Below are 144,179 nucleotides of genomic sequence, written 5' to 3' on the forward strand. Positions count from 1 at the left end.
TGGATCATGGCGCCCGAGTGTTGGGGAGAAAGCTTGATGATATTGTGTCAACGTCGAAACAGTTGAGGTCGGCCTGTCCCCAGGTACACAAGGATTTGCTTCACTTCACACAGGAGGAGAGTGTCGTGGCCGCCCCTGTGAATAGGGGAAAGCTGGAAATTTCGGACTATGTGGCAACGTGTGGTCGGCTGGCTGTAGGTTTGGACTGTTCCGGAGGTTTTAGATTTGAGCAGAAGATGGTGACTTTGTCCCACGCACAGCCTCCGGTGACCCAGGCGATATTCCAGCAACGGTCGGCTGCTCTGGCTTTTTCCTCCTGCTTAGACCCTGTGCGCTTGGTGTGGAACACGTGTCCTGGGGCAAAACCGGGAAAGATGGTACTCCATGATGATGACTGTGTTGGTGTCCAGCGACGTCCAAATTACATGTGTGTCGCTTTTTGGTTTCTTTTGGACGCTCCTCTTCCTCGTAACATCAGACATGGCACTGGGTCGACGGGTATGCATTGGTGGATTCGCAAAGAGAGGCCAAGGATAAGGCTGATCCTTCAGGGGTTGTCATTTAATAGGCGGGCAGGCACGGGGGATGTGTGCTCTCACGGCATAGCTGATAGTGTAGTAGGTGAATAATGCTCCCCATTTCTCTCTGACATGCTCGATTTTTGTTGTTTACTGTTTACCTTGGGGAGGAATATATTGTGCGGGAGGGAACAGCCGGGGGCATGTTTGAAGGTCCTCCTCCAGTCTATTAATAATTTTATTATTTAGTGGATTCTTTGTCTTTCTTTATCCCTCTCCTTTGGGGCAGTTCCTGGGCGACAGGCACGCTGTTAGTGGGGTAGGCCGTAGCCATTACAGTGGTGTAGGGTGGCGGGTGTGGGGGGGGCGTTTGTTATTTTAGTTTGTTTTGTTCTATGGTCCCTTTCTTCTTTTTCCGTCTGTCTCTGGGAGGGTTCTTTACCTCTTTAGTAGGGTTGGCTGTCTTTCTTTCCCTTTTTCCTTTTCTTATAAGGCTTCTACACTCAACTATGCCTTTAGGTTACTGGGGGCGGGTTTTCGGAATGGTGCTCTGCTATATTGCTTGCTGTTGTATTGTTTTTGCTCCAGGTCCGCCTCGGCGACTGTATTGTTTTGACAACTGTATGGTTCATCAACTGATTCTGTTTGCTCTGCGGGGTACGTCCCCCCCCTTACCTCTTCTTATTTTATTATGTGGTGTGACGCCATTGCTCCTGCAGCCGTTCCTACTCTACATAACTTTTAAAAAAACGAAAACCTCATATATCCTTATGCTTTGCAGTGCGCACTCACACATGACGTATCTATGATATTGCCTTTTTCGGTCGTGTTCTTGTTTCTACATCCTGATTCATTTGATACGCTTGCGGCCGGCCCCTGTGGTTGTGGGCTTGCGCATGTAATACTTTGCAAGTTTCAATAAAGGTTTAAAAAAAAAAAAAAAAACAATGATCAAGATGAATCAGCACTTCATACCACCAAATTACAAAATACGAGAATGCACGCAGGAAGAAGACGAGGAGGACACCAACTTAGATGAGGTAGGTTCTTCCCTGTTAACTGACCTACTCCCATCTGAATTGGCAGAGTTTGAGGATGAGCTCTTCTTCCCTGACACAGAGCCCTGAAAATGAGTCAATGAATCACTAACTTTCTTTTTCGTCCTTATTCACTTTTATTCCTGTGTGTCTGTCTTTCTTTGTTTTGCAAAATCTATATAAAAAAAACTTTAATCACCTAATCACAAAAACAAGCCCATCAGCAGAACTGTCTTCACTTTTTGCTTATTGATTTGAAGGTGCGCAGTCTGCATTCCTCAGGTTCACAAGTTCACAAGAACATGCTCCTCTATCCTCCTCCTCCATACTCCTATTTCCCTCAAAGCAGATGGCTGGATTACGCCCAATGAAGAAAGACTCTGCACTTGTGGGGGTGTTCTACTTCTTTGCGGGTGAGTTGACGGGTCTGGGGCATTGCTGTGAAGGTCTAATACCGGCTAAAAGTGGTTTGGAGAAAATCGGAGCAGAAAAAGTTTTTGCGCTTTTGATCACTTGCCTGTCTTTGGGGTGCTGTTTGGGGGGGTTTTAGGTTGTTGGGGGTGGGTGTTAGGGTCTGTGAGCACTGCAGGCACATTCTAATGTTGATTGCATTTGTTTTACAGGAAATCCATGGTGGAAAAGAGGAGTTAGGGCCTAGCTGCAGAGCTCATTTGGATTGCATTCCAGGTAAGCCCAGAGTTTCCTAAGTGTGGCTTTTCCAGGTTTTGCTTTTCGGCTTTTTGGGGGGGTGAAACTTGTTTTTGCCCGGGTTCACGGGTCTGGGGGCCTTGCTTGGAAGGTGTAATACCGGCTAAAAGTGGTTTGGAGAAAATCGGAGCAGAAAAAGTTTTTGCGCTTTTGATCACTTGCCTGTCTTTGGGGCGCAGTTTAGGAGGCTTTTAGGTTGTTGGGGGTGGGTTGTGGTCTGTGAGCACTGCTGGCACATTCTAATGTTGATTGCATTTGTTTTACAGGAAATCCATGGTGGAAAAGGAGAGTTAGGGCCTAGCTGCAGAGCTCATTTGGACTGCATTCCAGGTAGGCCCAGAGTTTCCTAAGTGTGGCTTTTCCCGGTTTTGCTTTTCGGCTTTTTGGGGGGTAAAACTTGTTTTTGCCTGGGTTCACGGGTCTGGGGGCCTTGCTTGGAAGGTGTAATACCGGCTAAAAGTGGTTTGGAGAAAATCAGAGCAGAAAAAGTTTTTGCGCTTTTGATCACTTGCCTGTCTTTGGGTGCTGTTTGGGGGGCTTTTAGGTTGATGGGGGTGGGTTGTGGTCTGTGAGCACTGCTGGTACATTCTAATGTTGATTGCATTTGTTTTACAGGAAATCCATGGTGGAAAAGGGGAGCTAGGGCCTAGCTGCAGAGCGCATTTGGCCTGAATTCCAGGTAGGCCCAAAGTTTTCTAAGTGTGGCTTTTCCCGGGTTTTGCCTTTTGGCTTGTTGGGGGTGTTAAACTTGTTTTCGCCCGGGTTGACAATTCTGGGGCCATTGCTGGGAAGGTCTAATACCCGAAAGAAAGTGTTTTGGAGACAATCTCTGGGGAAAAAGTTTTTGCATTTTCTGAGATTTCGCTCACTCTACCGTTTGCGGGGGGCTGTTTGTGGGGATTCCTGGTGTTTGTGGGGGGGGTTGCGAGTCTTGGAACAATGCTGGGTATGGATAATTTTGCTTACTTGCAAGTGGTTTGAATACAATCCATGGTGGGTAAGGGAGGATTTGGGCCTACTTTACTTTCAAAGTACGTTTGGTCACCATTTTCTACTAGGCCTCTGACAGGTAGCAGTATCGCAAGTTTTTGAGATCCGATTGGGGGTCTTCTACATTTTTGCGACTGGGTTTAGTAAGGGTCTGGGAGCACTACTGGGAAGGTCTAATTTTGATCTAAAACACAGTTTACAGTACACCTAGCTTGAGGGGAAAGATCCGCTAAATTAATTCGCCCATACTTATTTATCCTTCAAAAGGAGACGCACACAGAGTACGCACTTTCAAAAATATTGTACTGTCTATTAGAAAACTCAAAGTGTGACTTTTTGCACCACACAGCGTACATACCTTATATTTATTTGTCAGTGGTGTTCTAATATAACTTCCTGTTTTTCCATCAATAATTACAGGCCGGGTTTCAGCCTGTGCAATGGGAAAAAAAGGATGAAGTCAGGCTTCACATTAGCGAGCCGCAATTCAGCATCCGCCAGGCAGGCAGTGGACAGGGTGTCTTCTGAAATGAAATGAAATGAAAAGGGGTTTTATTAAGCGCGACTGCTGCCCTTAGGCGTCCAAGCGCTGAGTCACCAGTGTTGGTGACTCTGTCACCAACATTGATGGACGGAGAGTCAGATGGAATGGAGGAGTCCTGCTAATAAGAGGAATGGTTGGATGTATGCGACTTCCCAAATTCAAAAGGACAACTACAACAACATACAGATACAGTATCCGTTCTTTTCTAATTATCTTTTAAGTAATGTTATTGCTGTGATCTTCTATGAGTGTGACTCTGCATTTCTTTGATCTCTGCTTCTAAATTCATCCCTACAGCCATTGTATAGGTTTTACTTCTGCTATTTTTCAAACCTAATTTAATGTACGAAGTGTTACTCTGAGTGCAGAGATAGGCAAGTGAAAATGCATAATTACTGCAGCCCTGTACTGTCGCATTCTTTCATTCATGGTTGTCTGAAGTACTACTTACTTTTCAGTAACCATGCATGCAGTAGTGCATGCACTTCCTTTATGTCACTTAAAAGTATGGATAGCTTTGTACCCAAAGATTTGTTTATCTTCAATTATTGTTTGTCCATGCTGTGCTTTTTTTTCTTCTCTCAACAAAACTTTCCCAAAAAACCCCATTCCCATCCATTTTCCAAACCCTAACCCTCTTCCCCCGGGCTGTGTGGTTTTGATTGATGTGTGACTAAATGACAGCAATAATTCCACACACTTGCTGGGGAGGATAAGGTCATAGCAACAGGCTGGTGAAGGAATCCGAGGATATATCTTACTCAGCTTGACACAGACCCATGACTATTGGCAAATGAAAGCAGATTTTCATGTGCGACATCAACTTGATTGCTCATCAAGAACATCCTCCTCCTAGGCGTGGCAAATGATTACGCTGCTGTGTCCTTCACCTTCAGTACTATTTCTTGTAGTAGTAGCCAATGTCAAAGAAATTCAACGCAAATAGTAGTTATACTTTCAATACTTTACCATTTGTTAGGCTACATTGTGGCACTGTTCTAGGTTACTGTCACCTGCTATACTCTCTATCGTACCGTTCTAATGCTACGGTAAGGACAAACAAGGTTTCATTTTCTTTTTTTTCAGATGCTGCAACTGCCACTGTGTAACACCACTAGTACCACCGCAATGATGACATTTCATCTGCCCAGGATTGCCAAACTTAATCGCCATTTCCCGTGCAGCCAGCCCTGTGCCTAGCCCTATTTCCAAACACAAATTACAGGTAAGATAAGCGTTTGGGGGGAGGTAGTATAATGGAGTATTAGGAGAGACGAGAGACTGGCGGTCCTAGGACTAATGAATTCACTTACTCTGTGAAAAGGCACTTAGTTTTGAAAACATTTGGGCAATTACTTACACAACTTGAATCAAGATGCCACTTAAGTTTCAGGAAAACAAACTTACTGTTAAACCCCCACCCACCAGCCTCAAAAGCAGTAAAAACACGTATGCTAAGATAACGTTTAAAGTATATTTATATCCCTAACATAAATAATCTCCCGCAAGACCCAACCCACGCCCCCTCCCGAACCCCAACGAATGTCCGTGAAAACGAAGTCCAAAAAAGTAGAAAACCCAACTCCCAATTCTCACCTCCCCAGAAGTCTTTAAAAAAGGGGCAAGGGACAGTCTCCTCCTACTGCTGGCTGCTGTTTTTTCGGGCCAGGTCGGCATGCTCCTTGCGGAGGGTCTCGAGCAGGGTTTTGGTGTTGAGCAGCTCCTGCTCGAGGTAGGACACCCTCAGTGAAAGGCGGTGCAACCTTTTTTTGGTACTGCTGTGGGGGGCAGCTGATTTTTTTGCTGCTCGGCAGTGGCGGTTGGCTGCGGTACCCCGTCTCCATACCGCTGGAGACCTGCGCTGACTGGCTGACCCATGGAGCGCGGAGGAGGATGCAGCTGTACCGGTCGATGTTGTGGTTGACTGCGTGTCCCCCTCCTCCTGGGCCACCAGCCGCTGATATTCGGAGACAGTCGCCTCCAGCCTCCGTTCCTGGGCCCTTTTAGCCAGCTCCTTCCGTGTTGGTTTGGAAGGAGCATCTATATGAAGAAAGAAATACATAGTCTGTAACCAATGCTCTTTAAGATTAACACAAAATGATTCAGCAGAAAGTTGTGTCACAGTAGAACTAGCAACTTGCAAGCGCAGTACATAACTATTGTGGCCAGTATCTATCTAACCTCCCACTTCTTTATCCTTGCTCTAACATTAGTGGGAGTTTAAGGAATCAATTCTACGAGCACTTTGGACTCACTCCATTAGAGTCGACTATGACAGTACACCAGTCTTCTTCTTCTTCTTCTCTCTTGTTTAGCAAAATTGGTACGTTAACTTCTGCAAGCCGGCATAATGCCAGCGCAGTCAACTTGCACCCGAGAAAAACAGACGCCCGCCAGGATGAGTGAGACAGACTTGCGTTACTGTACCGGTCCAGTACATGCAGGTGGTGATGCTCTTACTTTTCTATTATGGGTGGCACTGAGAATACTCTGTTACAAGGGTGACTGCTTAATTAATTTAACTTTCACCCTACAGTGCCAATGAATACTAGAAAAGGAAAATGAAGAAGATAAATAATCTGATTATCTATCACTGCACATGGTATGTATTTGCTTACATATGGGATGACTTTTGGTGTTTTGCTTTTTATTGAGTGAACAGTGATACATTCACACATGAATGACCAAGTTCTACTAAACTTATTAACAGAGGTAGTGAGTGGCCATCGTAATAGCCGGATATATGCTGTGCTTGCAATACAAACTACTGCTACTATTCATGGTAGTATTCGGACAAAATTAAAACTTCTTTTCCTTGCCTTTCCTACACTGGAACGGACGTGCGGGTGCGGTGTTACATGCTCTTCAAAGTAACACTTAGTTCATCCAGTGACCGTCTACTCTCTCTAGATACACATATGCTATCTAAGAGTCAGATAGTACCATGATCCAGGCATCCATCCATTCAAACTATATGTCAATCATTCTTCTTCATGTCTCTCATCTGGATAAACCTTACGTTTTCTCATGGGAAAACAACCTTTTCATTTTATTTGGGAAACCGCAAGCCATACATCCGTGCTTGACTTGCATTTGAATTTCAACCAAAGGATCTATTGCGCACACATACAGTTTCTGTTTCACCCACCAAGGCTGTTCTCCTTCCACCCATCCTTGCTTCATCCTTCACCCAGCCATGCATCATATTCCTTCCCAGCCACCTCAGGCACGAATCAAACACGTATCATTCTTCTTTGTCAGTCATCATTACTTTTAACTTACTCGTCCTTCCACACTTACTTACATCCTTCTTTCGCTTTTCGTTCATCCCATCCATCAAGTTCATCTCAGATCTGATTTTGATTCTCGAAAAAAATTCACAGCTGAGTTGAAGTACATTTAGAGGAGGCTACTACCTGGTTGATAAAAACTTTGTTCTAAATTTGAAAGTCTTCTTAACAGTATAATAACTTAACTGTACAACATATATACTACACCCGTGCAGAGAGCACACTCTGCAGTCTGCAATCTCAATAAGTAAGGAATATAGGAGCTTACCACTGCCCGCCACTACCGTGGCAACCCTCACAGCAGTTTCCTCCAGCACTTGCACCGCCTACTCCCCAGAAGTGTCTTCCTCCACCTCCGCTCTGGCCCCGGCACCAGATGTTCCACCTACAAAGTACATTTAAGAATGTTAGATGTCATAGATATACACCACTCACTAGTATTTTGTCTAGGAATGAAGAAATGTGAATACAAAAACCAATCTAATACTTTGTGACTGTCTACTCTAAAGTAAAAATGTCCCTTTTTCCAGGGAAGGGTGTTGTCTTGCTGCACTTTTTGGCACAACTGATGAATGCTTGCTTTTTAACACGCACCATTTTTCTCATAACAGACAGAAACTTCACTACTAAGAACAAGAGCAAGATCAGATCATCATCACTAGGATGGAGGGACCAACGATTCAGCACCAAAAAGAAAAATTAAAGTTCAAACCAGGTGAGGCCTCGGCTCGCCCACAATAAATGTGTGAAATAAATCACTAAGCACTTTTCCATTTTTAATCAACCATTTATGTTTTATGACAAACTTTGATTTTTGATAACTGTTTTTACTTTTAATAAAGCTTTAAAACTTAAATAGACTCTGTTGTTTTTGGTCAAGAGTGACTGAGCAAAAGGTTTTGCAATTTGCAAGCATGAGTCCGTGCCTCTGACACTTCTGGACTCTGACTCCGTACTCTTGTCCTGCGTTGGATAATCATCATTGGGGATCAATCATCGATGAATTCGGGAGCTAAATGACTCTGCCACACTATCTAGTCAGTAAGGAGATTGGGCGTTCTTCAAAGTCTGTTATCACTGAGGTATGTGGAAAGTCTACCTGCGCCTATTATAATTGATAAACAATGCACTATTTAGTGTCCATAGTTCTGTTTGTGCAGATTTGTCCCTGCAACAGTAGTAGTATGGATTGTACTCCTATCCAAACCAAAAGTAAAGTAGTATTTTATTCTTTCTTGGTGGTCATTCGCATTTTATTGTTGGGAATTGTCAAAGCATAAACATTTTGAAGACTTGAAAAGACATTATGGACAATCCCAGAGGACTGCACTCAGTTCATAGAGCTATTGATGACTAGAATGGGAGTTTCGTTTGACACCTTTTGCCAACTGTGCAATCTTAGTTAGCTACACAGACAGACTAATAGGAATAATCTAGTAATACCACAGGGAGTCATAGTAGTGGCAGGATAAGAATTTAGATACAGTCTACAAGAAGATCAAAGACGATTTAGAAAAAATCAAATGAGGAACGCTAGTAAAAAATTAGGTACTCTATATTAAAATGAAAACTTACTGGGGCCAGCAAAGGAGCACTAGCCTGGCCGATCCTGGCCTTCTACAGCAGCAGCAGCAACCACCTCCTCCTCTGTCCTCTTGCCCCTGGGGAGAGCTGATGTACAACATGAAAGAAAGAAAGACCCGAAAACATGGATGATTGTTGTCAACCAAATCAAACATTTCAAAAGAACAATAACAAAATATTTCGGCGAAATAGCAAATAGACAACTATTCCACGGGATATATTTACCTATCTCATGTGGTCTACTACGATATTAGTATTGCTTGATTTGCAGACCACAGATCAGTGACAACGCTAATAAGTTTCCTACTACATTAACCAGTCATTAAAATACTCAAACTATCAATCCACCACCACTATTTCTTCTTATTGCCAGGTGTACAAAGGAAGGACTGGACTGGAGTCTGTAGGGGCAGATTTACAAGCCCCTTGCAGCTCTTTAACTCCATTGTTGCGTGACTTTTGTGACGCAGCGGCAGAACAAAAGAGGCGCCATGGTGCGGCGTATATTAACAACGTGACGCATATGGGAGATGCATCACGTTGTGAAGCCCTGCGCCATCAGGGGGCGTTCCGGCGCAAGGGAGGGCGTTCCTGCACAGGAACGCATCCTAAAAGTGGCTGAGGGAAATCTACAAGATTTCAATCAGTCACTTTTAGGACAATGATGCGTCACTCAAACCCTGCGCCTGCTTGTAGCAGACGTATGGCTTGACGCAGCATTGGGGAGATAGGGCACCCCAGAGCATTGCTGGAGCTGCGCCATCATTGCGACGCAACTCCAGCAATGCTCCGCCTTTACGGCACAGATGCGTAACGCTTCGGTGACGTTTTGGGCCCATGGTGCGCCGCATTATAAATACGGCGCACCGTCGGTGGTGGTGGCGCCGGTAATTGCAAATCTGCCCCTTAGTGTCTAGCATTACGCAGTTCTGTAAACTACACTCATACATAATTTCTCAGGCCAATGAAATGAACACAAAATCGAAAACAAATAAGCATAGTAGCAACGCTACTGAGAAGGTGAGCAGTGCACCTGAAATGCACAGAAGATTTTGAAATATAATTTACCTACAATGTAATCTGCAGCATTATTGCTCTTGATAAAAAACTTTGCAATATAATAACACACAGAGCAGGTGAAAACAGAGTAGTGATGAACTAGCTACTACTACTCACCAATCTCGACGCCGAGCAGGTCGAGCAAGTCGCGTTCCCGGTCCAGGAGATCCGTTCAACGGTGGATGGCCTGGTTGTAGGTGCGCTGGACCCGAGAATGTTGAAACATGGCCCGGCACACCTTCTCCCACCGCTTCCGGCGCTCCCGGAGCCCGTAGCCGCTTGCGATCTTGCCACCTGCCGCGATGGTCCTGGGCAGGCGGCGCTGTACAAAGAACACTAGTGCGGCCACCTCCTCTGTGCTAAAGATCTCCAGTGGCATCACTAGCTCCCCCCTCAAACGCCCGCACGGGAGCCGGGCACGGGGTGCGGGACCCTTCCCCTTCTCGGGCTGCTTCCCAGCTCCCTTTACCATGGTCTGGGCAGAAAGGAAGGTAAATAATAAAGAGGAAATAGAATAGGGAGGAAGAAAAGAAAAGAGTTTAAAAAAGTAGTTTAAAATTAACCAAAAGTAGCAGAAAACACAAAAATATAGAGCTAGAAAAATAGAGGGATAGATAATAAGTAAAATAGATTAAAAAAAACTTCAAACAAGCAAAGGATGGCAGAGATTGATAGAGGATACAGAAAGGATGCCCAGAACCATAGCAATGAATGAAAAACAAGATGGCCGCGCCCGTTCACGACCGCGTGGGTAAGTTCGCGCGAGATTTCCCCCGCGGTCACACGCGAACTTGTACTAGCGAACCGCACTCTTTGCGAGATTACACATAGAGCCCGGAAACGGAAATACGTCACACAAACAAGATGGCCGCACCCATGTACGACCGCTAGGGTAAGTTCGCGTCGTTGCGCTACAAGCAGGCTTGCGAAAACGCAAAAAAAACGCCTGGAGTATAAAGCCCGTATATTATGTTATTGACTGCGGCCAGTTGAGAGGCCCAATAGTATTTACGTATGTCTGGGAGCGCGATACCACCATCGTACCAAGGAAGGATCAACTTGCTGTAAGCAATCCGAACACTACCCCCCAGAGAAGCCTTCTCTGGAGGGCCTCTATCTCCTTGAATTAAGCCACCAGAACCAGGTCCATCGAATTCTGCAACGCATACAAAAACCGAGGAAGCACCATCATTTTAAACAAGGCCGCTCTCCCTAACAGAGAGAGCGGAAGGGACCTCCAACGCTCCACATCTGCCCTGCACCTAGTCAATGGAGTGACCAAGTTCCGCTCATACCGCAGCTGCAGGTCTAGCATCACGTATATGCCTAGGTACCGAAATCCAACTGTTTCCAACCGCACCGGACAAGACCGCGGAATCACCGGACTTATCCCAACTAATAACCAGTCCAGAATACCTGCTAAAAATGGCTAAGACATCCAGGAAGACTCCAAACGACTCCCTAGGTCTAGTGAGGTACAGCAAGACATCATCAGCGTAAAGTGAAATCTTGTCTTCCCACTCCGACGTCCAACGTAAACCCCGAATCGATCTATCCCAACACACCCACACGGCTCCATCACGAGCGCAAACAGCAGGGGAGACAGCGGACATCCCTGTCTCGTCCCTATCCTGAGCTGAAAATCACGGGACTTGCAGTTATTAACTATTATTCTGGCTAAAGGCCTGGAGTACAATAAGGGAACCCATCCAATAAATTCACTCCCGAACCCCAACTTCCCCAAGACCGCAAACAAATACTGCCATTCCACCCGATCAAAAGCCATCGACGCATCCAAGGAGACTAACACCGTCTGCTCATGTATCCTCGAGGCGCCTCCCAGGACCCCCTGCAGCCAACGCAGATTCAACACCTTATTCCGATGTTGCATAAACCCGGACTGATCCGGGTGAATCAGAGTCGTTATCACCTTTACAAGTCTAGTCGCCAAGAGCTTCGCAAGGATCTTAGGTTCCGCATTCAACAGCGATATAGGCCTGTACGAAGAGCACTGCATCTTAGGTTTGCCTTCCTTGTATAAAACCACTACGTTAGCAATACGCTGATCGTACGGGAGCTCTCCCACCTCCCTACTCTCTAGAAACATAGCACGTATGTATGGAGCCAACTTGTTAGCATTTAACTTGTACAATTCAATGGGAAGCCCATTTGGACCAGTCGCCTTGGCCGACTTAACCTGCCTAATCACTTGGGCCACCTCGTCATCCGTGAACGCGGAGTCGAGGTAGTCCCTATGATCCTCCGACAGACAAGGCATGACTATGTCCCTAATCAATTCACCATTTTCGGTCTCCGAGTAAGTGCTCCCCGCTATGTACACCGCCTGATAATAATCGGCAAACTCATCCTCTATCTCCTGCGGGTCTGTTAACAGATGTGACGATTTATCTTCTAACTCCGGCACCAACATCGAGGTCCGATCCCCTCTCTCAAGCCAAGCTATCAATTTACCGGCTTTGTCCCTGTGTTCATATATTTTACTCTGCACGGCCGCCTAACTAGCCACTGCCTTATTACGTACTAACACACGATATTCCTCTTCACGAAGGCGCAACTGATGCAGGTCCTCCGGAGCCCTTGACTCACTGAACTTCTCCTCTAAACTCAGAATTTCTGCCTCCATCCGATCCGCATCTGCCAGCGCCCTCTTCTTCTTCCCCGCCACCAGGGACAACACTTCCCCTCTCGGAACCATCTTGTATTCCTCCCACAGTGTCCACGCCGATTCAACGGAGCCAGCATTCTCTTCAAAGTATCTATCGGACATACGGAGGACATCCTTTCTGATAGCCGGGTCTTTCAATTGCCACGCGCTGATAGGAGCTACCCTGCCAGCCGCAGGCAAATCCAATCGGGTGACTAGCCATAACGGCGAATGATCAGAGATACCTCTCCCGAGGTAACGCGCCTCACAAATGTTAGGTGTCATCACTGCGGGGAGTAACGCATAATCCATCCGAGAAAGACTGCCATGAGCGGCGGATACATGAGAATAATGAGTAGATATCGGGTGACGTGTACGCCATCCATCAACCAAACCCAACGACGCCAGGAAGTCCGGCAGCCACCGCTGTGATGGACGGAGCACCTGAGGAGGGCAGCGATCTAGTTCCCCATCCAGCACAGAGTTAAAATCCCCACCAATCACCAGGTCTCCCAGAGGAAGCGAAAGAAAAACATTCCCCAGATCACGATAGGTTTCGGCCTGCAGGCCCGGTGGCATGTACACAGACAACAAAGTCACATTGCGGCCCCCAACCAATCCCGAGACCCCAACATACCTCCCCCTTTAGTCAACCCAAGTGTTTTGCACCGATAGTGGAAAGGAATTCTTGATCAAGATTCCCACTCCCCTGGACCCCGTTGTAAAGCCTGGAGAAGCACTATGTCCGGGCCATGTCTCCTAACTAGCTGATTCACCATCCCTCTCTTGATATTGTCCCCCAAGCCATTAACATTCCAACTCAGTACCCTCATTCCGGACCCCTGTGAACTACGTGTCTCCGCACCTGTACAGTTCAAAATACAATAGCCTGGTGACTCCTGAGATCAAAAAACATAAAAGAAAAAAGAAAAAACACACTCTCATCAACACACCCAAACCCCCTCCCCTCACCCTGCACCCCTGCACTCGGCCATCGCCAAACCCCAACTCGCAGTGTGCCTGTCGCCCCTCACACAAACTAACCCCTATCTAAATATAGAATTGAGGAGGAGTCCAGTATCCCGGATCCCCACCGTCCCGCCATATCCAACACTGGTATCAAAGTCAATCATGAGGATATGCACTCAACAGTATCTCCCTCCCCCCCGAAATTCCACACCTCCACTGACCCAAATAATGTCACTGGTCTTCCGTCTCTTCCACCTCCTTGCCATCGCACTCCTGAGACTCCGTCCGAGTCGGTAGTCCATCGACCCTGTCCAACGCCGCCTCCGGGTTATCAAAAAACAAGTCTTTCCTTGTACCTCCACTCGAAGCTTAGCTGGATACATCAGGGCATATTTATACCCTTTGACTCGCAGCCGTTGTTTCACTCCTAGAAAACTCTGCTGCTGTTTCTGCACCTATTGAGTGAAGTCAGGATAAAAATTCAGCGACAAATTCTCAAATTGCAGAGGTCCATTCAACCTTGAGGCCTGGAGGATAACATCTCTGTCTCTAAAGTTAAGGACCCTCTCAATCATCGGTCGGGGGACAGCACCCGGGCGCGGTCTCCCTCCTGGGACCCTATGTGCCCTCTCGACCGTGAAAAAGGAACTCAGGCCTTCGGGCTGCAGATGTTTGGTGATAATGTCCTCCACAAACAAATATGGGGCATGTCCCTCGGCATTCTCCGGTACCCCAGTAAGGCGGACATTGTTCCTTCTGGCTCTACCTTCGTACTCATCCAGTTGTCGACCCTGTTGCTCTCCAGCGGTCTTTAAGTTGCTCACTTCCCGCTGGAGCTCCACCACATCGTCAGACAGGCTCGCTGTCTTTATGTCAATGGACTTCACCTTTTCATTTGTTTTGGTGAGATCTGCCCGGATCAGGTTGACCTCAATGGTCACTGTGTCCAATTTGTGGTCCAAAGACTGCATCTGTTGGCCAAGAGAAGTACGGACCCCCTCAATGGCCGCCATCACATCATGCAATGTGGGTTACAGTGTAGGGCTTGGGTCCACCGCACCGCCATCTTGTGCCCGGCCAGATGCTCCAGGCGAACCCTTTGTAACCATGTATCGATCCAGCTTGTTAGATTGCACTGTACGGCTTGTTCTGGATGATTTCACCTGGGTCTTCTCTACCTCCGGTTTGGTCGCCATCGCTAGAGCCGAGCTAGCCCCTAGGGCGCAATCCCTCCGTCTTCGCTCAGCAGAATGTAGTCAGTCACCAGGCCACCACCTCAAGGACAGCGTATATGTACACTACAGTCCAGTGCACCAGGGCGGGATGTTTCACCTGGGGGGGAGGATACCCCAAAGAGGAAGGCACCCACAGTCTTTCATCCGCGACCGGAAGTCAAAACGGGGGTCCGGGCCGGCCACTTCCGGTCGATCAATCCGATGTTGTTCAACTTGGGGCCGGGTCACCTCCCATCCAAGACCCCGGTCCCCCTCCGGCTCAGACCCCGACCTCACAGTCGCCCCAACTTCACGCCCCGTCGTCAGAATCGACCGTGGAAAGTCTCGTTCGGTGCCTCTGCCAATCAGTCATCCAGATCCGTGTCGATAAATCAGGATATGTTAGAGCCCCGAGCTCACCCGGCCATCTTGGACGGGCGCCAAGCTCCTCCCTCGCGTTATATAGTTTATCATTAAAACTTCATGTTGCCATTGAGCTTCTATTTCAAAATGTATTTTCTGTATCTAAAAGACAGTGCCTCCTTCTGACCTACATTAATGCCTCAACAATGTATAACGTTTTTAGTCTGTTGCACAATTCTGTGCATCAATGAGAATCTCCAGTTTACAGCTCATAGAAATTAAATGGCCCAATCAGTATACTATTTCCCATGTACATGTGAAATAAGGATGGCTGATAAATTGTTAGCCACGGCATAATATAGTAATGTCGACTCCTATCTACCATTCTGGCCCACAATAATACCATAACGCTCAAAAGTGTGCAGCCAATTATAGCTCATGCAGGCTGCTAATAACTCAGTTTTCCTGCTTAATGCTCTTACCCTCACACAAGACCTGTCCACAATTGGTCTTATCCATCAATCAGTACTGTACCGGCACCTATACCAGTCATTACCAGGTGAACAGAAATGGAATACCTGAAGCAATCTGATTGATAAAGCTGGCCACTGGGAGAACTGCACTTTAGTCCAGCACTGCAGGTCTCAATTAGTTACATTGTATGCATGCCGCTTTACATCTCACAGTGGCACTCAGATATGAGATGCTAGTAACAAAGTCCTTCCGAGCAGATATTCCCAACCACTTCTCTCACCAAACATGCCTGCTCAGGACTATGAACTGTAAACGAAATAGACTGGACTACCCAGTGCAGTAATCATATAAATAGATTATGATCACATGAAATACTGCTAAAAGACCTGCATAGTTGCTCAAAGCTGTGAGCTCACTGAAAAACTGTGAAGTGCGTGATAGTCTCAACCTAAAATAAACTTATTTTGACTTGTACTTATGTTGGTTGTCTATGTACTAACTTATATACTATTGCGCGACTTCCTCTGATGTGACTGTATGTACCTTTTGTCCTGAAGTTTGGTCCTGAATTTTAACCTTCCGTCCTGATTTTTTGCCCTGAATTTTGACCCTTCATCCTGAATTTTTACAGTCACCGTCCTGAATTTGCACCCATGCCAATTGGTCACCCTAGCTGCCAGAGGAAAATGCTATAAATTATCAAGTTATCTAGGACACTTGAATAGCATTGCATTGGCATGTGTGTCTCAGTTAAATTTAAGCCCAGGCAGCTGGATAAACAAAAAGACCACAGGTGTGTGGGGGGCAGGCACTTTTTTGTGGAAGCACACAACCTCTGCCCAATCAAAGCATATACTCCTTTCTGCCAACGTGTGGGTGGATCCAAAGCCCCTTTCACATAATTGGCTGGCAACAGCTGTGCTAGACCATACAAATGAGTTGTGGGCACAGCCACAGGTTGTACCCACTATATACAGCATTCAAAAAGACATGTCCATGGTCAACAGATGTCAGAGTCTAAACAGACCTCCAAAACATTCTTATCCCGCTTCCCACATGTATCTGCATGATCCATCCTGTCTCCTTCATAGCCCTCAAAATTTAGAATCCTTTAGCTGGGCCCAGAGCCAGACTGGCTACTGGTTGTTTCACTGGGGTGGAATGGTGGAGTCCAGGTTCACTGCTGAGAGGGCTGATTTTGTTGCTAGGGAGCTGTTGGCGCTTCTAAATGAACAGTAAAAAAGCAAACAGCTTTAAAGTGCACTTTTATAAACATTTGTTTTGCATTGTTTATTAAGAAATGCCCGTAAGCCAGTCCGGTCTTGGCTGGGCCTGATTTAGTCCCTAGCAGGTGACTCTTCGGCCCACCAGATGAGCTGAGGCTATCTCTTTTATTCTCTAAGCGGCGATCCCCATAAGGAAGGCACTAAACTTTGCTGGCCTGGCACTGTAGCCCCCATTAGGATGGCGGGCGGACTTTGCCCGCCCGCCACCCTTGCGGAAAATGGGACCGCCCGCGAGCTGAGTGGTGGTCCCGCACTGCATATTAGGATGCGCCCGCCACAGTGGCGGGCGCATCATGCATTTTTAACATTGTGGCGGGTGGTGCTCTCAGCACCGCCCACCACAATGCTAAAAATGCATGTATGCATTTGCATACACAAAGCGGCAGGCACCGCGTGGTGCCTGCCGCATTGTGTATGCATATGCAGGGGGATACCACAGGTACCCCCCATGTGAACCCCCCATACCCCCTTCACCATGGGGGCCCGCAGGGGGCCCCCGAACTGAAGACACCAGGCATCTGTTTGAGCCCATCATAATATGGCTGGCGGTGTCTAATAGACACTGCCACCATATTAAACGTTTTCCGCCCCGGTCACCTTGCGACCGGGGCGGAAAAGCGGCGGACGGTCTTTCCGTCCGCCGCGGTCCCCCCCGCCATCCTAATAGGGTGGGGGGGATTTAGGTGTGAATGGCGGGCGGATTGCCCCGCCAGGTTGGCGGGGGCAATCCACCCGCCATCCTAATGGGCCCCTATGTTTGCTGCTCCTTCAAGTGAAAGGCTTTTTTGTTTCAATAAAAAAAACTCTCAAGCTGGATTGTGTTTTTGCAGACAAAAAACTAATGACCCTGACTCACAGGGAGTTTAGACTCTCTGCATGGGAAGCCACTGGGCGATTTCTCTGCCTCGGATTGTCATGCCTTGTAGTGCTGGCAGACAGACCCTGAACAGGGAGGGCAAGCATCACTATGCCCTGGTGGCCTGATGGTGGTTGGACCACCAGGAACAAGGGCTTCCATCAACACAGCTGGCTGAGGATCCGCCGACTGAAACATAGCAGGTCTGGCCACCTCTAAATGGGTATGAAAGGTGCAACAAGTTTGGGTTTAGCCAAGTTTGGCAGGGCGCGACTGCTGAATTCTAGTGGTGATCCTGCTCTGCCAAGCCTTAATAATATAGCAGTCCATAATATTCCAACACATTTTCAACCAGCAGTTTATAAAATGTTGCTTTCTAGTGTGCAAGCATGTATTTCATTTTCTACCATTTCTCTTGACATTTCAAAACATGTATATTTTTTAAGTTTCCTTTGATAATGGCTGCATTCTGTTATTCGACCACAGCAAGAGTTGAAATGGTATTCCTGTTGCTGAAATCCCTTTTCTATTTTTTCTCTAGTTATGCTTATATTAATCACTTTTATCCATTTCCTTTTTTAAAATTTTTTTTTAAGGGTCGCATATCTTTCAAATGTGGACAGCTTATAATTGCTATAAATAAAAGTAGCCACAAACTGTTAATATTCCCAAACACCTGATGAATACATTTTATTGTTTGAGGTTTGACTGACAAATTTAAAGGGAGTTGCCTTACTGTATCTGGTAGGGTACAGAGCTAGAATATCAATATATAAATATTGATGTACAGAAAAATCGAGGTAACTATATCGTGGGATATTAATATTGATGGAAAGATTATCATGGTCAAGAATATCGATTGTTAGGTAAGTAAGATCGATTGCAAAAATATGGATGTGTTAAATATCGTTTAAAAAAATATAGTTGTTAAAAATATCGATTTATTAATAATGTTATGTATTTTATTATTTTGTATGAGAATTGTTTGTAAATTTAGTATATGTGTTAAAATTTTGGTAGTTAATATTTTTTTTTATACAATTTTGCATTTTTAGTTCTGTAGCGGGTTGTGGGTTTATAGAGGTATTAAAGACTGGGGTCAACTAATGTCGGGAATCAACATAATCACCTGGGATGAACTAACCATTGTCACTAACGCATCCTTATCAAAATTTGAATACTACCAACTTACTAGCTGGGCGAAATCACTCACGGATACAAATAAGGGAAATGAAGAACTCGAGAAAGAGATGACGAAGGATTCGCCCATAAAAAAAGAGATAGCTCGATGGTACTGGGCCTTAATAACAGCAGGGGAAGAAGACTTCCTGATCCTAGAAATGATATGGAGAAAAGACTTGCCAACGCTGGACCTAAAAAAAAAAATCATTTATTCACTGTCCATAGGGCCTATTGGACCCCAAAAATATTATCTAAGTTCAAAGGGTCCAGCACAAAGAACTGTCCCAAATGTGGAATGGAGAAGGCAGATGATTTACACATGTTTCGGCAATGCCCATACCGCGACACTTTCTGGGAAGAAGTTGGTAAGACCTTAAGTACGGTACTGGGAAAGCAACTCTTTGTAAGTATAAACCTCGTTATCTTTGGGATTGATAGAAATGACATGGGTAAGTTAACAAAAAAAACGGAGAACCTACTGGTTGTATTGATCTTATTGGCAAGAAGGGAGATATGCATAAAATGGGTGGGACCGACAGCACCGACTCACGGGGAATGGCTGAACTCGATCTTAAGAACTAATAAACTTGATAGAAAGGGAAAGCACAGTAAAAAATATAATTTCTGGGAAATATGGGAAGATCATCACCATCTTAACATGTGACGCCCAAATGAGCTTCGATTAAAAATATACAAGGTCCAATGATTGCAATGGCAATAACTGTTGATAGGTAACATACCTATCGAGTAGCCAGGATGGCTAGCTCCCCCCCTTACAGACAAACAGAATTGTTGAATATGGTAAAGGAACAGAGGGACCAAACTGAAACACTCTCCAAATGGGAAACTCCCCTCTCAGTTTCGCTCCAAGGGGCAGTGCAGGCACAGAAGATACAGTGACGGGCACACGACAACTCCTTACACATAAAATTGCAGAATGAGGACCAAATAAAAAAGAGAGAAGTAATTTATTTTTTATTGATGAATTATTAATGTTTTGCTAATTAATTTGTAATAATTCATTAGTAATTATTAATTGTAATTGTGCAATTAATTTTAGGTGTGTGTTGTGGATATTATAGAGTTAAACAATGTGTAATTAATTAATTTTTATTATCTTTTTTAATAATATATTTTAATTTCAATATTATTTATGTTAATAATGGAAATTAAATGTAACAAAAATGTTGATTATTTTTTATTTTGATTGGTGTGGTATCCAGCACTTTCCCTACTGTTGCACCCACTGGAGTGGGAATAGTAATTTTTACCCCTCTGCAATCCAACACTTTCCCTACTGTTGCACTTACTGGAGTGGGAATAGTAATTTTTACACCTCCGCTATCCAACACTTTTCCTGCAGTTGCACTCACTGGAGTGGGAATAGTAATTTTTACCCCTCTGCTATCCAACATTTTCCCTGCTATTGTAATTATTGTGTTGTGAAATGTATGTTTTTTTTAAATAGTTTAATGTGTAAATTAATTATAGGATGTTTTATTTTATTTTAATTTATTGATACATGTATATGTTTTATTTTTAATTTAAAAAGTTTATAAATTAAATAAAGATAATAGTTAATAAAATGATATGTATAAGTACACATTTTTGTGTGTTTATATATTTTTTAATTAAGTTTATTTGTTTTATTTAGTTAAAATATATATTAAATGTAATGAATTTTGTTAACATGTTTAATAATATTTAATACATTTAGTTTAAGTTACATATATTTTTTACGTTGATATTTTTTACATCTATATTTGTTACTTCGATATTTTTGACTTGATATTATTGTAATTACCTGTTTAAGTATAGGGAGTCGATATTTTTGTATTCAGTATTTTTACATCGATATTTTTGTAAACTATATTTTTACATCGATATTTAGACGTGGAACCATCTGGTAGACACTCCTGTAGCTGTCTCACAGAATTCATGTAATCTGTACAAAGAGAGGTATTGAGCTCAGCACACTTCAGCCATTCTTTTCTGTAAGGAACATTAGTCACAATCGTCAGCCAGTGATTGAGTGTAACTGTCAGTCTCATGACATATGGACATCTACCATTGCATTAGCAATATCTTAAAGCATTGGCGAGAGAAGGTTTGGGCCTTAGCTCCTGCCTTTGAGGGTGCCCTTGCTCAGGATGGCCGTCTACCACCAGCAACTTACACTGCATCTATTATGTGCGTGTGAACTACATTTGCTGAGCTCTTGCCTGTGCTTTGCCCTTTTCTGGGTGTTACGAGATTGAATTTTTAAATTAACAGCTCTGTGCTTTAAACTTATATTAATGAGATACAACCAAGAATTTTGCATAGTGACAGGGTGTTTGGTTCATTAGCTTTTTTTCTTTTACCATAACTAACTCCAACTTTGGGACTTTGCCTTTTGAAAGATAAAAAATGTTGAAAGTTGGATGGATGGGTGGTCAAAGCCAATGGTGGCTGCCCCTCAAATGTGTAAAAAGAGGGATATTGCTGTAATAGAAGTTCCTTTTAACGTACAGAGATGACTGCTGGTCTGTTGGTCGTCTCTACATTTGGCGGAAAATAGTCCATCAGGGTAATGTCATCTGCCACCCTGACAGCCAGAGTATCGTCCACCAAAGTCTAAATCATGCCGGAAGTGCTATAGTTGTTGATAGGATGACCATCACTATTATAAGCAGCAGAGGTGATGTCAGCGAAATTAACATTTTAGCAAACAGAGGGCCTGACTTCAAGTTTACCGCAAGGGGTATTCTGTCAATAAACATGACAGAGTACCATGCCTGCCAAACCCTCTGTCCGCCTGCTCAGTATGAGTCGGAAAAAACATCCGTTTTTTGACACAGGAGCCCCAGTTTACCCTGATGCCCAGATGGAGTAGAAGCCGACTGAGTGAGAGTGACAGATCAGTCAGCTTATTTAGAGCAGATGGTCAAATGGCCTTTTTTTCTGTCCGTCAATGCGAGTGAAAACTTGGTGGTCATGCACGGAAACAAAAATAATGACCTCCACACCTTGGGGGGAAAACGTTTTTTATTTTTCATACACAAATTCCAATCTGAAAGGTGTTATCATTGAAACCTGGCTTCCAGTGGCGGCCTACATGGCACGTGGGGGCAGGCTTAGGGATGGGGGTTGCACGCGGGGGTGTGCAATATAATTTTTTTTTACTTACCTTGCGGCCGCGTCCCACGTCTCGGCTCCTGCTCCCCTCGTTGAACTCGAGGAACAGGAAGCACAGCCAGGCCCCACTGACCAAACACAACTCTGCAATGCAGCTTTGTGATTGATAAGCATCCAGGCTCCCCTGACAAATCACAATGCTGCAATGCAGCGTTGTGATTGGTCTAAGCATCCTGGTTCAACGATCAGCCAGGGAATTGGGGTCTGGGTATGTTCATGTGCACTTAGGAGTTGGCAAACCACTCCTCCCCTGCTCTACTGCGAGAGCAGAGCAGCCCTCCCCATCTGCCCATCCTCAAAGTAGTACAAGCATAAAATGATAATAACTCAAAGTTATTATCATTTTATGTTTCTACTTCACACCGCTGGCTTCTGCTACAAGAAGTGTTTTGATATACCTGTCTCCTTAGATTCCTGTACCATCACCAGACAGGGGTTGTGGCTACTCTTACACATACAATCTGATGATCTATTAAAAAGTGCTTTTATACCATAGCACCTCTGGGGAACATCGTTTACAACGCGGTGTTTACACCGCACTACCTTAACAACACTGCCATTACAACGCAAGTCATTACTACGTCTTGCGCTGGATGGCGCTGTTGGTTAAGGAATATTGTAATTTTATATTCCAACACCTTCCCTACTGTTACGTGGACTGGTGTTGGAATATAAAATTATAATATTCTACAATCCGCGCCCTCCAACGCAAGTCGTTGTAACGACTTGCGTTGTAATGGCAGCGTTGTCAAGAACCGCAATCTAAAAGATCGCGTTGTACTGACATACATCTGCACCTCTTCCCTAGGCTGCTGTCTCATTGCCTATATTGGGCTCATAACATATGATGTGTTAAATTCCAGTCTTGCACAAGTTTTATTGTCTAACTCACATTTAAAACAGCGCTCTCTTAGAGCCATGCTATACCAAATGGTTCATCCAGAATTAAATAAATCCCAATAAAAACGTTGTTTCTGTAAAAGAAAGTAGGTGGCAAAAGAAAGATCAGCACGTCATTCTGAAATGCTGCAGCACTTTCACTCCTTCAAGAAGCTGATACATTATTCTCTGGAAGACTGCAGCAGCTGAAGCCAATCTGAATGGCATTCTACAATACTGAAACGTACCTATAGGTGAAACAAAGGCAGTGTTGTGTCTTGACTCATCATCTAATACTACCTGATGGTAAGTGGAAGCAAGATCTAACTTAACTGAACCACTTTGCTCCCGCGATGAGTGCCAGTAGTTCTGAAATTTTTGGAAGGGGACGGAAATCTACCCAGATAGCTTTATACAGGCTGTGCAAATTTACACAGACCCTCAAGTCCCCATTGCGTTTGCGAGCCACCAACAATGGAGACAACCACAAGGATAACTCAATGCGTTCTATTATTCCTTTGTCACACAACCCTTTCAACTCTTTTTCTAAATCCCCCCTGTCGGAAAATGGAACACTGTGCAACTTGTTGTTGACAGGGAGTAAACCCTCTTTGACACCTATCTTGTGACGAAAACCCTTGATGATACCTACATCTTCAGTATAAACTGCAGGTAACTTCACTCTAACCTCCTCTATTTACGTATCAGAAATAAGAACACCTGGTCTTTCGTACCTGGTCTCAAAATCATTTTTAAAAGACCCTGGTGGAACTAAGCCAAAATTGAAAGACCTTTGATAGCCACATACATTTTTCAAAAAATAGTCCTTCCCCTAACCTCCATAGTCTCTTCGAAGAAACCTGCTAATTCTATCCTTATCCCCTCATATGAAATGGGTACGCGATCCGGAGGTTCCAAAAACCTACCTCGCCAATTCTCCTGGAAGAATTCTTCAGCGATCAAAGAAATCCAAGCTCCTGAGTCAACCAACAATGTGAGTACTCTATTTCAAACATTTACACCAATGTAAGGTTCCACACACTCGGACTGATCACCAGTTGCCACCTCCCCTTCACTGACTACCAACACCATAGCTTGCAGATCAATATGAATCTGCTTGTAAGAACATGGTGCCCCTTCTTCACCAGTATCAACAATAACATTTACTGTTTTATCGGAGTTCTTCTTGTAACTTTGACATTCTTTGGCGAATGTTCCAACTTTATTACACACTCTACAAGTGACAAACTTTGTTGGACATTATCTGCCACCTCTACCAGGTGCCACGTTGCAACACCTGTAGCAACAATTAGACTGGTTGAAGAAATTACTCCCGCTAAGTCTAACCAGATTTTTGTTGTTTTTAGTGACAGCATTTTATTACCATTGTGATCCCTGGCCTTTATCACATTTATTGTTTCACTTCTCTCTTCCAACTCCTTGACTGAGAGCTGAGATGTCTCAATGCCTTCGTCAATACGTAATGTCTTCTCTAATGTGGGATCACCAAAACACAACAATTTCTGCTGGATAGCTTTGTTGATGCAATGATTGATAAATTGATCACGTATGAGTTGGTCAGTGAAGTTCTCAAATTTACAATTTGCCATCAGCCTCCTGAGTGCAAAAATATGTGTCAACATTTTCTCTAGACCTTTGTTTCCTCATGAAGAATTTATGGCGCAAAACCACAATGCTCCTCTATTAATTCACCCTCTACTCTTACAAGTTCAGGTAAGTGTTTAAAAGTTGAGCGCACTTTGAACCCAATAGAATGTAGCTACAGAAACCTGTGTTCTAGATGAAATGTCGATACACCAATGGCTCCCAAGTATCTTTCAAAAGCCTCGAACCAGTTCCACCATGATACAGGTAGCTCTCCAGGGTTATCAAAAAAAGGAGGTGGAGGATTCACCGAGTGCATGCTCCAGGCGTTACCAACTATAAATGCTATAATGAATTGCTCTGGAATTCTGTTAACACCGTAGCTGTGAACACATGTAGACCAAACACAAGGGCAAATGCAACGATGTGTGTTGCATGTAAATTCCTCTAAGGACTGACTTTTATAAGAACGCTCTCCACTATGGTGTTGGGTATATCAATAAGTCCCTTCGAATGTCCTCATTAAAACACACTGCAAGTAACCTTAAATGTAAGACAGCAAAAAAACCTAACTTTTCTTGTTTTACTTTTTTTTCCCGAAATTGAAGAAAAGAAAATAATGAATGAAAAAGAACAACAAGAAAATGTCACCAACGTATTATAATCTCCAGCCCACATTTAAAAACATTTCATAGAAAAGTACAGTGCAGTGCTTTTCACTGTTTAAATTTTCCTGACAGCTTGCCTTTTCTGAAATATTTCAGTAACTTGACACATGATCAATGGTGTGTCTCACTGATTTATGCCCAAAATCTACTGCCACCACAAATTAGGCAACACGATTACAAAGGAGTGCGTTTCAGCACTTTATTTCAGCACTTTAATATGGCTCACTAGGGAAGTGAATTTTGCAGCCCTGACTCGTGAACAGAAAAAGGTGTGAGTGTCACTGCTGTATTTCCTGATTAAAATGGCCCCTGAACGTGCATACGCTGCATGTGATGATGAGCACTTCAGAAGTCGCCCAAGGCCCTGGAAGGCACAGCTGCCTCATGTCACCCGCAAGTCACACAATGAAAACAGAACATTCATCCGAATAATAAATACCGGGAAAGCCTCTCGGAATGGCGGCACCCGGGGGAAGCAGCGTCACAGACCAGTCTTCCCCCGGGGATCTTCGCGTTGCCACGGAAGGAAAGGTGGGGGAGGTCAATGGGGTGTGGTTAGGGGTGGGCCGGTGGTGCCTTTAAAGGTGCTAGGGTGGGAGATTCCGGCCTCTTTCCTAGCACCTCGTACCACCGGGTTGGGGAGGGTTCTTATTTAGGTTTAAATTGATTAGAGCAGGCCAGGTAGCCCGGGTAGCGTTATAAGCATTTCTAGGGGTTTTAGGCTAGGATTGTATCAGGTTGGTGCAGGAGTTTCAGCGTTACCTGTGAGGGTGGTGTCTGATGGCAGGCCCTGATCACGACGTGCTGCGGGAAGCACTGAGCGAACTCGGGCGAGCAGGCCGGATGGATCTCCTTCGTCCAGGTGTCTTGGATGAAGCGTGGGTCTGCATGGTCCAGCCCACAAGTACAGCATCAGCTGGTGTGGCAGCGGCCGTCGTGGCATGTGTCGTGGAGCGTCTGACCGCCAAAAAACCCTCTGGGCCCAGGGGGTGGAGCTAGAAAACAACAATCCAGCCAAAGCACGGAGGCTGGAGGCAAAGCTTGCCCGCACGGCTGTTGGGGCCCATCGGGAGACGGGGAGGGGAAGAACCGACCGGACACAGGTATAAGGTGTGTTAAAGGCCGCTTTTATTGGAAACAGGTGCATCCTGAACATACCCCAACCTTGGCCTTTGCCGTACAAAACTAGGCCTAACTAAATATACACATACCTGCCAATCCCCCACCCCCACCCCTAAACAGTTTCCCGACAACATCATAAACCTCCTTATCATTTACCCAAACGCCTGGCTCAACTGTTTTAACCTCTGCCCTATGTACACTCCCTCCCTTTCAGCCAGTACAGCTCCTTCCTCCTATCCTACCCCCCCCCATTATAACTAGGGAAAAGCGCCACTCGAAAGCCCTTACCGCTTTCGACCCCCCCCCTAGGACCTCTGAACCTTCGGATACCTTTTTACCCCTATCGCCTGGTCCAACGCCTCCTTCAACTGTACAACATAAAGTTCCATCCCGTATCTGGACAAATGTACCCCATCCTCCAAGAAAAAATACACCGCTCCATACGTCAGTTCCGGGTGCTCCATTCTGCCCACCCCTTCTTTATCACAAAAGGCCCTCATCTCCCTGTTGATCTTCCTTCTAGTTCTGCCAATCGCCCCTGGCCTCTCTGCCCCCCTCCAGCCTCCTCGGTATAAACTCCGACCAGATAACGTAACACCCTGCCCACTGCCTCTTGATCTCCAATAGATCCCTCCTCATTTGCTTCACCAGAGCCAATCCCTTACATTGCACCAGGTCGTTTTCTCCCAGATGAACCACCAAAACATCCGGGCACACCCCTCCCCGTACAACGTTATTCAAAACCGGCATCAATTCGTGCCAACGCATACCCCCTTTGCCCCTCCAATGACACCGAAACAACTGTTCATCCAATTCAAGGTTAAGGTTCCTGTATTTTTCCCATTCGGCCTTCTCTGCTCTTTTTACAAAAGAATGTCCCACCACGTAAATGGACACTGCTGCCGCCGTAGGCCCCACCACCGCACCTGTAAAGAGACACATGTAAGCAGCAAGTCCACACATCCACTCAGTCCACCACTACCCCTCGCAGCCTGACGTACGTCTTATAACAATCCGATTTCCAGCGCCCCAACCGTTTTATGTCCTCCTTTCCCCAACCCCGTCGCGCTGCCTCCGTCACCGCCCCGATGCGGAATGAATGCGTCCCGAATTCTTTAGGATCCTCACCCATAGACCACAGGGCGTGCCGCAGGACCCATAACAACTGCGCGGCCGTCACACGTCCCGCCTCTCTCCTGTCAAAAACCTCCGCACCAGCCTGCGCTCCTCCGGCCGCCAGCCGCCTCCCCCACTCCACTGGACACACCGCCTCAGTTCCCCCAGGACCCAGTAACACCCAAGTGCCCCTCTCTCGCTGATCAGTCTTGGAACGTCGAAGCCGCACGGCGACCTCCCTTCCCCGAAACTCCACGTCCCCCCACGTCAACCCCGCCTGCCCCTTCAAACCCACCAGCTCCGACACCCGAAAGGCCCCAAAATACATCCACGACATCAATGTGGAAAACCGCACAGACTCCTCCTGATCTCTACACACCACCGGTAACCGACTCAACAACCCCTCCAACATTGCCTCCATAATGGGCCGTCTCTGCCGCACTCGGGCCCCCTTCTCTCTCTCCCAACCCTCCAAAAGACGCCCTCCCAATTCCCCCGCCGAGGGAGCATAGCCCCACCAAAGCTTGCCCATAAACGCCACACCCGCCAGTTTACCCGCAATGGTCACTCTCGCCAGACCTCTGTCCATTAACCCCAGCATGAATTGCACCACCTGCTCCTCCCGACGCCACTTGTCCCGCTGCCTTACCGCTCCAAAACGCAGAAACTCCAGCCAGGCCTGTTCGTAACTCTTCCACGTGGACACTGCCATGGACGACCTCACCAATCGAATGACCCGCGCTCTCCCACTAACCACATCTCCTCCGGCACCTCCGTCTTGACTGCCGCCGCCTCCGTGGCTAGCCCATGGAACCTCTGCCACTGTTGACGAGACAAAGCATCCGCAATGTCATTGTCCACTCCCGGCACATGCTGCGCCGGAAACAAGATATTGTTGTCCAGGCACCTCAACACGAACACGCGCATCAGCTTCAGCACCTGGGGCTCCCTCGCAGACTGCCGGTTCACCACCTGCACCACCGACATATTGTCCACCTTGAACAACACGCGCCTATGCGCCAACTCACGCGCCCACACTGTCACAGCCACCACCAGCGGGAACAACTCCAAGAAAGCAATGCTCCTCCCCCCCGCCTGCCACTGCTCCGGCCACTGTTCCGCGCACCACCGGCCCGCCCAGTAAAGTCCGAAACCGCCGACTCCCGCCGCATCCGATGACATCGTCACGTCCCACTCCCACTCCTCCGGCGGCGCCATGGGAACACCGTTGAATCGCTCCAAGAAAGCCAACCACATGCACAAATCTTCTCTCGCGCCGCCGATATCCGTACGTGATGATGAGGCATCGACAAACCAGACAAGGCCATTCCCAACCGCCGACAAAAAGTCCGCCCCGCCCGCACCACGCGGCACGCGAAATTCAAGTGCCCCAGCAACACCTGCACCTCTCGCACCAACACCTTCCGCTTGGCCAACATGCCCTTCACCAAAACCACCATCGCCGACCTCTTGTCTTCCGGTAGGCGTGCTTCCATGGCCGCTGAGTCGAGCTCTAGCTCGAGGAACGACAGCACCGTGCTGGGCCCCTGTGTCTTCTCTGGCGCCAAAGGTACCCCCAGGTAAGTCATCAGGTCCGTAAAACTACTCAGCTGCTGCCGGCAGTCCGTCGAACCGGGGCTGCCCACCAGGAAGAAGTCGTCCAGATAATGCGTAATCGCCTCAGAGCCTGTGCGCCAGGAAAAAGCCCACTGCAAGAAATAACTGAATCGCTCGAACAAGGCACACGACACGGAGCACCCCATCGGAAGCGCTCTGTCAACAAAAATTAACCCGTCGAGCTGAATCCCCAGCAACTGATGATCAGCTGGGTTAACCGGCAGCAATCTGAATGCCGACTTTACATCGCATTTTGCCATGAGCGCCCCCCGCCCCGCCGTCGTCACCAATTTTCTCGCGACGTCCACAGACGAGTACGACACCGACGCCAACTCTGCTGAGATAAAATCGTTCACCGACGCGCCCTCCGGCCATGAGAGATGTTGAATCAGGCGAAATTGACCCTGCTCTTTCTTTGGGACCACTCCAATGGGTGAAATGATCAGATCTTCTAAGGGCGCTACCTCGAAAGGTCCCACCATCCTCCCCTCTTTCACTTCCTTGAAGAGCTTCTCCCGGACGATGCCCTTGTGTGCGTTCACGGACCTCAGGTTCTCCGCCCATCGAGCAATCCGCGGACCCTCGTACCCCAACCGGAAACCCTCCCTGAAACCCCGACGCAGCACCGTCGCATCATCCGCCCGCGGATAAACGTCCAATAACGGTTCCAACCAATCTAGCCTAACCGGTGTACGAGCCTTTTCCCAAGGTACTCGCACCCCTCCCCCTGCCGGGCACGGGAGCCGGATATTGGCCCTGCGTGGGACCTCCCCAAAGCCCCCAGCATCGTGATTCTGGATGGCGTTTTCCGCAAGAGGAGCACTGGTGCCTAAATTTGCACGTCTGCCGGAGACAGGAACCCCTGTTAAAATCCCAGCAGGCCCCCCTGCTTTGGTTGCTCCCGGCTCCCCCCGGTCCCACCCCCCCACGGGTGAGGGCGAGCCGAAAAGGGTGTGGGAGCCAATGGCAAACCACTGGCCGTGTAGATAGTGCGGCCAAACTTTGCCCCACTCATCGTCTGCTGATAAAGGTCCGCATCTAACTCCCCCCACTTAGCCTCCGGGTCCGACGCCATGCGCGCCCTAAACTCCTCGTCGTAATGCGACCAAGCATTGCCCCCGTAAGTCACTTGCGCCCGCCGCACCACGTCCATGTATTTGAACAACGCGACTGCCCTGTCAGGATACTTTTCACAGTACACGCTCGCATATATTAAGAATGCCGCCGACCAATTCTCAATAGTAACCGGCACTCTCGGCCGCCTCGCCAATTCCTGCTCTTCTTCCTTCGACCCCTCCTTGGCCATCAATTCCCGATGTAGCAACTTCAAGATCTCGACATACTCCCCCTTCCATATTTTCTCCCTGGTCGCCATCGACAAATGCGCCCCCAGCGGCTTCGCCACTCCCATGTACGGCAGCTTCTTAACCGGTACCTCGCAGCTCTCCTTCGCCCCGTCACTCGACGCCGCCGACCCGCCTGACGCCGCGTCCGTCCCAGCAGTCCCCGACGCTGCGCTTGTGACCGGTCCCTCGCAGTTCCCCTTCGCTCCGGCGCCCGGCGCCGCCAACCCGCCAGACGCTACGCCCGTCCCCGTACTCCCCGACGCCCCGCTTTCCGCTTCCGTACACATACCGGCATCCATCACATACCTACCCTTCACCAGTCTCACCTCATCCCCTCCCACCGCATCCGTCCCCACCGACACGTGGTGACCTCCAACACCACTTCCTCCCGCCTTGCCTCCTTGAGGCGTGCCCAAGCCGCTCCCAGACCCCGTACTGGTCTTACCTGGCGTCAAGGCTGGCGTACTCACCGGATCCCGCCGCCTAACCAGATCTGCTGGGGGGGCCGTCACTCGCGGCACCACTTGCCGGGGGCATTCCTGTAAAACACTGCCAACAACGTTACAAACCTCCCCCCCGGCCTCCCTCAGCTCCCCCTCTTCCTCTGACTCCAGCTCAACACTCCTTGCCCCATCAACCAAAATCCTGCCTGTGGATACTCTGCTCAGCCCCGCTCTGGCCCTACACTCCGTCATCAATACACCTAGGTCCACACTCACTCTCCGTCTACCCTCCTGTTGGTAATCAGAAGAAACAACTGCCTCGTTGCTCCATCCCCGTCCCCCGGCGGCCGGATCGACCCATCGGGAGGGGGGCGTTGGAGAGCGACGTCCCGTCCATCTTCTTTCTGACCACCCCAGGTCCCTCGTTGGAGCGCGACCGCCCGTACTAGGCAGAGCCGGCCCATCCACTCGGCGGGGTGGAGCCGCATGCTGCTCACCCGAGCCCCTACCCCACTGCTCCTGCCAAGAGAAAAACGGGGAAGTCCAGCAAGCCGGGGCAAAACTGTCTCCACTACCTCCCCAACCGCCTCTCCCCCCTGCCGCAGAATGTCCTCCCCGCCACGCCGGACGACCCCCCCACCCGCTCTCCCCCCAGCTCCCCACCCCGCCCGAACCTCCCCACGCGCCCCCTCCCAGACCCCCCCACCCACCCCAACCACGCATCTCCCCCCCGCTACTCCCTACCGCACCCTCAAACCCGAACCCTCCCCCGCTGGGACCCCCCAAAAACCTCCCCCCTCCTCCGTCCGCCCCCACCCCATGGTGCATCCCCCACCCCCCCGCCTGCTCCCGTCTGCCCCCCTTCGCACCCCCTCCCCACTGCACCCCCCGCCCCGCGGAGAACCCCTACTGCTGGGCGGAATGATGTCCTCGTCCTTGGACTCCTCCCCCCCCTGCCCGCTCTCGCCCCCCACCCCCTCCTCGTCTTCCCCCTCAGTGTCCTCAATCAGCAATGGGGATTCCCCCCCTGCCCCCTCCAGCCCTCCTTGCTCCTCCCCCCTGGTCCCCCACCCTCCCCATCAACAAGCCCCTCTCTCCCTCCAGGCCCCCCCCACCGCTTCGTCCGCCTGGCCCCGCCCCCCGGCCCCTCCCCCCTAGTGTCCTCCTCCCACCCCCCCACGCGCGTCCCCGGGTAGCGTAATCTCTGCCTCCACAGCCATGCCCGATCCTCCTGAGCCATTCTCCCCCGCCCCCCCCGCCACCCCGTGTCCCCCCCAGACCCTCGGTACTTGCCACAAAAACCAACAGCGCCTTCTTCCCCGCACCGCGCTTCCTCCCCGGGCCCTTTCCTCTCTTCGCTGCTCCAGCCGCTTGCAGGCCGCCTCTGCGCGCCGCCCTCTTCACCGCTCCCGCCCCCTCCCCCTTCCGCGCACGTGACCTCGGCGGGTCACACGCAGCAACAGCCGCCGCGGCGCCATCAACAGCGCGCCGCGGTGGCCTTACCCGCACATCGCTGCGGAGGAGATCAGTCCTGCCTGCCTCCCCAAGAAGGCGCAGCGCTTCTTGCACCCGAGGATCCGCCAAGTCATCCGCCGCCATCTTCTCCGCTCTTCGCGTCGGCCCGCCGCTTCTGCGCGCCACCGCCTGACACCTCGCACGGCAACCGACCAGCAGGTCTACCTACAAGTAAGCGAAACTCAGTCTCTCTACTACGCAATGATCGCGCTAACACCCTCTGACCAACTAACTGCTCACGACACAAAAAACCCCTGAACCTCCCCGGCTGCTGGGTCACTGTTCCATGAAATGGTGCACAGTGACCCAAAATGGCCGTTTATGAACCCTCCCAGCCCAAAAGAAGCCCAAAAACCGCCGCCCAGCCCAACCAGCCCAACTTCCCTTCCTGTGTCCCCTTTATTTTCCTCCCCTCCCCTTCCTCCCGGAGCACCAAAATCCCCGGGGGGCGAGCCTCCCTCCGGTCGGCCACCCCCCGCAAAGCCCCAATGGCCGACACTAAAGACGGTGAGGCAGAGCCAGCATGCACTGATCCGGCACCACTGAGCTCGGGCGCCGGACTAGAGATGAAGGGGAGGAGGGCACGGTCTGAAGACAGCTTGCCTTTGGACCTTTCTTGCAGGTCCACAACGGTGCATGCTGGGATGGAGGATCAGGGCATGCTGGGCCCTGCAATAAAAAAGGCCAAAAAGGCAGGGCCTCAAGGTTTGGGTGCTCTGCCTGGCATGAGCTCTGAGGACCTGGGAGGTAGGGACTACGCTGCAGTGGGGGACAGGGCTGGGGAAATACACACCCCAATATTGCCACGCTGGGCAAGGCTGTCACTCGAAGAGAAGTTCAGGGAGCAGAGGAGCCTGATCCAAGAAACAGAGAACAGGTTGGCAGCCTTGTGCGGAGCCAGGGAGAGGGCGGGCCTGGGAGACTCAGAGTGGGGGGAGGAGGCGGAGGGGAAGCTGAGGGAGGGGGTCTCATTCAGGTTTAAGAGCAGGGACCAGCGGCGGTCAGTGGGTGTGGGTCCCTGCTGAGCGCAGTCAGGCAAGAGGACATGACCAGCTGCACAGCGGTAAGGCCCAGTGGAGCTGGGGACTCTCCAGGTTGGACCATTCTGGAAGAGGTCACACCGGGCAACTGAAGCCGGGAAGGGGAGGGTGATACCGGTGGGGCACAATATGTCTCTGGTACGCCGGTTGGAAGTAGCAGGGGGGTCCGCAGCAGTCAGCCTGCCACCAAGGGAGCACACAAATCCAGCGGTGGGGGGGAGAGTGCCAAGACAAGTGACGGTGTGGTGCACAAGCAAAAGAGGAGGGTACTGGAGAGAGTGAGCGAGCAAGTGGTGAATGAAACAGAGCTGTGTGTTGGACCATCAGGAGGAGAGTGATGAGTGGGAGGAGGGGGAGTTGCGTGACGATGAAGGGGGAGATAGAGACCCCCCATGGGTCTGGGGGGCAAACAAGAAACTTTATATTTTGCAGGATAAGACTATGAGCAAGGGGAAGGCTGTGCTCCGGAAGAAGACCAGTTGCCGGGTCAGCGATAAGGAGGCACAAGGAGGACCCTCAGGTACCGGGAGTGGTGGTCAATATGGGGGGATGGGACTATGGCACAAAGGGGAAATCCTGCCTGTCGGTAGGTGTGGGAGAAGGGAAAGTAAGGGAAGTGGGCCTAATGGTGGTTGCAGCGATGATACAGAAGGACCGTGAAGCAAATGGGGGACAGCCACGTTTGGTGGAGGCAGGTGTCCAGATGGACAAGATGGAGGGGACGGGTGACAAAGAGGACAAAACAGGGGACAAGTATCAGAAAAAACTGCCATATATGGGTTTAGGTATGCCATTGGGTTTCCATTTATTAGATAAGGCCCGTACCAGGATATGGAAGCACAAATATGTAGACATTTTCAAACTGTTACACCGGGAAATACAGTCCAAAGAGGGTTTGAAAGAAGAGGAATGGGAATTGACGAGCCAACCCAGGTACCCATCACTATGGAAAACTGGACATCGGCGTTTCTGTTTTTCGCCAGTATATACGACGAAAAATACCTGGACAGAGCAATTGCTCTGCTGAAATACACGGACATAATAAGAAAGGCTCAGATGCATTTCGGGGGTCAGGACAAAGAGTTCAGAGCCCGAGTTAGCCTCAATCCTGTTAAGCCTTGGAGGAGGTGGATCAACAGCTGTAGATGCAGTGGATGTCTTCCACTCAATCGACGGCGTCTACCCATACGACGAGCGGTCTGCTGGTAACCTATCGGTCCTTTCAGGTGCGTACTGCCCAACACGGGGCAGGTGGGGGTAACGTGGGAGCAGGGAGTACCGGTGGGCCACCCAAACAACCAGAAGCAACAACTGGGGCTTGCTGGAATTTTAACAAAGGGTTCTTTACAAGGCACCCTTGTAAATTCAAGCATGAATGCACCAAGTGCGGGGGCAGACACCCACTCATTCAATGTTTTACCCTGGTCACATCAAGCAAACAGTGGCGGGTGACAAAAGGGAGGGGGAAAGCTGGACCAAAAGACCCCTACTCCATTAAGTTGGAAGCCATGGGCTCATGGCTCTCGGTCTACCCCGACAGGGAGACTGCTGTGCGTTTACAATGGGGTTCCCAGGAAGGTTTTCGAGTGGGTTATCAAGGTCCTTGAGTCAGGTGAGGGGCGGACAATTTGAAATCAGCAAAAGAACTACCGGAAGTAGTAGCAGCACAATTGGGAAAAGAAGTGAAGGAAGGGAGGATGGCAGACCCTTTTACGGACTGGCCATGTGAAGACTTAATTGTGTCACCATTGGTGGTGGTGCCCAAAAAAGACCCGGGGAAATTTTGAATGATTCATCACTTCTCCTGTCCGGAGGGGGCATCAGTCAATGATGTCATTGCGGAGGACGACTCTAGGGTGCTGTATGCATCAGTGGACGACACAATACTTCTGGTGAGGGCGTGTGCGGGGTGAGCAGAAATGGCAAAGTGTGATGTCTGCTTTCCGCCTGTTGCCTATTCATCCAATGGATTTTCCACTGCTAAGGGTGCAGTTTGACTGGGCCATTTACATGCACAAGGTCTTGCCTATGGAATATGCCATATCCTGTGCACTGTTTGAGATGTTCAGTACATTTTTAAAATGGGTGTTCATCAGGAAGAGTGGACACAGGGAATTGTCACTTTACCTGGACGATTTCTTGTTCGTGGGCAAAGGGGGCTCTGGAGACTATGAAAGAGCTCTACAGCAGTTTGAGGAGTTGGAAAGACTTTCAAAGTACCACTAGCACCTGAAAAGGCAACTGGGCCCAGCTATAAGCTGACACTCCTTGGCATCGAGCTGGACTCTGTGGAATGGGTGGCATGGTTGCCCAAGGACAAAGTAGCTGACATGCAAGCTTTCCTGTCAAAAGTGATGGGGGAAAAGAAGATCGAATTGAGGGCGGTGCAGAAGTTGCTGGGCTTCCTGAATTTTGCATGTGGGGTGGTGAGAGTTGGACAGACATTTAGCAGGTGGCTTGGCATGGCCATGTCAGGTGCAGTCTTGCCGCATCACAGGGTCCAGATCTCAGGGCGGATCTGGGAGTGTGGCAGATGTTTTTGGAGGACTTCAATTGTGTCTCGTTGAATTTTGTTGAAGAAAACACAGTCTGGCAGGTGCAGATATTCTCTGATGCCGCTGGTGCTTCCGGTTTTGGTCTGTTTTGGGATGTGCGTTGGTGTGTGGAGAAGTGGCTGGCACATTGGTTGAGCCAATGCCGGAGCATTGCCTTTCTGGAGTCCTTTCCATTTTTGGTTGCATTGGTGGTGTGGGGCAGGGAGCTGCTTTACCGGATGGTACTTTTCCACGTGGATAACACAACAGTGGTGGAACTGCTGAATGCCAGAAAGCGAGGGATTTGAGAGTTTTGAGACTGTTGCATAGGTTCATGTTGAGTTGTTTACGCTTGAATGTTGTTTTTCGTGCGAAGCATGTGCCTGGGGCAAGCAATAATGTGGTGGATGCTTTGTCTTGTTTCCAGTGGCAGCGGTGTCGGAATATGGTACTGGGAGCAGAGCAGTGCAAGACGCAGTTGCTGGACAACATCTTGCCTTGGGGGAATGAATCTAATAGGTCTGGTTGAGAACTAGTTGGCAGCCTCAACACGGCGGAGTTACAGGCTGGCTTGGTCTGAGTTTGGAGAATCTTTGGGTCCTGGAATGGTGTCACAGAACATCACTCGTCAACAGGCGGCACAGGGAGTCCTGAACTTTGTGCTGAGTTGTATTGACAGGGGGCTTTCGCAGATGACCATAGCCGGGAAGTTGGCAGGGATGTCCTTCTACAGTAAACTGTATTTGGGGTTTGATCCTGCAAAAGATGAACTGCTGAGCAGGGCGTTGAAGGGTTGGGGGCTGGAGCGACGGACGGAGGAGGACTGTGAGGGGAACCATTAATTTTGAATTGCTGAGGGAGTTGTTGGGGGTTTTACCGGTTTGCTCTTATGATACATTTGAGGCAAAGTTATTCAGGCTGTGCATGATCTGGATGTTTTTTAAGCTTTCCGAGTGTCAGAACTGTAGAGGTCCCCACGGCGGACTGGTTTGTTACATGGCGAGGTACACTTGGAGCACGGCAACCTGGGAATCTGGTTGATTTGAAAACCGGTCAGGCAGGGAGGGGTAGATGGGTATGGAAGAAAGAAATTGGATCCAGGGAAGCGTACCCAGTGCATGAATGGTGGGGGTATGAATTGAAGGGTAAGCTGGATGGGGCGGAAATATTCTGGGGAGGGACTCCATCTTTTCAGTTGTTGGCGGTGTTGGCAGGCCACTTTGGAAGGTGGGGAGGGAGCCAGCTGACTATGGGATGCACTCCTTCAGAATAGGCGCAGCCACAACTGCGGCGCGACTGGGGTGGTAATGGGGTTAGATTCGCCAGATTGGACGATAGCGCTCAAGTTGTGAGCTATGTGAGGAAGTAAAGGGGGGGAAGTGAGGGCATCTACGACGAGGGGGAAAAAGGGGTTTAGGAAGCAAGGCTTCTTTTCCAGAAGTTAATTCTGTTTTATTTATGTTGCAGGAAGCGTGAGCGGGGACCAAGACAGTCACCTGAATTGTGGGTCACTCGTTCATTCATTCGGCAGCCAAGTATTTGGACCAGCAGCTGTACGGATGAAATTTGGGCCTGAGAAGCAGTCATCACGAAGTTAGCTGGTGGGGTAAATGGGGAATGCGATGGGGTGCGCTGCTGCCTTGGCTAACTAAGATGGTAACTCAGAGGACCTGCCCAGACATGCTAGTTCTTCACCAGTTGGGAAATGACCTGGTGCAAATGTCAGGCCTGGCTTTTGCTGCATGACATGCAAAGGGACTTGGAGGTTCTGAAGAAAAACCTTGCGGGCACATACCTACTGTGGACTGAACTAGTGCCAAGGAGAATTTGGAGGGGAGCTGCTAATCATGCAGCTATAAGGCTCGACGGAAACTGAATAGAGCAAGGCGAGTTTTCTGCCAGACAAAGAACATTAAGTTGATTGCTCACGGGGGTCTGAGACTGGAAGAGCCGTTCCTATTCACGGACGATGGGGTGCACCTTTTGAGAATGGGTAATGCATATTATATGATGGAGGTGAGGGATACGATCAGCAAGCTTTGGAATGAGACCATCTGGTGCCGCAGGGACGAGTGAGGTTTGAAAGCTGCAAAAGGAAGTGTGGGGCAGGTAACTGCCCTACATGGGTTCCCTGAGTGGCGGATTTTTGGAGGGGTGGTGAGTCATGGATGGGCGGAGCCACCCCTGGTAGGGGGAGGTACACAGGTGAATAAGGGTGGAGCGCAGGGTGCAAGGTGCAGCAGAAGAAAGGCAAGAGAGGATGCTTAAGAGGGCTGTGAAGGTGAGAAGGGATGTATGGAGAAGTTTATAGCAGGAATGGGGAGGAGTGAAAATGGTGAGATGGATGGAGAATGGAAGAGGGGTGTGGGTTGTTTATTGTTGATGAAAGTCATAAAGTTGAATTGTTATGTTTAATAAACGTTGGGAGTTATGATAACCTTGTCCTAGTAAATGGCCTTTTGCACTTCAAGCCAGCCTGGAGTGTAGTTATTGCGCGAGCAGGCCCACACTGAAAAGGCAAAAGTCTTATCTTTTTTTCCTGATGACTCTGAAGACCCACATGCCACAAAGGTTCAGCCTCTACCGACTTCGAGGATGGCGCTAGTGAAGTGGGTCCTTCCGCAGCTCCGCCAACTCGTCGCCAGTCAGAATGTAGAACTCTACACCATCACAGGTAAATGAAGAAACTTTGTTTATTTCCAGTGGAGCTGCAGGGGAGAGCACAGCCAAGCCCCTTCGCCCAGTTGCAAATTGCCATTCACCAAAGCATTCCAAGTTCTATGGAACGCTTTGGTGGCAGCATACCACAACACAGTCCTTGAATTTCAAGCTATAGCAAAGATTTTAGTAAAAGTTGCTAATTCCACAGCCATAGAGTTGGGGCTAATCTCAAATCTGTAAGAAGCCCTGAGCACTGTCCTTTTGCAGAACAGAATGAATCTTAGTTGTGTCCTGTCTACCAAGGGTGGAGTTTGCGCCATTTTAGGATCCAAACGTTGTTCCTTCAGACCGAATGTCTCATTGACTAGATTTATCACATCCACAATGGCATTCAGGAACTACAAAATATTGATGATGGCTTCAATGATGATGTATATGGATTTAATTCAAAGGAATATTTGGAGGGTTGCAACTGAATATACTGTAGATAATTTTAACAGTTTTCATTTTACTTATCTTTCTTTATATATTCGTCAGAAATTGCACAGGCTGCATCTACTACTGGATTTAAAATAAAGTCTTTCACTTCTTTCTCTCTCTCTTTACCCAACTCTATGAATATCAAATTGATGTTGGTGTGTCTCATGAAGTAAACAGACATTTTACGATTGATTTAAATTTGATGGATTTCCTTTGAAGATTGCACAAAAATAGTGAAAGAGGCAGTGGTTGTAGAATTTTGAATTATTGCATAACCATTAAGTGAAAGAAATGAGGCACATGTTAAAGCTCATAAAATCTTAAACCATGTTCAATGCAAAATGAAAGACAGGCCTCTCAAAAATATTCTCACAGCAAACTGCTATTTCAATGTTAATTGCTATACAATTTCCCGACCACTTTATTCACTTTTTTTACAATGTAAAGAGCGGAGAACAAGACATGTGGTTAACCACAACCTCTTCGTGGGCAGGAACGAGCAGCTGTCAGGCTCATCTTTTAGGAAGAATGTGAGAAGATCTTGAGGAAGGGGTACAACAAGCCATGCAGGTGAAAAAACGAACCACTAATTTTGCAGTTCTCAATGTGTTGCTGCAGCTTCAGAACAAGACTATGCTTCTAACTTGAACAGGAAGGCTAAATGTGCAGTGTACAAAACAGAATAACAAGATGTCAATGATTCTAAAAATATGTGTAACTGTGCAATAATGCAAAGCCTTTAATATATGTTAAGAATGCATAGCAAATAATTCATATTTGTTCATAAAACAGCAAAACAGCTAGGTATACAAACCATTACGTCCTCTGTAACTAAAGTAGTGTCAGTCATGTTCTGGATCAGTATTAAATCAATGCTACCAAGATGTATTGTATTGTAATTGCATTTATATAGCACGTGCTACCCCTGACAAGGCATCGAAGTGCGTTTTCGGTGGGTAGCACACTACTCCGGAACCCATAAAGGATTTGTGGTGAATTAGTATGGTGAAATATGAAAATAATTTGAGTGGTGGATTTGTCAGTCAGTTATTTGGATTGAGAAGGATAGTGGAGGGATGGAAAAAGGAAAAAGGTTTGCATTTATATAGCGCTCGCTACCCTTGATGAGGTGTTGAAGTGCTTTTTCAGCTAGTAGAACACTACTCCGGAACCCATAAAGGTTTAGTGGTGAATTACTATAGTAAAATATGAAAGTAATTTGAGTGGTGGATATGTTCGGTCAATCAAGGGTGAATAAATCACGATTGTAGTAGTACCAGGGTCTATAGGTCCTTAAAAACCCTCATTCTACATCTCATTGGGTGAAACAGGGTGCACCTAGTTTTGAACTGTACCAGGTTCCCTGTCATTTTTCTATTTTGTCCACAGTTATAGGTACAAGGCATACCAGTAACTACGTCTAGAAATGAGTTAATACACTCATTGATGAAGAAGGGTAAGTGAAACTACTTACCTGTCATGAGCAACTCACACACCTATTCGCTACTTTTCTGGTCCTGAAGAAGGCCCACCGACCCTTAGAGGCAATAAAGAGCCGAAACATGTCAACCTTTCACGATTGAATATTGGCTGCGCTGGATCACTTACACAGCCACCTGAGCACTGCCCCAGTGTTTACAAGTTACCCCTTCCTGCCTAATTTAATTCAACATACAGGAAAGGAGGTATTTTTAATTCTTACTGCCTCCCACATCCTCTTCACAAGTGTCAAAGAAACCAGATAGTCTCCCTCCAGGTGGAGCAGTTAACACCGCCTGGAAAACTGGAAACTCAGACGGTTAAGACTCAATGATGACGCTACTCACCTAACTGACAAGGCGGGGAATGAGAAATATACCGCCGCCCAAAAGCTAGAGTGAATGAGGTCTTATAGACCCTGGTACTACAAGACACATGATTCACTCTCCTTGGATTGATATGATTACCTATGGAAGCCAAATGGATATCAGCTTCTCTCTCCCTCTGGATGATGATATGAATATTGAAGCAGCGCACAACTGTAGGAGCTAACCTTCTACAAGAACATAGTCAAATCAAGCACCTACAGAACAGGAGCTAATATCTCCCCATAAGCTAGCTTTACTTAACATTTTCTTCGGCTATCAATCCTTCAAGTCTTCAAACTCGCACGTATACCAACCAGAAACACAAGAAAAAATGGAAGATTAGCAAGGACTAAGCTACACAGATAAAGAGATTAGTGCCATCTTCTCAGGCCCCTCCTTACTACAAGAAAGAGAACTAACTCAGACCTTAACACAAGCAAACAAATAGGAGAATCTAACAAATAGCAACAAAGAACAAGTAAACACTGCTATTCATAGGATAGGATAGTATTTGTAAAGCGTACTATACCCGAAGCTGTCAATTCATGGTCTCATTATGACGGAATAACTACGAGTAAATGCTGCACCGAAAGGACTTTGGGTCCACATCCCCGCCAGGATTTTTTTTATATGATATCCTATTTAGAAAAGATTAGGCTGGCAAGTCATGGAACTGTACGAGGGACTACCTATTTCTCATCATAAAGACAGCCACAAATCTGTCAGAAGCACTAACCATCAAAATCCAGCGATGCGAATCTAAACTAACGACAGTGCAGATCACAGTCTTTAAGAAAAGACTTGAGGAGATCAACAAAGAGATGGATGAAATTAAAGGTTACATCACCCAAAATAAGATACACAAATTAGGCAAAGACCTCAAGCGATTTTCACAAGATAAGTTGTAACCTTATATCACAGATAATTACACTCCAACAGAAGGACACAGTGACATCAACTCCGCAACAAGTGATTCCTCAGATAACAAGGACTGGGATTACAGCCCTGATAACAGACAACAACTATGCGGTAGAGGGAGTGGCAGACACAAAACACGAAGATGGAACGTGAATTGGAGGACACCCAATTTTGATGAGCACCAACTACCCATTTGTTCAACCATTCACACCACAATTTCCAGGCTGGAAGCACCCGTATATACATGGCCAACCACCACAAACATTCCTAGCAATGAAACCAACTTTTTTAGGGAGAGGCCAGAATCAACCCAGAGAAAAGAGGAAAGGAGTAAGTTGGTACGATGCAGAACAAAGAGTTACAACCAGGAGCATGTCCAAGGACCAAGAGACTGGGACCCAGCACAACATATTGCTAGTGATGTACCTCACAGACCATATATTAACAATGGATTAACAGAACTTACTCAATAAAGGATTAGGGTTTGTACCCAACCCAACCTTTGACCAGTTCAAACTACACTGCAAAATCACAGAATTCAGTTAGAAGATTAAACTAAAGGCCTTCTTCAACGAACAAACATCCACCGCAAAAGATGGCGACACTGACCTAATGATTAAATCCATCTTTGGCCCACCGAATCATCAGTACCGGTTAAAGTCATAGTCTTTGAACAGGCTATCTTCAAGGAGGTGGAAACGCTGAAAACCAGAGTGAAAAAGCTATACATGAACATGACAAACAAAGAACAATTAACACTTGCAGAATTAAGGACCAACAACAACCCGATACTCAACCAAGCAGACAGAGGAGGGATATTACTCCTATCAACAGAAGACAGCCATACTCAGTGTATAGAGTTACTAATAAACACAGACACTACAGGATCCTCACAGAGGACCCAAAACCAAGACTAAGATGACATAATGGTAGAAGAGTCAGAAACCAACTCATGGATCTCGAAGAACGAAGCAGACTACCTCAGGATAGTAAAACGCAAGAATACCTTACTTTTACTCTCTGCCGAAAACAAAAAAACAAGACACCACCACCAGGACTACCTATACTCTTGGGAATAGGCTCAGTACTGGAACCCCTGTCCCAATTTGTGGATCACTATCTAAGACCCGTGGTCCAACAAACACCAAAGTACCTCAAAGACACTCAAGACCTACTGCTCACCTAAACAATGTGACATACTAACGGGGAACCACCTGTCTTGTCAGCCTGGGCATAGAGAATCTATACACAAGCCTTCCTAAAGAAGCCACCCTGAAAACAATTAAGGACACACTATTCAAACATGAATGTCTACACAGTACCCCAGACACTTCATCATGGAATGCTGTCGTTTAGCTCTAACCAAAATAATTTTTTAATATAAGTATACCCTCTATCTCCAAATACATGGGACTTCAATGGGGAGCACATTCGCCCTTAGCTTGGCAGGACTCTATGTGAGTACCTTCGAAGAGAAACACATCTTGTGTGAAATGCACCCATACAGAACCAAAATTCCATTCTGGAAAAGGTTTAATATAATGATGATATCCTGATAATCTGGGGAGACACGCCTGACACAATATCTGAATTCCACACATGTATTAACACTCTAGATCAGAGGTCTTCAAACTTTAGGATGCCGAGACCCCCATGTCAACATTTTCAGGCATAAGGACCCCCTCCTGACAAAAATGTCTAAACCTGTAGGCAGGGCTATTGGAATTATGAGGCAGGTGAGGACCAAATTACGCAACAGGCTTAACCAAATTGTGTGGGAAGGAAATGTAAATAATGTTATGTGATGCCACGTATTTTGGGTTAGCATTGCTTCATTATTTTTACACACAGTAACACAGACAAACAATTTCACCCTATCAGTACCAGTTTATAACTAAAATACAGCAATTAACATCAGAAAGATGTCTATTTAACCTTTGTGATGGGCCTTCCACTCCACAGGAATACGTGCTGCCACATTAGAAGCTCACCTGGCCGGGACCTGTAGGGGTACCTTAAAACTAGGCCTGGACAGTAAATTCCGTTCCGTTCGTGGAATTTGGGTAATTTCGCGTTCCGCAGAGAACGGGAAATTGCCAAAAATTCTGCGTTCCGCAACTTCGCGAAATGTTTTGCTTGTTCGCGTTCTCAAATGCGTGTTCGCAAGATATTTCCCCCCGAGCACGCAAACAGCAATTGCGAACAGTAAAAAAGCATCGCGAACAAACAATTCCGCGTGTTTGCGGAATTTCTGCATGTTCGCAGAGATTTTTTACCGTTTCGCGGAGATTTACCAAATGCGATTATGCAAATTCCGTCACCCCTACTTAAAACCCTAGTGGTCTTGTGCAGAGTTAGGCAGTTTACCTATGCCACTTTCCTCTCACCCCCTCTCCTCTCCTAATCCCGGATCCCTCTCTCAATTTTTATCACCCCTTTTCACAATTTCTGAACTCTTCCCATTCAACCTGTCACTTCACCTTTAACCACCTTCTGCCATTCTGTGTTTTCACTGCCCTCTCTAATAGTCTCTCGCATGTATCTCATGGCCTCTTTGGCCGCGTCACCTCCCGTGCCCCGCAGCACTTCTCATTCACCTCAAGCCTCTCCATTTAAATTTTTGTCTATTTGTATCTTACACCTGTTCAGTCCCCCATTCATCTTCCACACCTTTGTTCTTCCACACCTTCTTGAACCAATGTCCCTCTCCCCTGTTACCTCAGCACCAGTGCCTAATTTGAGCAGGTGGTTTCCGGTGCTCGGCAATGGCACCTAATTGTGCACACTGGCACTATGAGTGTCTGCCACATGGTGGCTATGTCTAATCTGTGTAATTTAGAGATGAGCAGAACAATTATTTATTAATTCAATATACATTAAAAATTATAAACTCATGACACCCATGCCATTCTTAGAGCATTAGAAACTTGAAATATTCTGAATAGTCACACTTGTACAAGTGTTATGGTTCGTAGTTGCATAGGTATAGTCTTTGGCCAGGCAAGCAAGGCATATGGGTGGGTGGTTAAAGTTGCAGTGGTCCACTGGTGAGGGCCCTGACACATGTTTTATTACAAATTAATCACTGCCCAGCACCCACCCCAGTACTCCCTATATTCCCCTATCACTGCTGTCCCGCACCCAATCCTATGATTAGGGTTGCCAGCTCATTATAGTGATGTCCCATATGGTACAAAAATAAGCAGTCACCTAAAGCTGTATTTTCAGCACTTATCTGTGCATACTTAGAACAGAAAATATAAATAGAAAGCACTTTTAATTGTGTTCTAGGGCTGCATCAATGATGCATGACTGATAATTAAAGGGAACAAAGACAGAAAAGTCACATAACAAATTAATACATTTTTTTTTATTTATAACTCTATTTAGTGTCAAGAGGACCTCTTTGCAGGCTCTTTAAACAACACATTGCCGGCATTTTCTTTAGACAACCCTACTTTATATTCCTTTTCATGAAATACATTCTCACAGTACCCCAGTAAATGCAAAATGCAAATGTAAGGAATAGGCAGAGTGGGGGCCCACGGGGTAATGGAACTAGAAAAAAAACGAAGCCTCTGTAACCAGTTTACAAAAGGTATGTAAATATGCTAATGGTCTTTATTGACCTGTGAACAACTCGGGCATGCCGGAGATAAGACTCCAGACACTGCCCAGCCGAGCCCCCAGCAGCTCGAGCTGCACTGCTGCAGCCCAGGCTGAGAGACACAACAGGGAAGGAGGGGGCTGAAGCTACGTGCCTGGGCAGAAGAGTGCCCAGGAATGCGCAGCCCCTTTTCTATCACTCCATGGACCCCCCGGGGGTCACGCCCCACAGTTTGAATACCCCTGCTCTAGATGAATACTTGAGGTTCACCTAAACGGTGGATGAGAGGACACTTGATTTTCTGGACATCACCATCTATGAAGAAAACAATCTGTTGCAGATTACAACTTTTTACCTCCAAACACAGTCTACTATCCTTCAACAGTTTCCATCCCCGCCCGTTAAGAGAGACTCTCCCATACAGCCAATTCTTACGGATCAGAAGAAACTGCAGCAACACACAGGTATTCAAACAACAGGCCTATGATCTGAGCAAAAAACTCAAGGACAGGAACTATCCAAATAAAATAATCCAAAAATGCCAGAAAAGAGCAAGAAATCAGAACCGCAACAGCCTTCTGGAAACCACTACCACGACTACTGAATAGGATACCCTAACGTGTGTAATGACATTCAACACTGCTTCGAATCTGGTGAAGAAGATAATAAACAAAAATTGGCAGATTCTCACCTCAGGAGCCCTTAAATCGCCGAAACCACATTTCGCTAACAAAAGAACTAATAACATCAGAGATCTACTAGTACATACTAGACCAAAGGAGAACCATGTGACATCAAAGCCGATTCCCAATATATAGACAGGAAGGTCAATTACAGGACACTATCCCTGTGGAAATGGCTCAGTATGTAAACTCAACAAAACAACCAAGAGCTTACAACCAATAAAACATTTCAAATGGACAATCAAACGACACATAAATTGCAACACCACTCATGTAATATGCATGAACACATGTCCATGCCAATTGAAAAATATTGGTATGACATGTCGGACAGTCAAGCAATGTATCTGCGAACATAGCAGTAACATTAAGTGCAAGAAATCGACCACCCTGGTGAGTAATCACTTCCTGAGCACGAACACACTATCAATGGCATCCAATGGGTCATCCTGGAAATTCTAGACATAAAGGATTACAATTTAGAAAAGGTCCTTTTTGAAAAGGAACAACGGTGGGTATGCTGCATCAGAACATTTGACAAAGGATTAAACAACAACATTCCGTGGTTATCTTTAAGACATTAGTGTACATCGAACTAATAACATAGCACACATCCGAGAGAATTCCTGTGACAACTTGACATCAAAGCAAACTAACTGCCATGAAGGTAGCTCAATACCGACTTGCCTCACTATAGCCCCGATATATGAATTCTTCGTCCTTCTTTTAAACATTCATTTCCTTCAAATAAAAGTTTATTTAACTTTCCACACTTTTTAGATCCCTGAGAACATTCACTTAACTCTGTATTGTTTCATCACAGGAGTGCGACCATATAACATTTTAGAAAGAGAACCCATTACTTTCTAAAATCTTTGCAATACTCAGCATTTAAAACCACCATTATAACCAAGACTGAAAAATTTAAATCACTATTTTACCACAAAGATGGTACAGTCTTTCTTCCCCCCCCCCCCATCCCCCCAGATTTCGGGTCTCTTCTCTATGTCGATTCTGTTCTAGAACATAGCCTATAAATACTTCTGACGTGACTTAGATCCATTTCTGGGTCATGGTCAGCAGCGACAGCTACAGCACACTGTGAGGAGCATGAAGGTAACATGAGGAATTACGAAGTCTGACACGATTCCCTACAAAATGAGCTAATAGTCCTAATCCAGTTTATTTACCACCTTGCGCTTTTCATCCTAGTGAGCGCTTACCGATACCCGAAGGAGCCACAACAGACTCCTTATAAGGTAATCACTCATACAAATACTCACAAGCTTCTGACTATGAGAATTCAACACTTTACCATGAGTGAACACCTCCGTTAATAGAAATACATGGCACACACCTTAATCACATCAGCCTGAACCTTTCCAAGTAGCCAGAGCCCACACACACTTCAAGAATATTTCTCGAACCTCAAACAACAAACAACAACTCCTTAACCCCTTGCATGCTCGCGACGGCCAGGAGCCATCATGTGTCATGGTGGGCTTGTGCGCTGGACGGTCCGAATCCCGCCCACTCTGTAAAACCCCGTGCAGCACGGAAATTCGCGCCACACGCAAGGGGTTATCCAACTCTTAGAGTTTTAAGTGCATGCTTTTTAAACTTTATATTCACATGCATGCAATTATATTTTCAGTTACATGGTTTAGTGGAAGGATACAGATGGCTGTCTTTATAAGCTAAATCACTATTTACCTATTTACCTATTTACCTACTGATTCTACATCTCATGGAGTGAGACAGGGTGCCCTTAGTTCTGAACTGTACCATATTCCCTGTCATTTTCTATTTTGTCCACAGTTACAGGTACAATGCATACCAGTAACTACGTCTAGAAATGGGTTAATACATACATTGATGAAGAACGGTAAGTCAAACTACTCACCTGTCATGAGCGACCCACACACCTATTCGCTCCTTTTCAGGTACTGAAGCAGGCCCACCGACCCTTACAGTCAATCAAGGGCCGAAACATGTCGATCTTTCACAACTGAATATTAGGTGTGGTGGATCACTTACATATCCACCTGAGCACCACCCTTGTTTTTAAACTTTACCCCTTCCTGCCTAATTAAATTCAACAAACAGGAAAGGATGTATTTTTAATTCTCTAAGTATCCCACATCCTCTTCACGACTTTCAAAGAAACCATCTGGTGGAGGAGTTAGCACCGCCTGGAGAACTGGAAACTCAGACATTTAAGATCCAATGATGACGCTACTCACCTAACTGACAAGTCGGAGAATGCAAACTATACTGCCTCCCAAAAGCTAGAGTGAACGAAGGTTTTTAAGGACCTATAGACCCTGGTACTACTAGACATGTGATTCATTCTCCTTTGATTGATATGATTACTTATGGAAGCTGAATGGATCTCAGCTTCTCCCTCTCTCTGCAGGATATATGAAGAATGGTGGATATGTTACTCAGTTATTTGGATTGAGAAGGATGGTGGAGGGATAGAAGAGGGAAAAACTTTTGCATTTAGATAGTGCTTGCTACCCCTGATGAGGTGTTGAAGCGCTTTTTCGGTGAGTAGCACACTACTCCGGAATCCATATAGGGTTAGTGGTGAATTAGTATTGTGAAATATAAGTGTTAATCAGTTATTTGGATTGAGAAGGAAGAGGGAAGGTTTATAAATCTTTTTTTGGAGTTTATAGCTGTGGGAGGGTGTCTGGGGTGAGTAAACGGGAGGTGGAGGGGAGTTAGTATATGGAAATATGAAATATTTTGAGTGATGGACATGGCATTCTCATTTTTTGATTAAACAGAATAGTGGAGGGATAGAAGAGGGAAGGAGGGATAGAATAGGGCAGGATCAAGAATCTTCTTTTCTTTTTTTGGGGTTCATAGTAGTAGGAGGGGGTTTGGGGTGAGTAAAAAGGAGGTGGAGGTGGAAGAGTCAGAGTTAAAGGTTTAGAAAGGCTTGTTTGGGAGATCTAAATAGTAAACGCGGTATGAGATGATGCAAAGGGGTATAAAGGCTTATTTTGGGGATCATTGCAATGGTGTGGGGTTTGGGATGAAAGAGAGTGGAGGTAGATGATATATTGATAGAGGTATAGGGTGAGAAATAGGGTAGTGCATCGTAAAGAGTAGTAGAATGAGGTTTGAGATGAGCCGGAGAGTTGGGGTAGAGGTTATATTAAGAGCGGTATAGGTTGAGAAGCAGGGTAGAATATTGGATATGCTTGATTAGAGAAAAGTAATAAATATATAGATACATAAGTACATGGAAGGTTGTATGTATATATATATATATATATATATATTCACTGAAAAAACCATAGGTTATAGACCATATATAGTTAGGAATTAGCATTTAAAAAACCTTATTTTACTCACACAAAACCATTGAAATTCCATATATAGTTAGTTGTACTAACTATATATCGCGCACCCGCAATCCACTGCTGATGATGTCACATATTACATCATTCATGACATGGTCAGTGACATCACTGATGACATCACTGATGACATCTCAAATGACATCACTGATGACATCACTGATGACATCTCCTTTCACATTACTCATGACATCATTCATGTGATGATACGATGAACCTCTTCAGACTCTAATAAAAACGTAGATACACTCAGTGTAAACAGACACTCACAGACTGTCACTCATCCATGGAGTTACTCACACACCTAATCAGTCTTGCAAAGAATCAATCACACCTCCATTTCCGAAAACTATATAGTTAAACACACCTTACTTATTGAAACATATAATAACACATATTTACTCTGTTATACAATCCCTGATACAAGTTCACAATAATCCATACAGCCACTCACACATTCACTGGCTCTTATGCACAGTTATTTATATATGTCAACTACCACATGTACTGTGTTTTACATATGTACTTACTTTGACATGTAGCACTGAGATATCCATTCACTCACCAATACACTCATGCACACAGTAAACCGCCCATACAGCTGTTTCCACATGCACTTTTGAACCCATACATCTAGTGAATCAACTGCTCACACATCTATGCACAGAGTCATACACCTCCCAGCCACCCACACACACACTCAGTCTCCCATACAAATACTTGGCCAACTAATCAATAACCCATATAGTTAGTCATATAGCTAATGATCAACACATGCATCAGATTACAAAACAACAGACACAATGGTGCACAATTTAAAACAGTTTAGTCACTAACCCATGCACTCAGTGAGACACATTTAATCACTCACTTATACAGTCAGTCATGCACCTACTAAATACATCATCCAGACACTTATACATCCACTCATTCTTCAATATATAAGACATATTTTAACTTTACAGAAACATACAGTCACTGGATGTTGTCATCAGTGATGTCATCAGTGATGTCATTTGAGATGTCATCAGTGATGTCATCAGTGATGTCACTGACCATGTCATGAATGATGTAATATGTGACATCATCAGCAGTGGATTGCGGGTGCGCGATATATAGTTAGTACAACTAACTATATATGGAATTTCAATGGTTTTGTGTGAGTAAAATAAGGTTTTTTAAATGCTAATTCCTAACTATATATGGTCTATAACCTATGGTTTTTTCAGTGAATTTTCAAGGTTTTGTAAATGCTAATTCCTAACTATATATGGTCTATAACCTATGGTTTTTTCAGTGAATTTCATAGGTTTTTTAATAGCAAATCTTTATAAAAATAATACATTTTAAATCTAATTTTATATTTTATAATTTTTTAATTTTTTTTTAATATTATTTTTAGTGCGCTCCCGGGGCGCGGACAGGTGAACGCACGGGTAAGCGCAATCTTGCGGCGCGCCCCGGGGCGCGTACTAATGCGCGTCCCGGAAGCGCTATTGCCGAGAACGAAAACAACATCGTGACGTATCGCGTAGCCGCCACGCCTTGCGTCATAAGACACGTATCGCGTAGCCGCGAGATGCGTCTTATGACGCACCGCGTAAGCGCACCCGGAAGCGCATACGATCGCGCAACGTAAGCGCCCCGATGCGCTTACGATACACGCCCGGGACGCGCCCCGGGGCGCGTAGCGTAAGCGCGTCAAACCATGTGACTTTAAAATAACACTTTTCATTGGTTCAGAACTTTTTTTTTTCCAAATTGTGTGAAACCCACCCATTTCTCTCACTATTGCTTTGTACTTGGAGAGAGCAAGAGCTGTTGTGTCTACTCTATCTCCTACTTTTCTGATCTCCAGCAATGGCTGCAAGAGAGTCATCCAGCAGTGATTCAGAGGGATTTTTAGATGAGGACCCTCCTCAGCAAAAGAAAAAAACCCATTTCATCTGGAAATTTTACGAAATCCCAGAAGGACAGAAAAAAGTCAACGCTCCCAAAGTAACATGCAAAATATGTGGGAGTAGTTTATCCAGAGGCAATCCTCTGAAAAAATATAGTTTTGGGAATGCTAATTTGATCCGGCATGTGAAAAGAAGACACCCTAACAACTTTGCCAGGGAGAGTGTCAGAGAGCTGGCACGGAATGTACCCACAGATGGCGGCAGCACCTCCACTGGTGGAGCAACACCTTCGGGACCACCCCGTGGAAGAATGGTCCCTAACATTCAGCCGGTGTTTGCGGGCATCAAATTTTTGTGCAAAGAGTGTGACGAACTGCTCTGCTATGGGGAGCAGAGTGTTGAACTGATTGCTCTAAAGAAACAGCAACACCGCTGCTCTTCCAGTCCCTAAATTTTCAAATTTTTTTGCTCCTGTTGAGCAGTTTTGGAATCCTTGTTTTTGTTTTTCCCTTGAAAAAAATCCAAAAAAAATATAAAATTGTTTTAAAAAGTCTAAAAAAATATAAAACAAGAAAAACAAAAAAAAATATATAAAACAACAAAATCAAAAAAAAAGTTCTTTTCAGAACTACCTCCAATTTTTAAAAAGAAGCTTTATTTTTTTTAAAGTCTGTCATTTTTAATCTCCATGGTACGCTCCCCCGTACGCTCCCCGGTGCGCGTACCGGGCGCTCACCCCCGCGAAAATCGAATTTTTTTTAAAAAAAAAATTTCACCCGCGGGAGCCTTTTATGGCCCCCACATGAAACCTAGGGGGTCAGGGGGTGTGTACCCTGCCCCCTCTTGCTCATTTCCCCCTTTGATTTTTGCCACCTCTTGTGTCTCAATCCTACCGAGACACAAGATGGCGGCCGCTGCGGACTGTTTCGAATGTTTACAGACACCCGAGAACCAATCAGCTTGCCGTGCGCAAGTCGCGTGGCGCGCCTGAAGCGCTCCCCGGTACGCGTACCGGGGAGCGCTCCAGGCGCGGCTCTAGATATATATCTTTTTTTGAACGTTAATTTCTCAAAATCCACTGTAGCACATATATTGAGACCTACAAAAGGCACATCGGGCTACCAGTCCCTACAATTTTGCCAAGTTTCGTGCAAATCCATTCAGCCGTTCGGGCTAAAAGTGAGGCCAACCGCCCTATGGAAAACTCAATGTTAAAAACACGTTTTGGGACCCCCCTTTTTTCTCGGCCCCCCCTGGACGAACACCCCCCAAATTTTCAGGGGCTGCTCAGAAACAAAATGTTCCATTTTCCAGAAAATTTCATCCAATTCCGTCCACAAACGCCAAAGTTATTAGACATAGAATTTTCAAAAAACCCATAGAGAAAAAATCCTAACTATATATACCTACTGGCGACCGCCAGTAGGTAATATATTTATATATATATATATGAATATATATATATATATATATACATATATATATATATACATATATATATATATATATATATATACATATATATATTACCTACTGGCGGTCGCCAGTAGGTATATATAGTTAGGATTTTTTCTCTATGGGATTTTTGAAAATTCTATGTCTAATAACTTTGGCGTTTGTGGACGGAATTGGCTGAAATTTTCAGGAAAATGGAACATTTTGTTTCTGAGCAGCCACTGAAAATTTGGGGGGGGTTCGTCAAGGGGGGGCCGAGAAAAAAGGGGGGTCCCAAAACGCGTTTTTCCCATGTTAATTTCCATAGGGCGGTTGGCCTCACTTTTAGCCCGAATGGTTGAATGGATTTGCACGAAACTTGGCAAAATTGTAGGGACTGTTAGCCCGATGTGCCTTTGCTACGTCTCAAGATATGTGCTCCAGTGGATTTTGAGAAATTAACGTTCAAAAAAATATATATATCGCCCCGGTTCGCGTACTTGACGCGTAACGGAACTTCGCGAAGCGAAGCTGATTGGCTCCCCGGTGTCTGTCTGTCAACATTCTAAACAGTCCGGAGCGGCCGCCATCTTGTCTCTCGGTAGGATCGAGAGACAAGAGGAGGCCAAAAGAAAGGGGGAAATGACCATAAGGGGGCATAGTAGATCCTTCCTGACCCCCTAGGTTTGATGTGGAGGCTTTAAAAGGGCCCCGCGGGGCAAAAAATAATAATTTTGTTTTTGTTTTTTTTGCGTGGGTAGCGCCCGGTACGCGCACCGGGAAGCGGTCCGGGGAGCGTACTATAAGGAAAAAAGAATGATAGACTATGATATTTTGAAATATTGTATGTTTATTGATTGTTCTTTTTGTTGTTTTTTTTATTTTATTTAAGTAGCAGTATTAATGATTATTAAATATAAATTTATTTTTGGAATTGTGCACAGTATACTATAAGTCTGACTTTACATTATAATCAATTTGGTACTAGTTTATGAATTACATATAAAAATGATTAAAGACTCAAACAATTTTTAAATATTAAATATAATTTTATTTTTCTGATTCTTTTTCAAAATTTAATAGAACGTCTAACATTTGACTGTCCGATATGTCCTCTTGTTGAGTGAACATAACTTCCCACATTTGACCGTCATCATAATGAAGTAAATAATCCACAGATTCTACACATTGTAGAAGTTCATGGTCTCGTGATTCATCCATGAATTCCAAGTCAATGGGTTAAATTATTTCCTCATTATTCATGTCTAGGACAATTTCAAAGGAAACGTTCTGTTCTCCTTGCATTTTTGTGCTGAAATTTGAATAAAAAATAAATATATCAGTAGAGATAGGGCACTGTTGGGTTTAAGTTCAGACAGGTACTTTTGAGGCATGAAGTAGTACTATTAAAAAGTGCCTGTGAGAAAGCCTATGTAAATTCATAATAATACCACAGAAACCTAAATCAATCCATAATTATAATAAACAAGCCTTTCTCAATGTCTAACTCCTACAGAGGGATAGTATATAACTATCTGAAAATGTTTTCAAATTTATAAAATAATATCTTACCTTTTAAAAACAAGTTTAAGTTGTGAGTGAAAATGATCTTGCAATGTAGTTCAGGAAGTAGTAGTCAAAATGGCTGTGTTTCTCTCTCTTTTTTTATATATATTCAGGTACATAACCAATCAAATGTCAGGTAAAAAAAGTAGAAAATGAAAGTAACATTTTAATTGGTTGTCAATTCTAACACTTCAGATGTGTTTTGTGAAGTAATTTACCTCAGGGTATTTAGAGAGGTCTACAGGCTAAATGGCTAAATGGAATTCCAACCAAATTTGTGAAAATGGTAGGTATTGGTATGTAGTATGAGCTAATCTATATTTGGTGAAAGTGTCTCCAGGGTTTCTTCTGTAAATTACTTTCCCACCTTTTTTAATGGAGCGCTTCCCGGTGAGCGCCCCGGTACGCGAACCGGCAGCGTTACGGGAGTCCACCATTTTGTGTTTCGGTCGAATAAAGATACAAGATGGAGGGCAAATAATGTTCAGAATGGGTAGAAGGGGGCACGGTAGACGTATCCTGACCCTCTAGGTTTTCTGAGGGTGGCTGAGGAGGTCCATATGTGCAAAAAAAAACAATTTTTTTCCAATTTTCGCTGGTTAGCGTCCGGTGCGCGTACCGGGTAGCGCTCCGGGGAGCGTACTTTGTTGAAAATTAGTGAAAAAAGTTAGAGTAAAATAATAATTGTGAGTGATCAGATGTAGGGTAGCTCTGAAAAGAGCTTTTGGGTTTATGGTACATTTAGGTACTTATAAGTAGGTACCAATGCACAGTTTTAAATTCAGAATGAAAACTCTGTTCCCTTCATCTGAGAAGTGAACTCCATCTCCTCTGTAGATATCTTGCATGTAGTAACGTAAGTTATTGTTGTAGATGGAGCCCATTCCATGGTCTCTCATGTAAGCTGAAACAGATTTGTTTACATGCTTCCTCGATTTCTCAATTTGTGGACAAAATTGGTTTGACCACCTCCATTTCTGTCTTTGGCATATATTTGAATATACCAAGGCAGTTTGAGGAAAAAGTGCCATCAATTGCTCAAAGGTGTCCTTTAAAAGCATTTACAGACCTACCCCAGTCAAAGTGCGCAAGTCATTTCCTCCACAGTGCACAATTAACAGGTCAGGTTTAGGCAAATGCATAAAGGTTTTCACCAATGGTATCAATTGATGATATTTTAATCCTCTGTGGCCAAACCACTTAATTTCCACATCTTGTAAATTGAGGTTAGGTAAATTTCTGTTATCAGCATACCTCTGAGCCCAGTAGATGTATGTCCAACAATCCAGACAGAAAACATGGTGAGAGAAGGTTCTGCTGCAGTCAGATGAAGTGTGGCAATGAAATGGCAGTTGAAAAAATAAGAGTTTAAAATGAAAAAAACGGTGGAGTTTCTGTGTTAATGAAGCAGTAGCAGTGATTGGTGGATTTTGATTGCTGAAAACAGAAAGTTAGGGTGCATGGATGAGTTCTTTGAAAGATGTAATTTGAATGGTCAAGAAAAAATCATTTTATGAAAGATTGCACTGGATACGCAGGTGTACTGAGAGTTCAGAGTTCAATTGAAACATTGTTGTGTGAACTTGCAAACATGAGAGGTCTTTCAGGAGGTGGTTGCTATGCAAAAAAGGCAGAAAGGGCAGAGGGGGGAAGGGTGTTAATTTGAAAAAAGTGAGGGAAGAGTTTTGACTGGGTGCCATGAGAGATATGTGTGATGAATTACAGCTTTTCTGTGCTTTTCATAGCTGCAGACTCTGGAGTGCATACCTTTTGCTCTGCTAAAGACAATTTGGTGTGTTTCTGAGACTGTTTTGAAACTCATAAAGTATTTGCTAAGGTGAGAAAAGATTAATTTAATTTAGATAGAGAATAGTATGGTTTAGGGAGAACATTATGAAGAAAGTTGTGTATTTAAAATGTTGCTTTGTGTCAAGTGTTTTACAAATAGATTTTGTTTCTTGGTGTTACATAGCCATGTTAAAAGTGATGCAAAAAAAGTGCAAGGGTCTTACAAAAATGCTTTCATGTGTCTTAGGGTATTTTAACTCACTTCCCCATGAATGTATGAATATAATTGCTTTACAAGTTGTGTTTAAAAACGTTTTTTGAAACAAATTAGGTTTCTTGATATGTACTGCTAGAGCTTCATAGGTTGCTTGGGGCATATTTATAAGGCCTTTGTGTCTCTCTGATGTTATTTTTCCCATTTTAATTTAAGACCTTTCCCTGTGGTGCAAGGTCCTTGTAAATACGCCCCCATCTGTGCTTGGCAAATTTAGATCTTGATTATTTGACTTACATAGCCATGTTAAAAGTGATCTAAAAATGGAGCAAGGGCTTAAAAAAACGATTTCATGTGTCTTAGGGCATTTTAAGTCACTTCCCCTTGAATGTAGGTATATAATTTATTTAGATGATGTGTTTAAAAACGATTTTTGAAATCAATTAGGTTTCTTGATATGTACTGCTAGAGCTTCATAGGTTGCTTGGGGCATATTTATAAGGCCTTTGTGTCTCTCTGATGTTATTTTTCCCATTTTAATTTAAGACCTTTCCCTGTGGTGCAAGGTCCTTGTAAATACGCCCCCATCTGTGCTTGGCAAATTTAGATCTTGATTATTTGACTTACATAGCCATGTTAAAAGTGATTTAAAAATGGAGCAAGGGCTTAAAAAAAAAAGTTTCATGTGTCTTAGGGCATTTTAAGTCACTTCCCCTTGAATGTAGGTATATAATTTATTTAGATGATGTGTTTAAAAACGATTTTTGAAATCAATTAGGTTTCTTGATATGTAATGCTAGAGCTTCATAGGTTGCTTGGGGCATATTCATAAGGCCTTTGAGTCTCTCTGATGTTATTTTTCCCATTTTAATTTAAGACCTTTCCCTGTGGTGCAAGGTCCTTGTAAATACGCCCCCATGTGTGCTTGGCAAATTTAGATTTTGATTATTTGACTTACATAGCCATGTTCCATACAGTTCTCACCTTCTGCGTAGTCTTTGATATGCTAGACTCCATCTGCACTATGAGATACCTAAGCAAAGGAAACACAGGTGATGTGATTGTGAAATGAGGAAAAGAAACTCCACATTTTTCAATTACATCACCTGTGTTTTCTAAGTTTACGAATGACATTGTGCAGATGAGGTTTAGGTCTGTCCACGGACACAGAAGAGGTCTGGCCTTTGTTCAAGAGTGAAGTGGACATGACTTACTTCATTGGTAGGCTTTCACATGTATTATCTCCTCTGTACTCTTCAAGAAGCGTACATTTCATCTGCAACCCTGAGTAGGCCTCACCTTAAACAAACCTCTGGATAGGCCACACCTTATCGTCATCCTGAATCAATCATTTAAAATGTTAGGGACAGATTTATGATAGGTGTATGACTCTTTTGCGTCACTGTGCGTCACTTTTGTGACGCAGCGGCGGTGCAAAAGATTTGCTATGTGGCGACATATTTACAACTTGATGCATCTAGGCAGATGTGTCATGCTGTAAAGTCCCATGCCACATGAAACCGATGCAGCAGTGATGCAAAAGAGGCACCATGTTGCAAGACAGGCCTCATTTCATCTCCAACAAGATAAGAAGCTGAATCTTCTGTAAATGTCAAAATTGTTGTATACACTGCTCAACTTATGTGTACTCTTTGATATGCTAGAGTCCATCTGCACTATGAGATACCTAAGCAAAGGAAACACAGGTGATGTGATTGTGAAATGAGGAAAAGAAACTCCACATTTTTCAATTACATCACCTGTGTTTCCTAAGTTTACAAATGACATTGTGCAGATTAACCCTGGGCGCCCAATTCGGCTACGCCCACGGAGTAGGCGTAGTGTTGCCTTCTACGCATTTTGCGTAGACAGCGTAGCCGGCAACACTATGCCCACTCCGTGTGCGTAGCCGAGTCGGCCGCCACCCGCCTCCCTCCCGCCCTCCCCTAGATACATTATTTGAGCAATTAGCCTTATTAAAACAATATTAAAGCACTTACCTTGTCCGGGGCTCGTCCGGGGCTCCCTCTTGAATAGCGTCCTTTTCCTGGATACCAATGCGCATGCGCGGGCGGCCGCGCATGCGCATTTCCGCGGCCGCCCGCGCATGCGCATTGGTATCCAGGAAAAGGACGCTATTCAAGAGGGAGCCCCGGACGAGCCCCGGACAAGGTAGGTGCTTTAATATTGTTTTAATAAGGCTAATTGCTTAAATAATGTATGCGGGGGAGAGCGGGAGGGAGGTGCGTAGTGGGGCTACGCGGAGTGCGGGAGTGGGCGTAGCTTCTCGCCCTCTCCGCGTAGCTCCGCGGAGCCCCACTGCGCCCACTACGCCCACCCTTAGTGCAGATGAGGTTTAGGCCTGTCCACGGACACAGAAGAGGTCTGGCCTTTGTTCAAGAGTGAAGTGGACATGACTTACTTCATTGGTAGGCTTTCACATGTATTATCTCCTCTGTACTCTTCAACAAGCGTAAATTTCATCTGCAACCCTGAGTAGGCCTCACCTTAAACAAACCTCTGGATAGGCCACACCTTATCGTCATCCTGAATCAATCATTTAAAATGTTAGGGACAGATTTATGATAGGTGTATGACTCTTTTGCGTCACTGTGCGTCACTTTTGTGACGCAGCAGCGGTGCAAAAGATTTGCTATGTGGCGACATATTTACAACTTGATGCATCTAGGCAGATGTGTCATGCTGTAAAGTCCCATGCCACATGAAACCGATGCAGCAGTGATGCAAAAGATGCACCATGTTGCAAGACAGGCCTCATTTCATCTCCAACAAGATAAGAAGCTGAATCTTCTGTAAATGTCAAAATTGTTGTATACACTGCTCAACTTATGTGTACTCTTTGATATGCTAGAGTCCATCTGCACTATGAGATACCTAAGCAAAGGAAACACAGGTGATGTGATTGTGAAATGAGGAAAAGAAACTCCACATTTTTCAATTACATCACCTGTGTTTCCTAAGTTTACAAATGACATTGTGCAGATGAGGTTTAGGCCTGTCCACGGACAAAGAAGAGGTCTGGCCTTTGTTCAAGAGTGAAGTGGACATGACTTACTTCATTGGTAGGCTTTCACATGTATTATCTCCTCTGTACTCTTCAACAAGCGTAAATTTAATCTGCAACCCTGAGTAGGCCTCACCTTAAACAAACCTCTGGATAGGCCACACCTTATCGTCATCCTGAATCAATCATTTAAAATGTTAGGGACAGATTTATGATAGGTGTATGCCTCTTTTGCGTCACTGTGGGTCACTTTTGTGACGCAGCGGCGGTGCAAAAGATTTGCTATGTGGCGACATATTTACAACTTGATGCATCTAGGCAGATGTGTCATGCTGTAAAGTCCTGTGCCACATGAAACCTGCGTCAGTTTTCATATAGGTGTTTTGTTGCAAGGTATGCATTAATTTGCATGAAAGCCCTGTAAAACTAACACAGTGAAATTTAGAAGATTTCACTGAGTCAGCTTTATAGCATTGCTGAATGAAATCCTTACGCCTGTTTGAAACAGGCATAAGAAGTGATGCACCATGCAATGTGAGGGTTCCTCCTGTGCATTGCAGTAGACATGTTGCGCTTATGACGTGATTCCTGCAATGTGCTGCTTTTGCGGCACAGATGCGTGACGCATCTGTGCTGTTTTTGCTCAATGGTGCTCCACATTGTAAATGCGGCACACTATGGGTGGCAGAGCAGCGGTGCACATTAACTGGTGCATCCGTGGGGATGCGTCACTTAGCATAAATCTGCCCCTGTACATTTAAGTATGAGCAGGGGACACAGAGTCGGTGAGGCTTATCCAAGGTTAAGAAGAGATGAGTCCTGTTCACTGAAAACTTGGACATAGGCCTCACCTCCTCAGCATCGCTGGACATGGCTAAATAATAGCTGCAAAATGTTACTCTTGTTAAACAATTTTACTATTATAATCTCTGAGATTTGTCTCTTACTCTGCAACATCTCATTGTTGTTCTCTTTCTTTAAAGACAACGACAACATCAACCATGAGTGACAATCAGCAATCAGTTGATCTCGACCTTATCATTGAACTTGTAATTGAAACGTCAGTGGAAGTAGATCCCTTGAATGATTTAAATCCTGAGGATGATGAAGAACATGATGAGGATGCCGATTTGTCAGAATTGTATGACATAGGGTGGGAAGCTGACCTGCTTGAGCCTATGGAACTATAAACATTTATTTTTAAAATTTACAATAAATGAAAAGTAAAAATGTAAACCGTTTCATTTAAAATTAAACACACCTTCAAAAACAGGTTATGTGTAGTGTCTTCAATAAAATATTAAAATATGCTCATAAAATTAGATCAGATTCACATATAAAACAGCACAGGTAAAATGAAGAAGAATTCCATTTCTTTTCTGCTATTTGTGTATTCTAAATTTGCCAAAGCACTAAAAAATATTCTATGTAAAAATGTCAAGTAGTGTGTTAAGTTTTTGATGACTGTTATTGATTTACTGTTTGGTAATAGTGTTTAATAAAACATTTTATTATATTTTACCACAGATTCAACTGCAGATCATTTCAAATTTTGAGAATGCCGTCTAAGGATAGAATCAGAAAGGCTACAAAACGTCAAAGACAGCAGGTTCATCAACTAATGCAGCAGTCCTCTACAATAAAAAATCGTCAAGTCACCAAGAAAGCACCGGGTAAGACCACGAAATCATTCATAAGAAACATTTGTAAAAAAAAAGTAGTACTACAGAAAATGTTTTAGTCCAGAAAAAGAGAAGCAATTTAAACGGAAAGGAAAGGCCAATCAAAAATGTTACTGCTAGAGCAAGAGATAACTCTGTGCATGATAGTAGAAGGAAACAACAGTTTAGGGACATTCGTAAACGAATGTTCCGCAACAGGATAATTGGCAATTTGTTAAAAAATATTAAGAAAGGTCAACAGAAAGTGGTTTTTTATAAGAGAAAAAAAAAAGTTGAGAAAGTTATTGATCAGGCATTTGAAATTAAACGAAAGTTATTTATTTTGATAATCAATAGAATTAGGAAGCTAAACAAGGCAATTTATGATTTCAAAAGAAATAGTAGATGGAAGAGAATAGTTAATCGTAGTAATTTTTGTGAAGTTTTTTCCGGAGAATGGATGCATAGTTCAAGTTGTGAGGCATTTTTTAATGAGGAGAGTTATTTCCAGGATAATGATTTGGTGCATGCAGTTGACACCAATGGTCGAGCTTATGAGGTGAAAGATGGTTGTCCAGTTGAAAAAGAAAAACTTGTGACAACAGAGACAGAAGAGGTGTTAGGTAATGAGGTTTTAGGAAGACGTCCTAAGGGTCCTGTGTACACCTGGAAGTGTAGTAGTATTTGCAGTGTACGACAGGATTCCATCAATTTGCTTTGTGATTTTGTACGGACATTTAATAAGAAAAGTTTGAAGCAGAAAATGATGTTGTTGCAAGAATTAGATCCTTGCAGAGTGAGAGAAGTGACAGGTTTGCATGGTCATTCACTGGCTTGTCTTTCCAGGAGAGTATGCCAGAGTGTTTTTCATCATTTCAGGATGCTAGCAGTGCATCATAATAAAGTGAGGAAATTAGTTAGAATGTTGTATTATGCTAAGAGTCCAGCAATTATGCTTAAACAATTATGCGCTGCTCTTTTGCATGGTTCTGAAATAGATGTGAAAAATATTTGTGAAGAAATTGAGTTTTGTTACTTTGTAAGTAAAGAGGAGAATGTTGAAATTGACCCAGAAGAAGAGGGTAATGTGGAAGATAGTGTACAGGTTTCCAGTACAGATAATTTTCAGAAGGAAATTGCCACGTTTCAGGTGAAATCAAGTGAGAGGCCTAATTTCACTTGTGTGTGTTGTCGACGCACTTATTATAAGAATCAGACTAAGTTAGTGGATTTATATGCAAAAAGTGAAAGGGAAAATAATAGTGAATGGAAGGATTTCGCAATATACTTGATGGTAGAAAATTGTTGTGATTTGGGATTGGATCAACGTGTGTGTACTTATTGTTGTAACAAATTAAATCAAAACCAGATGCCTGCTAGAGCGGTTCATAATAATCTGGAATTGGTTGAGATTCCTTCTGAATTGAAGGATTTAAATACTTATGAATCTATTTTGATTCAAAGTATCCATCCCTTTCAGGCTATTGTAAGAATGGAGCCAAAGACAGGGAAATTGCCTCCATCAGATTTACAGAGAGGATTAAAGGGAAGCGTTGTTTATTTGCCTCTAGATTTGAAGAAAAACATTAATACAATTGGAGTAGAAAAAGTGGAAGAGGAACCTCTGGTTATCTTAGTTAATGGTGTTCCGACAAAGAATAAGAAAATATGGCAAGATTTAGTGGATGTTAGGAAAGTCAAAAAGGCAACATTGTATTTGAAAAAAAATAATAAGTACTATAAGAATGTATATGTTGCAGAAGAGGAAGTAAGTGAGGAAGAGGATAGCGATTTGTGTGCTGGTCAAATTGAGAAAGTAGAACCCTCTAAAAGTGAAGAAATATATGAACATTATAGTGTTCATCCTTTGCATTCCAAGGAAGTCATGGGGAATGCTATTGAGTTGTTTCAAATGAAACAAGCCAAAGGGAGTCCCATTAGTGTTTGGGAGGAAAGTTTGGAAGCTCGGTGTTTCCCACAGCTATTTCCAACAGGTCAGGGAGGAAGATATGATGAGCGACCTCATCAAATTCCTGCTTCTGAATACCGGACTTTACGATTGTATGCAGAAGATGCTAGGTTTCGACAATGCATTCCCTATTTGTTTCATCTCCTGTTTGAAAGCGATCTGTCTGGACTGTCATATGCAGTGAACCACATCTTGAAAAGTGGTATACACATGCAAAACATCTCTGCAAGTGACTTTATGGATAAAGTCAATGTGCAAGACAGTATTTTGGATTGTCACCTGATTAATCTCATGGCGTGTCAGCGTGGTACTAATGAGTACTGGTACCGTCGTCATGGTGATTTAAAATGTATGCTGAGGAACTTAGGAACTCCCACATGGTTCCTCACTCTGAGCTGTGCCGAGTATGGCTGGGAAGACTTACTTGAATTTCTACGAGAGGCAAATGGAAACATTGAAAATATCGAATTCAAGACACCCGGAGAACTGTGCTCTTTGGATCCAGTGAATGTATGCAGGTACTTCAATCATAGATTTGAAGCTATGATGTCTTTCATCATGAACAAGAGAAATCCACCTCTTGGAGAGGTGTTGGATTTCTTCTGGAGAAAGGAGTACCAAGCAAGAGGTGCTCCTCATATACATATGCTGCTGTGGATCAAGGATGCACCTAAATTTGGAACGGATCCAGAAGACTTAGTGATGAGTTTCATAGAACAGTATTCTACATGTGCTGTTCCAAACGTAAAGGAGAAGCAAAGCCTAAGAGAACAAGTTCTACGTTTCCAAAGCCATCGTTGTGGAAAGTACTGTCGTCGTAAATTCAGAAACAAGGACAAGTTCTACACCAAATGTCGTTTCGGCGTTCCACGACCGGTGATTTCTAAAGGAAGAGTAAACAGTTTGATATCTTCGCTGCGACATAATGTGATGAAGAAATCACCTAAAAACACATACAATTTGAAAAGGAACGAAGAGTCCAAGTACGTCAACGACTACAACCCAGTGATTTTGTCCATGTGGAATGCTAACATGGATATACAGTTTGTGGCTGATAACTGTATGGCTGTGGCTCGGTATGTGACATCTTACATCACCAAAAAAGAAAAGACAGAATTGAAGGATATGTGGGAGGACATTTCCCATGAAAAGAGCCTCAGCAAGAAGTTCTACAGTTTCAGTCTGAAGATGTTGTCACATCGAGAAATCGGAGCTTACGAATGTTCTGACCGGTTGTCTTCAGCAAGTCTCTATGCCAAATCCAGGAGTATCGTTTGGGCGAGTCTTGGTCTTGCTGCAACGCGTAATCGAGTTCTGAAACCTGTGCGGGAAATTGAGTATTTGGCAGAAAAGGAGCCGAACAGTACCGATATTTTGAAGACCAACATGTTGGATACATATTATCCAAATCGAAGCAGTCACCTCGAGAATGTTTGTCTGTATGAGGTTCTACAAAATTACATATTCAAGAGGAACATCAAAGAAGATATTGATAAAGGAGTGTATGCTGTAATTGGAAGTGAGGGATGTCTGGTCAAGCAAAGAAAATGCCACTTGGTAAACCATCGAAAATTGAGTGGCGAATCTCCTGAAAAAAAGGAGTTTTTCTATTTAGCACTTTTGCAACTTTTTAAGCCTTGGCGTGCAGAAGAGGAACTGCTTGGAGATTTCCTCTGTTACGAAGACTCTTTAATTGCCGCCAAGGAGACCATAGAATGTCCTGCTTTTCCCAAATATCTAGAAATGTTGAATGCAGAAATCGAGCAGGAAGCAACGATTGCAGCCGAGATTGCCAGAGACAGTTCTCAGGACAGTCAGAGTTCTGTTTCATTGAGTCAGGATCCACTAGGAGGACCTGTTATCGAAAATGAAGCTGCCACTGCCATGAATGAAGTGGAAAGAGCCATGGCACATGCTCAGGAGGATGCGGTTAACTTAGAAGACTTGGAAAGACAACTCAACGTTGAGCAAAGGAAAATATATGACGAGGTTACCAACCAAATTGATCATGGATTAAGTCATGAGAAGAAAGAGTGCTCATGTACGTCGTTGAAGCCTGTCCGACTGTACGTGAGTGGAGAAGCGGGAACTGGAAAAAGTTTCCTCATTAAAGCAATTTCATGTTATTTGCAGAAAAGGACTGAGTCATCGCTGTCTTGTGTTGTCACCGCTCCAACTGGACTGGCAGCACATAACATTAAAGGTATTACTTTGCATCGTCTACTGATGCTGCCAGTGGAGCATGATAACAAATTACAATACCACAAGTTATCTGGAGATGCTTGTTGTGAAGTTTCAAGAGTCTTGAGGAAAATGAAACTTCTTATCATTGACGAAGTAAGCATGGTTTCCAATGTCATGCTTGCCTTTGTGCATTTGAGAATGCAAGAAGTTCTTAAAACAGAGTATGATGTGTTATTTGGTGGCAAACACATCATTGTTTTCGGAGATCTTCTGCAGCTGACACCAGTGAAAGGACAACCTGTGTTCAAAATGCTCACGCATGAAGATACCAGGAAGTGCCTAGGGAGCATTGACAACGTCAATATATGGTTAAACTTCAATTATGCTGAACTGCATGAAAATATGCGTCAGGCGAAGGATGAAGATTACAAGAATATTCTACAAGATGTTAGAATTGGAAAAGTGACCGAGCATGGGAAAGAAGCTTTACATGCACGATTACTGTCAAATTTATATCCAGAACAAGACGTTGTGCCTGAGAATATTTTTCAGAAAATTACTGAGAAGAAATCTGGAATATGTTTGATGCCAACTCTTGCAGAATGTGCCATCTTCAACAACAAAATGTTGTATTTAGAAAACCAAGAGATTGTGAAACTGGAAGCTATTGACAGAGTAGAGCATATGGGATCAACAATTATTTTGTCTGAGAATTTGAAAACAAAATTGGATTCATTAGAGAAGAGTATATCTAAAACTGCAGGTTTTGAAAAGACTCTGAATGTGTGCTTAAATTGCCATATAATTTTAAGAAGGAATTTACATATTGAAAGAGGTCTGGTAAATGGATCAATGGGTAATGTTGTTGATTTTGTGAAATACAGAAATAGAGATGGAATTGAATTTTTAAAAATTAAATTTGATGGCATTGAGGAAGTACAGCTAATTGGTCGTTGTTCTGCTAGATTTTTGCTTGTAAAAGACTTATATGTTCGCCGTAAGCAGTTTCCTGTTTGCTTGGCATATGCGGTGACAATCCATAAATCGCAAGGTTTAAGTGTAGACAGTGCATTGGTGAATATTGGCAGTTCTGTGTTCAAGGAGGGTATGGCATATGTGGCATTGTCACGAGTTAGAACTTTATCGGGATTGTACTTGATTGAGTGTGATGTCACAAACATTTGTGCGGATCTAGATTGTGTTAAGGAATACAATAGGTTAAGAAGAGAGTATGCGCCACATTTGCCTCAATATCCTTTGTTTGAGAAACGTGTGGTAGGCCGGAAACAAAGAAATGTGACCAATACTAGGGAGGTTGTAGCAAAAAGACGAAAAGTCGATGAACCTGAAATTATAAGCAGAAACAAAAAGGATTCTGTTGAAGATGTTGTTGGTTTTCAATTTGAAAACAGTTCTGGTGTCAACTGCTATGCTAATGTAGTGGTTAATGTTTTGTTTTCTCTAGAAAATGTAAAAGAAGAGATTGTGGTCAATTCGGATCAGAGATTTTGCAGTTTGTTGAATTCTGTGTTAGAGAAATGTAGCACTGATAGAACAAAAATAGAAAGTGTGTCTGAAATTCGAAATCTGTTAGACAGATGTTCAGGTCAAACACAATTCTCTCAAAATATTCAGCAAGATTGTCAGGAGTTTTTAATGTATATGCTTGATGTATTGCATGCTGAAGGTGTAGATGTAGATCACCTGTTTGGGCTTTCCTATCAATGGCAGCATGACTGCGAGAACTGTAGGGTATCAAGTACTACTAGTGTAGACTCCGAAAGATTTATATATTTAACTTTGCCAGACAGTAAATCAGTGTCCTTTAATAAGCTAGTAAAAGCAGCTGATCACAACATGGAGTGTAGCCAATGTAAGTCTGAAATGTTATCAACATTATTTATACGAACATATGGCCAGTATGTCATTTTAATGTTCCAACGATGTAGGCCTGATGGAACAAAATTGACAACTTTGATTAAAAATTTTGTGGCTTCACAGTTGTCAATATCAGGAAGGACTTTTGTAACTGCAGCAATTATATATCATGACGGTCCTTCAATATCATCAGGACATTACACAGCGTATTTAAAGTCTAGAAATGGCTGGTCATTCTGCAATGATTCTGTTTTAACTTTAAAAAAAAAATTGCCTTTTGACCTTAAAAATTCTTACCTGGTGTTTTTAAAACCAAAATTTTAGGGAAGGAATCTCAGGATTTGCTCTGAGGAATTTCAAGAGGTTCTAATGGCTCCTACACGATTTGGCCTTGAGGATAAGTGTAGTACAGAGTCAAAAGTTATTTTTGAGTTTTAAATAGTTCCTGGAAAAAAAGAAGATTTTCTTACAGAAAGTGGTGGGCAGAGATTAGTTGAAGGACAACAGAGTATTTCCCAAAGCAAACGGTGTTCTTACCATAACACTTGACGTCATGGAAAAATAACTGCACTTTGAATGAGTTCAGAAAAACTGTTTCTTTTTATAAGCTAATTCAAGCAGCCAATCAAAACATGGAGTAGAGGGAATGTAAGTCTGCAATGCTGTCTAGATTATTTGACCAAACTTTTGGTTATAATGTCATTTTAAAAATTCAACTATATAAACCTGATGAAAGTAAGTCTTCAACTTTAATTACAAATGTTGTGGCTACACAATCGTTCATTTTAGGAAGAACATTTGTAACTGCATCTATTATATGACATGATGGTCCTTTGACAACATCCGCTTATTACACAGCTTAAACTGTAAAAAAAGCTGGTGTTTCGGAAATGATTCACATTTGACTATGAAAAATGTTGCCTTTTAACTTAAAAATATTCTTACTTTCTGTTTTCAGAAGACAGAATTTAGGGTAGGTAACTGGCCTATAATGATTTTAGGGGTTGATATAATTTTATCTACTGTTTTATATTGCTTTGTGATTAAAAGTGATGTAGACAATTAAATAATTGTAGTAGTCATAGAGGTAGTGTAAGTCTGCTTCATAGTAAGCAGTATCAGTGGCATAGGAAATGTAGAACATGAGTGAGCAAGAAGGGTAAGATATTACTAGTCCAGGATTGTGAAAGTGATCTTGAACGTTTTCTTTCTGAAAGTTGCGGAAATACAAAATGACGGGATTTGCTTACAAGAATTCCAAGAGTTATAAATGGCTCTTACATGATTTGGCCTTGTGGAAACGTGTGGTAGAGAGCGAGAAGTCATTTATTGTATGTAACATATTTTTCAAAACGATGGAGGTTTTCTTTCAGAAAGTGGCGGGCTGAAAATAAAAACAGCACAACAGAGTGTAAGCTGTTCATAGGACATCCTTCGACGTCATGGAAAGTAAGTTACTTTTGAGGAGTTTTGATTTCTGATTGGTTATGTTATATGGGTTTTTTAAACACAATCATTTTGATTGTGGTTTTTTTTCCCCGCTGTTATATGATGAATACCTTCAAGTCACTGTTTTTAGTGAAATTTGATCAATTCTGAGAAGAGCAAAAATAAACCATTTAACATGTATAATTAATTCTGTATTTTTTGTACTTATGATATACATTTAGAAATGTGTAGTAGACATGGAGAAGCTGAGGCTTCTGTAAGTGTCAAAGTTGTTGCATACAGTGCTCACATTCTACATAGTCTTTCATATGATAGACTACATTTCCACAATGAGATACCTAAGCTAAGGAAACACAGGTGATGTGATTGTGGAATGAGCAAAAAAAATTGCACGTTTTTCAATTCTATTACCTGTGTTTCCTAACATTACAAATCACATTGTGTAGATGAGGTTTAGGCCTGTTCCAGGAGACAGAGGAGGTCTGACATTTGTTCAAGAGTGCAATGGACATGACTCACTTCGTTATTAGACCTGCACATGTATTATCTCCTCTGTACTCTTCAACAACTCTAAATTTCATCTGCAACCCTGAGTAGGCCTCACCTGAAACAAACGTCTGGATAGGACACACCTTATTGCCATCCTGAAACAATCATTTAAAATGTTAGGAACAGTTTTATGATGATTGTGCACCTCTTTTGCGCTGCCATTGCGTCACTTTTGTGAGACAACAGCAGTGCAAAAGATCCACCATGTTCCAAGATAGGCCTCTCTTCATCTGCATCAAGATACTGTTAGTTTAAAATGTATATCTTTAGGACTGTGTAGGGGGCCTGGAGAAGCAGAAGCTTCTGTAAGTGTCAAAGTTGTTAGAAAACTGTTTGTCCTTCAAACTTTTCCCTTGTCTTTTCTAATTTTTAAATACATGTTTTAATATTATAAGGTAAATGTTTTGTACTCTTTTTGTTACATTTCTATCACATTTAAATACTATTAGTTCCACTGCTTCATTTCTTTAACCCTCACTTTCCTGCCTTTGCTACTTCCCTCATTCCTTTCTCTATTACTTACTTACTCTACTCCTTCCACTCCTTTTCTCAGTCTCTGTCTTCTCATAGTTCCTCACTCTTGTTCACTCACTCCGTCTCTATTACTCTTAGTGTCTCTGACTGATCACTCTTTCACTACTTGTTCATTATGCTTTCTCTGTGTAGTTGAAGCACACTAAAGCAATATGTGTGAGAGGGTGCTGCACTCGATATAATAACACTTAAGTTGATTCTTAAACCGATGTGTGTGCTGTGTTGGATTAGTGCCTGCACACTGTGACAATTAAACTGAATATGGCCTGGTGCCTGAAGACCACCAGGACTCCAGCACGCACTACAAAATTAAATACTCCTTTTGTCCATATAATGCATTTTATGTCTTATATCTTGTCAGAAAAGTTCATAACATTACAATCATCATATGCTGTTAATCAATAAATCACAAGAAAATCATTCGAAGTTTGCATTTTCATCAAGAACACAAATTATATCAGTTGATCTCAAAATTGTTGAAAACAAATCAATAACACCCAATGCATTTCGGGGCCAAGCCCCTTCGTCAGGGGTCTATTGGAGAGAAAGAAAAAAGAAAGAAAGAAGAAACCTTATTACTCTTGATGTCAAGGAGGGTGAGTATGTATATGCTGAAATCTCTTATGCTGCATGTGGCTTACCTAGTTATTGCAATTTGTTCGCTGTCACTACAGAATATAGTGCTTATGTCTGGTATTGTCTTCTGCTCGCTATGTCTGTAAGGAGATGGTTTAAATTACTCATTTTGAATTCTCCACTAGTTAAAAAGTGAATCACGAAAACCTAAATTAATATGAAAGGCTCACCTGTACTTGTGGCCTCAATCCGTTCTCTCTAAAAAAATGCGAATAAGCGAATTTTAGTCACGCATATTCAATGTGTGTGCAAAACTGTATTCGTGTTATAAAAGAGGGGTAAGGTGTCTTTTACCTGTATAGTTTGTCGTTGTTACAAAACTATAGCCTTTCACATTTTTACGAGATTACCTGCAGAAAATTAAAAATGAAAATGCAGGCTTAGCTGAATTTGCCGAAAAAATGTTCCAAAGAATTACCGACTGGGTAAAGCGCATCCGCTTACCTGCGGGTTTGGTAGATGAATCAGTCCTGCTTGGCGTTTCAAAATTAGCGATAGTTCTGTGTACAAAAAAGTGGTGTTAAGCACACTCTCTATGCGGATGGTAGACCTCCTCATTAGATATTAACAAACGAAGATACTGTCCCTTACCGGTAGCAAATTTAGTCCTTCGAGCAGGAGAGAAAAGCTCACGCATCCGCGTTTCGTTCGAGGTTTGTGATCAAGTTAGTCCCTTATCACTGTTCACTAGTTAGGTGAACATAGACGCCGGACTAGAAAAAAGAGTGTCGGCCATTTCTGAATGGTGTTTTTATCAGTATTGACTAATTTCATTGTTTAATCCCTATACCTATCCGGAATTGCAATTTGAGTGCTCTTTATCGAAAAAGGGAGAGTATTTAAGAAATTAATAAGGGAAAATTAATGATACGGGGAAATAATAAGGCAAAAATAATGTGAAAGTAGAGAGAATAAACGAGTTGCATTATACAATCCATACAAGACATTATCTACAATTTTACACAATAAAACATTTTTACTCGAAGAATTTTTCAATGAATTCAAGACCTTCTCGGTATTTTTTACATATTGAGCATTGTTGCGTGAAGAAGATTTCTGTGAATATCATTATAGTAGCCTCCTGAGAATATACCTAAAGTATAAATGTGTATATCTGACAAAGTGTGTGGGTCTCCTAGGGGTTGCTATGTATCTAGTGCTATATATCTTGCTATATATCTAGTGTCAATATATGTTATTTAATCATTCTACAAGAAACATGCCATGTCCAATTTGTCGTTTAACCCTGTGGGGGTCAATGATTGCAGTTTACGAATCCAGAAGGCCTCCCTTTGTAGTAGGATTTTGGAGTTGTTAAGGCCCAATCGTTGTGGAAGTAGTTCAATGACTTGAAATCTCAGTTGCGCGATGGTGTGGCCAACTTCCCACCAATGTTTTGCGAGTGGTGATGTTAAATTTTTGTTTCTGAAACGACTCTTGTGTTCAGAAAGTCGTAGTTTCAGCTTGCGTTCGGTCTTGCCGACATATATCAAGCCGCACGGGCATTTGATGGAATAGATCACAAATTCTGAATTGCAGGTTGTGTTATGCCTCAATTTAATTTTTTCACCTGTCCGTGGGTGTAGTAGGATGTTGCCTGGTATTACGTTATTACAATTTTTGCAATTATAGCAGCGTAAAGTACCTTTGTATTCTTCTGGTTGTTGAATAGTGTCTGTAAATTGTCTGGGTTTGTTTAATTGTTCTTTTAAGTTCTGAGCTCTCTTGTAAGCGAACATAGGTGTGTCACTGAATAGAGTGCCAAAGTCTTTCTCAACTTGTATGATCTCCCATCTTTTGAGAATGATACGTTTTATATCTCTGGAAGCTGTAGAATATTTAGATACAAATACCATCCTTTTGTTATCAGTCTTTGTTGTTTTTTTCAAGAGATCTGCCCTTGGTATTGTTTTTATCTTGTCCACATGAGCTTCTAGTAGTTTTCTTGGGTATCCTCTATCCAAGTAACGTTGTTTTTGTGTTTCCATGTGTTTGTCGCAACTTGCCTTATCCGAAGATATTCTTTTAATCCTCATAAATTGAGACACCGGTAAGTTATTGATGAGGTTTAGAGGATGAAAGCTTCCATACAGAAGTGCGGTATTCTTGTCAGTAGGCTTTTTGTAAAGCGTTGTGTTGATGGAGTTCCCTCGAAGTTCAACCCAGACATCCAAAAACGGTAGTGCATCATTACTAACATTGTGTGTGAATTGTGTTCTGGAGTTAGCAAGATTTAAACTCTTGATGTTCCGAATTAGGTCAGCGACTGGCTGTTTCCATATTAAGAAAACATCGTCTATATATCTCTTGTAGTATACTAGACCATCCTGCTAAGTTGAGTCTTCTAAGATGTAGTCCAGTTCGAACTTGGCCATGAAGATGTTTGCATACACGCAGGCCCCAGGAAAACCCATGGCTGTTCCCGTGAGCTGCATGTAATATTCCTTCTCCCATGTGAAATAGCTGTTTAACAGGCAAAATTCTAGTAGCTGCAATATGCAGTCGTTCATTCGCAACTGGCCTACCTACTTGGAAGACACATCAGACTTCCTACGAAGTCTGTCAACTATCGACACCACAGAAGCAACGGATTGGACTCTATGTACAATTGATGTGACAGCATTGTATACATCCATCCCTCATAGACAAGGCCTGGAAGCAATAGAGTGGGCTCTACTTCGTGACGACAAACCAGAGGAATTAAAGTGCCTAATATTGCAGCTACTAGAATTTTGCCTGTTAAACAGCTATTTCACATGGGAGAAGGAATATTACATGCAGCTCACGGGAACAGCCATGGGTTTTCCTGGGGCCTGCGTGTATGCAAACATCTTCATGGCCAAGTTCGAACTGGACTACATCTTAGAAGACTCAACTTGGCAGGATGGTCTAGTATACTACAAGAGATATATAGACGATGTTTTCTTAATATGGAAACGGCCAGTCGCTGACCTAATTCGGAACATCAAGAGTTTAAATCTTGCTAACTCCAGAATACAATTCACACACAATGTTAGTAATGATGCACTACCGTTTTTGGATGTCTGGGTTGAACTTCGAGGGAACTCCATCAACACAACGCTTTACAAAAAGCCTACTGACAAGAATACCGCACTTCTGTATGGAAGCTTTCATCCTCTAAACCTCATCAATAACTTACCGGTGTCTCAATTTATGAGGATTAAAAGAATATCTTCGGATAAGGCAAGTTGCGACAAACACATGGAAACACAAAAACAACGTTACTTGGATAGAGGATACCCAAGAAAACTACTAGAAGCTCATGTGGACAAGATAAAAACAATACCAAGGGCAGATCCCTTGAAAAAAACAACAAAGACTGATAACAAAAGGATGGTATTTGTATCTAAATATTCTACAGCTTCCAGAGATATAAAACATATCATTCTCAAAAGATGGGAGATCATACAAGTTGAGAAAGACTTTGGAACTCTATTCAGTGACACACCTATGTTCGCTTACAAGAGAGCTCAGAACTTAAAAGAACAATTGAACAAACCCAGACAATTTACAGACACTATTCAACAACCAGAAGAATACAAAGGTACTTTACGCTGCTATAATTGCAAAAATTGTAATAACGTAATACCAGGCAACATCCTACTACACCCACGGACAGGTGAAAAAATTAAATTGAGGCATAACACAACCTGCAATTCAGAATTTGTGATCTATTCCATCAAATGCCCGTGCGGCTTGATATATGTCGGCAAGACCGAACGCAAGCTGAAACTACGACTTTCTGAACACAAGAGTCGTATCAGAAACAAAAAATTAACATCACCACTCGCAAAACATTGGTGGGTAGTTGGCCACACCATCGCGCAACTGAGATTTCAAGTCATTGAACTACTTCCACAACGATTGGGCCTTAACAACTCCAAAATCCTACTACAAAGGGAGGCCTTCTGGATTCGTAAACTGCAATCATTGACCCCCACAGGGTTAAACGACAAATTGGACATGGCATGTTTCTTGTAGAATGATTAAATAACATATATTGACACTAGATATATAGCAAGATATATAGCACTAGATACATAGCAACCCCTAGGAGACCCACACACTTTGTCAGATATACACATTTATACTTTAGGTATATTCTCAGGAGGCTACTATAATGATATTCACAGAAATCTTCTTCACGCAACAATGCTCAATATGTAAAAAATACCGAGAAGGTCTTGAATTCATTGAAAAATTCTTCGAGTAAAAATGTTTTATTGTGTAAAATTGTAGATAATGTCTTGTATGGATTGTATAATGCAACTCGTTTATTCTCTCTACTTTCACATTATTTTTGCCTTATTATTTCCCCGTATCATTAATTTTCCCTTATTAATTTCTTAAATACTCTCCCTTTTTCGATAAAGAGCACTCAAATTGCAATTCCGGATAGGTATAGGGATTAAACAATGAAATTAGTCAATACTGATAAAAACACCATTCAGAAATGGCCGACACTCTTTTTTCTAGTCCGGCGTCTATGTTCACCTAACTAGTGAACAGTGATAAGGGACTAACTTGATCACAAACCTCGAACGAAACGCGGATGCGTGAGCTTTTCTCTCCTGCTCGAAGGACTAAATTTGCTACCGGTAAGGGACAGTATCTTCGTTTGTTAATATCTAATGAGGAGGTCTACCATCCGCATAGAGAGTGTGCTTAACACCACTTTTTTGTACACAGAACTATCGCTAATTTTGAAACGCCAAGCGGGACTGATTCATCTACCAAACCCGCAGGTAAGCGGATGCGCTTTACCCAGTCGGTAATTCTTTGGAAAAAAATTTCGGCAAATTCAGCTAAGCCTGCATTTTCATTTTTAATTTTCTGCAGGTAATCTCGTAAAAAAGTGAAAGGCTATAGTTTTGTAACAACGACAAACTATACAGGTAAAAGACACCTTACCCCTCTTTTATAACACGAATACAGTTTTGCACACACATTGAATATGCGTGACTAAAATTCGCTTATTCGCATTTTTTTAGAGAGAACGGATTGAGGCCACAAGTACAGGTGAGCCTTTCATATTAATTTAGGTTTTCGTGATTCACTTTTTAACTAGTGGAGAATTCAAAATGAGTAATTTAAACCATCTCCTTACAGACATAGCAAGCAGAAGACAATACCAGACATAAGCACTATATTCTGTAGTGACAGCGAACAAATTGCAATAACTAGGTAAGCCACATGCAGCATAAGAGATTTCAGCATATACATACTCACCCTCCTTGACATCAAGAGTAATAAGGTTTCTTCTTTCTTTCTTTTTTCTTTCTCTCCAATAGACCCCTGACGAAGGGGCTTGGCCCCGAAATGCATTGGGTGTTATTGATTTGTTTTCAACAATTTTGAGATCAACTGATATAATTTGTGTTCTTGATGAAAATGCAAACTTCGAATGATTTTCTTGTGATTTATTGATTAACAGCATATGATGATTGTAATGTTATGAACTTTTCTGACAAGATATAAGATATAAAATGCATTATATGGACAAAAGGAGTATTTAATTTTGTAGTGCGTGCTGGAGTCCTGGTGGTCTTCAGGCACCAGGCCATATTCAGTTTATGAAGCACACTAAGGGGTATATTATGAACACAGCCAATAAAATTATTGCTGTTTTTATCGGCTGAAAACTGCTGCAAAAGCGGTTTTAGCTGCAGTTTTCTGCCGCAAAAGTGGCTTTAGCGACACATTTCTGCCGATAAAAGCTGCAAAACTTTTATTGCCTATGTTGATAATATGCCCCTATGTTATTTAGATTTCTTTGCTGTTTCAATTATTCTTTTTCTGTTACTTCTTCTTTTCTGCTTTCTGTTTTACTCTCTGTTATTCCACATGTTTTAATCTTATTTTGAACATTCACTCACATTCTCTAAGAAACTCTTCTTTGTTATTCTTCTACTCTCCTTTTTTCTTTCACTTCCTTATCTATTTTGTTTTTCACAATTATATCCTCTTCCATCTTTTCTTCCGTAAATAAATCTATTAAACAGTATCTCTGGTTTAGTCCCTATAGCTGTCTTTCTTTTAACATTACTCTCTGTTTACTTCCCTTATACTTACTCTTCTTTTTTTTTTTTTACTTTTTTTTGGTTCGCTCCTGGTTCGCGTACCGGAGAGCGAACCGGAAAGTGAACCAAAAGAAATAGAGGTTGCCAGAGTGCTAAACATTCTAGCAATTATTTTATAAAGGGGAGGTAGTTCTGAAAATAACTTTTTTTTTGTATGTTTTTGTTGTTTTATATTTTTTTTTTATTTTTCTGAACATTTTTTGTTTTTTTTGTATTTTTTGAACAATTTTATGTTTTTTTTGTTTTTTTGGGGGGGGAAACAACGAAAAACAGGCATTGGAAAGGGCTCAACAGGAGCAAAAATTTTTTTTATTTTTTGGGGCGTTTTGAGCACTTGTGGTTTTCAAATGCTCTGTTTATCAAATTAATACTCATATTGCCACATGAGAGTAAGGTACCGCAATATAAACACACTATCTTCATGTGGACAAAGTTGTCTTGAATGTTTGGCACTGTTTCCCATGCCTCTGGCCCCGACAGAGTTGCCTGTGCCGATGTCCTGGCCACAGGAGTTGGTGAGTTATCCTGGAGGTCACGAATCTCTGCCCTGCTGTAATTTAGTGGATGCCACCTCTGCATGTGACGGTGCATAGTATAGTTGCCGTAACTATACTTCTTATCTGTGCCTCTAGATAAGTCCTCTTTGCATATGAGGCACGTCACATAGCGAGCATTAACTTTTTTTTGGCCTTCAGGAAAAGAAAAAAACTGCCAAATGAAACTATTTTTATGATGAGATATCCGGGGCTCCTCTTGTAAAAACGGTGTTGCCTGTATTTCCTCTTCCTCTTCTTCATCCTCTTCCTCCTCTGTGTTGGGAAGGAACTGTGGAGGTGGTCCTCTCTTCCTATGAGGAGGTGGTGGTGGTGGTGGGGGTGCACCAGCTGCAGCTACTAGTGAAGCCATTTTCCACTCAGCAAAATAGGTCTTCCTTTCACAAAGTTGAAAGTCAGAGTGAGAAAAAAGGTGGGGGCTTTCATCATTTTGGAAAAAAAATTGTTCTAAACCAATGAAAAGTGTTATTTTTAGGTCACATGACCTAGCCTTACATCATTAGGAAACCAAAAGTGAAATGAACCAATTAAAAGTTTTATTAACAAGTCACATGACCTGTCACGCTTATGGTACGCGCTGCGGGACGCGCCCCGGATCGCTTCCGGGGAGCTGCGCTTCGCGCCTCGGTTCGCGCTCCGGAGCACTTCCGGGTGCGCTAACGCGGCGCGTCATAAGACGCATTACGCGGCAACGCGATACGTCGCACTTTCGCGACGCGCCCCGGATCGCCTCCGGGGAGCTGCGCTTCGCGTCTCGGTTCCCGTACCGGAGCACTTCCGGGTGCGCTAACGCGGCGCATCATAAGACGCATTACGCGACAACGTGATACGTCGCGCTTCCGCGACGCGTCACGATGTTGATTTCTAACGCGGCAGTTGCGCAAACGGAACGTTTACCGGTTCGCGGACCGGGTCGCGGCACCAAATTGAGCTAACGGGAAGCTTCCCGGTTCGCGAACCGGGAGCGAACAAAAAAAAATAATAATAAAAAAAATTATTAATAAACATATAAAATATATTTTTTGATTTAAAGAAGAATACATTTTACAGCTATAGATATTAGCTTTTAAAAAACCAATGAAATTCACTGAAAAAACCATAGGTTATAGACCATATATAGTTAGGAATTAGCATTTACAAAACCTTGAAAATTCACTGAAAAAACCATAGGTTATAGACCATATATAGTTAGGAATTAGCATTTAAAAAACCTTTTTTTACTCACACAAAACCATTGAAATTCCATATATAGTTAGTTGTACTAACTATATATCGTGCACCCGCAATCCACTGCTGATCATGTCACATATTACATCATTCATGACATGGTCAGTGACATCACTAATGACATCACTGATGACATCTCAAATGACATCACTGATGACATCACTGATGACAACATCCAGTGACTGTATGTTTCTGTAAAGTTAAAATATGTCTTACATATTGAAGAATGAGTGGATATATAAGTGTCTGGATGAAGGATTTAGTAGGTGCATGATTGACTGTATGAGTGAGTGAATAAATGTGTGTCACTGAGTGCATGAGTTAGTGACTAAACTGTCTTAATTTGTGCATCATTATGTCTGTTGTTCTGTAAACTGCTGCATGTGTTGATCAGTAGCTATATGAGTAAGTATATGGGTTATTGATTGGTTGCCCAAGTATTTGTACGGGAGACTGAGTGTGTGTGTGTGGGTGGCTGGGAGGTGTATGACTCTGTGCATAGATGTGTGAGCAGTTGATTCACTAGATGTATGGGTTCAAAAGTGCATGTGGAAACACCTGTATGGGCGGTTGACTGAGTGCATTGGTGAGTGAATGGATATCTCAGTGCTACATGTCAAAGTAAGTACATATGTAAAACACAGTACATGTGACAGTTGACATATATAAATAACTGTGCATAAGAGCCAGTGAATGTGTGAGTGGCTGTATTGATCATTGTGAACTTGTATTAGGCATTGTAAAAGAGAGTAAATATGTGTTAGTATATGTTTGAATAAGTAAGGTGTGTATAACTGTATAGTTGAGGAAATGGAGGTGTGATTGATTCTTTGCATGACTGACTAAGTGTGTGAGTAACTCCATGGATGAGTGACAGTCTGTGAGTGTCTGTTTACACTGAGTGTATCTAAGGTTATATTAGAGTCTGAAAAGGTTCATCGTATTATCACATGAATGATGTCATCAGTGATGTGATCAGTAATGTCAAATGAGATGTCATCAGTGATGTCATCAGTGATGTCATTTGAGATGTCATCAGTGATGTCATCAGTGATGTCATTTGAGATGTCATCAGTGATGTCATCAGTGATGTCATTTGAGATGTCATCAGTGATGTCATTAGTGATGTCACTGACCATGTCATGAATGATGTAATATGTGACATGATCAGCAGTGGATTGCGGGTGCGCGATATATAGTTAGTACAACTAACTATATATGGAATTTCAATGGTTTTGTGTGAGTAAAAAAAGGTTTTTTAAATGCTAATTCCTAACTATATATGGTCTATAACCTATGGTTTTTTCAGTGAATATATATATATATGTTTATATATATATATATATATATATATATATATATATATATATATATGGAAGAAAGAGTTGCCCCTAGGTGGGATGCACTTGCAGGTAGGAATTAATGCAAACGCAGGGGCGCGAGCCGCGAACAAAGTCCTTTTCCTGCCAGACGCGTTTCGAGCCAATGCCCTCTTCAGTGGGAGACCATGTGATATGACGGCAAGCAGCAAGCACCAGTAAATACCCACAGTAATTATACGCAGGTGTAGCACCTGAAGCAATGCTTTCTGGGACTGGTGGTTTAGTAGAACCCAAGTGGGTCGCCGCCGCCATTCACATGCAAAAAAGTATTAAAAGGATTGCCAATGTCCCCGCAAGCACCCCGCAAGTAAACAGCACCTACCGTACCACAGTAAGCTGATCAAAGGAGGTAGCTGTGGACCCGCAGTTTTTCCGCAGTAGTGCAAACCCGCGACCGGGCTGGCCGCTAACAAATGGAAGAAAGAGTTGCCCCTAGGTGGGATGCACTTACAGGTAGGAATTAATGCCAATGCAAGGGCGCGAGCCGCGAACAAAGTCCTTTTCCTGCCAGACGCGTTTCGGGCCAACACCCTCTTCAGTGGCAGACCATGTGACATGACGGCAAGCGGCAAGCACCAGTAAATACCCACAGTAATTATACGCAGGTGTAGCCACTGAAGCAATGCTTTCTGGGACTGGTGGTTTAGTAGAACCCAAGTGGGTCGCCGCCGCCATTCACATGCAAAAAAATATTAAAAGGATTGCCAATGTCCCCGCAAGCACCCCGCAAGTAAAAGGCACCTCCCGTACCACAGTAAGCTGCCCGAATGATGTCGTTGTGTACCCCCAGTTTTTCCGCGGTAGTGCAAACCCGCGACTAGGCTGGCCGCTATCAAATGGAAGAAAGAGTTGCCCCTAGGTGGGATGCACTTACAGGTAGGAATTAATGCCAACTCAAGGGCGCGAGCCGCGAACAAAGTCCTTTTCCTGCCAGACGCATTTCGGGCCAACGCCCTCTTCAGTGGCTGACCATGTGACATGACGGCAAGCGGCAAGCACCAGTAAATACCCACAGTAATTATACGCAGGGGTAGCACCTGAAGCAATGCTTTCTGTGACTGGTGGTTTAGTAGAACCCAAGTGGGTCGCCGCCGCAATTCACATGCAAAAAAGTATTAAAAGGATTGCCAATGTCCCCGTAAGCACCCCGCAAGTAAAAGGCACCTCCCGTACACAGTAAGCTGCCCAAATGAGGTAGCTGTGGACCCGCAGTTTTTCCGCGGTAGTGCAAACCCGCGACCGGGCTGGCCGCTAACAAATGGAAGAAAGAGTTGCCCCTAGGTGGGATCCACTTACAGGTAGGAATTAATGCCAAGGCAAGGGCGCGAGCCGCGAACAAAGTCCTTTTCCTGCCAGACGCGTTTCGGGCCAACGCCCTCTTCAGTGGCAGACCATGTGACATGACGGCAAGCGGCAAGCACCAGAAAAAAAACCCACAGAAATTATACGCAGGTGTAGCACCTGAAGCAATGCTTTCTGGGACTGGTGGTTTGGTAGAACCCAAGTGGGTCGCCACCGCCATTCACATGCAAAAAAGTATTAAAAGGATTGCCAATGTCCCCGCAAGCACCCCGCAAGTAAAAGGCACCTCCCGTACCACAGTAAGCTGCCCAAATGAGGTAGCTGTGGACCCGCAGTTTTTCCGCGGTAGTGCAAACCCGCGACCGGGCTGGCCGCTAACAAATGGAAGAAAGAGTTACCCCTAGGTGGGATGCACTTACAGGTAGGAATTAATGCCAAGGCAAGGGGGCGAGCCGCGAACAAAGTCCTTTGCCTGCCAGACGCGTTTCGTGCCAATGCCCTCTTCAGTGGCAGACCATGTGACATGGCGGCAAGCGGCAAGCACCAGTAAATACCCACAGTAATTATACGCAGGTGTAGCACCTGAAGCAATGCTTTCTGGGACTGGTGGTTTGGTAGAACCCAAGTGGGCTGCCGCCGCCGTTCACGTGCAAAAAAGTATTAAAAGGATTGCCAATGTCCCCGCAAGCACCCCGCAAGTAAAAGGCACCTCCCGTACCACAGTAAGCTGCCCAAATGAGGTAGCTGTGGACCTGCAGTTTTTCAGCGGTTGTGCAAACCTGTGACCGGGCTGGCCGCTAACAAATGGAAGAAAGAGTTGCCCCTAGATGGGATGCACTTACAGGTAGGTATTAATGCCAACGCAAGGGCGCGAGCTGCGAACAAAGTATTTTTCCTGCCAGACACGTTTCGGGCCAACGCCCTCATCAGTGGCAGACCATGTGACACAATGGCAAGCGGCAAGCACCAGTAAATACCCACAGTAATTATACGCAGGTGTAGCACCTGAAGCAATGCTTTCTGGGACTGATGGTTTAGTAGAACCCAAGTGGGACGCCGCCGTCATTCACATGCAAAAAAGTATTAAAAGGATTGCCAATGTCCCCGCAAGCACCCCGCAAGTAAAATGCACCTCCTGTACCAGAGTAAGCTGCCCAAATGCGGTAGCTGTGGACCCGCAGTTTTTCCGCGGTAGTGCAAACCCGTGACCGGGATGGCCGCTAACAAATGGAAGAAAGAGTTGCCCCTAGGTGGGATGCACTTACAGGTAGGAATTAATGCCAACGCAAGGGCGCGAGCCGCGAACAAAGTCCTTTTCCTGCCAGACGCGTTTCGGGCCAACGCCCTCTTCAGTGGCAGACCATGTGACATGGCGGCAAGCGGCAAGCACCAGTAAATACCCACAGTAATTATACGCAGGTGTAGCACCTGAAGCAATGCTTTCTGGGACTGGTGGTTTGGTAGAACCCAAGTGGGCTGCCGCCGCCGTTCACGTGCAAAAAAGTATTAAAAGGATTGCCAATGTCCCCGCAAGCACCCCGCAAGTAAAAGGCACCTCCCGTACCACAGTAAGCTGCCCAAATGAGGTAGCTGTGGACCCGCAGTTTTTCCGCGGTAGTGCAAACCCGCGACTGGGCTGGCCGCTAACAAATGGAAGAAAGAGTTGCCCCTAGGTGGGATGCACTTACAGGTAGGAATTAATGCCAACGCAAGGACGCGAGCCGCGAATAAAGTCCTATTCCTGCCAGACGCGTTTCGGGCCAACGCCCTCTTCAGTGGCAGACCATGTGACATGACGGCAAGCGGCAAGCACCTGTAATTACCCACAGTAGTTATACGCAAGTGTAGCACCTGAAGCAATGCTTTCTGGGACTGGTGGTTTATATATATGCAAAAAAGAAGCAGAGAACTCTGGGTAGTTCTCAAGTTTAGGTTGAAAGCAGCTCGTGTATGGAGCACTCTCAACACCAGCGACACTCTAGATCTGCTCACCTCAAATGTCTGCTTTTCTATCAAAGTCTTTAAGCGTAGGATTAACACAGTGCTATCCACCCGAGATAGAAATTAACAGTCTTTTGCCATTTCTACAGCAAAGTTTTTAAGCTTAGCCTAAGGCAAGCCCGTCTGCGCCCGTCCGCGCCTGGACCGGGCCGAGGGCCATGCCCCTTACATCTCGGCCACAAAAGATCAGGCAATACAGCGCAGAAGCTCTCCTCAGGATAAGGCCTTCAGGAACTGATTGTTGCTTGCATACTTATCATGCTACAGAACTCCCAGTGATCTGCCCAAAATGTAAACAAATCCTCAAACCCATGCAGGTTAGTGATGCGAAACAGGATTACTGTATGTTTTTGTTAAACTGCAGGTCCCTGCCAAAACATAAGATAGAAGTTGCCCTTTGGTTAGAGGAACGCATGCCAGATGCAGTATTTCTCACTGAAACGTGGCTCATGTCGGACTCCGACCCTGCCTTAGTGACAGCCCTCCCTCCAGGTTTCCAAATCATTCGACAGGACCGTCCTGATGGGAGAGGAGGAGGCCTAGCTAATATATATAGAGAACAATACCACTGTCGAGTAATCCCTGAAGTAATTCCAGACTGCGAGAGCCTAGCATTCGCTCTGGAATTCTCCTCTACCAATTGCTTTTCAGGTACAGTAGTATACCGCCCCCCGGGCCCCCCCAAACAGTTTCACAATCTTCTGCCGTCGATCGTGGCTAAACGTATTATCACTGCCACTAATTACACCTTGTTAGGGGACCTCAATTTTCATTTTGATACTGCTCTGGATCATACAGCTAGGACACTCTCAGACGACCTAGCTGCACTACAACTTGTTCAACGAGTGAAGGCACCGACTCATGTTAAGGGCCACCTACTGGACCCTGTGTTTAGTAACTGTGCGGACCTTGTGGTTGGGTTACCAATCCCCCTTCCTTGGACCAATCACTTACTGGTGCCGTTCACCTGGACCACATTTAAGCCACTCCCCTCTAGACCCACCGTAAGGAATGCCAGATCCTGGGCGCGGCTACCAGTCAATGACTGGGCAAGTAGACTTGCGATTAACCAACCCTCCTATAATGGGGATCCATGTTTGGCTAACCAGGAATACGAAGACTGGATTACACAATCCCTCGAAGCCACTCTCCCCCTGAGTAAAATAACGTTGAAACGTTCCCAAAAAACTGCTCCCTGGTACTCAGAGGCTCTTAGGGAAAAGAAACGCCAATGCAGAAAAATAGATTTCTCATTGGAGGAAAAAACTCGATACCGAGAGGCAATTAAAATCTACAAAACAGCGGTTAAATCTGCCCAATCTGTTTATTTCTCCGATAAAATTATACAAGCCAAGTCTAAGCCTAAGGAAATCTTTCAAATACTGAAAAAACTCACAAAATCCCCCTCTCCCAGTTTTCATGAGGACAAAACAGCAGCCCATTGTAATGACCTGGCAGATTTTTTCCACCAGAAAGTTAATAACATCTACTCATCTTTCCCCCCTATAGCAAGCGCCCCTACAGCTCAGGATCAAATAAATCTGGGGGACTCTCCTTCGGAACCCTTGCTAACACTGGACCACTTCCCTCAATTAGATCTTGAATTGCTGGAATCCATTGCTCGCAAGGTAAAATCTGGGTCCCCATGCGATCCAGCACCTCCAGAAGTCATGATGTCGGTATCACAGGTCACTCTACCAACTATCATGGACCTCCTGAACGCCTCCATCATCTCTGGCACTGTCCCTCCCGCTTGGAAGCAGTCCATGGTCCGAGCTCCGCTAAAAAAAACAACCTGGACCCCTCTGACTTTAGCAACTACCGGCCGATTTCTCTGCTCCCCTGGGTGAGCAAAATCCTTGAGAGATACATCAACCTCCAGCTCGTGAACTTTCTCGAGGACAACCAGCTGTTAGATGCCACCCAGACGGGGTTCAGACATAAACACGGTACAGAGACTGCCCTCTTAGCAGTCACTGAGGAAACCAGAAAAATCTTAGATCAAGGAGGGTCAGTGGCAGTGATCCTCCTTGACCTAAGCGCGGCATTCGATACGGTCAGCCATGACACCTTGCTGCGCCGCCTCTCGAATGTCAGAATAGTGGATGGAGCCTGGCTATGGCTCAAATCCTTCCTGAGTGACAGATCCTTCCAGGTTTTTGATGGAGATACAGTGTCCATGAGCAAACCTTTGAGGTGCGGAGTCCCACAAGGCTCCTCCTTAAGCCCCGCGCTTTTCAACATCTATATGAGACCACTGGCTGAGGTTGTTCGTCCATTTGGGGTTAAGATTATTTCTTACGCAGATGACACTCAGCTGGTGGTCTCCCTGGCACAGGAGGCCGATCGGCCGTCGTCAGGTGGGCTAATAAAGTGCTTAGAGGAGGTAAAGGGCTGGATGACCTCCTCGTCCCTAAAGCTCAATGGGGATAAAACGGAGCTGATGCTCCTGGGCCCCTCAAACCCCACCTTTTTCAACTCTCTGTGGCCCCCCTGCCTAGGTGCCCCCCCAGTACCCAAGGACAATATTAAGAGCCTTGGGGTGTGGCTGGACAAAACCCTCTTGTTTAACACCCAGGCCACAAAACTCTCGGCTACCTGCTTTGGGCTTCTTAGGATGCTAAAGAAAGTCCTTCCTCTTTTGCCTATGGAGGCAAAGCAGGTGGTCATCCAAGGTCTGATACAGTCTCGTCTAGACTTTAATAATATCCTCTACCTGGGCGCCCCGGAATACATCCTGCGCAGACTACAGATAGTGCAGAATGGTGCGGTTCGCACACTGTTACAGCTACCACGTAGACAATCAGCCAAACCTGGTCTGAACAGCTTGCACTGGCTACCACTACGACAAAGAGTCATCTTTAAGGCCATGTGTATTGCCCATCAGGCCTTTTGGGACACAGGCCCAATGATTTCCCGGAACCTAGTAAAACAGTATCTTCCCAGCAGAAATCTCCGCTCTAGCCAGGCCTGTACGGCTATAGTTCCCAGAATAAAAAAGGCAAGAGATGGTGGCAGGACGTTTACTTACAATGCCTCTAAAATCTGGAACTCACTGCCTCTTCACCTCAGATCCAACCCTAACCTTTTCTTATTTCGAAAACAGCTGAAGACCTTTTTGTTTAACGCCCCTCAATAATTTCTGCAAGGTCTCTCTGCCAAGCAATTTCTATTTCTGGTCTCTAGCGCTTGGACGCCTCTGGGCAGCAATCGCGCTTTATAAATTTACTTTTCATTTCATTTCATTTCATTTCACTAGCACAGTGCTGTCCTTGCCGAGCTGTAAAATGGCAAAAGCCATTTATCACTCCAGGCACAATATTACAGCTTTGAATTGGTAAAATTCCAACTAAGCCAACCTGAAATGAATAAAATCAACCCCTGACAAAGTGTTTCGCTCTAATTAGAGCTCTTCAGATAGGTATAGCTTTGTCCAGACACCAGGAAGCACCCAGTATTAGTCAAAAAATACCTTTTCAGGTATAGAGTGACGAATACATTATGCAAAAAAGAAGCAGAGAACTCTGGGTAGTTCTCAGGTTTAGGTGGAAAGCAGCTCCTGTATGGAGCACTTTCAACACCAGCGACACTCTTGATCTGCTCACCACAAATGTCTGCTTTTCTATCAAAGTCTTTAAGCGTAGGATTAGCAGAGTGCTATCCACGCCGAGATAGAAATGGACAAAGTCTTTTGCCATATATATATATTCACTAAGAAAAACATAGATTTCAGGCAGGTTATAGTTAGGATTTAGCATTAAAAAAACTTAGAAATTCACTGAAAAAAACCATAGGTTTCACACATGTTATAGTTAGCTGGGCATTTCACTCATACAAAACCTTTGAAATTCCCCCGTTATAGTTAGTTCAGCTTACTATAACTCGCGCGCCAGCAATGCACTGCTGATGACGTCACATATTACATCACTCATGATATGGTCAGTGACATCACTCATGACATCACTGATGACATCTCAAATGACATCACTCATGACATCATCCTTGTGAAAGAGTGGCAGACCTCCTCTCACCCTAATATAACCTTTGATACACACATTCAAAAATAGAAACTATATATTTTTTTTAAATGGAGATACCAATACCAGTTCAACAAACTATTAGGTAATTCTAACATCTACATACGCATCCACACATTCACCAACAGTTCTATATAGTCACTCATACATGTACTCACTCATCATATATACTCATACACCTATACAGTCTGCTACACACCGATACTCATCCATAGAGTTACTCACACACATACTCACACATGCAAATAAACTATCAAACATCCATTTATTTGCATATACAGCTATACACACACCACTACACTTACTTTTACAGAAACATACACATACCTACTCTCTTAAACAATCAGTTATAGAAACACATACTTATTTGTACAGGAACTTTTCCAATCTGTCACTGTCATATATCCTTACTTATATACATCAATATTCACATATACTAGTTTAAAACATATGTACTTACTCATAAAGACACTATTGAGGCAGTCATTCACTCACTAACACACCCATACACACATTCATCCACCCGTACAGTCCTGCACACATGCTGTCTTCAAAACACATACAAACAGTGAGTCAGTCATTCATGCATCTGTGCCCTAAGTAATACTCGGCACCAAACCATACAGACACTCATTCTGATACTCAAAAAACCAACTAATAACCCATATAGACACTCGTGTAGCTACTCACCAACCCATGCAGACACTTATACACAAAGTGAGACACTGATACAGATATTTACATATTTAAACATTACTCGCTAATACATGTATTCACTAAGATACACTTAATAAGTCAGTTATACAATGAAATTTACAAAAAAACATCCATTTAGACACTTATTTATCCATTTATTCTTCCATCGACCTTTAGATATACATATATAAAAATATTTATTTTTCAGAAAGACACACATTCACTGGATGATGTCATCAGCGATGTCATCAGTGATGTCATCAGCGATGTCACTGACCATGTCATGAGTGATGTAATATGTGACGTCATCAGCAGTGCATTGTGGGCGCGCGAGTTATAGTTAGCTGAACTAACTATAACGGGAGAATTTCAAAGGTTTTGTATGAGTGAAATGCCCAGCTAACTATAACGTGTGAAACTTATGTTTTTTTCAGTGAATTTCTAAGGTTTTTTAAATGCTAATTCCTAACTATAACGAGGCTAAAACCTATGGTTTTTTTGTGAATTTGCAGGGTTTTTAAATACTAATTCCTTTTAAATACTAAAAACTGTAAGATACCTAAAACCTATATATGCACTGGAAAACTAAACACCCACTTCCCATACAAAGAAATGGAAAGTTTGCATCTCTGCAGCCTCTCTTATTTTTCACCTTATTCATTTTCTGCTCAATCAACACATGATCCACACATACACACAACTACTTGCTGCATACATTAGCTGTGATTATCAACTATTCTTCTATTTCATGTACCTATTCAAAGTGCAGGCCTTTATCGAACATTTTTATTGTAACAAGTACCCCAGCCGAAGACATTGTAAATTTGCACACTTGCTCCCTCTCTTGGCTGGGATTATCGATTATTCTTCAATTTCATATTCTGATTCAAACTCAAGGACCTTTATCAAGCCTTTTTGTTGTAACTACTGTTGCAGGAATTCTGCTCCTACACAGAACTGTGCATAAAGAGTTAGGACCTCAGTGAATTACGGTGTACCAAAACCCACCTTAGTACCCAAACACCCTACCAGACTAGCAATCAGTGACTCATTGGTTCTTCGTCCTATAGCAAAAACACCAATGACTAGTCAACCCAGAACATGCGACTTAGATTACCTCAAGTAAGGTAGATAAAAAGACCACTCTTTGGTTATAATCTTAAACCAGTCCAAAACAAGGAGTAAATAAAGACACGTGCAAGTTTGAAATGTTTATTTCTAACGCCGTCATCTCATGCACAGTAACTTAGATAATACAACCAAACATATTATCAGAAACAAGGTTGTCCGCATTGTTACTATTCCATAAAATACAAAGTGAGAAAGCATCTTATATTGCTAACGGGAAACAGGTTTAAAATATACCTACATTTCACCCTCCCTACCTACCAGGTTAGTTTATAACTACAGAAAGTCTCATAGGATTACATGGACGGTCCCATATCTCTGGTACTCAGCAGAAGTGGATCACATTGAGTTCTGCACAAACAGTCAGGATACCAATGTTCTCCAACTGTGTCTAATTATGCCTCCACAATGCATTAGTAAACGCGCCAGTATCAGACGTGGCCACACCTGCATATGTGTTATAGGTCGAAATTGCGACGATCATTCCAAATAACAGACACAGTATCCAAGATAACCTTGATGTTCCATGCTCTCACTATACACACTAAACTAGCGAGGAAGTCAAGAAATGTAGCATGACAAATTATTCTCATGTGAAACAAAACACTCAGCCTTCTCTAAACAATATCAAAATTGCGTGTCATGTGCAAAGCAGAGCAGGAAAGCAAAAATGGCGTTTAAGCTTCTAATGAACCCATGCTAACGTAACACGGTGTGAGTGCAAGGCTCAGCCCACGACACCCTCCCTTGATAGAACCACGTGAAATAAACGTGGGCGAACTAGGAATGCAGAGTCCAAGCCTGAAAGCAGAGTCAAGTTCAAATTTGCATAAAAAATTATTCGCTGTTTGATAGAAAACAGTAACAAAATAATAAAGAATAGGTAGAAAAATCAAAGAGTCTTAATCCAACAGCGTATAAGCACAGTTTGTAGCAACAGCCTCCAAGAGGAAGTCATTGTTCTCATCTGAAAACATTTCAGCCATCCAATTCAATAGAGAGATTGAACATCCATGTTCCTCAACGACCGGAGCCTCTATCACCATCGGAGGAAAACTCGGGTCATCTTCAATGTAACTGCGTGCCAAGAAGTCATGCGCCGCTGCAAAAACATTCCAACGTCCCATTATTCCATGTATCGCTGCTAAAGCCATAATCCCGCCGCCAGAACAGAGCAAGTCATGAACCACTAAGGGTCTCATCAGTTGGTCATAATCCACGTTGGGAGACACCGTACTGCAGAGACACAAATCCAGGGCCCAGACGAAATCGCAGCTCAGGCAATGGAAGACAGGCTGAACGCATGTAAAAAAGGAGAATCGAAACGATAATCCATAAACTGCCCTCAATGTAGCCAGAGGCAGCGCTCCGTAATAACTAAGCATTCGGTTGCGCAGCAGCAACAGCCGAGTCATATTGTCGGGTGCTGGAGGATGTGCATCCATATTTAAGTAAACAAATTAATAGAAGCACACCGGCAACAAATGCGACTATTAAGGGGAATCCACCAAAGATGCTGGAAAACATCGAATGAAACAATGCCGAAAAGACACAAATTATAGTTTGAAAAGAACTCACAAGACCACTGCTTCTAACTTTAAAAAAGTAAGAACCCTGTAGTCAAGGACGCATTAAAGATACTCTGAATTAACTCCCCAAAATACAAAGGTACGTCTGTATTTAATAAATCATACACTTCTGTGGGTATACAACCTTTACAACGCAACTTTTACAACGCACTACCATTACAACGAAACTTTTACAACGCAACATCCATTACAATGCATGCATTTACAACGCAGTCATTACAACGCATGACACTACAATGCACACCACTACAACGCATACCATTACAACGCAGTCATTACAACGCATACCATTACAACGCATAGCATTACAACACATTATACCCTTACACTATCCAACACTTACCCTACTGTTGCACCCCCTGGAGTTAGAATAGTAATTTTTACTCCTACACTATCCAACACTTACCCTACTGTTGCACCCCCCTGGAGTTAGAATAGTAATTTTTACCCCTACACTATCCAACACTTACCTTACATGCAATGCAATGTAATGCGTTGTAATGGTATGCGTTGTAAATGTAGTATGCACTGTAGTGGAATGCGTTGTAAAGGTAGTTTCAAAGAATTCGTTGTAATGGCATGCGTTGTAATGGTGTGCGTTGTAATGGATGTTGCGGTGTAAAAAATGCGTTGTAAAGGTAGGCATTGTAAAAGTATGCGTTGTAACATCATGCATCCCTTCTGTGCGGGTGTTTACTACATGAAGAACAAATGTTTCTCTAGCAGATGTAAGAGCGACCTCTTTTTGAGACAATAGCGCTCTTATACGGCTCACTTGCTTGACTCTGCTTTCAAGGTCGGAATCGACAGCCAGATGGAAACATCCAGCTTCCCTTGCAGAGGAGTAAACACAACTTTTTTTTAGCAAACCACACGCTCAGTTACCGCAATCATGTAACCGATGCCTGGTAACATTGCACAACAATCTGCATTATTTCAAATGAAATAACTCACGTTTCCAGTAAATTGAACGTTGGTATGATAGCAGGTGTTGCAGTGCCTTTCAAAACTCACACCAAATTAGGCGCATCTTGATTACAAGAGCCATGCAATTGTATGTGTCTACAAATTAAGGAGTGATGTGGTGCTATTCTGCAATCCTCGCCATTCACATAGACTTCTTTTCCCTCCCTCAGACACCTATATGTAAATGATAATAATCAAGCTTAATGGAATTAAGCACTGCCTAAACATCCATATCTGCCTATACCATAGTATTACATGCAAACCTCAAACTTAAACAGGTTAAAAAGTAACGTTATGATACCATGGATAAGCCACACAGCTGAATCGGATCTCCAATGAGTGACCACTTCTAACCATTCTCATAGCGCGCCCTGTGCTCTGATTTCACAGTGAGAGAGTGATCGCACCATAGTTTGTACGGCTAATCATTCTCACCACACGCTACGAATACGCTTTCACGTTACGCGTCGCATCAAAGCTTCCGTGTGACGTCATGTACGGCGCCCCTGTGTGTGGCATGTCCTAACAATGAATCACTGCCATTTTCATTTTTCACTACTGCAAGGCTACCTGTTCTCCATAGGCCTGAATGGGCAGTTAGATTATTACATTCTTATAATCCTCGGAGAACATGGTGGGAATTCAAGTTTAGTATGCCTGGACTTCACTTTTAGTGAAGGTGGTTTTAACATTCTGTGTTTGAAAATACCACTTTTAGAAAGTGGGTATTTTCTTGTCTGACTATCCAAAGCCTGCCTCTGCTAGACTGTGTATTCCTGGTCTGGAGTTTGTGAGTGATAGGGCTGGGGGATTCCAAGAGACAGGAAGAGTCAGCCCAGTAGTGAATAGAGAGATCTGCATCTAGATGGGAGGGAGGAGTAGCACCTGAACCTTGAATAGGGCTGTGCCTGCCTCCCACAATACTGGCTCCACCTCCTGGGGTGTGGCTGATGTCTCTGCCCTGCACACTGAAAGTAGATAAGGAATCCTGTCAACAAAGTGCTCCAGGGCTGTGCTTTCCCTCCAAAATGCTAGCTCCACCTCCTGTGGGGTGTCTGATGTCTCTGCCCTGCACTGTGAAAGGAAAGAAGGAATCCTGTACATAGAGTGCTTCAGAACTGGTTTGGACTGGGCAAAGGCCCCTCTCCCCTCAGAGAACAAAGGATTTGGGGGTATAAATATTGGTACCCTGATTCGATGAAATTAGATCACTTTTGGACTACAAGAAGAAACCTCTGCTGAGGAGAGGAACCTGAAGAAACTGAGGAGAGACTATTCCTAAGCTGAAGTGCTGCTTAGGGGATTGGTCTGCAGTGGTTGCCTGACTACCAAAGAGAGGAGAAAGAACTTTGTGCACTTTGCTTTCAACTTGTGAAGGATCTCCAAGGGCTTGGAAAAGAGCTTGCCTCCTGCTGAAGTCTCAGTGACAACAGACTTCACCTCTCAACTCCCCAGAGTTCTTTGGAAGTGCCTGCTGCTGTTTTGGGCCTTCTGAGGGACTGCGTGTTGCAAGGAGCTGGAAACCCGACTCATCGAAGAAGAAGAAGTGTGTCGCCGTCGCTGCTGCTGTCGTCGCATCGTTAATTTCAGCGCTGTAGCTGTCGTATTGCACCGCATCGAGAAAAGAGTCTCGCAACGAAGAGGAAGCGTGTCGCCATTGCTGCTGCTGCCGTCGCAACTCCAAAGGAGGATGTCACCGCTGTAGCTGTCGTATTGCACCACATCAAGGAGAAGAGTCTCACAACAAAGGAGAAGCGTGTCGCAGTTGCTGCCGTCGCATCGTGGATTTTGGCACTGTAGCTGCCATATTGCACCGCATCGAGAGAAGCGCCTCCCATCCCCCAGAGAAGCGCACCACTGTCGGAGCTGCTGCCGTCGCATCTTGAATGTCGGCGCTGTAGGTTTCGCATTGTGCGGAAACTCCTCGCAACACCGGAGAAGAGTGTTGCAGCTGTTGCCAGTGTATCGTGAAGCAAGGGTGTCACCGATGCAGTGTGAACCGAGATTCCTCGCATCCCCAGAGAAGAGCGCCGCCATCGGAGCTGCTGCTGTCGCATCTTGAATGTCGGCGCTGTAGTTGTCGCATCACGCAGAAGCTTCTTGCATCCACGGAGAAGCGTGCTGCATCTGGAAGATCTTTATTTCTTTGCACTGGAACTGTGCAGCATTTCCATCACTGCAACCTTACTTGTTGTGGAAGCGCAACGCATCGTAAGTTCCATTGACGCAAAGTGTCGCATCTTAAGAACTGAACTGAACTAAGCTAGAACTGCCATCTTTATGTATAGTATTGTGTATTTTTGTCATTATGGTCTTGTGTTAAATCTCTATAAAGAATACTTATTTTTTATATAAACCTTGTGTGGTGTCCATCTGTAGTGTTGTCACTGGGTTACTGTGTGTGGTCACAAATGCTTTACACACTGCTTCTGAGATAAGCCTGCCTGCTCGTGCCAAGCTACCAGGCAGGTAAGCCGGGGTTATTTTAGGAGTGTAATCCCCTTATCCTGACTGGAGGCAAGGGTCCCTATCTGTCACGAGTACCTACCTGTGCCCCTGTGCCAACTAGAGACCCCCAAATTGAACATATATATATATATATATATATATATATATATATATATATATATATATATATATATATATATAGTGATATATATATATATATATATCAATATCACTATAGGAGTGATCAAGGACACAAGACACAAGACTCAAGATGCGTTTCGTGTCCAAAACGCGTCTTGAGACTTGCACCTTTTGATCAATAAAGTACTTATCATCAGCAACAGCACATTTCGTGTCTGTTTTCCTGTTTGTGCGCATCCACACTGGGATACTGCTAGCTAATATATATATATATGGAAAGTTAGCTACCACTGCTTATAGAAAACCTACGGCAGGCAATGCAACACTCCACGCGACCAGTGCACACCCTAAGCACCTAATCAGTAGCATCCCCAATGGGGAAATATTAAGATTGAAATGTATCTGCAGTACATCAGAATATTTTGAAAGTTGTCAAAACAAGGCTCTATCAAGACTGAGGAAAAGAGGGTACACGAGCAAAGTACTAGCGGAGGCAGTGTTGAAAGCCAGCAAGAGTTCTAGGGCATCACTTCTCCCACATGAGACAGAAGAGAGAGAATTTGAATATGTATCTGAAGATTCACCAAGGCTTATCACAACATTTAGTTGTCAAGAGAGAAAAATAAGGTCAATCATTAATAAGAATTGGCCTATCATCTTGACTGATAATGTCCTCAGCAGCAGACTTTCGACCAAGCCTACGATTACATTCAGAAAAACCCAATCCATGGGAGCCAAACTTTCAAGAAACGGAAACAAGGCTTTTTCAAATGCACAACTTGTCGTGCATGTAAATTTGGAGTTAACACAACCAAATACAGCAGTACATTTAGAGAAAATGAATTAGATATCAAAGGCAATTTTAACTGCGGCACTGATCACGCGGTCTATGTTCTCACGTGCACCTGTGGGCTTAGGTATGTGGGAAGTACCAAGCTCCAGGTGCACGTGAGGATATTGCAACATCTTTGGGTAATTATAAACAGCGATCCGGCTTATCCGGGCCCACGACATTTTAAAGAGGCCCACAATAAAGACATCAATTGCCTGTCTTACTTTGTCATTGATTCCGTTCCAGCTCCACGCAGAGGTGGCAATAGAGAGAGAGCATTAAGACAACAGGAAACAAAATATATCTTAGAACATGATAGCAAATTGCAGAATGGCCTAAATAACACAGAGGATATGCATACCTTTTTATAAACTAGATCTGTTTATTTTTATGGGCTTGTAGGGATTCTCTTCTAGCCACCATTAGGTTAGCTGGTTTGATCCTTCATATTAACAAGATTACTGTGACAATGGTCCATATGGTATGTCCGCCTGTTGTCGTATTGGATAAGAAACAGTTAATCCCACAGGCTTGTGGGGTCAATGAGCACTTTCTAATTTAGAATTTGTCTGCTGCTAATGGGGGAGTACTATGGTATTCTTCCACTTTGCCTCACTTTTAGAACAAATATTTTTCAATGATTGTTACACTTATCACACAACTTTTAGGTAATTGCTTAAATTTTGCATTTTCTTGTGATTTACTATTTATATTTTTGCACTAGGCACTTTATATTCATGATCAAGACACAGAATTAATTACACATAAATTATGGAAACACTCATGGGTTTATATTGTTCAGTAAGAGTTTATGCATTGACTCATACCTAGCGCATTGTTTGGATCCAAATTATAAGCATTAAGGCATGTATATAATTTATTGGGATTTCCAAGCTCTAATGCAGCATTTCACATGTACATAATGACAATTTTAGATTGTGGCTATTTTAAACGCATTTAGGCGGTAATTTGCACATATTTTGCATAATTTGCCCATAACAGTGGGGTAAAAGTGTTTTTTTTATAACTAAAAATGCCTTTTTAGATCAATTTGTATTGTACTATAATGTGTATGGATTGTAATCAATTATATACATTGTGGGTTCAAATTTTAAAATCATAAAAATCAGTTCTATATGTTTTTATGTATAGAACTCACCAACATCTTTTAGATTTAAATTAAGAATTATATCGATAATATCAAAATAAGATAAACCCATATATGATTGTTATGTATTATAAGCAACAATAACATCACGTCTATACTGTGCTGTGACAATCAATGAATATAAGAACTGACAAAAGAAAAACCACAATGTAGTGTTTCTTCACTGTTTACCAGCACGTGGTGTAGCAACAAAAAAGAGTGTATAAAATAGTATGGTGTACCGCTGTTTCACTATGTGATCAAGGGCACTTGATGGCCGAAATGCATCATGCGAGGAGTGAGACTTAAGGAATAAATACATCTGCCATCGGAAGTTGTCTTGTGGTTCATTTATTTTCCATATATATATATATATATATCAGCCAAGGATCTCTCCCAGTTTGGAGAGACGAAGGGACGCACACGTTACACAGGATGCAGGCAGCATTATTTATTGAGCAGTCTGAGGCACCTGACGCGTTTCGTTTTGCATAAAACTTTATCAAAGGTCTTGCCTCAGTCCGTGAGAGTCCAAAGTGGATTGCAGGGAGAGTTTATACATCTATGCCAGCCCTCTAGTGGACACCCTCAGTGTGGCGATTTGCTCGGCATGATGGTCCCTGTAGTCCCACGTGTGTTGTATATCTGGTGACTCTCTACGAGGTGGTCAGTGAGTTCATTTGTTCTTTTCGTTTTAAAACTTTTTCAAAAGGTTATACCTCAGTTCAGCAGAGTTCCGAGTGGATTGCAGGAGGGGGTTTTCAACAAGGTGCCTGCCCTCTAGTGGACACCCTCAGTGTGGCGGTTTGCTCGGCTTGATGGTTTCTGCAATTCCACGCATGCTGTTTGTGTGATGACTCTCTGCGAGGTGGTCGGTGAGTTCATGACTGTCTTTCCTGGAACGTTTAGGTTTCCAGTTCTGTGTAACTCCCTGTCGCATCCCCCCTTTTTTTCGGCCCCGCTGCACAATTCACCCCCAAACTTTCAGGGAAAGAGCGGAGCGGAGCAGGCCATTTTCTTGGAGAAATTTGCGAAGATTTGTCCACCGGCGCCAAAGTTATTCCAAATATAATGTTGGGGATTTCCTATGGAAACTAGGTTTTAACTATAACTACCTACTGGCGACCGCCAGTAGGTAATACATATACATATATATATATATATATATATATATATATATATATATATATATATTCAGAACAAAAGCCCTTAAGCATTGAGAAAAGCAACACAACTTGTCTCTGCGCCCTCCGGCATCAATGATGACACATCCGATGGTTTCCTTTTATTTATTTCTTTTGCCTACGCGTTTCAGGGCAGTCACGCCCCTTCTTCCTGGGCAGCTTGGAACGTCACTGGTATTACCAACAGGTTTTTGCCGGTTTCAAACACCCACATGTCTCTGCTCCACCTCCTCCCATCACGTGTGGCAGCAGTGTGTTTTGGGACATGTGGTTCCGATATTTTAGATTCCTTGCCTGATAGTGTTACATCAGTTCAGATGAAGTTCCATTCATTTCCAGCATTTGAATCCTGAGTGGATGTGGAAATTACAAACGTGCCATTTTCGTTTAACTGCAGAGCCAAGTTACCGATTAGGTGAAGATCAGTTCTTCCACTGGCCTCTCTTAGTTTTGCGAGATGGTGCGTCTTCTCCACGGCAAGGACCAGCCGTGTCAGTCTATTCAGAACAAAAGCCCTTAAGCATTGAGAAAAGCAACACAACTTGTCTCTGCGCCCTCCGGCATCAATGATGACACATCCGATGGTTTCCTTTTATTTATTTATTTTGCCTACGCGTTTCAGGGCAGTCACGCCCCTTCTTCCTGGGCAGCTTGGAACGTCACTGGTATTACCAACAGGTTTTTGCCGGTTTCAAACACCCACATGTCTCTGCTCCACCTCCTCCCATCACGTGTGGCAGCAGTGTGTTTTGGGACATGTGGTTCCGATATTTTAGATTCCTTGCCTGATAGTGTTACATCAGTTCAGATGAAGTTCCATTCATTTCCAGCATTTGAATCCTGAGTGGATGTGGAAATTACAAACGTGCCATTTTCGTTTAACTGCAGAGCCAAGTTACCGATTAGGTGAAGATCAGTTCTTCCACTGGCCTCTCTTAGTTTTGCGAGATGGTGCGTCTTCTCCACGGCAAGGACCAGCCGTGTCAGTCTATTCAGAACAAAAGCCCTTAAGCATTGAGAAAAGCAACACAACTTGTCTCTGCGCCCTCCGGCATCAATGATGACACATCCGATGGTTTCCTTTTATTTATTTCTTTTGCCTACGCGTTTCAGGGCAGTCACGCCCCTTCTTCCTGGGCAGCTTGGAACGTCACTGGTATTACCAACAGGTTTTTGCCGGTTTCAAACACCCACATGTCTCTGCTCCACCTCCTCCCATCACGTGTGGCAGCAGTGTGTTTTGGGACATGTGGTTCCGATATTTTAGATTCCTTGCCTGATAGTGTTACATCAGTTCAGATGAAGTTCCATTCATTTCCAGCATTTGAATCCTGAGTGGATGTGGAAATTACAAACGTGCCATTTTCGTTTAACTGCAGAGCCAAGTTACCGATTAGGTGAAGATCAGTTCTTCCACTGGCCTCTCTTAGTTTTGCGAGATGGTGCGTCTTCTCCACGGCAAGGACCAGCCGTGTCAGTCTATTCAGAACAAAAGCCCTTAAGCATTGAGAAAAGCAACACAACTTGTCTCTGCGCCCTCCGGCATCAATGATGACACATCCGATGGTTTCCTTTTATTTATTTCTTTTGCCTACGCGTTTCAGGGCAGTCACGCCCCTTCTTCCTGGGCAGCTTGGAACGTCACTGGTATTACCAACAGGTTTTTGCCGGTTTCAAACACCCACATGTCTCTGCTCCACCTCCTCCCATCACGTGTGGCAGCAGTGTGTTTTGGGACATGTGGTTCCGATATTTTAGATTCCTTGCCTGATAGTGTTACATCAGTTCAGATGAAGTTCCATTCATTTCCAGCATTTGAATCCTGAGTGGATGTGGAAATTACAAACGTGCCATTTTCGTTTAACTGCAGAGCCAAGTTACCGATTAGGTGAAGATCAGTTCTTCCACTGGCCTCTCTTAGTTTTGCGAGATGGTGCGTCTTCTCCACGGCAAGGACCAGCCGTGTCATCTATTCAGAACAAAAGCCCTTAAGCATTGAGAAAAGCAACACAACTTGTCTCTGCGCCCTCCGGCATCAATGATGACACATCCGATGGTTTCCTTTTATTTATTTCTTTTGCCTACGCGTTTCAGGGCAGTCACGCCCCTTCTTCCTGGGCAGCTTGGAACGTCACTGGTATTACCAACAGGTTTTTGCCGGTTTCAAACACCCACATGTCTCTGCTCCACCTCCTCCCATCACGTGTGGCAGCAGTGTGTTTTGGGACATGTGGTTCCGATATTTTAGATTCCTTGCCTGATAGTGTTACATCAGTTCAGATGAAGTTCCATTCATTTCCAGCATTTGAATCCTGAGTGGATGTGGAAATTACAAACGTGCCATTTTCGTTTAACTGCAGAGCCAAGTTACCGATTAGGTGAAGATCAGTTCTTCCACTGGCCTCTCTTAGTTTTGCGAGATGGTGCGTCTTCTCCACGGCAAGGACCAGCCGTGTCAGTCTATTCAGAACAAAAGCCCTTAAGCATTGAGAAAAGCAACACAACTTGTCTCTGCGCCCTCCGGCATCAATGATGACACATCCGATGGTTTCCTTTTATTTATTTCTTTTGCCTACGCGTTTCAGGGCAGTCACGCCCCTTCTTCCTGGGCAGCTTGGAACGTCACTGGTATTACCAACAGGTTTTTGCCGGTTTCAAACACCCACATGTCTCTGCTCCACCTCCTCCCATCACGTGTGGCAGCAGTGTGTTTTGGGACATGTGGTTCCGATATTTTAGATTCCTTGCCTGATAGTGTTACATCAGTTCAGATGAAGTTCCATTCATTTCCAGCATTTGAATCCTGAGTGGATGTGGAAATTACAAACGTGCCATTTTCGTTTAACTGCAGAGCCAAGTTACCGATTAGGTGAAGATCAGTTCTTCCACTGGCCTCTCTTAGTTTTGCGAGATGGTGCGTCTTCTCCACGGCAAGGACCAGCCGTGTCAGTCTATTCAGAACAAAAGCCCTTAAGCATTGAGAAAAGCAACACAACTTGTCTCTGCGCCCTCCGGCATCAATGATGACACATCCGATGGTTTCCTTTTATTTATTTCTTTTGCCTACGTGTTTCAGGGCAGTCACGCCCCTTCTTCCTGGGCAGCTTGGAACGTCACTGGTATTACCAACAGGTTTTTGCCGGTTTCAAACACCCACATGTCTCTGCTCCACCTCCTCCCATCACGTGTGGCAGCAGTGTGTTTTGGGACATGTGGTTCCGATATTTTAGATTCCTTGCCTGATAGTGTTACATCAGTTCAGATGAAGTTCCATTCATTTCCAGCATTTGAATCCTGAGTGGATGTGGAAATTACAAACGTGCCATTTTCGTTTAACTGCAGAGCCAAGTTACCGATTAGATGAAGATCAGTTCTTCCACTGGCCTCTCTTAGTTTTGCGAGATGGTGCGTCTTCTCCACGGCAAGGACCAGCCGTGTCAGTCTATTCAGAACAAAAGCCCTTAAGCATTGAGAAAAGCAACACAACTTGTCTCTGCGCCCTCCGGCATCAATGATGACACATCCGATGGTTTCCTTTTATTTATTTCTTTTGCCTACGCGTTTCAGGGCAGTCACGCCCCTTCTTCCTGGGCAGCTTGGAACGTCACTGGTATTACCAACAGGTTTTTGCCGGTTTCAAACACCCACATGTCTCTGCTCCACCTCCTCCCATCACGTGTGGCAGCAGTGTGTTTTGGGACATGTGGTTCCGATATTTTAGATTCCTTGCCTGATAGTGTTACATCAGTTCAGATGAAGTTCCATTCATTTCCAGCATTTGAATCCTGAGTGGATGTGGAAATTACAAACGTGCCATTTTCGTTTAACTGCAGAGCCAAGTTACCGATTAGGTGAAGATCAGTTCTTCCACTGGCCTCTCTTAGTTTTGCGAGATGGTGCGTCTTCTCCACGGCAAGGACCAGCCGTGTCAGTCTATTCAGAACAAAAGCCCTTAAGCATTGAGAAAAGCAACACAACTTGTCTCTGCGCCCTCCGGCATCAATGATGACACATCCGATGGTTTCCTTTTATTTATTTCTTTTGCCTACGCGTTTCAGGGCAGTCACGCCCCTTCTTCCTGGGCAGCTTGGAACGTCACTGGTATTACCAACAGGTTTTTGCCGGTTTCAAACACCCACATGTCTCTGCTCCACCTCCTCCCATCACGTGTGGCAGCAGTGTGTTTTGGGACATGTGGTTCCGATATTTTAGATTCCTTGCCTGATAGTGTTACATCAGTTCAGATGAAGTTCCATTCATTTCCAGCATTTGAATCCTGAGTGGATGTGGAAATTACAAACGTGCCATTTTCGTTTAACTGCAGAGCCAAGTTACCGATTAGGTGAAGATCAGTTCTTCCACTGGCCTCTCTTAGTTTTGCGAGATGGTGCGTCTTCTCCACGGCAAGGACCAGCCGTGTCAGTCTATTCAGAACAAAAGCCCTTAAGCATTGAGAAAAGCAACACAACTTGTCTCTGCGCCCTCCGGCATCAATGATGACACATCCGATGGTTTCCTTTTATTTATTTCTTTTGCCTATGCGTTTCAGGGCAGTCACGCCCCTTCTTCCTGGGCAGCTTGGAACGTCACTGGTATTACCAACAGGTTTTTGCCGGTTTCAAACACCCACATGTCTCTGCTCCACCTCCTCCCATCACGTGTGGCAGCAGTGTGTTTTGGGACATGTGGTTCCGATATTTTAGATTCCTTGCCTGATAGTGTTACATCAGTTCAGATGAAGTTCCATTCATTTCCAGCATTTGAATCCTGAGTGGATGTGGAAATTACAAACGTGCCATTTTCGTTTAACTGCAGAGCCAAGTTACCGATTAGGTGAAGATCAGTTCTTCCACCGGCCTCTCTTAGTTTTGCGAGATGGTGCGTCTTCTCCACGGCAAGGACCAGCCGTGTCAGTCTATTCAGAACAAAAGCCCTTAAGCATTGAGAAAAGCAACACAACTTGTCTCTGCGCCCTCCGGCATCAATGATGACACATCCGATGGTTTCCTTTTATTTATTTCTTTTGCCTACGCGTTTCAGGGCAGTCACGCCCCTTCTTCCTGGGCAGCTTGGAACGTCACTGGTATTACCAACAGGTTTTTGCCGGTTTCAAACACCCACATGTCTCTGCTCCACCTCCTCCCATCACGTGTGGCAGCAGTGTGTTTTGGGACATGTGGTTCCGATATTTTAGATTCCTTGCCTGATAGTGTTACATCAGTTCAGATGAAGTTCCATTCATTTCCAGCATTTGAATCCTGAGTGGATGTGGAAATTACAAACGTGCCATTTTCGTTTAACTGCAGAGCCAAGTTACCGATTAGGTGAAGATCAGTTCTTCCACTGGCCTCTCTTAGTTTTGCGAGATGGTGCGTCTTCTCCACGGCAAGGACCAGCCGTGTCAGTCTATTCAGAACAAAAGCCCTTAAGCATTGAGAAAAGCAACACAACTTGTCTCTGCGCCCTCCGGCATCAATGATGACACATCCGATGGTTTCCTTTTATTTATTTCTTTTGCCTACGCGTTTCAGGGCAGTCACGCCCCTTCTTCCTGGGCAGCTTGGAACGTCACTGGTATTACCAACAGGTTTTTGCCGGTTTCAAACACCCACATGTCTCTGCTCCACCTCCTCCCATCACGTGTGGCAGCAGTGTGTTTTGGGACATGTGGTTCCGATATTTTAGATTCCTTGCCTGATAGTGTTACATCAGTTCAGATGAAGTTCCATTCATTTCCAGCATTTGAATCCTGAGTGGATGTGGAAATTACAAACGTGCCATTTTCGTTTAACTGCAGAGCCAAGTTACCGATTAGGTGAAGATCAGTTCTTCCACTGGCACCGGCAAAAACCTGTTGGTAATACCAGTGACGTTCCAAGCTGCCCAGGAAGAAGGGGCGTGACTGCCCTCAAACGCGTAGGCAAAAGAAATAAATAAAAGGAAACCATCGGATGTGTCATCATTGATGCCGGAGGGCGCAGAGACAAGTTGTGTTGCTTTTCTCAATGCTTAAGGGCTTTTGTTCTGAATATATATATATATATGTATGTATATCCTGTTTCCACCCTCAGCCGCTTGCACGCGCCAAAAAACGAGAGGCGGACTCTTTCTTCTTTCCAGCAGCCGCTGTAAGTTTTATTTTTTCATTTATATTAGTGCATTGCCGTGCTCAAACCAAACGCGTTTCGGCAATCCCTGTCGCCTTGCTCGCTGGTAATCAGTGCTCTCAATCCCTTAGACTTTTGAATATTCACCCCACCAATCCCCAGTCACTACCTGGTCATAGAAATCAACAGACTAAAAAATCGGCTTGTCTCTGCTGGCTTACAATTCAATTCAATTCACAATACAGGGACAAAACACGAAGAAACATTCTATTTTAAGTTCTTGCTTCTAAACCCCAGGCACCATTCATATAAATTCAAAATACAAAAAATAAATATATATACATCGAATTTTAACCTTGGAGAATAATTGTATTGTATTGTATTGTATTGTAAGGGGTGCTTATAGAGCGCACTGACACCATGGGTTTCCTGGCGCTGGATAGACATAGAGGGTACAGAGGGACTAACCAGATTGAGGGAAGAGTCAAGTTTTTAGAGACTTACGGAAAAGAGTCAGAGAGTTAGAGGCTTTAAGAGAAGAGGGAAAAGAGTTCCAAAGCTTGGGGGCCAGGTGTGCAAATCTCCGGCCTCTGGATCTACAAAGCTTGTAAGAAGGGATGGTCAGAAGGTGAAGATGGGAGGATCTCAAATTCCGGGGCGGGCAGTAGGGTCTGATCAGAGATTTCACAAAGGCGGGACAAGGCCCGGTTAGCGATTTGAAAATAAGGCAGCCGATCTTGAAGGCCGACCTTGCGGTAACGGGGAGCCAATGGAGTTTGGCCAGGAGGGGCCTGGCGGATTGCCACTTCGGGATCCCTAGGGCCAGTCTCGCCGCTTGATTTTGCACCACTTGCAGTCTAGCTACCGATGTTTTAGGCAGACCGTGGTAGATTGCGTTAGAAAAATCTAAGCGGGAGAGGACGAGAGCCATGATGACCTGCAGGAGGGCATCGGGTGTGAAGAGGGATGCCACTTTCCTGATCCTGCGCAGCTGGTAGATACAGGACGAGACCACCGTCCCCACCTGTGGCCCAAGGGATAAACCGGAGTCAATTGTGACCCCTAGGCTCTTCACCGAGGCCACGGGGGTGGGAGAGGGACCAAGTTCCGCCGGCCAGAATTGTGGCCCCCAGGAGGTGGCGCTCCTACCGGGAAGGAGGAGCTCCGTCTTCCCGGGGTTCAATTTTAGCTGGTTGTGGCCCATCCACTGGAGGATGTGGGACATGACTGCCTGAAAATTGGGAATAGCAGAAGGGGAGTTAAGAGAAAAGATGAGTTGCAGGTCGTCCGCGTAATTAAACACGGTAACGTCCCACTGCCTCAAGGAAAAAAGAAGGGGACGAAGATAAAGATTGAAAAGAAGAGGGGATAGAGAAGAGCCCTGGGGGACCCCGCAGGGTGAGTGCTCCCTGGGAGCCCTGAAGGTACCCAGGCTGAGGGTCTGAGACCTGCCGGTCAAAAAAGATTTGACCCAGTCCAGCGCCAGGCCCTGGATGCCAGCCTGCTCGACACGGTGGAAAAGGATGTTATGGTCCACCGTGTCGAAGGCGGCAGACAGATCTAGTAATACCAGGGCCTGGGGGTTACCCTTGTCAACCCCGTCTCTCAAGGCATCCAGCACCGCCAGGATCACAGTCTCCGTAGAGTGGCCGGGTCTGAAGCCAGCCTGGTTGGCCTCGAGGAAGTTGGAACTCTCGATAAACTGTGAGAGACAGGTGGTGACGTGGGCCTCCAGGATTTTAGAAAAGAAAGGTAAAAGGGAGATAGGACGGTAATTTGCTGGAACGGCGGGATCCGCCCCTGGCTTCTTCAGGAGGGGGACCAGAACGGCTTCCTTGAAGGAGCCAGGCACCGTGCCGGAAGAGAGAGAAGAATTTAACAGAGGGAGAATACAGTTGGGTAAAGAGTGGCAGATAGCCCGGAGTATGGACGGGGGACAACAATCGTCTGGGGATCCAGACTTGATGCGGGTGGCAAGAGTGGCCAGAGAAGTGGGGTCTAAGAGAGGGAATTGTGAAAATGAAAAAGAGTTGTGGGGGGGGGAAACAGAACCAGCGCCAGGAGAAGTAACTGGGATGGTGTCCTTAATCAATAAAATTTTTTCGACAAAATAGGTGCTAAGAGCATTACATGCTTCCTGTGTGGCAACCTGGGTGGGGAGCGTCCTGGGGTCGGAGATAAATTCATTGAGGACTTTGAAGATTTCTTTGGATTGACATGGGGCCGATAAAATTTTTCCTGATGCATAAGTTTTTTTTGCTGTGAGAATGGCAAGTTTGTACCTATTGCGGGCGGCCACATAGGCATCTCTACTTAGGGGGTGGTAATCTCTCCTCCACTTGCGCTCGAGTTGGCGGAGTTCCAGGTGGAGGGATTTGAGATGAGGGGTAAACCATTTGTGGGAATTGCTGTGCCGGGATTGGGGGAACTTGGTTAGAGGGGCAAAGATGTCGCTGGCTGTCGTAAGCCAGTCTGCTACCGACCCGTAGAGCTTATCAGTGCCAGTGTCATTAGGTAGCAAGGGACAGGTTTGGGACAGGTGGGCTAGCAGTTTGGGGGAATCGACAGCCTTCCACTTGCGAGCCATGCAGCCCTCCCGCGGGGGGACCCTAATCTGGCCAACCACCGATATTGTGGTGTCGATCATAAAATGATCCGACCACACACAAGGTGTTATTAGTGGGTGGGAGGACTTGACCCCATGGATCCAGATATGATCGAGGATGTGGCCGCCCTTATGGGTGGCCGACCTGACCAGTTGAATAAAATTCAGGCTCGAAAGACCCTCGAACAATTCGGAAGCATGCGGGCCAACGTCCTCGTGCTGAAACCAATAATTAAAGTCACCAATGAAGACAGTACGGGGGGAGGAGGTAGCAATGTTGGTGAGCTGATCAATGAAAGCTGAAGGAAAAGACAGCATCGGGTGGGGGGGGGCAGTAGAGTACCACGAGGGTGACTGCCCCTGCCTCCGTCCCAAGACTGAGAACCAGGGTGTCCACTTCCGGCAGGGTCATAGCCGGAATACATATTACTGTATAAATACAACACTATTTTACAAATTATACATGGTGTTAATAAAAACATCATATACTAAATCCCTGTACAGAATTCATATTGTCTGTAAGACCATTAATGTAAATAACATTGCTTGATGCTGATTTTAGTCTGTACTAGACCTTCATTAGATGACTGAGGAAAATGCGAACTAAAATAATAATCACCTCAATAAGTGTTAGTGTATTATAAGAACTCCCAGCCGGGAGTATTGGGATAAATTTCATACATAAAGGGCAGAAAAAAAACCTTTGCCATGATGAAGTCATAAATCGACATTGATACCTGTACTAATACATTGCAATTTAACATATCGGTAGTCCTAATTTGTTGCAATCAAATTGTGGAAAGAGAAAATTCATATTTCAAACTCATTATATTAGCTGACCACTCCTTACTTAAGGGTATATCATCTCCATGATGGGAATAAAGCACTCACTATGATGAACAAAGTTTTAAAATATTAAGAACATATAGTATATTACATATGTTAAAAAAGTACGTCCACAAAATGGCGACTCCATTAAATATATATATAACCAATTCATAATGAGTTCCTGTTGGAAATCCTGCATCCAGATATCAAGATCCTAGATGATATATGACCCACTATTTACAAAAAATGATGTATATATATATACCAACAAAGATTAAAAAAAAGACCGCACTCCAGAAGCCAGTAAAGTTCTGTGAAGTTTGTTTTATTCAAGCATAAAGGTGGTGAATGGTGGTGGAATTTATGCTTGAATCAAACAAGCTTCACGGAACTTTACTGGCTTCTGGAGTGCGGTCTTTTTTAATCTTTGTTGGTAAATCAAACACAAGGCTTTGTCTGGCCCCGAGACCGGCACCCGCTAGCAACGAGCGCACCATATATATATATTACCTACTGACGGTTGCCAGTAGGTAGTTATAGTTAGGACCTAGTTTCCATTAGGAAATCTGCAACATTCTATTTGGAATAACTTTAGCGCCAGACGATGAATCTTCGCGAAATTCTATAAGAAAATGAGGCGCTCCGCTGCGCTCCAATCCTGAAAGTTTCAGTGTGATTCGTCAAACTGGAGCCGAGAAAAAAGGGGGGTCCCAAAACGTGTTTTCCCCATGCAATTTTCCATAGGGACCTTCAGACACGGCTACAGCCCGAACTGCTGAACGGAATTACACCAAATTTGGCAAAAAGGTAGAGTTTGGTTTGCAGATTACGCTTTTTGTTAAATGGTGTAAATCCGTTCAGTAGTTCCAGAAAAAATCAAAAGTAAAATCATAGATACCCCCTCGAGCACGAGCTTTATGCTAATCGGCTGTCAACACTCCAAACCAGGAAGTGTTGACATCCAGTGAAAGCAACCACACAAAACACGCAAAGGGGGCAGGGTAGCAACACCCTGACCCCCTAGGCCTGCTTAGGGGTCCCACAAGGACCCCCAAGGCCCCAAAAATCATGTGATACGCGTAGGGTACGCGTACCCTGCTGATAAAAAAAATGTCAATTAGCTCCGGGGGGGGGGAGCCAAGTCCCGGGGGCTTTATAAAAAAAAGTGTGGGGGGCCCAATCCCCCCCACACTGCCCCGGGGACCACCACCCCCGGGGCAAAGTAAGTATAATAGCAGGAGGGCACACGGCCCCCCGCAGCCCCGGGGACCGCCACCTCCCCGGGTCACTACATTTTGAAAATTGGGGGGTCCGTGATGGACCCCCCAGCCCCGGGGACCACCAGCCCCCGGGGCTTTTAACTGTTGGAATGGGGGCCGCGCGGCCCCCCTCCTGGAGCCTTGTGGTGGCCCTGAGGACCGCCACCCCCAAGGCCGGCTCCTGCAGTGTCCCGGGGTTCAAAAACCAAAGCGGATTAATTTTCTGCATGGGGAGCAGCATGTTAGCTGCTCCCAATGCAGAAAAGCAATGACGGCTCCCGCAGGACGCGGGGAGCCGGCAGGGACCGGGGGGCATGGTGAACCCCCACGGTCCCCAACGGAGTGGGCCAGCCGCGGGGGATGGGGTCCCCGGGGCCAAAAGTGGCCACAGGAGGGGGGCAAAGCAGCCCCCTCCTAATTAAAAAATATATTAAAAAAGGCCCATGCCCCGGGGATGGGGTCCCCGGGCAGACTATGGCCTTGGGAGGCGGGTCACGCGGCCCCCTTTACTAAAAATTGGGGTCAAGCCCTGGGGGATGGGGTCCCCAGGGCCCAAAAAAAAGAAAAAGAAGGGGGGCTACACAGCCCCCTTCTTTAAAGTAATTTTTTTTTTAAACGGGATCGGAGGAGGCCACGCTCCCTCATTGCACCTCTCTGCAAACGGGCCCTGGCGCATTTGCAGAGGGGGAAATAATTCCCCTTGCATACTGGGGGTGCCTGGGGGCCAACTAGCCCACCAGGAGCCTCCAGTATGCGCCAGGGGGCTGCGTTGCAGAGAGGTGTAAAAAGGGGCGTGGCCTCAGAACACCTCTCTGCAACGCAGCCCCCTGGCGCATACTGGAGGTTCCTGGTGGGCTAGTTTGCCCCCAGGGACCCCCAGTATGCAAGGGGAATTAGTTACCCTCTGCAAACGCACCAGGGGGCTGCGTTGCAGAGAGGTGTAAAAAGGTGCGTGGCCTCATTACACCTCTCTGTAACGCAGCCCCCTGGCGCGTTTGCAGAGGGGGACCTAATTCCCCTTGAATTCTGGGGGTCCCTGGGGGCCAACTAGCCCAGCAGGAACCTCCAGTATGCGCCAGGGGGCTGCTTTGCAGATTGTTGTAAAAAGGGGTGTGGCCTCATTACACCTCTCTGCCACGCAGCCCCCTGGCGCATACTGGAGGTTCCTGGTGGGCCAGTTGGTCCCCACGGACCCCCAGTATTCAAGGGGAATTAGTTCCCCCTCTGCAAACGCACCAGGGGGCTGCGTTGCAGAGATGTGTAAATAGGCCACGCCCCTTTTTACACCTCTCTGCAACGCAGCCCCCTGGTGCATACTGGAGGTATCTAGTGGGCTAGTTGGCCCCCAGGACCCAGTATTCAAGGGGACTTAATCCCCCAACTTAGAACGCGTCACTGACGCGTTTGCACAGTGGTGAAGGTAGGGGGCGGGGCTTGAGGTGATGTGTGTGCAAACACGCCCTGTGGCGTGTTTTATGTTGGGGAATTAATTCCTCTTCAATCAAGAGGTCCCCTAGGGGCCAACTAGCAAACCAGGTACGTCCAGTAAGCGCCACGGAGCTGTGTTGCAGAGTGGTGTAAAAATGGGCGTGGCCTCTGAACACCTCTCTGCAAAGCAGCTCCCCTTCCTTCAGCATTGTGCAAATATTCCTCTAAAATAAGCCAAACTACGAATTCCGATTTACTCACCTGTTATCAGGAGAGAACCCAGTGCTGCATCTTTTAGCACAGCACTGACCCTGAAAAGTAATTCTAACCGTACTTACCAGTAACTTGTATTTCCTTCCATTTGAATCCATTGTGTTATTTTCACCAGAAAAATTTCTAAGTGTGGAGTTTTGAAACTTTAAAATATTCCTATAAAATCTGCAGAACTACGAATTCCGATTTACTCACGTGTTATCAGGACTGACCTCAGTGCTGCAACTTTAAGCCGAGTACTGATCCTGAAAAGTAATTTTAACCGTACTTACCAGTTACTTGAATTTCCTTCCATAGGAATCCATTGTGTGTTTTTTACTAGAAAAGTTTCCAAGTGTGAAGTTTTGGAACTTTAAAATATCCCTATAAAATCAACAGAACTACGAATTCTGATTTACTCACCTGTTATCAGGAGTGACCTCAGTGCTGCAATGTTAAGCCGAGTACTGATCCTGAAGAGTAATTTTAACCGTACTTACCAGTTACTTAAATTTCCTTCCATAGGAATCCATTGTGTGGTCTTCACCAGAAAAGTTTCTCTGTGTGGAGTTTTGGAACTTACAAATATTTTTATAAAATCAGCAGAACTACGAATTCCGATTTACTCACCTGTTATCAGGAGTGACCTCAGTGCTGCTTCTTTTACCCCAGCACTGACCCTGAAAAGTAATTCTAACCGTACTTACCAGTAACTTGTATTTCTTTCCATAGGAATCCGTAGTGTGGTTTTCAGCAGAAAAGTTTCTAAGTGTTGATTTTTGAAAAGTACAAATATTCCTCTAAAATCAGCCGAACTACGAATTCCGATTTACTCTCCTGTTATCAGGAGAGACCTCAGTGCTGCATCTTTCAGCCCACTACTGATCCTGAAAAGTAATTCTAACCATACTTACAGTAACATGAATTTCCTTCCATAGGAATCCATTGTCTGGTTTCACTTGGAAATTCTTCCTATTGTGGAGTTCTGGAACTTTAAAAAATTCCTCTAAAATTAGCCGAACTACGAATGCTGATTTACTCATCTGTATTGAGGAGAGACCTCAGTACTGCATCTTTCAGCCCAGTTCTGATCCTGAAAAGTAATTTTAACCGTACTTACCACTAACTTGAATTTCCTTCCATAGGATTTCATTGCCTGCTATATATACGTTTTATTAAAAATGAAATTAAAAAAAAATATATTACAATTTCAATATTTTTAAACACTTTTTTTTCAATTTATATTAAAAATATGTAATGTAATTTAAAATATTAAATATCTAAAACAATGTAGTAAATCAGTATAAAAATATAACAATTAATACATTTAAAAATGATCATTTACAAAACCTTTGAAATTCACTGAAAAAACCATAGGTTTCAGCCACGTTATAGTTAGGAATTAGCATTTAAAAAAACCTTAGAAATTCACTGAAAAAACCATAGGTTTTTTAAATGCTAATTCCTAACTGTAACATGTCTGAAACCTATGGTATTTTCAGTGAATTTCAAAGTTTTTGTAAATGACAATTTTTAAATGTATTAATTGTTATATTTATTTTTTTGATACTGATTTACTACATTTATTTTTAGATATTTAATTTTTTTAATTACATTATAATTACATTATACATTACATTACAAAATATACTTTCTCAGAATGAATTACTTTAATTTAAATACTTTGTAAATATGCAGTGTGGCGCCCTGTGGCGCGTTTTAAGTTAGAGAATTAATTCCTCCTCAATCCTGTGGGTCCCTGGGGGCCAGCTATCCCACCAGATACCTCCAGTATGCGCCAGGGGGCTGCGTTGCAGAGAGGTGTTCAGAGGCCACGCCCCTGTTTACAAAACTCTGCAACGCAGCTCCGTGGCACTTACTGAATGTACCTGGTGGGCTAAATACAACATATATCCTGAGCTAACGAGAGAATAAAGTTGTGAAAGGATGAAACAACAAGTCAAAGTTTTCTTCTTTTCTTCTTTTATTTCATGTGGTAAGCGTTTGCCAGACGCCAGATACTTTTCTTGGATGAAGACGTGATATCGTCTCAGGAAGAAAATACATATGTGGAACACAGTGTTACATTGCTGCTAAAACACGCCGAGAAACACGGATATTGGATTAACTAGGAATGACAACTCCCAGTACACCATTATTGGGGTAATGGGAAGGAGAAAGTTATAGATCGACAATAGAAGGAACAGCCCTGAAGAAGTCTGTGGTTAAACACCACTAGAGACGAAACACGTGTCGGCTAGAGAATTTTAAGAACGCTTACCACATGAAATAAAAGAAGAAAAGAAGAAAAATGTGATCCTTTCACAACTTTATTCTCTCGTTAGCTCAGGATATATGTTGTATTTTGCTTATATGGTTATGAGTTGATCATGCCAGCTGGTTGTAGATAGATGGCCTAAACCCTATCCTTGCAGCTTTCTGTACTGTATACAATAATATTGATATCACTGTGGCCCAGCACAATATTTACCCAGCCATCTTTGTTTGCTTTGTTGTACCTGGTGGGCTAGTTGGCCCCCAGGGACCCTCAGGATTGACAAGGAATTAATTTCCCAACTTAAACCACGCCACAGGGTGTGTTTGCACACATGTGAACTCAGGACCCACCCCCTCCCTTTACCACTGTGCAAACGCGCCCCGTGGTGTTTTTTAAATTGGGGGATTTACTCCCCTTGAATACTGAGGGTCCCTGGGGTGCTACTAGCCCACTAGCTACCTCCAGTAATAGCCACAGAGCTGCGTTGCAGAGAGGTGTGAAAAAGGGCGTGGCCTCAGAACACCTCTCTGCAACGCAGTCCCCTGGCGCATACTGGAGGTTCCTGGTGGGCTATTTGGCCTCCAGGGATCCCCAGTATTCAAGGGGAATTATTTTCCCCACTACAAACTTGCCAGGGGGTGCATTTGCAGAGTGATGCTGGTAGGGGGCGTGGCCTCTGGCGCGATGCCGATCTTTTTCTTTTTTTTGTTTTAAGAATCGGGGCTGTGTGGCCCCACCTTCTTTTCCTAATATTTTGGACCTGGAGACCCCATCCCCCAGGGCCTGACACCTTTTTAAAAAAAAAATATCATTTTTGCAGGAGGCCGTGTTGCCCCCCTGCTAAAGCCATAATTGGCCCCAGGGACCCCATCCCTGGGGCGTGGCCTTTTTTTAAAATGTATTTTAATTTTAGGAGGGAGGCCGCGTGGCCCCCTCCTGGGCCACATCTAGCCCCAGGGACCCCATCCCCCGGGGCCTGCCCTCTCCGTTGGGGACCATGGGGGGCCTCAATCCCCCCACGGTCCCGCCGGCTCCCTGCCTCCTGATATGCTGCTCCCCATATGGAAAAGCAATCGTCTTTGGTATTTGGAAGAGAAGAGCAGGTTTCCTTCCTCTCTCTTCCAAATACCAAAGCAGTTTGCTATGGCAGCGTGTGAGCCGTGAGGCTCCCGCCCTGCCATAGCAAACTACAGTGTCCCGGGGGTGGACACCCCAGGACACTGTAAGAGCCGGCCCTGGGGGGTGGTGGTCCCCAGGGCCATCAATGGCTCCAGGAGGGGGCCCACGTGGCCCCCCTCCCACCATTTCTAAAGGGTGGTGGTCCCCGGGGCTGGGGATCCGTCATGGACCCCCTATTTTGAATATTAGAGCCCCGGGAGGTGGCGGTCCCCGGGGCTTGAGCCCCCCCCACACAGGTTACATTTTATATATATATATATATATATATATATATATATATATATTACCTACTGGCGGACGCCAGTAGGTATATATAGTTAGGATTTTTTCTCTATGGGATTTTTGAAAATTCTATGTCAAATAACTTTGGCGTTTGTGGACGGAATTGGCTGAAATTTTCAGGAAAATGGCACATTTCGTTTCTGAGCAGCCCCTGAAAATTGGGGGGGGTTCGTCCAGGGGGGGTCGAGAAAAAAGGGGGGTCCCAAAACGTGTTTTTAACATTGAGTTTTCCATAGGGCGGTTGGCCTCACTTTTAGCCCGAACGGCTGAATGGATTTGCACGAAACTTGGCAAAATTGTAGGGACTGGTAGCCCGATGTGCCTTTTGTAGGTCTCAATATATGTGCTACAGTGGATTTTGAGAAATTAACGTTTAAAAAAAGATATATATCTGTAACAGCGGACCGGGCAGCGCTCCAGTACGCGTACTTTTCGCGCAACGGAGCTTTGTGAAGCGAAGCTGATTGGTTCTCCGGCGTCTGTAAACATTCCAAACAGTCCGTAGCGGCCGCCATCTTGTCTCTCGGTAGGATCGAGAGACAAGAGGAGGCCAAAGCGAAGGGGCAAATGACCATAAGGGGGCATAGTAGATCCTCGCTGACCCCCTAGGTTTGATGTGGAGGTTTTAAAAGGGCCCCGCGGGGCAAAAAAAAAAAATAATAATAATAATCGAACGGCTGAATGGATTTGCACGAAACTTGGTAAAATATTAGGGACTGGTAGCCCGATGTGCCTTTGCTAGGTCTCAATATATGTGCTCCAGTGGATTTTGAGAAATGAACTTTCAAAAAAAGATATATATCTGTAACAGCGCTCCGCTTCGCGTAACGGAGGTTTGCGAAGCTGATTGGTCATTCTGTCACTGGGCTATAGTTGGGCTACATCTGGCTGATATTTGGGCTACATTTGTTTTTTTTGTCTCTGGCGGCCATCTTTGGGCTACATTGGGCTACATTGGGCTTCATTGGGCTTCATTGGGCTACATTGGGCTACATTTGGGCTCCAACATATATATAGGCCAATGTAGCCCAATATATATTTTTCAAAGTTAATTTTCGTAAAAACCACTGGAGCATATATCTTGAGACATAGCAAAGGCACATCGGGCTACCAGTCCCTACAATTTTGCCAAGTTTCGTGGAAATCCATTCAGCCGTTCGAGCTAAAAGTGAGTCCAACCGCCCTATGGAAATGAAGGAAATGAATGGGTAATTTGTAATTAGCAAATAGCTCATCGCAAACTAGGAATGGTAAAGAATCGCTATTTATTCCTTAAAGTTCGCTATTTAGGAAATGCAAAAAACTTTGATGATACATATGGCGGTTCATCTCTAACAAGATAAGAAGCATAGGGATAGATTTATGATGACTGGCGCATCACCAGGGATGTGTTAGTCATTCTGTGCCGCTGTTCCGTCACCTATGGTGTGCTGCATTTACAATGCGGCGCATCATGGGGCAAAAACAGCACAGATGCATGATGAATCTGTGCCGTAAAGGTGGCGCATTGCTGGAGTTGTATCGCAAGTGTGATGAAGCTCCAGCAAGGGTCGGGGGTGCCCCTGTCGCAGGGTTTCTGTTCTCACACAGAACTGTGGACAGAGGATTGGAACCTCGGCGAATTAGGGTGCCCCAAAACTCACCTTAGTAATCAAAAACCCCTTAGCAAGCTAGGTACAGTGTCACATTGGATATAACAAACTTTCAATGTTTAGACAATCCAGAATATGAACTTATAGTACCTCAGGATACGTGGAACTCATGAACAGTCGGTCGCTATATATTTCTTAGAAACCAGAACATGGAGTTAAGAAGAACACATGTGTATTTGAAATGTTTATTTACTAATGCCGTCTTCTCAGGCGTAGTATCTTAGATAATACAAGTACACATATTATCAGTAGCAAAATTACCAGCATAGTTACTAGTACATAAAAAGCGAATGGTGACAGTATGTTAACATGCTGTAAATGAATAAGAGTTAGCAACACTTATAAGCAGCCACGGGCCGTGGAGGGAGTTACGGTGGGGCAGGGAGGCGGGGAGGGGGAGGGGCAGGGTGGAGAGGGCTCCACCCTGCCCCTCCCCCTCCCCGCCTCCCTGCCCCACCGTAACTCCCTCCACGGCCCGCGGCTGCTTATATCTCACCCTCCCTAATACACATATTATATTATTTGCTAAGAAGGTCTGTTTGTGTTGGTTTAGGGCGTGCCCATACTTTAGTGTCTTAGATTTGAAGGAATCACATCAGCATACACCAGCTCTCTCTTCATGTGAACCGCATCAACTGTTGTGTATGTGTGTTCGGCAAAGCAATATAAAACCCGCCTCATGCCCAGAATTGGCAGAAGCTGCACTTATGTTATGAGTATGAAGTCGTGGAGATCAGACCTCATAACAATTCTGTATCGTGTTGTTCTTGAAACTTCAGCACTCGCTGTACAGATATAGTTTAACAAGCAAAGCAGATAGTAGAGCAATAACATATTATTCTCATGTAAACCACGATGAACTACTAGGTTGAAAGCTAAAGCAACAACTAAGTGTCGTGTGCAGAAGTTGCAAAAAAGGAAAAATGGCGTTTAAACCGGTAATGAGCCCATGCTAACTTAACACGGTGTAAAGATATCCAGGACCTAGATGACACCTCCCCATGATCCGGAAACGAACTGAATAAGATAATAGAAGTGCCATCTCATGAGAGCAGATTGCAACTTTATATGTGGACGGTCCGCAAGGTAAAACATTAAAAACTAGGAAAATGTAATGCTAAAGAAAAATAAAACAGCCAAGTACTTTATCGAGTCTTAAGCCAATAGGCAAGCTAAATAATAAAAACTTGACAAATAAGTCAATGAATTGTCAATGAAATGCTAGTACTCAGCATATCAAACATGAAAAAGGTCTATGACATAACTGTGTATGCAAAATAAGCTGCAACAGCCTCCAATAGGAAGTCACCGTCTTCATCCAAAAAGAGTTCAGCCATCCAATTTAAAAGCGGAAAAGAACATACGTGCTCTCCCAGCACCAGATCCTCTATCACCATCAGAGGACAGCTCGGTGGGTTTTCAAGAAAGCTCTGTTCCAAGAAAGACTCTGTTGCCGCCAGTAAATTCCAGGGACCAATTAGTCCATGCATCAATGCCACTGCCATAATCCTTTCGCCAGGACAAACCAACTCGTGAGTAATGATAGGAGTCATCAGCTGATTAAAGTCGACGTCAGGAGAAACCGGTCCGCAGAGACACAAATCAATGGCCCAATCGAAATCACAGGTCAGGCAGTGAAATACAGGCTGGACACAGGTGAAGTAGGAGAATCGAAAAGATAATCCATATGCCGTGCTTAATATCGCCAACGGCATTGTGCCATAATATTCTAGCATGCGATTGCGGAACAGTGTCAGCAGCTGCAGGGCGGGAGCTTGCACAGGAGGGACATCCATATTTAAAAATGTAAAAAAGCACAAGAGCGTCCGCTGGTAATGCAAGTAAAAATCGGAATCCACGAAGCACAGTGGAAAAAAATAGAATGAAAGAAAGCAGGGATGACTCCAAAGATTTTCTCAAATGAAGTCACGAGACCACTGGTAACAACTTTAAAAAAGTGCGCCAGGCCCTTTGTGGAGGACGCGTTAAAGATAGTCCGAACCATCTTGCTGAAATGGAAAGGCGAATCTGTATTGAAAAGGGTCTGCACCTCTGTACGGGTGTTCGCTATGTGAAGCACGAAAGTTTCACGGGCCGAACTCAAGGCCACCTCTCTCTGAGACAAAAGAGCTCTTATTCTTGCCATGCCGTTGAAATCTGCTCCCAAGGTTGGTATTTGTGGCCAGATTGAAAACTCCCTATGTTCATGTGTGGGAGGAAATAGAACATTTCTGCAGCAAATAACCCGTTCACTTACTGTTACGATGAAAGGAATACTTTTAATTAACCCAGAACAATCTTCATTATTGAGCATCAAATAACTACCATTTTCCAACAACTTGAACGTGGGGATGATAGCAGGAACTGGCGTGCCTTGCAACACGCAAGCCATATTTGGTCGGTGTTTGTTGCATGAACCGTGTAACTGTATGTGCCTACACATTAGTGAATGATCTGGCGTCTCAGTGCATTCCTCTCCATTCAGATAAACTTCTTGATCATCTTTGAAACATCTGTATGTGTATGGAAGCGACCAGACCTCATGAAGAAAAGCACTACCTAAAGGTTCATAACGACCTATTGGTATATATTTCATACAATTTGAAAACTTATATAAAGCAAAAGGCAGCGTTATTAAACCGTGGATAAGGCACGTTGCCAAAAAACCCGCAATCCTCTGCTGATGATGTCACTGAGCATGTCATGAATGATGTAATATGTGACATCATCAGCAGTGGATTACGGGTAATAGTATCTCTAGTTTACTCCCCTATAGCTGTCTTTCTTTTAACATAAGTGTCTGTTTCCTTCCCTTATACTTACTGTTCTTTTTTTTTTTTTTTTTTTTGGTTCACTTCCGGTTCGCGTACCGGCGAGCGAACTGGGAAGCGAACTACGAGAAATAGAGGTTGGCACAGTTCCAAATATTGTACCAATTTTTTAATAACGGGGAGGTAGTTCTGAAAAGAACTTTTTTTTTATTGTTTTTGTTGTTTTATATTTTTTTTATTATTTTTCTGAACATTTTTTACTTTTTTTGAATTTTTCTGAACAGTTTTATATTTTTTTGGGTTTTTCTTGCAGGGGGCAATGAAAACGATTCATTGTAAAGGGCTCAACAGGAGCAACAAAACAAAAAAAAAGTATTTATTATTTGGGGCGTTTCGTACAAACTTGCATATGATAGTCAATAGCTCTGTTGATCAGAGTGATGCTTCTTTCTCCGTAGCAAATGAATACATTGCAATGTACGCAGACGTGTTTTACTTCATGAAATCTCGTTTGAATATTTGGCACCATCTCCCTGCCCTCTGGTCCCGTTACTTCTGGTACAACAGATCTTCTGGCCATAATAGGGAGATTATCTAGGTCGTTACGAAACTGTGCAGGACTGTAGTTGTTAGGATGCCACCTAGTCATATGGCGATGCATTGTGTAGTTTCCGAAACTGTATTTTTTGTCGGTCCCTCTGGACAGTCTATCTTGACATATAAGGCAAGTTACGTATCTTGCATTTACTTTTTTCTGACCTTTGGGAATTTAAAAAAACTGCCAAATGAAGTTTTCTTTCCGGTGAGACGTCCTGGGCTCCTCAGGCAAAAAGTGCCTCTCTTCGTGCTCGTCGTCCTGTTCCTCTTCTTCCTCTTCTTGCTGAATTATAACTTGAGCAGGTGGTCCACTCTTCCTTGGATGTGGTGGAGGTGGTGGGGAAGCACCAGCTGAAGCTACTAAAGAAGCCATTGCTCACTGGTAACAAAGGGTCTTTCTCTCACAATGATGAAAGTCAGAGTGAGGAAAGAAGGAGGGATTTTCATCATTTGGGAAAAACAATAGTTCTCAACCAATGAAAAGTGTTCATTTTAGATTATATGACCTAGTCTTACATCATTAGGAAACCAAAAGTGAAATGAACCAATGAAAAGTGTTATTACCAAGTCACATGACCTGCTGTGTTTACGTTAAGCGCTTTGCAGGGCCTCCCGGTTTGCTTCCAGAAACCTGTGCTTTGCGACTCGGTAAGCGTACCAGTTCGCTAACGTAGCACGTCATATGACGTATCACGCGACAACGCGAAACGTCATGCGGACGGGAGGCGTCACGATGTTGTTTTCTAACGCGGCAGTTGCGGTAAAGAAACGTTTACCGGCTCGCGGTCTATTTCGCGGCATCAAGGTCAGCTAACGGGAAGCTTCCCGATTCGCGAAGCGGGAACGAAGAAAAAAAAATATTTTTAAAAAAAATTATTAATAAACATATAAAATATATTTTTGGATTTAAAGAAGAATACATTTTACAGCTACAGATATTAGCTGTTAAAAAACCAATGAAATTCACTGAAAAAACCATAGGTTATAGACCATATATAGTTAGGAATTAGCATTTACAAAACCTTGAAAATTCACTGAAAAAACCATAGGTTATAGACCATATATAGTTAGGAATTAGCATTTAGAAAACCTTACTTTACTCACACAAAACCATTGAAATTCCATATATAGTTAGTTGCACTAACTATATATCGCGCACCCGCAATCCACTGCTGATGATGTCACATATTACATCATTCATGACATGGTCAGTGACATCACTGATGACATCACTGATGACATCACTGATGACATCACTGATGACATCTCAAATGACATCACTGATGACATCATGACACACCAATACCAGTTACTACATACGCACTCACTGATTCCTACGCCTACACACACATTCACTCATTCACCCATACAATCACTCATACATACAGTCACTCATTATTACAACACTATCATATGCACTCATACACCTATGCAGACAGTCACACACTGCCACTCATCCATGGAGTTACTCACACACCAAGTCAGTCCTGTAAAGAATCAATCACACTTCCATTTCTTCATCTATACAGTTAAACACAGAACACCATACTTCAGTGACATCACTGATGACATCACTAATGACATCTGAAATGACATCACTGATGACATCTCAAATGACATCACTGATGACATCATGACACACCAATACCAGTTACTACATACGCACTCACTGATTCGTACGTCTACACACACATTCACTCATTCACCCATACAATTACTCATACATACAGTCAGTTATTATTAGAACACTATCATATGCACTCATACACCTAGTCAGTCCTGTGAAGAATCAATCACACTTCGATTTCCTCATTTATAGTTAAACACAGAACACCATACTTTTCACACATATACTAACACATACTTACTCTCTTATACAATCACTGATACAAGTACACATTGATATGCACAGCGTCACACACCTCCCAGCCAGCCACACACACACTCAGTCTTCCATCCAGCCAGTCATTCTTCAATATGTAAAACGTATTTAAACTTTACAAAAACACACAGACACTAGATGATGTCATCAGTGATGTCATCAGTGATGTCACTGACCATGTCATGAATGATGTAATATGTGACATCATCAGCAGTGGATTGCGGGTGCGCGATATATAGTTAGTGCAACTAACTATATATGGAATTTCAATGGTTTTGTGTGAGTAAAATAAGGTTTTCTAAATGCTAATTCCTAACTATATATGGTCTATAACCTATGGTTTTTTCAGTGAATTTTCAAGGTTTTGTAAATGCTAATTCCTAACTATATATGGTCTATAACCTATGTTTTTTTCAGTGAATATATATATATATATATATATATATATATATATATATATATTAAACTCGCTTTCAAGTGTTGTCCTACTTTAATCTCATTTATTTGTTTTATTTTTATTTTTTGTAATTCAATAGTGAAGCAAATGTAGATTAATAGTTATGATAAAAGATTCACTTATTTATGCAGTCACGTATATACATGCTAATACATAGAATAATGTAGCTATCAGTAATATGTACATTTGTTAAGCAGAATTAACAAATATATTTTTCAAAACATCATTATTATGCACGTTTATACAAAACAATACACGTATATAGGTACATATCTATAGTCCAAACAAGTGCTTAAATACAGGGGGATATGCTGTATATTTCTGTTTGCGTATGTTTGTTATGTAGGACAAAGCCAATTCTTCAGTGGTTTTCAGAAGGTAAGGTGGTTATCCATGGATTTTATGTTGCGGGGGTATAGAGTTCCATAATTTGGCTGCTTGAACAGAGAAGGATGTGCCACCCATATTTATTTTTTTTGTACATTGGGATTTTGAGGCGAGGTGCCACTCTGGAGCAGAGGTTCCTTTGTTGAATGTGTTTGGTGATTTTATTCCTGCTGAAGAGTGGTCCCTTTCCAGGTATCACATTGTGGGTCATACAAAGCAGCGTGAACGTGGATCTTCTGGGAACCAGTAACCAATGAAGGGCTTTCAAGGCAGGGAAGGTGCGGTCATGCGGCTTTATATGTAAGAGTAGTCTGGCAGCCAAATTCTGAATCCGTTGTAGTTATTTCATAGTCGTTGAAGGTTATCCGTGGTGGAGAATGATGACGTAATGGAGTTTGGACAGAACAAGAGAGATGCTAGACTGGAGGACCTGTGGAAATCCCAGATGGGGGAAGATTAGTTGCAGAGTTTTTATAGTAATAAAGCTTGATCTTGCCACTTGGGCATTCATTTAAAGCTTGAAGTACATGGTCCTTCTGAGGTTTCTGACTTCCTTTGATACTTTAGGCAGTGTTCTCAGATCAGCAGGCTCCGAGGGGGTCCTAATTTTTCCAATCGCCACTCGTGAGTATTTTCATTTTGGAAGCATTCAATTTGAAATGGCTCCATGACATCCATTGAGCCACAGCTCTGAGACAACTGACAATTGGTGAATTTCCAATGTCTTTGGGGCATTCCAGTTGAAGGAGTATTTTTGTGTCATCTGCATAGTTATAGCACGTGAGGGAAAAATGATTGATCAGTGTCGTTCATGACTTCATGTAAATGTTGAAAGGCATGGGTGAGATGATAGAGCCTTGAAGGACCCTAGCTTTTGTGAAGTATGGTTTGGATGAGAAAGGGGGGTATGGATGACATTAGTTCTGTTGCGAAGGTAGGATGTGGTCCAGTCAAGAGCAGTCCCCTGTATGCCAGCTTCGTACAGTCTTTGTCAACCATGTCAACCATGTCAAAGGAAGCCCAGAGCTCCAAGAGAAGTAGTGCAGCAACCCCATTCTGGTCAACTGTGTTCTTCAGGTAACCCCAGATGGCAACGAGGGCAGATTCTGCACCTCTTCTTGAACCAAATCCCGTTTGGAATTTTAAAAGTATGGCATTATCTTCAATGAATTGTAACACCTGGAAAATGCAGCTCTTTCTATAAGTTTGCCCAGGAAAGCTCCATTTGTAATTGGTTTGTAGTTGTCAGGGTTCAGCAGGTCCAAGTTTGTTTTCTTCAGTAATGAGTAGATGTATGACTTTTTATGTTCTGGAAATATTCTGGTAGTTAAGTGTTGGACTTGGCCCTTTTTGCAGGTTCATCCCTGAACTTTTTGCCTTTTAATATGACATAATGGTAGTGATTTCTGGTCTCTGCGCACTTTGGCACTGGGGCCCAGTGTAAAGTGTGTGCGCTCTCTGAGTGTGTGTGGTGAGATTGGCCTGCCCTCCCATAGGAATGCATGGGGGATATGTGTGTCCATGGCAGTTCCCGATGTGAGAGGAGTGCAGGGGCGAGTTTGGTATGTGCGAACTCGTGAGATTAAATGCTGCGCGACGGTGTGCGCAGATTTAATGTGACTAGTGTAGAAGCGCCACTTTTAGAAGATGGCATTTCTGTGTGCAGTAATTGTGAATTGACTGTCTGGCTTGTGAGTGACAGGGGCTGGCTGGTGTGCTTGGCTCCAGGAGCCAAGATGGGTCTGCCTGGTGGTGAATAGGGAGATCTGCATATAGATGGGAGAGAGGAGTTGTATCTGGGACCTGAATAGGGCTGGGCCTTCCCTCCACAATGCTGGCTCCACCCCTGTGGTGCGTCTGACGTCCCTGGCCTGTCCTGTGAATAGAGAGGGAGCTGAGCAAAACAAAGTGCTCCAGAACCAGTTGCATCTGGTTCTCCCCTTGCCTGCACCTTTGGGAACAAAGGGCTTTGTGGTATAAGTAGGGGCTGTGACCCCATGTAAAATGTTCTTGTTTTGCTACTTGAATCTTTCAGAGACGTGCTGCTGTTGGGGCCCAGGGGAAGACTTGCCTCCTGGGCCCTGCCCTGCCCCTGGATGCCTGAAGGACTTCTTGGATTCCTGTTGTGGGATTTAAGGCTGTCCTTGCACCCTGGGAGCGCTTTGCTTTCTTTCTTTGATTAGAAAGGGAGAGCCTGGGGGCTGAGCAGCGCTGAGCTGCATGCGGGCTGAGGGAATCCCCCTCGTAGGGATTCCCCCACTTCTTATGCCTCACGGGTACCCACCCCACTTATTTGGTTGTTCTTTGGTGCGCAGGTGCCCACCCTGTGTCTTGCCATGTTTATTTAATACTGCGCGGGTGCCCACCCCTCGACTTTGCCGGTGCGTGTATTTTTACGTAAAGCCGGTGCTACCCCACTGCCCATTTTAAATTATAGAGGGAGCCTACCCCTCGGTGATTGAATCCCTGCCGCCACGAACCGAGGCCTGCTTGGTTGTGGGTGGGGCCAGCGGACGGAAGCAGGAAACGAACTGTGACCAGAAATGACCGTGGGGCTCCTGTGAGCTAGGAGAGCCCCGCAGGCATGGTGACAGCAGTGGAGGGGGCCCAAGGCACATGGCCGGTGCCTGCCCCCACCGCATATGAAGTAACCCTAGTAGGCGAAGCAGGCAACACTACGCCCACTCCTTGGGCGTAGCGAAGTTGCCCGCCACCCGCCTCCCTCCCGCCCTCCCGAACATACCTACATTTAGTAAATGGGCAATTGAAAAGATATAAAAGGCACTTACCTTGTCCGCGGCGTCCCGGGGCTCCCTCTGCTCGTTCACGCCGCAGTTTTGATAACCAATGCACATGCGCGGCCGCCCGCTCATGCGCATTTCCCACGAGAAATGCGCATGCGGCCGCGCACGCGCATTAGTTATCAAAACTGTGGCGTGAACGAGCAGAGGGAGCCCTGGGACGCCGCGGACAAGGTAAGTGCCTTTTATTTCTTTTTAATTGTCCATTTACTAAATTTAGGTATGTAGGGGAGGGGGGCATGCGGTGCGTAGTGGGGCTACGGGAAGTGCATGGGTGGGCGTAGTTTCTTGCCCACTTTGCATTGCTTCGCGTAGCCCCACTATGCACACTACGCCCAGGGTTAATATGAAGAGGAGAAGGAGGCAGCCTGGAGCCTTGCTGGCTCGATCCTGATGTCCTGGTCCCGAAGACGGGGGAGCGGTTGAAACGTGGCACATGCTGCCACCATTAAGGAATCCGGCGGAGGGGGCCCGAGGCACATTGCCGGTAGATGCCCCCACCGCATCCAGAAGGAGGAGTCCCCTGCGAGAGGAGACCAGAGTCCTGCCCCCAGAGCCAGTGAGTGAGGGCTCGAGGGGGCGAGGTGGTGCCGGTCGAGGCACTGACCCGGAGCGGTCCCGCCTGAGAGCAGGCTGTCCTACCTTTGCTACGAGTGGCACATCGAGGGCCCAGGGGGGGCCCTGCTTCTATTATAGAGGGCCAGTGACCCCTTGTTCCGTGCCCCAGTGTGGGGGCAAGTGCGTCTTCATTATTTGGGGGCATGAGTATCTACGGAGCCAGTGTGCTCCACAGGGCCAGAGTTATTCACAGAACCAGATGGTTCCAACGCCCCACACATTTGATTTCTAGAGCTCGAGTGGCTCCCACATGTTTTTGGCCCCATTACTTCCAGAGCCTTAGTGGCAACTTGGGGCACCTCATTTAACGCGCCAGTTTGTTGAAAGGGCCATGGAGAGCCCATGCCGCCTTTTGACTATTCTACAGGTGCCCAGCAAGTAGTGGGCAGCTGCACCATTTAGGCACAATCCTTAAGAGAGTCCCTGAGATGGACAGAAGTGGCACATAGGTGCCAGGCCTTCCATAGCTGCGCAGCACTTAGTGCCAGTTGCCTCGTTTAGGCCGCCATGTTATTGTTCTCAGCTGCCCATCAAGTAGTGGGCAGCTGCAATGTTTAGGTTTTGAGCAGGGGCGCACCCTTGACTTTCGCTGGCTAGGCAGCAGCCCTGACTTTGGGACATAGGGCGTTTGAGCCCCCTTTCTGAGATGGCCAGTTGGCCAGGGGATTATTCCATTTACAGGGCACCAGGCCCTAATGTGATTTGTGTGTTAAATATGCTTTTTGGTGCTAGGAAATGTATTGTGTATAGTATGTTTTACGCACCCTATTTGATACCTCAAAAGATGGTTTAGGATTATGGGGTTGTTTTACCTATTTTGGTTTGTGTTAGGCAGATTATACTTCCCTGTGTGATTTACGCCCCTAGTGTGATTTATACATGGGTGGTTAGGGTCTAATGTTTTAGACTTGTGGGATACTGCGCATAATGTAGTTTATGTCACAGACTGATGCAAAGTACAGTGAATGCCAGTGTTTACTGGTTGTACGTTTTATGATCTATTTTACTTTTACCAAGTTCACCTTTTGATGGTTCTGACAGTGGTCCATGTGGCCCTGTCAGGTGTACATAATCCCTTGTAAATATTGCCCCGTGCCAGTTGGCACAGTATACATTATGTGTTTACTATTCTAATGTGTTTTGAGAATACAAAGGCTATTTTTGATATAATCTTGTGCGGAATTCCCTTTGTAGTGTGCCTGGGATGTTGTTGCTGTTGTGTGTGTGCGCAAATGCTTTACACAGTGTCTCTGGGATAAGCCTGACTGCTCGTGCCAAACTACCAAGAGGGTGAGCAGGGGTTATCTTTGGAGTGTAACTCTCTTGCCCTAACTAGAGTGGTGGTCTCTGCCTGGCTTTGGCGCAAGCCTCAGCCAACCAGAGATGTCATTTCTAACATTAAGGAATTATTAAAGATTTGTCCTACTGGTGTGGTAGCAGAGGTTATTAGAAGAATTCTCCTGAAGGTTTGCAGTAGACATGGGTCAGAAGGGCTACCAGCAGGCCTGCTAGCTTTGACAGGTCCATAAATTCATAGTGTGAAATATGTTGGAAGGAACAAATAGGCTGGGTTAGAAAACTCTTAGATTGTTGTTTTGGAAAAGGGTCAGTGCTGGTGCTTTGCCTTTGTTCTAAATATGAGGCCAACATTTCTGCTTTGGCCGTGTAATGATTTGCCAGTTTGTCTGTGAAATCTTGAGAATGTTTGTCTGAACACAAAAGCTAGGCCACCTTTCCTTTTGCCTATACGATTTTGGGTGTTAGTTTGCTAGCCCAGAGAAACGGCTTCATGCAGGACTGGAGCCATATCATCTCCCAACCATGATTCAGCTATGTATAGTATGTCAGGTTTAGCGTCAGTGAGAAGGTCGTAGAAGTGATGTTTGTTGTTAGAGAGTGATTGAGCATTTATTAGTAGACAGTTTAGAGAACGTGCTTTGGTGATAGTGTGACTTAGTTTTGTAGAAGAGTGAGCAGTATTTTGTGGGCTTGCAGCAGGTGTGTCCTTAGTGTTGATATTAGCTGTTTTAGGATAGGAATTGTGTAGCTGCTCTGTATTGTGTTCCATGTCCCGCAGGTTAAGAAGGCATTTTTATGGGTCTGCATGTGTAGGTGGTGGGGACGGTGTTTAAAAGTGAATTGGTGCGCTGTGTTATTTTTGTAGTGCAACCTTTCTGTGCAGTAGACATGGAGAAGCAAAGTTGTGAGGTGTGGCATGTTGCTTATTTTGTTTACTTCTGTTTAGGGCAAAAGATGAATGAGTTAGGGGTGGTGGTGCAGCATGTATGTGAGTCATGTAGTAAGATTTTAAATGGTCCACTGGGTGAAGGGCGGTTAAAAGAGAGTTGCTCATTTGCTGTATATGTGTGGGGGAAGAGAGAAAGCTTGGCTTTGGAGTTTGTTCATTTGTGTAGTCTGAAAGGTGGGTGCATGTTTGTAGTTTGTGATGGAAAGTATTATGAGGTATTGTGTGTGAGAGATTTTGTTGTGCTGGTGTGCGTGTTATGTTTTTGAGGAGCAGTGAAATGAGGTGCTGATATATTTGTTTGTATAGTATTGTTTGTGAGTGGAAGTTGCAAGGTAAAGGGGTGGTGATGTGTTTCTGAGTATAGTGTATGTTGTGTATACGAAGGGATGAATTAGAGTTAAAAGTGTTTGTCTTAGACTTGATTGCTGCAAGAGGTAATTTGTGTGGTGCAGAGGAGTGTAAGTGTCATGCAGTAGTGTTATTGCGGTAGAAAGAAGAGTAAGTAAGTAAGTAATAGTTTATTGTCCGGTCAATTAAAACCTTTACAATTTCTCTTTAAAAGAAAGTAGCAAAAATTACAGCAGCAAGGTTCATGATGTAAAACTTCCCAATAATGTCATTTCATAAAACATCCGTGCAATATGTTTACATCTTTAGTACAAGTGTCCGCAGTTGTGTCAGTTACAGTACATTGATAAGAGATTTAGTCGTTCTGTTTCTTGGCGGATTTTCAGATCCTAAGCATTTTTATGAAAGAAATAAGATTAAAAGATTAAAAGTTATAATAAGACACACCCGAGTTTCGATTAGAGGAGTGGTTATACAATATACCAATTGCTTGCTGCCTGTGGTAGAAGTAATTTGCAATCAACAGTCATGCTGGAACGTCTGTTGTCCGGAAGAGTGGCAATCTGTGTGTATCTTGTTTGTTGAGAAGGAAAAACCTGAAGAATGGTGCAGTGGTGGGTGATACTAGTAGTTTGTCGGCCGAGTTTCACCCCAGCTGCTTCCAAGAATTGTACGAAGCGACACACCAGCTGGATATTCCCTCCTCCAAGGCATACCATTACTGCTTGCCTACACGTTCTTATCCCCTCGCTTATGAAGTGTGGCTTCAGAAAATATTGTCGTTCTGCTTGTAATTCTCTGCAGATGCACAAAAGGTGTATTATGCTTTTGTTAGCTTCCTTGTATAAACAGCATGTTGTCTGGCCCGATGGTCTTTTCCAAGGGGGAAGGTGCTGCAATGTTGGTAAAATGCCCATTCAGAGGTGAAGATATTTTTCTTTCTTCCTCCGGTTAAAGCCTACACCTAGGTAGGATTTCGGGGAGGGCTTGACATAGCTTTGCACAACGAACCATCCATGGGTTCTTTCTATGAGGGCCGCCTTGTCTTCTAGTAATGATTGTTTTTTACTGTCTTATTTACAAATCTGTTTAAAACATTGATAGGACCCTGATGCTGCCCATAGTTCCTCCAGTCCTAGCCGGTCTTTTGATGTGATCAGGTAGCTCATGGCTACACAATCCTTCTTTTATTGTATTTCGGTCCATAGGTAAGAATTCAATGTTCCTGCTTCTGCTCTTTTGATTTTGTACCAACTCTTGGCATAGGCTCCTTTCCGGGCTAATTATTGGCTTTGCAGGTCGAATTTCAGCCTTATTTGTGCCGGTGAAACGTACTTAGGTAGGCTGAAAATAATTATGGCCGCTCTTGAGACAATACTGTCTAATGTGGCTGCATCTCTTCCCCTCATACACTCGCTCCCATAAGTGATTGCCGGAATGAGCTTTGCTCTCCAAACTTGTAATAGTGGAGTAAGGTTTGGACCGGTTATTGCATGCTTGATGGATTTTATTGCTGCGGAGATAGAGTTGCCTCTTCTTTTGATGACATCTTTTTGTGCGTTAAATGTGCCTTTATTATCTAAAATTACTCCTAAGTATTCGTATTGGTCTACCACAGCGATTGTCAAATTGGCCAGATGCCAGCGGAACTTGGAGGTGCCCTTTCTTGGATGTATCCTCATCACCTTTGTTTTATCATGGTTGATAATTAGACCATTCTTTGCTGAATAACTGCTGGTTGTATCTAATAGATGTTGGAGGCCGATGGGCAGCCGCGGTCGGTAGTGGGAGTACAGGGCGGGCAGTGACGTGGGGAGGGGGAGGGGCAGAGTGGGGGGTAGTAATGTATGGATTATGGACCTTAACAGGTAAGTAAACATATAAATAAATAAAACGAATTTCGTTGGGCGCACTGCATCGCATTTGGTGATGCAGTGCGCGCAATGAAATTTGTTTTATTTATTTATATGTTTACTTAACTGTTATGGTCCGCAATCCATACATTACTACCCCCCACCCTGCCCTCCCTCTCCCCGCGTCACCGCCCAGCCGGTACTCCCACTACCGGCCGCGGCTGCCGATGGGAGTCCGGCTCAGCAGCACTAGGTCGTCTGCATACAGGAGATTTGAAAGTGGCAGCCTGCCTATTTTTGGCACATGCAAATTACATGTGTCTAATTCCGACGTTAAGTCGGAAATGTACAGGTTAAAAAGTGTTGGCACCAGTATGCACCCCTGTTTGAGCCCCATAGTTGTTGGTATTTTCCGGGACACGAACCTGCCATCTCCTAGTTTGACTTGAACCCACGTTTTTGTGTGAAGGAGTATTAGCTGGTTTAGGAGAGCAGATGGTATTTTTTCCCCATTAGCTTATGCCAGAGTTTACTCCTGTCAATTTTGTCGAATGCTGACGAGTAGTCAATGAAACATATAAATAGAGGTTGTTTTGCTAATTTCATCCTATCTATCAATAGGGACAGGGCTAGAATGTTTGTGGTTGTGCCCATGCCCTTACAAAAGCCTGTTTGGTTTATGGAGATGATGGATTTATCCTTTATCCAGGCGATAAGGTCTTCCAGAATTAGTCCAGCCTAATATTTCGCTTCAATATCGATTAGAGCCACCAGCCTGTAGCTGTTTGCTGAGTTCTTATCCCTTTTCTTATATATTGGGGATATGATTGAGCCCCTCCAGGAGTCCGGGATGATGTTTCCTCCTGCGATTTGTGCAAACAGCGGTGGCAGTTTAAAAGCCCAGTACTCCGGATCTTTTTTTAAAAGACTTGGAGGAATCCCATTGGGACCCGGTGTGCCCTCCTGTTCGCCTTTGGCTATCCTGGCCTTTACCTGGTCGATTGAAAACGAAGAACGCTTGTTTCCTGGGATAACTGTGAGATTGATAGGAGTTCCCTCTGAAGATTGGCGTGTGCCCTGATTCTGGTCAGAGTTAAAGTGTTGAAGCAAATAGCTGGCCCAAGCTTCCTCTGTTACATGTGAGTTGATTCTTAAGGCGTTCGGGTTAGCTAGCCTGTTCATTGTGCGCCAGAATCTCGCGCTGTTGTTTGATTTTGAGTCGTGTAACAGTCTAGCCAACAGGTTTTCGACCTAAACCCTTTTTGCCTGCCAGATTATTTTTTTCTTTTCCGTTTTGAGTTTTGCTCCCTCTGTAAAATTAGGTCGTGACCCGTGCGCTTAATCTCCCGCAAAGTTTTGTTTATTGCTTTTTTAAGGTTCCGCAGATGTGGAGTTTTTATGGTGTACAGGTGTTTGTCCTGATGGTCTGAGGTCCTGTTTGTAGTTGAAGCTGGAGGAGCATGAGCGTCGTGCTTTGCTCCAAGTGTTTTGATAAATTCTTCCCAGTGCGTTCTCTCATCTCTGATGGCCTCCTCCCTTTGTTCCCATATTAACTTTGCTGAGGCCAGTAGATCCTCCAGTTGGTTAGTTTTGAATTTGATTCTTCTAAGATTGTCCATATAAATAGACTTGGGGTCCTCAGCAGGTTGGTCAGGTGGTGATCCAGTTATCCTTGTGGAAATTTCTTGCGGTAAGTGGTCACTTTGATCTTCGATCCCTACCTGGAAGCCTGTGATCCAATTAAAAAATGATAGGGATACAAAAGTGTACTTGAGGTTGAGGTGTGGAATGTTACCGCCGGGGGCTGATCTCCTGGAAAAACGCCCATTTAGGGCAACAAAGCCTAGATGTTCCAGATCTTTTACGAAGTTCCTGGCGAGAGCTGATTGTTGCCTCTTGGTGCTCGATTCCTGGCAAGGGATATTCCAGGCTGAGTGTTGTTCTTCGAGTAGGACGTCCCTGGACTGTGGCCCCATTAGTTGCATGTTGAAATCACCTGTCAGCAGTAGTTTTGAAGTTGATTCTTCCGAGAGGAGCCTGATCATTTCTGTCTCCACCATTTTTACACCTTTTGTTTTATCGCAGGGATGTATATAGGAGTTCAAGAGTAGTATTTGTTGTATGGTGTTCCCACCCCGTATCCTCACTCTTAGGGCTTTAATTGCGTTTGTGGAAGAAGTGAAGGTATTGACGTCTTCAGTCGCTGTTATTATTGATGTGTTGATGGTTAGACCTCCCTTTGGATGTCCAAATGTTGAGCCTCTCACTGGTGGAGTTTCATGGGTTCTAAAGCCAAACAGATGAAAGGGTTCCTCTAACCAAGTTTCTTGAAGTAGGATGAGATCAAAGCCTCGAAAATATTCCAGGAAGTCTTTACCCTATGTTTTGTTGGCCAAGCCGTTTATATTCCAGGAGCAAATTCATAGGGGATGGTTGCTTGCAGTTGTTTTTTTTATCTTACGTCAAGTGCTCACCTCTTGACAGTTTATTGTCCTCGCTAACAATGACCAATCTTCCGATCTGATTGCTCGACATTGATCTTTCCTTCCTGGTGTCTGAGCGTCAATGCTTCATGCTCCTTTAAGTACTGAATGTGATTGCAAACCTACTGATGAGGTGGCTGTATTTTCATCTTTACTTTTATTTAGAGTCAATGGTTCCGGGTAGCCAGGCCTTTGATAGAGTTGTATTTTTATTCCCCATACTTTTAGTTGGGGTTCCTCATCCAGGATTCTCTTCACTATTTCTTCTGAGGACCAGGTTGTCTTTGTTATTTCTCTATCAGAAATGTCTTTGATGTTTTTGAATGCGATTCTTTCCAGATCGTGTGTTCTTATGTCCTCCAAGCTTCTAATTTCTTGAATGAGATGTAGAATATTGCCTCTGTTGAGGATGTCACCACAACCTCTTGATTTATATTCAGGAATGAATAGAACTGAGTTGTTTTTAACTTGTGATTGACTGGCAGTTGGGAGTTTTGCCAGTTTTGGCAGTCCCTCTTTGAATGGAGGGTTCGAGAGATCCATTCGAAGTCTGCAATCTTCACTGGTGGTGGTGATTACTGTCCTTGAGATGTTTTTAGGTTGTAATTGGCTGGCAGTTGGAGGTTTTGCCAGTTTTAGCAGTTCCTCTTTGAGTGGAGGGTTCGAGAGCTCCATTTGAAATCTGCAATTTTCACTGGTGGTGGTAATTACATTCCTTGAGGTAGTTGGATCGCCAGGATTTTGCTCGATGGATCCTTGAGCTCTCGTATTTTCTTGTTTGCTAGTTTGATCTGATCTGGATGTGGATGGCTCTATTGAATCATCCTCAATCTTGACCAGTTTAATATTTTAATCCTCTCGTGAAGAAGTAATCGAAGGGCTTGTTTTTTTGTCTCCTTCTGTTCTCCCAGAGGTATCTGCCTCTACAGATCTTTTTTTCTTGAAAAATGTGGAAGCTCTGCTGACTGCATTTTTTGCTTCTGTCTACTGCTTTGTTCATTGGCCTTGATGGTTCATCCTCTGTCGTGTCCTGCTTTGTTTCTGAGTCCCCTAATTCTGAAGTATTCATGTGACTCGATTTGTTATCTCTTTCTTGGGGCAATAGTTTGGATAATTTGCTAGTGTCTTGTCCTTTTGTCCCAGATCCAGTACTGCCTAATTGAAAGTAATCAGCTATGTTCTTTTTCTTCTTTCTACCCTTCCTTTTTTGCTTGAGGCTGTGTACTTGATCCCCTTTACCCCCCGTGGTGGGTTTTCCTGAAGCTTCTAATTTGCACTTTGTTTGTGTTGGGCCTGCCAGATGAAAGTCGTGGCTATGTTCTGGGACCCGTAAGTGTGCTGGTCTATTGGAACTGTTGAGCTCCCTGTTTCTTTCCTTAGCGGCGGTACTGAGTGATTTGACGATTGTGTCCTGAGCTGATCTTGTCTACTTGCTGGTGTCCTTTAGGGGGCCTTTTGCCACTTAGATTTCTGATATTGCATCCTGTCTACAGGATGGGCCTATTGAGGGCCATACTGGCGGGTCCTTTCCGGTGGTGTGCTGTTTTTATTTGGCATTGTCCTGATTTCTGCCAGGATATCCCCCATTGCCTCTGGGAGGGTGAATAATTTGTCAACTATGAGAAGCAGGTGCAGTGTGTTGAAAGTAACTGGGTGTTTGCCTGGGCCCTTTTTATTTTTACATTTCAAAAACCTTTATTGCGTAAAGGGTGTTGCATTACAGTATCAATCAGCATAGTCTGCCCATCAGGAGCAACAAAACTCACATACGAATAACAGAGATAGTCTCCCTTCCTCCCCCTAACCCCAACCCTCCCGCTACTACCCAAATAACTCCCCCCCACCCCACCCAGGACACGCAAGGGAGCAAAGTCCATCCGTTCGGCCGTGCAGGGATTCATAGTTCAGAAGTCCACTCGCCAAGTGAGAAAATGTCTCTGGGTCCTCGGCCTTTGGTACGGTAAGATCTGCGACAGTACAACCTTCCCACTCTCCCATACTGCTCCACTCCATTCGCTCGCACTCCAAAAGCCCTTTCCATTCTCACATCACATCTCACACACTTCACCTACGTACTTCCCTCGGCCTCACCCTCACTGCTCTCCTGCCTTAGTAAGTAAGTTGTTAAAGGTCCCCATATGTCCCGGGGCTGCAACCTCAGCGGTAGCTGCTCAGCATACTCATGTAAGTATTCGTGCCAAGTAGACATGTCATGGAGCCAATCCTTAAATTTAGGGGCCCTCCCCCTACCCCATCTACAAGCCACCTGCCGTCGTGCCAGAAGAAAACCAATGGCAAGAAACTGTTTGTGTGGTGTTTGAACGTCACCCGTCAGTCCTAACAGGGCACTTAGGGGAGTCAGTTGTAGCGGTTTGGCCACCATGTTGGTTAACCCTGAAAACACCTCCTCCCAGAAAAAAGCTACTCTGGGGCATCTCCAAGCTAAATGCATGAAATCCGCCTCCCCTTGACCACAACGCAGACATCTGTCGTCTTCCCTAAGGTGAATCTTATGTAGGCGCACCGGGGTATGATGAAGTCGGTGTAGGAACTTATAGTGAACTAGCCAGAGTCTGCAGCTACTGGAAATGGCTTCCGTTTGTAGACAGGCCATTTCCCATTGGTCATCCGTCATGGTGCAGTTTAAGTCCGCATCCCATTCCCGGTGGGCCCTAACAGGATGAAAGGGGGGCGCGCTGCACACCCGCTTAAACAGCATGAAAGTAACATGTGTGGGGGCCTCAGGCTGTGTGGTACTGAAAATTCTGGACTCGTGTAATAAACTTTGTCGTAGCATGACGATTTTAGTATCAAAAGACCGAAAATGGCTAGTACACTATGTACAAGCATTTTCGTCATATTCCAGTAACGATTTCACCTCGAAATCGTCATTTTCGTTCTGAACCCTCAGGTTCCATTTTGTGAACGGCAGCCATTTTGTGGATTGCCCTTACAGTAGGCCCTCACTGTGGCAGAACAAGTATTTAAGGACATAACCTTAGCATGGGTTTGTGCTGACTCCTGCATGACCTGGCGAAAGCTGACTCCCTTGCCCGAGGCTGACCTCGTTGAGCCAGTTCCTTGTTAGGCAGCTGGTCAGATAGAGATCAAAGAGCAGGACATTGCAATGTTTATAGTACACGCACACACCCCTTTATCTTGCTCCTATCTGTTTCTGTTCCTTCTTTATGGTCTATTTATGATGTGGGCTGCGGGCCTTTTCCATCTTGTCTAAAGAAGAATGTTTATTATGGGTTTGTTTGATGATTAATTTTGGGCTGGACAAACTGAAAAGTGGGTTTGTCATCATACAGTGCTTTGTGTGCACGTCCTGGGAGTGACCAACAATAATGTACTTCAAAGAGAAAATGTGTGCCTAGGGCATAATAAATGGTATAAAAGGTCTGTGCTGAGACCATTCAGCAGACTACCTCATCCACTTGCTATGGCTTCTGGGTGACGTGGCCTCACTATGTTAAGTTTAATAAAGATGTCTTTTCATATTTTCAGAGTCTGTGCCAAGTTCTTGTTATATTAGTAAGTATTCCCTGAGAGCGGATTTACAAAGTTCTTCAGCTGCAGCATTAAGTGTAGTGACGTAAATGTCTCCGGCTCCTGCGGGAACTCCGGGGTTAGGGCCCTAACGCTCTGCCGCAGGCGCGTGTAGAGGAACACATCCATGAAAGAATACGCATGGTCTCCAAAAAACTGCTCTTTGGTACGAAATTTCCCTTCAATATATAGGTCTCCTCATGTCGCCAGCTTCAGTCTCTCTTGCAAACGTTGACAAATCCTTTCACTCGTGACCTGCAACTACGGGCAGTGGAGCAATGACACTCTAGGGGAGTACATCAAGTGTATTCCCTCAGCTGTCGCCAACCAGTTCCACGCTCGGACAGTGCAGTCCACCGTGGAGGGGTCCTCGCATCGCTCCCTAGAGGGTGTGTATACATACTCGGGCATCGGAACAGGGGTCATGTAGCCGTCCTCCACTGCAATGTGAGGCATATACGGAGGCAGATGGAACCAGTATACAACAAAGTGCGCCTGCACACTATAATAATATTGTTCGAAGTTGGGATCGTCGAACCCGGCCTCACCATACGGCAGCATAAGTGTAGTTGATTTCAGCCGCACTTGCTTACCCCCCCAAATAAGGCAACCTAGCTGTGAATTAAGCGTGTGAAAAAAGAAGGCTCCAGGGTGATAGGGAATATTTATGAATAAATATAAGAATTTCGGAAGTATGTACATTTTGATCAACAATATCCTCCCTGCCATTGAAAGGGGTAATTTAATCCATTTGGAGACAATATCTGTTACTTTGTTCATAGCCTGTCCATAATTAAGCCGCAGCAAAGCATCTCGTTCCCTAGACACATGGATGCCCAAATACTTAAAGTCATTTGTCTCCCACGTCAGGGGATAATCCAACGTATGCGGCTGCTTGCAGTCAGTCAAGGGGAAACCTGCAGATTTATTCCAGTTTATTTGCACTCCGGACACCACGCCAAATTTAGTAATTTTCCTCAAAACTGGGTTTAGGTTGTCCTGTGGCTTGTGAACATACAGCGTTATGTTGTTGGCATAGAGCGACACTAGCAACTGCCTAGATGGGTACAAGAGACTTCTATGGTTGTGGTGCCATTGTAGTATCGCAGCAAGGGGTTCAATTGCCAGGGTGAACAAGACCGGGGATAGTGGGCACCCCTGCCTCGTGCCTCTGGCGACCGGGAAACTTGTAGATCTAGAACCATTAAGGAGAACTCTGGCACACAGTTGAGTATATAATAACTGAATCCAATTAAAATAGGAAAAGGGCGTCCCCATATGATGAAGCACTCCTATCAGGTAGTCCCACTCAACAGAGTCGAACGCTTTGGTGGCGTCCAAGAAGACAGCCACCGCCGCGCTATTAGGGTCTATGTCTTGTAAAACCGCTAAGAGAGTTCGTAGATTATGAGCTGTAGCCCGATGTGGCACAAAGCCCGCCTGGTCTGGAAAAACTAGTTTTTCTAAAAGTAAATTAAGATGCGTCGCCAGCACTTTAGCCAGGATTTTAGTGTCGCTGTTGGCATAGAGCGACACTAGCAACTGCCTAGATGGGTACAAGAGACTTCTATGGTTGTGGTACCATTGTAGTATCGCAGCAAGGGGTTCAATTGCCAGGGTGAACAAGACCGGGGATAGTGGGCACCCCTGCCTCGTGCCTCTGGCGACCGGGAAACTTGTAGATCTAGAACCATTAAGGAGAACTCTGGCACACGGTTGAGTATATAATAACTGAATCCAATTAAAATAGGAAAAGGGCGTCCCCATATGATGAAGCACTCCTATCAGGTAGTCCCACTCAACAGAGTCGAACGCTTTGGTGGCGTCCAAGAAGACAGCCACCGCCGCGCTATTAGGGTCTATGTCTTGTAAAACCGCTAAGAGAGTTCGTAGATTATGAGCTGTAGCCCGATGTGGCACAAAGCCCGCCTGGTCTGGAAAAACTAGTTTTTCTAAAAGTAAATTAAGATGCGTCGCCAGCACTTTAGCCAGGATTTTAGTGTCGCTATTAAGAAGTGATAGAGGCCGATATGAGTCGCAGAGCAGCGGTGTCTTACCGGGCTTTAACAGGGACATTATTTGCTCCTCCCTCATAGTGGCGGGCAAGCTACCTTCCTCCAGGGCTGCGTAATACACTGCTTTAAGTATGGGTGCTAGGGTAGTCACGAAGGCTTTATAAAAAATGATAGGAAGACCGCCAGATCCCGGCGCTTTCCCAGATGGCATGGACATAATAGCCTCCGTGATCTCGTCGACGTCCAGGTCAAGTGCTAGGTACTTGCGCTGCGTGTCCCTAAGCCACGCCAGCGCTATATCTTCCAGATAGCTGTTAAGATCTAGCGGAGTACCTCTCTGTGACGTATACAGCTTTATATAAAACCCCACCAAGACATCCATTTGATCTGGGAGGTTCCGACGCACGTTTCCCTGTTCATCTTGCAATTCCGCAACATAGTTTTGAAACCTAGGGGCACGTATCGTGCCGGCCAGGGCTTTACCCGTCCTATCCCCCTCTCCGTACACTCGGGCCACGTGGTGGTTCCCACAGAATTCACACTACCTGTCCGCCGCTTCCTCGTATTCTGATAGTTTCTCCCTTGGTTTAGCGCGCAGTTCCCCGGTGTCTCTTCCCGCGCTTATCTCCCTCTCCAGTGTTTTCAGTTCCCCTTCTAGCTTTTGTAGCTCCCGCCGGAGGTCCCGAAGTATGCCGCCCCCCCCTTAGCCATACACCATCCACGTACTGTTACTTTAAATGCCTTCCATACCGTCGTGAGGCTCGCAACCGAGTCTGTGTTCCGAACAAAAAAGTCCTGAATGTCTAGTTCCAGCTCTGTTTTGAACACTACATCCTGCAAGTGCTGTGGAGTCAGCCGCCAACCCAGGAAAGGGGAAAGATCTACCGGAGGGTTAATCGTCACTAGTACTGGGGAATGATCCGAGTATGTGCGGGCCAGGTGTATTACTTTGCATATCCAGTGTACCATTCCCAGTGCTACCAATATATAATCAAGTCTGACCCACGTGTTATGTACTGGTGAATGATGCATCCATTCTCTTTTGGAGGGGTGCAGATGACGCCATGTATTCAATAAGTAATCTGACTTTAAAATGTCCTGAGATGTACGTTGTGCAGTGGTGTAGTGCGCTGCTACTGCATGAGAGCGGTCATATTTGGGATCTAAAACCGTATTGAAGTCCCCTCCCCATATGATATAGGTGAATCCTAGCGTGTTAAGCTTGCCTCTGAGCACTAGAAGGGGGGTGAGCGTCATCTATGTTAGGACCATAATAGTTAGCAATCACAACCTTCCCCACAATAGACAGTATCTCCCTTCAGGGTCCACATCCAATCCTCCCTGCACAAATCTCACCCCCTTCTTAATTAGGATGGCGACCCCTCTGGAGTAACTGGAGTAGGAAGCGAAGCAACGGTGAGAGGCCCAGCGTGAGTCAACCCTCCATGTGGGAGGTGTGTCTCCTGTAACAGGGCGACATGGATGTGATGGCGATCCAAGTAACCCAGTACCTCTCTCCGTTTTCTGGGGTCATTCAGCCCCCTGACATTCCAGGACATCACATTCTATTCACCATGAGTACCGTACTATTGGCCATGAGTCGTACCCAGCGCAATCAGCCTGTTGCAATAATCAGTCCCACCTTGCCCATTCCCGCTGTGTGCCTGTACCCTCCCTGCCAACCCCCTACCTCCACCCACGCCGGCCGCCAAACTTGCCAGCAATATCCCTCCCACCCCCCCAATCATCCAACATAACGACATTCATCCATCACACGCAACCTAACCACAAACTCTTGATCAGGGAAATGCCCTCCAAGGGGGACCGCTAGGGGCTCCCGCACTATCACTCACCACTCTATTTCACCCATCCGTTTCCCCGGTGATCATGGGGTACTCTATGACAGGACGTCGGCGAGTGCCCAGGCGGCAGCAACTATCACGGCATACAATAAACAGTAAATATACATCACCAACTCGGAACAGCAGGTAGGAGTCTTTACAGTTCAGAGCTACTAGTGCCTGCTGCTACAGCAGTATTCCATCAGCCAGTGTCTGACAGAGGCGAGTGGGATCTGGATCGTCTTCAGGAGGCCTCTTTCTTCAGCTCCGCGCTGCGATCCCACTTCAGGTATTCCTAAACTTGCTGGGGAGAGTTGAAGAGGTGCTGGCGTCCTCGATGGTTGATCTTCAATCGTGCAGGGTATAACATAGCATATGTGATTTCTTTAGCCTGCAGTTTTTTCTTTACAGGAGTAATCAAACACTCACACCCAGTCAACAGATCTGGGTTTAATCCATCACCGTTCTTTAGCCCACTCTGCCACCCCAGTTCAGACATGGCCATATGCAAATTAGTCTGACCCTGTGCCTCATGGGAACAGTCCAGCCCGAACTGCCAAGCCATGCCTTCCCTGAACCGGATTTAAGGTCAGACTGATTTGCATATGGCCATGTCTGAACTGGGGTGGCAGAGTGGGCTAAAGAACGGTGATGGATTAAACCCAGATCTGTTGACTGGGTGTGAGTGTCTGATTGGTTCAGATGCTTCGTTCATCACCACCCCTTTTTGTACCGCTTTGTTCACCATAAGTTGGCAGGGTATGCTCAGATGTGAGTACCTTGCTCACTTTGCCACTGGATTCAAGCAAGCCTGGCTGAAGACGGCTGTAATGCTAGAAACCGGTCCTAGGAAGCTTGTTTCCGGTCCAGGGAAGGCATGGATTGGCAGTTCGGGCTGGACTGTTCCCATGAGGCACAGGGTCAGACTGATTTGCATATTGCCATGTCTGAACTGGGGTGGCAGAGTAGGCTAAAGAACGGTGATGGATTAAACCCAGATCTGTTGACTGGGTGTGAGTGTTTGATTGGTTCAGATGCTCCGTCCATCACCACCCCCTTTTGTACCGCTTTGTTCGCCATAAGTTGGCAGGGTATGCTCAGACGTGAGTCCCTTGCTCACTTTGCCACTGGATTCAACAAGCCTGGCTGAAGACGGCTGTAATGCCAGAAACCGGTCCTAGGAAGCTTGTTTCCGGTCCAGGGAAGGCATGGCTTGGCATATCGGGCTGTACTGTTCCCATGAGGCACAGGGTCAGACTGATTTGCATATGGCCATGTCTGAACTGGGGTAGCAGAGTGGGCTAAAGAACGGTGATTGATTAAACCCAGATCTGTTGACTGGGTGTGAGTGTTCGATTGGTTCAGATGCTCCGTCCATCACCACCCCCTTTTGTACCGCTTTGTTCGCCATAAGTTGGCAGGGTATACTCAGACGTGAGTCCCCTGCTCACTTTGCCACTGGATTCAAGCAAGCCTGGCTGAAGATGGCTGTAATGCCAGAAACCGGTCCTAGGAAGCTGTTTGCGGTCCACGGAAGGCATGGCTTGGCAGTTCGGGCTGGGCTGTTCCCATGAGGCACAGGGTCAGACTGATTTGTATATGGCCATGTCTGAACTGGGATGGCAGAGTAGACTAAAGAACGGTGATGGATTAAACCCAGATCTGTTGACTGGGTGTGAGTGTTTGATTGGTTCAGATGCTCCGTCCATCACCACCCCCTTTTGTACCGCTTTGTTCTCAATAAGTTGGCAGGGTATGCTCAGACGAGAGTCCCTTGCTCACTTTGCCACTGGATTCAAGCAAGCCTGGCTGAAGACGGCTGTAATGCTAGAAACCGGTTCTAGGAAGCTTGTTTCCGGTCCAGGGAAGGAATGGCTTGGCAGTTCGGGCTGGACTGTTCCCATGAGGCACAGGGTCAGACTGATTTGCATATTGCCATGTCTGAACTGGGGTGGCAGAGTGGGCTAAAGAACGGTGATGGATTAAACCCAGATATGTTGACTGGGTGTGAGTGTTTGATTGGTTCAGATGCTCCGTCCATCACCACCCCCTTTTGTACCGCTGTGTTTGTTGATTCAGCAAGGCCGAGTACCCTCACGTTGTTCCTTCGGGAACGAGCCTCCAACTCCTCATTTTTCTCAGCGATGACCCTTAATAGTTTGTCCATCTGCAGCATGTGTTGCTTAGTCGTGCCTGCCCCATCCTCCAGAGTCGACACCCTAAGTTCCGCTTCCTTAAGACGCTCTTCATGCTGGTCCAGCTTCTTCACCACCTTGTCCAGTCGGTTATTCATGGCGTCCATTTCGGAGTCAATGGAGGTTAGGCTCTGTTGCATTCCTATCAGAAGGGCCTTCCAGTCTTCATCCCGAAGTTCTGGGGGGTCCGGGACAGTTCTGTCTTTGGAGCTGAAACAAACTGCCTTCCTGGCATCAAAGGATAGCTTTGCCTGCCTGGGCTCGGTGCGCCCCATGGTGTGCTGTAGATAGGGGTGGTGCGCCCCTCGCCTGGGAATAATGTAGACGGCCTATTGGAGACACCTCTCCAATCTCACACCCTCACTCCACGGGCAGTATCAGTACTCCGGGTCCGCAGGTCTCTCCACCCTCTCCTGGGTACAGGGTCAGCGTCTGATCCACTATGTCTCAGCGCGTTCTCCCAATTTTTAAGGCAGGCAGCGTTTTTCAACAAGAAGGGGAAGCGCTTTTTCCAATATTCACCAAGCGCGGGTGCACGGCAACGGCCCTTACACAAAATGGCGTCCCACGGCCTATCCGACCGCACTGGTGTCCTCCAGGCCGTCACCACAGTCAACCCTCCCCTGACGCAGGTGGTTCCCTCCAGGGAGCCCGCACACCGGGCCCCACATCAGGAATGGGTCCCCTCAGGCGCCCCCAGGCAATGATTTACCCAGTTCGCAGCCTCAGTAATCAGATCGCGGACCGCTCGCAGCTCCCCACACGTCTCTCCAGGAGCTCGGGCACCTCATAAAGTGTAGCCCCAGATTTCTGTATCGGTGCTCCCACACGCACAGGATTGATGAGCCACGAGGCTCCGCTCCTCTCATGCGGGCCTCCTTCGTGGTGCACAGTGCCCAGCCGCCTCACAAAGCTCCCGGCACCCTCGCGGCCAGGCCTACAAATCCCCGGCCTCGTGCAGTGCCGGGCTGCCGACAGGCGCACCAGCTTCCCCGCCTCTCTGCGCCGCCTCCGAACTGCCGCGGCTCACCGCCACGCCCAACAGCGTCGTAGGAGCCCCAGGGTCGGTTCTCCGGCAGCCGCTGATGTTCCGCTGTCCGAAATCGGGGAGTCCGGCCAATTAAGTCTCCAAGGATAGGGTTTATGTGCGATATGCCGCCCGGGTCGGCGGAGAGCCTTACTACAGTGCGGCCATGACGGTCAAGGGCCACCTAGCGCCCCCTGCCTGGGCCCTTTTTATCAAGTTGTTAATGTTGGCTAATCTGCTGACGATGTTTGAGATGTGGATGGCTACTGAATTGAGGATCGATAGTTGGACTTCATCTTATCCGAGTGATATTGCATTGACTTCACTGAAAGCTGCATAGTGTCTAGTAGGGAGTCCCAGAGCTTGTTTGGGTCCAGTTGGTTGAGTCCTCTGCTATTAATTTGTTGGAGCGTGGTGGCATGTGCCTGCCCGTCTGGGGAGTAGCGGAAAATCTCTTGCTCATCTTGGTTGTAAGTTGTTTGGGCTGTATTGCCAACTGTTGTGCTTTTTCTGGCCTCTGTGAACCTAAATTCCCTGTCTCTAAATTGTTTTTCCGAGTTACTGAAAGGATTATTGAGTTGTAAGTTGAACTGGGGGTTGAGCTGAGAGTTGCTGTCAGTACTGCTGAAGTTGTTGTTGATGAATGAGTTGTCCCCTGTTGATGTTCCTTTGCCCTTTCTCCCTGAACTTGTTACTCCGCAGGGGCTGACCTTGGTGTGCCTTACTTCCCTGCCTGTCTCTGGGCTGATTTCATTCGAGTCCTTGGGCCCTAGGGATTTCTGCCGCTGTGGCACTGGAGAGTTGGTGTTGATGTCTGCCTTGATGTTTTTGAGGTCGATTTATGTTGGCATGGAACCACAGGCTGTGCTTTCTATGACCTCTTTAGGTGCCTCTTTAGGAGCCTTGTTGTAGGATGAGGCTAATGTGGATGTCTTTGGGGCAAATATTGGTGCTATTTCAATATTTTGTTGCATACTGTCCTCAGAATTTGTTCTCCCAGAGAAGGTTTGAATAATTGGTTCTAGGGGCATGCCCAAGCCGGGCTTGATTCCAGCAAAGAGTGATATTGTTGTTCTTGTCTGGTTTGCCTCAAATGACTTTTCCATTATTTGTAATTAGCCAGATCCTATGCGTTTCCTCTCTGTGGGGACGCTGGTTTTTTGGGTGGACGCTAGCTCCCCTTTGTAGAAGAGTAGGGTCTGCTGTCCTATGGTCACCCCAAATTTTTGCTTTTTGCTTCACTGGTTTATGACTTAATGTGGCTCTGGGCCTGCTAATCAGACCCACAGCCTGCTGTTCTCTCTCTAAATTAATGCCAATGCACATTAGGTGCTTTACGAAATTGGAATTGGTTCACCTTATTGGCCCTTGTAACAGTGTACCCCAGGTACCCAGGGCATAGGTGCTTCCAAGGCCTACCAGGGGCTGCAGCACGAATTGTGCCACCCCGGGCCTGGCCTCCATATTTGACACAACTGGCTGATCACTCAGATGGGGTAAGTCGGTGTAATCACCCCTTACTTAGGTATAGTATGCCTATACCTAACCCAAAATGGACACATATGTTCCTATCAGCCACTCCTATGGAAGGCCTCATCAATCCTGGAGGCAGAGTGCTTGGAAATATGTGAGATGGTGCTCTGGCATGAGCTGAGCCTGTCTGCAGCTTTCGGAACCAATTCCTTTAGCTGTTCCATGATACTGCCATACCATATACTCTTAAGTGCATTATGAACCTCGCGGTTAAATGCTATCTTTGGTTTGGCTTTATCAAAACATGTCGAGTAAGGTGTCATACGAATTGGAATACTACCCCCTCGCCAGTTCTGGCGACGGGGGTTGCATTCCACCCTTCTAGAGGGACACGACATGTACATAACCTGAAACCCGGGTAAAGTTAAACATGAGCCTCAGCATCACAAAATGGATGCTGCCACCACAGACACAAGTCTGACCTCCTGCTGCTGGGAGTCTTTCCAGCGAGGGCGGCTTGGACAAAGGGTTTCCTGCCTTGGGAGGTGCTAGCACCACCCCAGACAGGGTTTTGTGTATTGAGTAGGACAGGGCTGAATAGAATCAGACATGCCTGGGGAACACAAGGTGTCCCTGTGCATATGCCAGTTCAAACCGGTGCTGGGGCTCGCCAGCCCCAGTCCTGGCGCGAAACTGGACAAAGGAAAGGGGGTGTAACCGCCCCCCTTCCTGGTCCCACCCAGAGGAGGGACCTAGCAGGTAATCCGGCCCCTAGATTTGGAATAAGAGTAGGAGCTGTGTCCCAAGACTTCAGATCATCCTGAACTCGACTTGAAACTAAGAAGAAGACTGGACTTCGACATTCTGCTG

The sequence above is a fragment of the Lissotriton helveticus genome, chromosome 5_1 (genome assembly GCF_964261635.1).
Source record: "Lissotriton helveticus chromosome 5_1, aLisHel1.1, whole genome shotgun sequence".
NCBI classification, from domain to species: Eukaryota; Metazoa; Chordata; class Amphibia; order Caudata; family Salamandridae; genus Lissotriton; species Lissotriton helveticus.